This window comes from Cervus elaphus, chromosome 3 (assembly GCF_910594005.1).
Source record: "Cervus elaphus chromosome 3, mCerEla1.1, whole genome shotgun sequence".
Taxonomy (NCBI): domain Eukaryota; kingdom Metazoa; phylum Chordata; class Mammalia; order Artiodactyla; family Cervidae; genus Cervus; species Cervus elaphus.
Window position 1 is genome coordinate 25,592,864 of NC_057817.1, and position 106,783 is coordinate 25,699,646.

Below are 106,783 nucleotides of genomic sequence, written 5' to 3' on the forward strand. Positions count from 1 at the left end.
GTAGTTTTCACCTAGAGGTTACCTTCGCGGTAATGCTGGGCTTTAAGATCCTGACCGGGAGATTCTTTGGGTTCCTCGCCTAAGAGAGGGTCAGGACCTGCAGATGTGAGAGTGGGACCAGAGCCAGCATCACCCCACAGTCTGACCAGCTGGCCTCTCCCTTGGGCTGCAGCTGACTCTGGAGAGGGGCTTTTAAAAAAACAGCTGGGTGCTCTGGGACAGGAAGTGGAGTTTGAGGAGGAGACTCTTAGCAAAGGAAAAAGCATTGATTCTGGGCACTTGCATTCTGAGTCCCCCAAACCAGAATGGGGAAGAGAAGGGTCAGAGTTCTGAGGGGGGTGGGGAGGGTGGTGTGTATTATTCTGGAAGAGGTGGAGTCCTGCAGGAAAAAGACAGGAAGAGGGCTGGAAAGGAGAGGAGGTTAGGAGAGAATCTAGGCCCCTTGGTCCCCCTCCCCCAGACTGAGATAAAGACTAGAATTCTGAAAGGTGATCTCATCACACAGAGCCAGGACTGGGGGAAGGGGTGGGCAGGGGGGTCACTGCCTTCTCTGGCTACAGTCGCTTCCTCTACATTCATAGGGAATCTTGGGAGAATGGGGTCCTGGGTTCCAGCTCCCAGGGCATAAGAGCAATAGATGCCAAATGTTGAGCCCCTTTGCAAAACACTACCCCCATCGTTACCCCCACCCCGACCCCGTCCCTATCTACAGTTCGGGTTTGTAGCAGTCAGGCCAGTTTAATCAAGAAGACACAGAAGGGCCAAAGCAACCCCTTCTCCACAACCACCAGGCTCTTGGTCAACCTTCAGATTCTACGAAGGGACTCTTACAACCAAAAAGAGGGAGGCTTGGACCAGTAATCTCCTGGTGAATAACCGCAAACTCCTGGACTCCTGGGTTTTCAATTCTAGCAACTTGGGGGTGGGGCGCGGGGAGCGGAGAGCTGTGTAGGAGAGCTGTGTAGGTCCTCCGTCAGATCAGGCTGACTGGGAGCATTCTGTACCTCAACTCCTGAGTCCCAAATCCAGCTGGCTGGGACCCAGGCACCCCGTGGCCCCGGAAGGCAAGGGGGAATCCCAGTTGGCCAGCTGCCAGAGGTGTCTCCTCTCTCTTTAGACCCCGGAGTCTCCTCCCTGAATTAGTGGGGGAGACCCCACACACATATTTCACACTCCCTCCGCCCTCCAGAGGTGATTCCTTTCCTCATTAGGAAATTCTCCACTCCCTTTTTCCGACTCCTTTTCCGAGCGTTTACGTTGTACATCTGGAAAGGATGCGAGAGGAAGGAGGGGGAAGCAGAGAGAAGGAGGGGGAGAGCCCAAACCCGCCCAGTCTGACCCAGTCCAGACAACCGGCCTCCAGCTGGGGCTGGGACGAGGGAAGTGGAGAGGTGCAGCCCCCCCCACGCCCCTTCGGGGTGGGGGGCGCGGGCTCAGCGTTCCAGGGACCCAGGAATGCCCCCCCGCCCGCCCCCCCGGCAGGCGGGGGGAGGGCTCAGCCGGGAGTTTGGCAAACTCCTCCCCGCGTTGAGTCATTCGCCTCTGGGAGGTTTAGGAAGCGGCTCCGGGTCGGTGGCCCCAGGACAGGGAAGAGCGGGCGCTATGGGGAGCCGGACGCCAGGGTCCCCTCTCCACGCCGTGCAGCTGCGCCGGGGCGCCCGGCGCGGACCCCGGCTGCTGCCGTTGTTGCCGCTGCTGCTGCTGCTGCTGCTGCCGCCGCCGCCCCGGGTCAGGGGCTTCAATTTAGACGCGGAGGCCCCGGCAGTGCTCTCCGGGCCCCCGGGCTCCTTCTTCGGCTTCTCGGTGGAGTTTTACCGGCCGGGGACGGACGGGTGAGTTGAGGAGGGTTGGCGGCGGGCTGGCGGAGGGCGGGGGTGCGCGCCTAGAGACTGGGGGCGCGGCTGGAGTCTGGAGGGGACCGAGGCTTGAGTTTGGGAGGCGGAGTTTGGAAGAACTGGGGCTGGAGTTGGGGGCCCGCGCTAAAGTTGGGGGCCCGCGCTGGAGTAGGGAGGGGACAGTGGCCGGCGTGGTGGGGGGGCAGGAGTTAGAGCGATCAGCGGAGAGACATGTGTGGGGTGGGGAGAGGACACGAAGCTACAAGCTGGAGAAGTCTGGGCAGGGGTCTTGCGGCCAAGAGAGAGGAGGGCGCGGGAAAGGAAAGCAGAGGGTCTCTGGTTGAGACTGGAGAACCGCGGGGACCGGAGGCGGGTGGGGACGGAGAGGGGGCGCGGAGGCCAGGAGGCTTTTTGGAGCACTGGGGAACCCCGGGACCCCCGAGGGCCATTGTGCTCAGAGAGGACTTGTCGAAGCAGAATGAGCTGTGTGGTGTGTGTGTGTAGTAAGAAGGAAGTCGGAGGCTGAAAGGGTCCCGGAGGTTAAATGGGGGCCAGCCTCATCCTCCCCTCCCCCCTCAACTCAGACTGGGAAAGACCCGGGAGGGGGATGGCGGCTCCCTCCCCTTCCTCCTCGGTCTCCTACTCTGCCCGCCACCCCCCACCGCATCTCTGTTCAGACGTGGGGATCCGGGAAGTTGGGAGAGTCCCGGGACTCTGGTCTTGGGGGGAACTGGGGCTGGGGGCTGGCTCAGCCAAGGGCGGGTACTGGGATGTGTCGGGAGGGGTGTGTGTGCGCGCGTGAAGGGGGGTGGGCGGTTTCCCTCTTCCTCTAGCTCTTGGGAGGAAGAGAAAAGCTGATTTCCTGTAGCTAGTCGGCTGGAGCTGAACTGAGACCGGGACTTCTGGGGCTGGGGTCGGAAGCTGAGGAGACGTGGGCTCCGAGGGCCCAAGAGTGTCAGAACACAGGACCTCAGAGACCGGAAAGTCTCCAAGGAGGATCCCGGTTCCCAACTCAGCAGGGTAACAAGCAGCCTGGATCCTGTGTGCCAGGAAGACCGAGAGCCCACAGGCTTGGGGAGACAAGCCAGGCAACATGAAAACAAGGGTGTTTGCTTAAATGTGGGGAATGAGGGGTAGTAAGAGGACAAGGAAGCTGCCCCCGGTCTGGGACAGGGACTCCTGGGTGCCAGGTGACTGATCCTCGACCTCTGGAGGAGTCCTCTTTGTACATCTCTGGGCTCTGAGCCCCCCACTGCTCCTCACCATCGCCCCTCACCACTGGCCTTCACCACCACCACAGCCACCCCTGGTATCCAGGTTTGATAGACTCTCTGTCAGAGGTGAACTGTTTTTACACATACAGTTAGCTGATATCTGCTCATTTCCTTTCCCTTTGGAGAAAAGGGGTTAATGTAGGTAATTCCACTTGGGTACAGGGACAGATTTCTCCTTTGTCTGGAGGACCTGAGGATGGGAAAAAAGAAAGATGGTTAGGCTCCAGCTGTTGGTTCTGGACTATTCAAGGTCCCCACCCAACCCCCACCCCACCCCCCTGGCCTCTTGCCCAAACCCCATTGCATCACCCTGGCCTGGAGTCTCTGCCAGGCCTGGCCTCCCCCAGGCCCCCTCAAACTGCTTACCACAACCCTAATGGAGTAGAGAAGAGGGAGGGAGGGGATGGGATCCTTCCCCACATCAGGGCACCAGGGCTGGGGTCAGTTATCTGGCTCTTTACCTTCCTCTTACCCAACCCCCACCTAACAAGAGTGTCATCTCCCTTTTAAAACACGCCTCTGAAACATCTGGACTTTCATACATTCTGGGTTCCCTAGGTGTCTGTTTGGCCCCTGGCCTGATCCTGTAGTCCCCAAAGCCCTTTTCTAGAGCAGGACCCAGCATTCTCAACCCCTCCCCCTCCCCTTCTGCTCATCTCTCCTCCCAAGAGAACCCAGGTGTCCAGCTTGCACACCTCCCCCTCTCATTTTGTCTGTACAAAGCTCTCTTAGAATAGGACTCGGAACATTCCACCTCCCCAGTGACCTCCCTCCCCACTACAGCTGGGCCTCCAAGCCCTCCTCCCTGCAGGGGACAAACAGAGCCCCTCACCTGGGGCCATGGCTGGAGAGGGAGGGCCTCGGTGTTCTTGGCCCCCTCCCTCACCTCTCTTGGTGGAAACTGAAACAGCATTAGAGGGCAGGGTAAGCACCAAGAGAAGTTCCACAGAGGAGTTACACGGTAGGGAAGGGCCAGGCTTTAAGTCAGGTTGAGCTGGGTGTGCGTCCAGGCCCCACCTCTTACTTCTTTGTGTGACCTGGGGTGAGCTACTTAAGACTTCAATCTTGGAACCTGATCTTCTCCTGAAAATCAGACACCTACCTATGAGGCTGTTCTGAGGACTAATTGAGACAGTATATATAAAGGGACCTGGTCCACAGAGGGTGATCAGTGTACATGGGAGGCATGACTTTTATGAGGTACCTATTTGTTTCTGGTTCCCTCCTCCCTGGACACCACCTAGTTCTTTGTCTAAGTTTTTCACCATTTCTTATTTGCTTTTAGTATTTGCTTATAGCATGATAGCTATAAGCACATTTATTTGCATTTTCTACCAATTTTTCTGTTGGATCATTACAAAAATCTTTGCCTTAGACAGATGAAGCTTTATTGTCCCCATTGTGTGTATATATATATGAACTGAAGCTTCAGGAGTCATAGAAGGTTAGAACTAGAAGTTTGTTTAGAGACTATCCAAGGGCAACCCATCATCTTACAGGTAGAGAATTCAAGTCTTGGAAAGGGGAAGTCAGTAACTTGGCCCAAGACGTGCGCTTAAAAGGTGCACCAGCCTTAGCCTACCTCCTCAGCCCTTTGTAGTACTGCCACAAGTAGAGGCAGTTCTTCCTCCTCAGCCAGCCAGGCATCTCCCTGGAGAGGACGCTAGGGGACCCAGAACCAGGTGTTTCCTCTGTCCTGGCCCGGGCTGCTGTAGGACCTGCAGGAGCTGAGTCTGGTCCGTTTGCTACCCTCCACCCCCGACCTTGTTAGGCCATCAGAGTCAAACAGTAACCATGTATTGAACAGGAACTTGGTTAATCAGAAGCCTGACTGGCGAGATAGTGGAGAGGAGGGGACAAACTGGCAACAGGGTAGACCAGGTAACAGGACTCCTGGCTTCTGGCTCTTCCATTGGAAAAGATCTGAGTGATCCTGGACATGTGACTTAACTTCACTGGGACTTAGTTTCCCCCTCTGTACAATGAGGACATGGGACTGGATAAGCTGTATTTTTTTGTTAAAGTTTTCTTTCTTCTTTTCCATCTTCCTTCCTTTCTTTCTTTTTTCTTTTCTTCCTTCCTTCCTTCCTTTCTTTTTCTTTCTAATTCAAATGACATCTTACGGGGGCATTCTACATAAAACAGAGACAAGAGATCGCTCTGAAAGAAGAAGGGGAGCAGTGTCAGGACCAAACTGGCTTCCGCTTACTCCATGTGGTAAGCCCTGAGGCTTCTACAAGAAAGTCTTCAATCCCAGAGATGCCCTCCTCGGTGTCCTCCCGCTGGGGCAGCCTGTGTCTCCAAGAACCAACTCTAGAATACCAGGGTTCTGAGGTTTCAGGATAAATTATGGCAATTACTTCTTCCCTTGGTCTCCATAGTTTGGAAGAGTTTATCTGCCACACTGCGCTGAGGAAGGAATAATTAATTCCTTTTTCCTGTTTTTTATCAACTAGAATTTAGAACAAGAAGACATCCATAGCTGCCAATCAGAGCTTCTGACCACTATGAGATAACCAGGTTCCCCACAGGAGTTGATATAATTACAGCCCAAAGCAAATAACACTTGAGGTTTTAATTAGCCCGGGCTGCCTTATCAGGTAAATGCATGATTTCCGTTAGGCTTTCTGAAATAATGAAAATAGCCCAAGGACCCTCCGTTGTTACCTTCTTGGACCCCTAGTAGGATCCATCTGCTGTAGGATTTAGGAAGCAGGAACTAGGAGTGGGAGAATAAGGATAAGCTATGTGAGGTGCCACCCCAGACACCGGGTGCCTTGCTCGGCAATGGGGGAGGGCGCTATTTACTGGACTTGGAGGAGCTGGGAAGGAAGGACCACTGCATCTTCAGTTGTAAGCCACAGGAGGCACAGGGCAGGTCTGGGTCGGGATCTGTGTCCATCGCCTGCGTGCCAGACCCCTTGAACCTTCACTCGGCCACAGCCTAGGCCCCTGTCGCACAAGCCTGTGGGATTTATAAACCTTGTAAGGCCCCTCTCACACCTTCCCGCCCCGCCACAAACTTCCTCAGGCCAACCCAGGAACACTCAGGCTTTGCTTCCCCCACCCAGGGAAGTGGTGGGAGAATCGAGAGTGGGAGTAGGGTCCCTTGGCCAAGGCCTGGAAGAGTATCAGAGCTCCAGAAGACTTTGAGGTAACCATCACAACCTCTTCACCCAGAGGAAGCAGGTATTCCCAAGTCTCCACTGAGCTAGTGCCCGACCCCAGAACTCCTGTACCACTGCTGTTTTCTGGGGCTGCCTCTGCTATGGAGGGTTGCACCCCTCTCTCCTCCCCCAGCCCCAGGCAAGGCAATCTCTCCCCAACACCAACCTCACCTACTAGGCCTGGCAGGCAACCGGTCACTGTGCCTCTGAGTAGGCAGCTCCCACCCACCCCCAACTAGCTGTACCGCCTAAGTGAGAGGGGTGGGGCCCAGCAGGCGGGTGGGAGACAAACGGAGAAGTGAGAGGTTGGAAACAGACAGGAAGCCACAGGCAGTAAACATTTCCTGTCCCCAGGGTAACCGAGGCTGGCACCCCACCCCCCATCACTCCAGGAACTCTCTCTCCGGCCTCCCCTCCTGTTCTTATGGACCCTTTCTTCTCCCTCCTCTGTCCTCATCCTCTGGTCCAGCCACCCTCACCTCAGTCCCTTGGAGCCCATCCCTCTGGTGTTCCCATTCCTATTCCTCTTGGACACCACCCCTTCACCCCTCCCCCACCCATCCTGTCTCCCATCACATCCCCCTGTCTCACACACCCCTGATTTTGTGATCTCTATCATAATCTCAGACTTGGGGACTCCTGGTAAGAAAGGCTGATGAAGGGATCCAAATATCAAGAAAAGGGTGGGTGCTGGGGGTGCTGAGAGCTGAAAGGGGCCGGAATCCAACAGAGATAGAGAATGCCAAGATGTGAGACAGAGAGAAAGACAGAGGGGGACAGACCTAAAACTAAAACCAAGAGAACAAGCAGTCATAGAGCAGAGGAACAGACTGAGAAGCAATGCCAGAGGCAGATATGAGAGGAGAGCAGAGGCCAAGGCTGGCAGGGACACTGGGTCAGTTGCCCTGGCTGCCAGATGCGGTCCTCATGGGAGACTCGAGGAGAAAGCCCAGAGGGCTGCCAGCTGCACTGAGGCCTTGGAGGCTAAGGACCCAGAAGTGATAGAGGCAGAGCCAGAGGCAGGAAGATTACCCAGGACCTTCCCTCACACCACCCCATTACAGAGGACCCCCAGCAAAGGCAACCTTCTCATCTCAGGGGGAGATGAGGCACCGTGTCCAGAACTAAGACCCAGCAGACCGAGATCTGAATTCAGACTTGAGGGATGGTGTATGGGAAAGGTGTTAAGAGGCTGAGACAGAGATCCAGCCAGGATGGGAAGGTCCCACCAGAGCCCAGGGTGAGGGCAGGCCCAGGCCCCGGGGAACAGTCTGTTTTCACCATCCTCCAGGGCCTCTCTCCACTTCTACTGCCTGATTTCCAAGTCTCACATTTTCCTCCTACACACCCCAGGGCTGGGCAGCCGGACGCCTGGGTCTTGCCCAGAGAAGGGCATTGGCTTGGGAGCAGAGGGTAGGTAAAAGGACCCTGGGGTTCCAGGGGCTGCACCTCCAGTCTTCGCAGGCCCATAGGGGAGATGGGGAAGTTGGGGTCCAGGCCCTCTGGCCCCAACCCCTTCCCAGAATTGACTCTGGTTCCTCCTCCTAATGACAGGGGAAGGTAGGAAAGGAGAGGGTGAGGGGAGGGGGAGGAGGGGCTGTGTTAGTGACAGCGGCACATGGGGACCGCCTGACTCCAGCCTGTGCCTCTGGCATCCGTGGCATCTTCTGAGATATAAATACAACTCGGGGGGCATCTATCCCACCCCCAGCCAGCCCCTCCCCGCCTGGGGAGACTGTAGAAGAGTTAGGAGCCCCCCTGAAATGCCTCTCCTTTCCCCTCCGCAGGGTCAGCGTGCTGGTGGGGGCGCCCAAAGCTAACACCAGCCAGCCGGGAGTGCTGCAGGGCGGTGCCGTCTACCTCTGTCCCTGGGGCACCAGCCCGACACAGTGCACCCCCATTGAATTTGACAGCAAAGGTAACGCGCTTCGCTGGTCGGGGAGGGACTAAAGGGTGGGACTGAGGCTGGGGGGCGGGGCCCGGGCGGGATCTGGAGCGCGGGGCGGAGCCTAACCAGTTCCAGGGCCACGTGCTCCCGGGCTCTGGGAGTCCAGCTCAGCGCCGCAGCGGTGCGGCGGCTCCCCGTGGCACTCACACCACGTTCCCAGTCCAGCCCAGCCCAAGGAGGGCGGGCATGATTCAGAAACATGTGGCTCTCATTTTCCCTGAATCACCCACACTCTGGGAGGCCAGGGCAGTAACACAGACAAAGACAGGGAGAGTCACAGAACCTATTCCAATTCTTTTAACTAAGCACTGACTAAGTGATAATGGGTGCCAGGCTGTGTGCTGCAGGGGATTGAAACATGATTAAGCCACCGACCTCAAGGAGCTTAAGGTCCCAAGTAGATGCAGAGATGGACCAAGGGAGACAGGCTGAGAAATAGTAATAACAGCTAACACTTGAAGAGCACTTGCCATGCACTGGGCACTGTTGTCGGCACTTCACACATACTAACGCACTTCATCCTTTGAATGAGGGCATGACGTATGATTATCCCCATTTTATAGGAAATGGGTTAAGTAACTTGTCTAAGGTCACACAGCTAATAAGAGGTGGAGCGTGGATATGAACTTGAGCAGTCTGGCTCCATAGATAACCGGGGTGAGGGGACAAAAGAGGAGAGCATGAAAAGAGAGACAAGTATATTTATGTGGCTGCATCCAGTCTTAGTCGTGACAATCGGGTAGATCTTTCATTGAGGTACACAGACACTCTAGTTGTGGTGCACAGGCTTAGTTGCTCTGAAGTGTGTGAGATCTTAGTTCCCTGACCAGGTATGGAACCCATGTCCCCTGCATTGTAAAATGGATTCTTAACCACTGAACCACCAGGGAAGTCCCTGATTATTATTATTTTTTTAATCTGAATGACAGGTGAGGAGCAAAGGAATAAGAAAGGCAGAGAGGAAAAAAAAAAAAAGAAAGGCAGAGAGGGCTTGGAAGGATAGAGACAGACAGATGCATGAACACACACACAGACATAGGGCAGAGATCCAGAGGTGTAAGAAAGGTCAAGGACATAGAACAGGTGCTAAGACACAAGCCCAGGTGTAGACAGAAGTGCACCCAGAGGGTTGCCCTCTCAGGAAATAGCCATTCTTCCCCACCTTATCACAGCGTCCTTGTCCCAGCTGGGTAAGGAGGCAAGCACATCAGGGGACTGCAGCTCTAGAAACCCCAGGTTCTGTGTGTGTGCGCATGTGCCTATGTGCACACATGGGTGTATGTGCACACACGCAGTGGAAGATGAGTCAGGCCACAACAAGCAGATTGTCAAGACCCTTCCTCACTTTCCCCCCCGTGAGTCATGGGCTCAGGGCTTGCAAGTGCCGAGGTACCCCCAGGCTGACGACAGGGGCTGCTCTGAGACTCGACTGCCCACGGCTGGCATGACCCCACTTTCTCACTTCCCCAAGGCTCTCGGATCTTGGAGTCCTCAACGTCCAGCCCAGAGGGAGAGGAGCCTGTGGAGTACAAGTCCCTGCAGTGGTTTGGAGCGACAGTGCGAGCCCATGGCTCCTCCATCTTGGTGAGGGCCACGATGGGCAGGAGGGGTAGTGGTTGGGGATAACAGCACAGTGAGGAGGGAGGGAAGACAGGCCCTGTTGGACTAAACCTAGGCCCTCCTCCTCCTGGGCCCTCCCAGGCCTGTGCTCCCCTCTACAGCTGGCGCACCGAGAAGGAGCCGCAGAGTGATCCCGTGGGCACCTGCTACCTCTCCACAGACAACTTCACCCGCATTCTGGAGTATGCACCCTGCCGCTCAGGTAGGGCAGGGGTGGCCTGAGTCCCGCATCTGCCTTCTCTGAGTCCTCACAATCCCCCACCCCCCAACAGCCTTGATAGCCCACTGTCTGGTCCAGGGAGGTCCTTTCTAGGGCCCCTCTCTCCCCCTGCCTTCCCCAAACTCTCTGCTCTTTCCTGCTTGACCTGCCTGTGCAGAGCATCTTCCCACCACCTTCTCCTCTTGCAGATTTCAGCCAAGAAGCAGGACAGGGTTACTGCCAAGGGGGCTTCAGTGCCGAGTTCACCAAGGTGAGAGGGGATCTGGGAGGAACCTGGCTGTGGGTGGTGGATGCAGGGGAATCAGGACCAGATGCAGACTCGCCTTCTTCCCCTGCACAGACTGGGCGTGTGGTCCTGGGTGGACCAGGGAGCTATTTCTGGCAAGGTGAGTCCTTCCTCTGCTGTCCCTGCGTCTGTCTCCCGCTCCTGGCCTCTCATCCCTCTCCCAGCCCAAGATCACAATCTTTCCTTCCTCTGCCCCTGTCCCAGTACTCCTCTTCCTGTCCTCTGAGACTTACCTGTCCTCTCCCACCACCCTCCAAAAGCTTCCCCTCCTGAATATCTCCCCAGTCAGCCCCCAGTGCCCCACTCCCTGCCACCTCCTCCTTGGGCCATCCCCTCCTTATCCCCTTCTCCAGGCCAGATCCTGTCCGCCACCCAGGAGCAGATTGCAGAATCCTATTATCCCGGGTACCTGATCAACCCAGTTCGGGGGCAGCTGCAGACTCGCCAGGCCAGTTCCATCTACGATGACAGCTACCTGGGTGAGTGAGCAAATGGGGTGGGAGCTGCAGGGGGAGAACCTCAGGGGGCCCCTGTCCTTACCCCTCACCTCCCTTCTACCACCCAGGCATCCCCAGCCCCCCACCCCATGTGTCATGTGTGGGCTGACTATGAAGGCTCAGTAGGGGTGGGGAAGGGATTGAGGATGGGCCAGGACAGAGGGGTCCCCAAAGCAAGAAACCTAATATCCATCCACCTGTCCGCCAGGATACTCTGTGGCTGTGGGTGAATTCAGTGGTGATGATAGAGAAGGTGAGTGCGTCCCCAGTCTGGGGCCAAGGGAGGGGGCAGATGGAGACCTCAGATCTGGAGCCCCAAGGACTGAGACATTTTTGTCTGACTCCCCTTCCCCTGCCCTTAGCCTGCAATCTTCTCTTCCCTTTCCAGACTTCGTTGCTGGTGTGCCCAAAGGGAACCTCACCTACGGCTATGTAAGGCCCAGCCTGACCCTCCCTCCCCTCACCCCCCTCCCCTGCCTAATCACAGAGAACCATGCATGGTGATTTGGGAGGGCTCAAAAAGTGGATCAGAACACAGGCTCTTGGGTCAGACCAGGGTTCAAGTTCTGGCACTTACTCTGGATGAATCTGTGATTTGTTCCTATCCCACTTCATTCTGTAAAAATCTTGAGTCTGCTTAACCTCTCTGAGCCTTACTCTTCTCTAAATAATGGGATAATAATAGTTCTGACCTCACAAGGCTCTTGTAAGGATGAAGTGAGATAAGGCACGTGAAAGTACTTAGTGAACTCTTAGGCAGGGTACAACTGTAGTTGTTATTATTAGACCATGGCGAGTGCTTTAAAAAGGGTATAGATAAGAATGCCATAGGAGTCCATTCAATTACCAACATTTATTAGGGCAAGGTATGAGATAAGAAGATGAATAAGACATCACACCCCATCTTGTACGGCTTCTAATCAAGTATGTAAGATAAGACACACATATGATGGTAATCTAGCGTGCAGCTCCTATGCATAAGCCCCTCAGTGCATCGGGCGCTGTCCACTCATGATGTCTATTCTTCCCAACAAGCTTATCGGGGGAGATATTACCAGTCACATTTTACACATGAGAAAGCTGAGACTGGAAGAGACCAAGTAAGTTGTTTAAGATCACCCAGTTAGTAAGTGGCTGGATAGAGATTTAAAACCAGACCTGTTTTATTCCAAAGTCAGCATTCTTTCTGCACTAACGTAAATTTCAGGAAAGTGGTTAAGATGATACAGCAGTTTAGGGGGAGTAATAACCTCCTTTCTAGGGTGGGGATGGATCAGAAAAGGTTCTATGAAAGACCAGAGGAGATGAGGAAAGACAGCATCCTAGACCGGAGCATGAGAAGGGCATGGAAGGAAAGGGAAACAATTCAGGCCAGTTCAGCATGGACTGACTGACAATAGAGAGACTAAAGAGAGACTGGGGGATTCCTTGGTGCTCCAGTAGTTATGAATCCATGCTTTCAATGCCAGGGGTCTGGGTTCAGTCCCTGAACATAAGGGAACTAGATCCCTTATCTCACAACTAAAGATCCTGCATGGCACAACTAAGACCCAGTGCAGCCAAATAAACACAAAAAGAGAGGCTGGGCAAAAACAGATAGGTTGGGTCCAGATTCTCCAGGGCCTCAGAGGACCAGCCAATAAGCTGAGATTGGGCCATGGCTGCGGGGAACCACCACGATTTTCCAAGCTAGCAGTGTCCCTCCTAGACCAGTTCTAGGGTGATCAGCCTCAGTGCCGTGGGGAAGGGCAGTGAGGGGAAGGGAATGTCCGAGGCAGGCGGAGACCAGGGCTTTCTCCAGCATTCCTTGGGGCGGGCTCACACCAGAGGAACAGCAGCAAGATGGGGGGAGAGAATGAGGAGTCAAGAGACCAATGTCACCCATCACTAAGGGGCGACATGGGGGAGACATGAGTGCATGTGGTTTGGGAGGGCTGAGGGATAAGGCTTCAATCATTCAGCTAATAATCAATGTCTACTCTCACCAAGCATGACTTTAAGCTCTGGGGAGAAAGCAAAGAACAAAAGAGCTCCTGCCTTCATGATCTCACATTCTAGTAGGTAGATCAGATGCACAACAGACAGATAAGTATGGAATCTGTCAGTAGTGGTTGCTAGGTGACACGGAGGAAAATAATGAAGTCCCCATGAGATGGGGCTACCAGTACAGAGATAAGACTACGGTGAAGGCAAAGCACAGAAGGGAATTACAGGACAAGTGGCCTATGTCTCCAAGGAATGACTGCCCCTGGGTATCCTGTACCCACTTGTCCTCCATCCATCTGAGTCTGGGATCAATGGGTATATCTCCTCATCCCCAGGTCACCATCCTTAATGGCTCAGACATCCGGTCCCTCTACAACTTTTCAGGGGAACAGGTGAGGACACCCCTTCTACAACCCAGCTTGGCCCTCTGCCAACCAAGCCCTGGCCCTGAGTCAGTAAGCTCAGCCCAACTTCTCAGGCTCCCTGGAGTCCCTGACTTCCCCCCACAGCCCTTGTTGATTGACTCCCTGGTACTGACCCGCTGCTGCCGCTCTGTCCACACCCCCCCAGATGGCCTCCTATTTTGGCTACGCAGTGGCTGCCACAGACATCAACGGGGATGGGTGAGTAGTGGAGAACACAGTGGTGCCCTCCCCAGGGGTGAGGAGTGGGGGTGGGACAGAAACACAAGGAGAGTTCCTCCCTGGATTCTCCTCCTGCCTGCATTCCCTCGGCTCAGGGGCAAGGAGAGAGCTGAGCGCCAAAAGCCAGAAGATCTCAGGTCTCTCCCCTGGGTGGAAAAGAGCCGGGAATCCAGGATGCCTGGGCTTTCCTGGCACTGGGACTGAGGAGGGGAGGGGGAACGGCAGGGTCTCAGCATGCTGGTGTTTCCCCTATCCTCAGGCTGGACGACTTGCTGGTAGGGGCGCCCCTGCTCATGGAGCGGACAGCCGATGGGCGGCCGCAGGAGGTGGGCAGGGTCTACATCTACCTGCAGCGCCTGGCTGGCATGGAGCCCACGCCCACCCTGACCCTCACTGGCCAGGATGAGTTTGGCCGGTTTGGCAGCTCCCTGACCCCCCTGGGGGACCTAGACCAGGATGGCTACAATGGTGAGCGTTGTATGGGCTGGAGTGGCTGAGGAGGAGCCAGGGGCCTGAGTCAGAAGGGATCTGGGGAGAGATGGCTGTCAGATAAGATAACCGGGACCCCCCAGCGTCTCCTGGAGGATTTTAATCCCAATATCTAGATCTTGGGGCTTGAAGAGTTTAGCATACTGGGAATGACAGATGGGAAAATTGGATCCTGGGTCCTGGGGTCTGGTGGTAGAGATCTGAACTCCTGGACTCCCGGCCTGCTGACTGGTTTGTGTTGTGTGTCTTGCAGATGTAGCCGTTGGGGCTGCCTTTGGTGGGGAGAACCGGCAGGGAGTGGTGTTTATATTCCCCGGGGGCCCAGGGGGTCTGGCATCTAAGCCTTCCCAGGTTCTGCTGCCCCTGTGGGCAGCTGGCCACACGCCGGACTTCTTTGGCTCTGCCCTTCGAGGAGGCCGAGACCTAGATGGCAATGGATACCCTGGTGAGTGGTGCCCGAGGCCCCTTTCACCTTAGAATTCGCTGGTCACAGACCCCCTAGCCTCTAACGTATTTGTATTTGCCTAAGCTTCTGGGTGCAGTTCTAGCATGATGCCACCAGATGGCGATGCCCCCTCACTTCAGCCTCCTTGAACAATGCGGCTAGAAGGGGTTGGGAAGAATTCTGTTTGGGGGCCTGCTGTGAGGGGTAGTTTCTTTTGATTTCTTGCAGATCTGATTGTGGGGTCCTTTGGTGTAGACAAGGCTGTGGTATACAGGTATGAACTCGGGCAGGGGGAAGCCTGGGAGACATGGGAACTAGGGGATTTCTCAGTAGGGCTGAGTTTGGGGAAGTGTACAAACTGGGATCCTGGGGCTTGGGCATCGGCTTCCTGTGCCCAGGTTCCTGAGGAGCCCTAATTCTTTGACCCCCACGTTCACTCTTGGTAGGGGTCGCCCCATCGTGTCTGCCAGTGCCTCCCTCACCATCTTTCCCGCCATGTTCAACCCAGAGGAGCACAGCTGCAGCTTGGAGGGAAACCCTGTGACTTGGTGAGTGGGGGGGGGTGGGGGCAGGAGATTGCAGGATGGAGTCTGGGGGTACCTCATCCGTGCCTGGAAGTGGGGAGGGAGAGCAGGCCTTCGAAAGGGGGCACATGGGACTGTCCCAGTCCAGGTCTGTCTGGGAGGCAGGCAGAGAATACGATGCCTGTTCCAGTTGAATATACCAGCTTTCCTTTTGGTCCTCTAGCATCAACCTCAGCTTCTGCCTCAATGCTTCTGGAAAACATGTTCCTGACTCCATCGGTGAGGGAGACTGCCTGAACCTTTCAGGCACTCGGGCATGGGTGGAGGGACTGGGCACTTGGGGACCTCTTTTCTCTCTGGATAAATTAGGAGGGAGGGGAAGATGCTCCTTAATGTACATGCGTGGCCACAGGCTTCACGGTGCAGCTCCAGTTGGACTGGCAGAAGCAGAAGGGCGGGGTGCGGCGGGCGCTGTTCCTGGCCTCCCGACAGGCCACCCTGACCCAGACCCTGCTCATCCAGAACGGGGCTCGGGAGGACTGCAGAGAGATGAAGATCTACCTCAGGGTAGGGGCAGGAGGGTAGGGTGTGGACTGGCTTGGGGAGGGTGGCCACATAGAACTGGGGACCCCTCCTGAAAGGAAGAGGACTGGGAGATTCCAATGAAGGACCTGGGACTTTGGGAGGCTGGGGAAAGGTGCCTTTTTGTCCGAGGAGCTGGGAACCAGGCTGCCTCAGAAGCAATGAGCACGGTCGTTTGGACACCTAAATTCTTGAGGGTCTTGCGTGGACAAAGGGAGATGTGAGAGGATGAGGAGCAGGGCTGCCAAGTCCCCTGTGTCCCCTGACTCTGTGAACCCTCCCCCACTCCCGGCCCCAGAACGAGTCAGAGTTTCGAGATAAACTCTCCCCGATTCACATCGCTCTCAATTTCTCCCTGGACCCTCAAGCCCCAGTGGACAGCCACGGCCTCCGGCCAGTCCTACACTACCAGAGCAAGAGCCGCATAGAGGACAAGGTGAGGGCAGGGTGGGGAGACAGGCCGGGAGGAGAGGGGCCTGGGCCCCTGGAGACGGGGCCCTGGAGCGGAGAGTCGACAGCTTGGGAGGCAGTCGCAACTCCCCCTCTCAAGGCTGCCCCGCTCCCCAGGCTCAGATCTTGCTGGACTGTGGAGAAGACAATATCTGTGTGCCAGATCTACAGCTGGAAGTGTTTGGGTGAGTGAAGGCTGACGTCAGGCTGGGGGGTTCCAGATGCTGAAGTCGCCTAGCAGGACACGTGGAGCTTAGAAGCACCTGGCACGTGGAAAAGTAGAAGAGGAACATATCAGCTGGCTGTGTGACCTTGGGAAATTACGCAACTTCTTTGTATAGTGAGAATAATAGCATCTATTTCTCTAGCTTTTTGGAAGGATTAAATGAAATAATCTACATAAAGCATCTAGCCTAATGCCTGCCATAAAGCTGGAAGTCAGTGAATGGTGTCTATTATATTATTATCGTTAGGGCCCATTGTCTGGCTCGGCGATTAATTCTCCAGTGTCCCTGACCCCTGTGTGTCCCCTCCAGGGAGCAGAACCATGTATACCTGGGCGACAAGAATTCTCTGAACCTCACTTTCCACGCCCAGAATGTGGGTGAGGGTGGCGCCTACGAGGCAGAGCTTTGGGTCACGGCCCCTCCGGAGGCTGAGTACTCGGGACTTGTCAGACATCCAGGGGTGAGTGAGGACCCACAGGCGGGGCTTGGGAGGAGACCCTGCCAGAGGGACACTGAAGCCTTATCTGCACCCACCCCACCTCCAGAACTTCTCCAGCCTGAGCTGTGACTACTTTGCTGTGAACCAGAGTCGTCTGCTGGTGTGTGACCTGGGCAACCCTATGAAGGCTGGGGCCAATGTAAGTCTGGGATCATCTCACCCTGAGCTGAGCTGGGGGGAAGGGAAGGAGGGCTGCAGTCGGTATGTGGCAGACACCCGGTCTAACAGCCCGCTTGTCCGTCCTCCCTGTCCCGCAGCTCTGGGGTGGCCTTCGCTTCACAGTCCCTCACCTCAGGGACACGAAGAAAACCATCCAGTTTGACTTCCAGATCCTCAGGTAGGGAGGGGGCGGGGCAGGGGCGGAGTCTGGTGCAGGTGACCTTCTGGCTGGGCTCTAGCACCATCAGAGTCTCTCCTCTGTCCCACAGCAAGAATCTCAACAACTCGCAAAGCGACGTGGTTTCCTTCCGGCTCTCGGTGGAGGCTCAGGCCCAGGTCTCTCTCAACGGGTCAGTGCCCGGGCAAAATGGGGCGTCTCTGGGAGGGGAGACCGACTTCTGGCAAAGAAGGCATATGAAATGGGGTCCCTTCCACTGTCCTCTAAACCACCCTCCTCTGCAGTGTCTCCAAGCCCGAGGCAGTGCTATTTCCGGTGAGCGACTGGCATCCCCAAGACCAGCCGCAGGAGGAGGGTGACGTGGGCCCAGCTGTCCACCATGTCTATGAGGTGAGTGGGCTGCTGGGAATGGAGGGCGGGGCTAGAATGAATGACAGGGAAGGAGGAGCCAGTATGAGTGACAGATGGCTGGGGCCAGCCTGAGGGGCTGAGGGGAGGAGGGGGAAGGGAGAGGTAAAGGCCTGCACCGATCAGTGAGAGACTGGCCAACTGAGTGACTTAGAAGGGAGGATGGAGCCACCTCCAGGAGCGTTGGCTGGAAAGGATTTCATCTCTGCCCGTTGATTTCCTGCCTCACTCCTGAGACTCAGAGCAGGGAAGAGTGGGCCACTGGGACCCGGGTCTCAACAGGGCCGAATCGCTGCCTCCCTTCCCATGATGACTGTGCCTTCTTCTCCTCAGCTCATCAACCTGGGCCCCAGCTCCATTAGCCAGGGCGTGTTGGAGCTCAGCTGTCCCCATGCTCTGGAGGGCCAGCAGCTCCTCTACGTGACCAGGGTCACAGGACTCAGCAACTGCACCACTAGTCACCCCCCCAACCCAGAGGGCCTGGAGGTGAGGGGCCTGGGGACTGGCCGGGAGCTGGGGGGGACCAAGTCGGTGGTAGTTGGAGAAGGTCGCAGGGACCTGGAAGAGCTAATGAGGATGTGCCTGGAGCTAGGACTTAGGCCACTGGAAGGCAGTCAGAAGTCCCACAAGACCCCTTGAGGCCGTGAGAGGGGAAAAGATTGTTTTAAGCACTGCACTTCTGTCTTTCTGCCTGAAGTATCCTTTCCTGACTCCATGCCCTGGCATACTCCTAGGACCCAGCTCAGCACCACCCCCTCTGGAAAGCCTTCTTCAGACCCACTCCCCTAGACCCCAGTGTCTGTTTTAAAGTTCATTTTATTCATAGACAACATTTAAATTAAATGAATGACTTTACAGAACCATGTTACCGGCTCAGGAAATATCACAGTAACCAAAATTCACAAGGTCCCTACTCTCATGAAGTTAGAGGAGGGTGATAAACAGTAAGGCTTCCCAGGTGGTACAGTGGTAAAGAATCTTCCTGTCAATGCAAGAGATGCAGGAGCCAAGAGTTCTATCCCTGGATTGGGAAGATTCCCTGGAGTAGGAAATGGCAACCCACTCCAGTTTTCTTGCCTGGAAAATCCCATAGTTAGAGGAGGCTGGTGGACCACAGTCCATGGGGTCACAAAGAGTTGGACATGACTGAGCAACTGAGCATGTGCACACAATAAACAATAAAATTAGAAGAGGAACAAATATCGAAAAGTGATGAAAGTGCAGTGCTCACATGCTGGGGTGGGGTGGAGATAGGAACCTGTTTGAGTTGAATCATCAGGGAAAACTTCTTGAGGAGGGAACAGGTGAATTGAGTATGAAAGATAAGGATGAAACTGCTTGTGAAGACTCAAGAAAGAGTATTCCAAGCAGAGGAAACAGACAGTGCAAAGGCCTCAAGGCAGAGTCAGTGCCTTAATTATTTATTGACACATCACCTCCTCCTAAACTCCAGGGACCAAATCTTACTCGTTTCCGTATTTCAACAACGAGCTTGCTGCCTTGCCATAGGAGGTGGTCAGTTGCATGGATGGAAGACCAGGTCAAAGCTGCTGCAGACCCCAGATGCAGGCTGACTCAGATGCTGTAATGAGGTGGGAGAGGCTGCTAATGGTCTCTTTCCTCTTGCAGTTGGATCCCGAGGGTTCCCAGCACCACCGGCTGCAAAGACGGGATGTTACAGGTCGGAGCCCTGCCTCCTCAGGGCCTCAGATTCTGGTAAGTTGTCCTGGGAATGAGGTCTGTGCCCAAGTGTTGAATACCTCCGTGGGTCCTCAGAGCCACCAGAAGGGCAGAAGTCATGGTTCAAGCCTCCTATTTCTCCCCAGAAATGCCCAGAGGCAGAGTGTTTCAAGCTGCGCTGCGAGCTGGGGCCACTCCACCGGCAAGAGAGCCGAAGTCTGCAACTGCATTTCCGCGTCTGGGCCAAGACCTTCCTACAGGTGAGGGAGCCTCACCTCAGTCCTGACCCCTGACCCCTGACCTTCAGGCCTGCTGGACTGACCCCCGCTTTCCCCACTGCCCTAGCCACCCGCTTTGGTAACGGGGACCCAGGCAGCCCCACTCCCCTCCCTCACCGTTCTTTTGACAGGGCTGTGTGTCCTTGGCGGCACCTAGTGGCCACACTGGGAGCGACAGCTTCCCTTTTCTGGCCCATTCAGAGGAGGGGAGGGCTGGAGGGAGACCAGCCGGCAAATAAGGACAGAAAAACAGAGACTGAGGATGAATCCATCGTGGAGAGGCAAGCAGATGTGTAAACAGGAAATGGTAGTCATTTGTTGAATGCACACTATGGGCTAAACATTGTCGTAGGTGCTTAACCCATATTAATGACTCAAGAAATTTTTTTTCTATTGAACATGCTGTTATCTAATTATCCACTGTTCAGTTATAACTATTTAGTTACATATTTATTTTCTCTTATAAGGAATGTAGAGAGAGATTCAGAGAATGAGTTCAAAATAGGGAAAGATTATAACCAGAGCCAGAAACTGGGGAGCCCTATGTCCTCCAGATGCCAAGACGGGCCACCCTGAACACCTTTCCCCCACCCACAGCGGGCGCACCAGCCATTTAGCCTGCAGTGTGAGGCCGTGTATGAAGCCCTGAAGATGCCCTATAAAATCCTGCCTCGGCAGCTTCCCCAAAAGGAGCTGCAGGTAAGTCTAAGGCCAGCAGGCTGGGCCAAGGAAGACAGGGTTCTGGGCCTGGCACAAAGACTGGGACATGATGGGGGCTGGCCTGATTATGGTAACAAACATTGATTGAGCATCTGCTATGGGCCAGGCACTGTGCTAAGTCCTGGGAATACAGTGATAAGCAAGATGGACAGGGCAGTAAGAAGACTGTGTGACAAGGACCAGCATGTTTATGGGACCACATCATAGGGACACTTGAACACAGACTTGCAGAATTGGGAAAGGCTTTCTGGAAGAAGTGATGTTTAAGCAAGACCTGAAGAATCCCTGGGCTCTACCAGGCTAACTGGTCAGGAAAGGAATCTTTTCTGGGGCGAGGAAAAGGTATGAAGGCCCGAAAGAAACAATAACGCACATTTTAGAAATTTGAAGTTCAGAATTCTGTTAGCCTCAAGTGGGAAGGGAGAGAGGGTTTCTAAGTCCAGTGGGAAGTGGGAGCCAAGTGTAGGGTGGGAAGAACCAGTGGCTTTTCAGTGATCTCTCCTGGCTTGCTCCCCAGGTGGCCACGGCTGTGCAGTGGATCAAGGCAGAAGGCAGCCACGGAGTCCCTCTCTGGATCATTATCTTAGCCATCCTCATTGGCCTCCTGCTCCTTGGTCTCCTCATCTATATCCTCTACAAGGTCAGCCACATCCTACTCGACTTGGCCTTCTCTCACCAGGTTCTGCCCTTGACCCAGCACCCTCCCTAGTATGTGCCTCCAGGCCAGTTCTCCAGCCACATGTGTCCCCTTTGGACACTGCCTATACCATCCCTTCTTTCATTCTACAGCCCCTAGCTTAGAGTTCTCTCGACTCAAGCTGGTAAGTTTACCAATACTTTCAAAATCAAGGTGACTCACAAGTGGCCAGTGTGTGGCATATGTGTCTGTCACCTGCTCCAGAAACCCATGGTAGCGGTCACTAATTGATCATACTCGAGCAATAGCCTCAGAATCCTTCTCAAGAGGCAGCCACTTCTAGGCAGCGAAACTTCAAATCTGTTTGCCAAACCTGGCTTAACTGGGGGCATTTTTACAACACCAAAGCACCCCAGCCTAAGCCCTCCTGGCCCATTAGACCTCTTGGAGAGGTAGTCTTCACAGACTGAATTTGGGCCACTTTTGCAAGATGGGGAGATTGGAAGCACTGAAGTCATCTTCATACCTTCCTGGAATAAGATCTGCAGAGAAGTAACTCAATTCTCTCTCCTTTCTTTTCATTAGCTCGGATTCTTCAAACGCTCCCTCCCGTATGGCACCGCCATGGAAAAAGCTCAGCTCAAGCCTCCAGCCACCTCCGATGCCTGATTCCTCCCAATCTTGAAGGCCCATTCCCCCCACCCTCAGTCTACTGACAGGGAGGGGGCTGGGCACTTCCTGAAGGTGCTGAGGGCCAGGGAGAAGCTCCTCTCCCCAGCCCAGAGACATACTTGAAGGGCCAGAGCCGGGAGGTGAGGAGCTGGGGATCCCCTCCCCCCATGCACTGTGAAGGACCCTCGTTTACACATGCCCTCCTCATGGATGAGGGAACTCAGATCCAGGGACAGAGGCCCCAGCCTCCCTGCCACCTTTGCATTTTGGAGAATTTCCTGAAAACACCTTGGAACCAGAACTAGGGGATCCAATCCCAGTTCTCCGGCTCAGATGTGGCTCCAGGACTTCCTGTCCAGCTCCAACCTGCAGAGATCTGTTGTCGGCCTTGCCAGAGATCCACAGGAAGCCCCCAGCTAAGAGCCTGGAACCTGGGGAGCGAGACATGGCAGCTCTGGACAGCCCCCACCCCGGTGGGCCAACAAAGAACACTAACCATGGATGGCACCCCAGGCCCAGCTCAGGACAGATCCCACACCAGGATCCACGCTGGCCCAGAAGCAGCTCCAAGGGGAACCAGAACTTTCACAGGGCCAGATCGAACCTGGGGCCTCTGGGGCCTGAAGTTCATCTGGGACCCAGACTCAGATGTTGGTAACCTAACTTGGCAGATCCAGGACATTTGAGCCTGCTCCAGACCTGGGCCTGGAGACCAAATCCACCTCTGACTCAGGAGAAGTCAGGAATTGCCCAGGACCCTGAAGGGGCCATGATGGTAAAAGATCTGGAACCTTAACCCTGGCCGGACGTAGGCCCTCTCAGTCCTCCGCAGAAAGGGGGAGCCTGCTGTCCCGGGCCTGTGGGTTTGGGTTCTGCCCGCCAGCTGCACTGACGCTGCCCCTCCTCTCCCTACCCAACCCTCCCCTCACCTCGGCTCCGGACACCCGGGACTTATTTAAACTCTGTTGCAAGTGCAATAAACCCGGCCCGGTGCCCCCACTGATCAGAGCTGGAATCTGTCTTCTCCCTACTCTTTCCAGATCTTTCCTGGAACCAGACCACTTGGTGGATGGGAAATGTTTCTTGCAGTTTCTTTCCACTGGGAGCCAGGAGTATGACCCCCCCCAGGAACTGTGGAACTAGTTTTGGGGTTACCTTTTCTTACATGGAAGAGATGATGGAAGGGGTGAAAGCAGGGCTTGACTCCTGCCCATCTCCCAGCCCCATCAGATCACCAGATCCGATCCGATCCTAACACCTCTAAGAGAACAGGGAGAGGAATTCCTTCTCTTTGGATTTGAGGGTTAGGGAAGAATACAAAGAAAGGGAGAGGTCAGAGCTGAAGGTGGAAGAAGATGGCCCAGAAGACTCACTTAGGCTTCCCGAAATTATAATAATGAAAAGGGTTGAGAGAAAAGGCCACAGAACTAAATCAGAAGACAGCCAGTTGGGTTTGTGTTTTGTTTTCATTACCCACTGTATTCCGATGGGTAGTTCAGTTCAGTTCAGTTCAGTCGCTCAGTCATATCTGACTCTGCGACCCCATGAATCCGATGGGTAGAGGGAATGTTAGTTTACATACATTATCTCATTTAATTTCTACCAAATTAAATGTGCGAGGCAGGCACAATTAACCCCACTTACACAAGGGGAAATTGAGGTCCAGAGAAGTTATGTAACTTGCCCAAGGTCACAGTCTAATTCAGCCTTGCCTGACTGTGAAAGCCCACATTCTTAACCAACATGACAGACAGTTCAGGTCTTTGAAGATAAAGTGAGGGAACCCCTCAGCATCCTCTGTCTCCTCGAGGCCTATCCTAAACTAGTGTCCAGCAGGAGCATGGGGAGGGGTGCTGAAATTCAAACGGGATTGTTAGAGGCAAAGGTGTCTATGTCCTGCTAGACTGAGGTCAGCCACCAGAGGGCAGCACAGTCACAAATTTATGGGAATTTGGGGAAAGGAGGCTATGTATGAGGTCCTCCTCACCCTCTTCCCCCATCAACAAGACAATTCTTATTAGCTTAGGCTCCTGCCTCGCAGTTCCAGCATGATCTCAAAATCTCTCTCCTGGGAATTCAAACCTGCTCTACACTCCAATCGTCAACTTCTTAATAATTCTGTAACTCAGAAACTTCTTCCCAGAACCCATAAACGAAGGACTGTAGAGAGGGCAAGACCTGATGAGGCAGAGCTACCCCGTATTTCCAGGGATGACAGCTGTAGCATAGCAAGGCACTGAGACTTCTCCAAGAATGAAATCCCATACTCGCCTTCTTGGGGGATGGGTGGGAATGGCAATAGCCATACTCCAGGGGCCAAATCTGAGATTTCTTACACCATGATGAGGAGGAAATGAGGAGGGGAAGTGGGCTGTATTGGGCTGGTATCATGGGTGTGTCTGTGTAGTTAGTGCCTGTACCTCTGAGACTCTGAGAGTGACAAGGTCTCTCTCAAGTAGGCACAATGCAAGGTAGGAATCCCTTGGGCTCAGAAGTGCTGCCGATGTAACCCAGCCCCAGTCTCTCTGTCGCTTAACTGTAATTCTCAGGCTCTGGTATGTTTCCCCTTCCAAATCTCCCAGCCCCTCCAAAGCATGTCTGCCTCTCCTCTTGAGACTTGAGTGATGCAGAGAGACAAGAGAGTAGGGGGAAGGCCTGAGTCCTAGCCCTGTCTGTGTCAGTGGAAGTGGAAAGGAGGCCTGGGAAGGAAACAGAGCAGCTGGGGGCGCGAAAGGGGGAGGGGGCTTAGGAGAGGCAGCTGGCAGGCGGGAAGCTGATCTGGGGGTCTCAAGTTTCTTGACATCAATTAGAGCAGCCGGCCTGGGCTCATTAGTAGCCCGGGGTGCAGGGCTCATCAATAATGAATTCACCCCTCGCACTGCCCCCCTCCAGCTGCCTGCAAGGTCACCCCGCCCTCCAGCCAGCTGCCTCCCCTTGGTGAGCTAAGCAACCCCTCTTCTGAGACCCCTCTAACTCAGTGTCCTGGGGGTTACAGAGTGGGAGGGTGGACAAAGCTGAGGGCAAAGGGGTCTTTATCACTAATTAACTATGTCTGATGCTGACTCTGGTTTGTTCTCGGGAGGCCGCCCAGGAGGAGAAAGAATAGCAGGAGGTAGGGAGAAGTATATGTGTGTGGGGGTGTGGATAACAAGAACTGGGAAGAGCAAGCTTGGTGATATGAGGCTGGAACAGCATGGTGGTAGGTCGGATCTGGACCACAACGATAAACTCTGATGGGCTAGGAGACCCTACCTTCTCCCCCAAGGTCAGATTTAGGCACAAAGCCACAATCCCCCTAGATCTCTGGGCCTCTGGATCAGAACAAGACCAAGGCATTAGGACCCCCAGAATTTGCCCTTGAGCTGGAGCATCTTGGCAGGTACAGAAACAGATATTTTTTTCAAACCAGATCAGTGGGGTGAGGACAAGAAACTGCTGAGGCCCAGAAACAGGAACTTAAACTTCCTGTACCTTGATTAGCCATATAGTCCTAAATTTCCTGTAGAACCCAGGAATGCCACGCTCCAGTCCCCTTCCTCTTTTCTAGACTATTCCAAGACTCCAGTCCCCCCCCACCCTCCTCCCGACCTCTTCCTCCCCGCCTCCACTCTCCCTAAATCCCAAGTGTTCTAGTTCCTAGTCACACCTACTTTCCCTCTGGCTGGGGCTGGCCTGAAGCTGGCTGCTTGGCATTCTGGGAGATCCTCCTGCCCTCCCTCCTGGGGCAGGTACAGACAGGTCCAGGCTGCAGCAGCTGCATCTTCTCCAGACACCTCGCAGACTCCCAGACTCCAGCCTCATGCTGCGGTTCCAGTTGCCTGCCTTAGAATACATGCTGTTGGTGCTTAGAAAACATCCAGTGTCCTGTACTCTGCCCTGCCACCCCCACGTTCTCCCCAGCACATACAGTCTGTTCTATCCTCCATCCTCTCCTCCACCTTATCAAAGACCCCCCACCAGGCCTCTTTAGCCCAAGCTCACCTTAGTGGTGAATGCCCTGGATAGACACTCCCATCTCCACACCAATCCAGGCCATATCTACAAGGTTGAGCTTCAGTTCTGGATCTCCTGTCACCTCTGGTTGCCCTAATGATTTCAGCTGCAAGCATCTATTTCCACCTCCTTGGGTCCACTGATTGCAGTCTCTTCCCTCAGACCTTCCCTAAGATCTAGGCATTCATATCCCAGCCAGAGATCAACCTGGGATCCATCTTCAACCCCCTCATTTCACCTCTGAGACCCAGCCCTCAGGCATCCTGCTGCAGAGCCAGAGAAACAAACGAGGACCCAAACATCTCTGCCCCCACCCTCCGCTTCTGCCCAGTCCATCACTCTGGAGAGGACTCAGGTGTCCCATCCACCCTGGCCCCATCCCTCCCCACAGTATTTGGCACCCCACCCCCACCCCATATCAACCCATGGCTAGACTTCCCGCCCTCAGACTCAGCCCTTCCCGGGATCCCAGGCATCTTAGTTCCCAGCTTCCTGTGTCAGCACACGCCGTCCTCTAGATGTCCTGTTCCCCCAGCCCTGGCTGCAGCGTCACCGTAAATCCAGGAGACTTAGGGGAGGCAAGTAGAAGAGAAAGCAAGAGAGGGCGAGGAGCGGCCGGGACGCCCCTTCCTGGAGCCCTGGGCGCCCCGGTCCCCCCTCCTCCCGTCTTCACCTGCTGCGGGCTCCGCCCCCGCTCCGCCTCGGCCGGCCTCTGCTCCTCCCCCGACTCCACCCCCCGTACCCCCAGCCCGGCCAGAACGGCCCCCGGGACAGAGCGACGTGGAACCCCCGGGCGCCTGGGTCCCCAGCATGATCCTCGGTGAGTGGGCTCTGCGGCTCCAGGCTCCTGGGTCCCTCTCAGTAGGTCGCCCCCCAACCTCCCGCACCGCGGTGACTGCGGCCGCCCGTCAGCGACCGGTTCCCCCCTCCCCCTTCATCTGGCTCCACATCTGGGGGCCCCCTCCTTCCCCAAACTACCGCTTCTTCTCCCGGTAATCCTGGGAGTGGTAAAGGGGGAGGCAGAGCCGAGTGAGACCCCAGCCCCACAATGAGCACATTGCGTATTCATGAGCCTCATGAATATTATATGACTGTCTACGAGCGGCTGGGGGAGGGGGCTGGCCTTGGCCTGGTGGAGTTGAGCGAAAGGTTCTGACCCGCCCCCCCTCCTCACCCCCAGCGCCTTCCCCCACCCTTAGCTCAAACACTCCGACCCCCTTCTGGGCCCAGGATAAGAGGGAAAGGAGGAAGTGGGGGGGCGGGCGGGGGGAGAAGATGGTGGGTGTAGCTTCGAGGTGTGTGTGGTGGGAGGTGGGAACCTGAGGGCTGAAGATAAGGGGTCTGGGGAGAAGCAGGGGTGGAAACTGTCCATCCCAGGGCCCCTGCGGCTCGGATCCTGCCTCCGCAGGATCCTGCCCCAACACGCCGGGACCTGCCCCTCTCTCTCCCAGCTCTGGCGGCCCGGGCCCTTCCTTCCCGGCTTCTTTCTTCTTCCTTCCTCCCCCACCCCACCCCCACCCCTGCCTTGGGCCGAGGGGCACCAGCAGAGGAAGGGGCAACGGAGAGCATCAGGATGGGGGAGGGAGACTCCCGCGGGGCTCCGCCATCCCTTCAACCACAGCCACCCCAGCCTCATGACCTACATGGGAAGGGAGCCCCGAGTGGGGGAGGAGAGGACTCTCAAGATCCCGGCTCCAGGCCCTTGCCTCCACGATAGTCTACCGGTGGACTACTGTGCTCTGTCTTGCGACCTCTGGTCTCTGCCCTGGATAGGCCGGTTCCTGGGCCCTGTTTGTGATGGAAGATTGCCCACCAGGTCAGGCACCTGTGGGCTCCCTGCCCCCACCGGGGACACCTGGCTCCATGCTGGCGCTCCAGGGCTTGCCTGGCTCCCGCCTCAGCCCTCTGCTGGTGCCTCCTTGGCTCTTGTGCTTTTCTTCTTTGGCTTGACCCCTATTGACTCCCACTAGGGGTCTCTCTCCCCTTCTGCCCTCCTTCTTCCATCTCTTTCTCTCCCCTTCCAGTATCTCCTCACTCTCACCACTCCACATCTGCCTCCCTCCACCTGGCACTCCATCAAATCCATTAAATGAATGAGCCAACGGAGGCACGAATGACTGGTTGCTTGCCTTCCTTCCCAAGAGGATCTCTAGCAGGGAAGAGACTCCCCTCCCATCTAGACAATCCCTACCCTTGTGTGACCCCCACCAACACACTTGGTCTCAGGTCCCCAGAGCACAGGCTCTACATTCCTCCAACCTGTGCAATCCCCCACACCCTGGCCCCACCCTGGGCACGAACCCCAGAGGCAGCATCACGCTTGTCTGGGATAGGCCAGTGGGAGCTGTGCTTCTCCTGATCAGTAGGCCCTGGAGAGGACTTCTGCTAGTACCAGACCAAGACCCCACCACAGGAGGAATGCCAGGGGCCACCAATTGGACCCCCACCACATCTCCCTGAGGACAGACACTGTAATTAACTCCCTCCTTGTGCCAAGCCCATAGAGCGGTGGGAAGCCTGGTGGGCCACACACCTTAGCTCTCTTAGACAAGGAAAGAAAGAGGGAGGAAGCTGCCAGCTGGGCCTGAGGCCCATTCTAAGGTTTTCAGGTTCTAAATGCTGAGGTCCACTGAAGCTATGTGTGGGTGTCCTGCCCAGCAGGCGAGGCCCAGCCTGCCTACTCAAGAACTAGACTGTGGGCCCAGGTTTAAGGTGGTGATTCTGGGCTCAGGTTCCCTATTCTGAGCTTTTCTTACGCTCCCCTGCAACTGGGCCCTTAGTGTGGTGTTGTGGGGGTTGGGGACATTGACGGAGGCCTTTCCAGTCAGGCTGGGGAAATTTTTGCAGGGGTCTTCCGTCTTCCTTTCCTGGCCACCTCCTCCCTTTTAGGCCCTGCCCCCGCCCAATCCACCCCAGGGTTATTAGGGATGATGTTTTGAGTAGTTGTTCATAATCATCCCCTTGTTGCTTTCATCTCTGACTTCAAAGCCTTCCCAGCACTCAGCCTGCCTCCTGCCAAGACGGGGGAAACTGAAGCAGAAGGAGACAGATACCTGAGAGCTGGTCAAGAAAGCAAGATCCAGAGGTTCCAGGCTCTCCCCCACAACCCCCCAGTTTTAAAAATGTCTGGGGTTTAAAAGAGACCAAAAGGCCTGAAGAGAAAAAAATGGATTAGAGATGAGATTCAAAACCAGATGCCAATCTCATTTCTCCTTTGGCCCCTGAGCATAATTCCCACTTTAACACAGTGTTGACCCCTTGTTTTTCACGACCATGGACCCTAACACATTTGCCACCCTAACCTCAAATCCTCTCTCTGATTTGAATCTCATCCCAGTCTGATCTCCAGACCAACACTAACCCGAAGCCCTACCCTAGCACCCTTCCTGGATCCTGTTCCTACCAGACGCTGCCACTCCCAGAGCCAGCTCACGGCAGACACTCCCATTCTTTGGCACAGGAGCTTCAGGCCCCAGGCCCACTTAAGAGAGTCCAGGGCTGGGACTCCCACCTGGTCAGAGTTTCTGGGGAAGAGAGGAAGAAAAAGACCAGCCCTACGTGGGATGGAAGGAGTCAGATCTGGCTTGGCTGTGGCTTGGTGCTGGAGGGGAAACCTGAACAAAATCAAAGTGCCTAGGGCCAGGTAGGGCGCAGAAATGGACAGACGGACATGCATCCAAGGGACTGAGACCTCACCCCCCTAAAGTGGTTGGGAACAGTCTTTAATAAGGCATTCGGCTTCTCCCAGCAGAGTTGGGTGGGGCTCTATCTGCTGGAGGTAATTACTCTAATGAGTTTCCCTCTGGAGTGGCCTGTCCCAGCCAGGCCCCAGCTCCTCCCTGCCCTGCCTGACATGGTGTACACGCCCATAGGCCTGTGCACTAGCGCACACATACACACTCCAATTTGCACTCCACCTCCTCCTCCTCCAAACCCCCCTGAAGCCCTCACCTAACCAGCCATCAGGAGCCCCAGATTTCCTGCTTCATTTCCTCCTGCGAAGCCCTCTTTATATTCCTGCCTTTCCCTCTTCTACCTCTAGTAAAGTATGGTGCCTGAAAGCCCTGTCTGGAGCCAGCCAGCCAGATTCAAATGCCTCACTATCTGTGTGACCTTGATCAAGTAACTCCCCCTCTCTGATCTGATGGCCGTCATCTAAAAGATGAGGGTTTGTTTATTTAGCAAACACTTATTGAGCTTTCTTTGTGGCAGGCCAGCACTGTACGTGGATTTGTTCTATCTTTTCAACAACTCCACAATGCAAGATACCATTGCTCTCTTCTGATAAAGGAGAAGTGAGACAGAGAGAGTTGAGGCAACAAGCTCGTCACCCAGCTAGTAAGCAGTGGAACCATCCACAGGGAGGCGTGTATGTACAGTGCCTGGCACACAGTGGACCCTCAGAAAGTGGCAACTGTTATTATTCCCAAGAAGGAAAGGAAAGGACTGAGGCTTGGGCTACCAGACCAAGGACCCTGTTTCTGCTCACTGGGTCCATAAGCTGCTGTCTGCCCCCTTCCACCCCAGATCTCAGTGGAGTGGGAATCTGGGAAAGAGTCCCAGGACTCTGGGAAAGAGACACATGAATCTCTAGCTGCCCTCTTTGTTTCCTTTCTTCACTCCATCCTTAGTTCCTTCCTCCCACTTCCCCTTCCCTCCCCCCACCCTTGGGCTCACATCAGTGGAAAAGATGAGTTGCTGGTCAAAGGAAACCAAGTGGTGGCTACCTCTTTTCCTCCAGCCCCAGGAAGTACGTGGAGCTTGTTCTCCGTTTCCTCTCCTTGGACAAGATGGAAGCCTTGCTCATATCTTTGCTGAATTCAGAGTTAGATTGGAGCCCTTCGGGGTTATGTAGCAGAGGAAGCATTTGCTACGGAGGGTGACAGATCTTCATTGAAATCTCAACCCTGATACTTACAGGTTGTGTAATATCAACCAAGCCTTTGTAACTCTTCCGAGCCTCAGTTTCTTCATATGTCAAATGGTTAAAACCTAGTATTAGCTACCACATAGAATGGTTCCCTCAGAGATGAAACGTGCTGATACTCAGAATGCCTGGATATATTTGTTTTCCTGTTGCCTTTTGCAGAACTCACCTCTCTCCTCCGAGATGGGTGTTTGAGGGGCGGGGACCTGGAGAATCCTGAGCCAGGGAAAGGGTCAGGGAGTTGAGCTGCTGCCCTCTCTGGGGCCGGGGCAAGTGCCAGCCCCGAACCAGCTGCTCGGGGTGGGTGCTGGGTGCCGGGGACTCTGGGAGCGCTCAGGTTTCTCTCACCATTCCTGATGCCGCCCGGGGCTCGTTAAGGCTGCCCTGGCCTTGTGTGCCAGGCAGGAGGGGGTGGGCACAGAAGGGAGAAGCCACAGAGGGAACAGAGAGGAAGGGGAGATGGTCGCCCTACCCCATCAGTCTGCCCATCCCTCTTTCTCCTCTCTTGTTCTCTCTGTTTTCCGGTCTTTCTGCCCTTGTCCCTAGCGCTGTGTCCAGTTTCTCTGCGGTGTCTCTTTTTCTCCCTCATTTTACTCTCTTCACCTCTCCATTGTCCCCTAACTTCTTCTCTCTCAGCCTCTATGTCCCTTTCCTCAGTCACCTATTCCTGCTTCTGTCAGTCTTTCCTGTTCTCTCTCCCTCACTTTTATCTTCCTGTCTGTCTGTCTCTCTCCTACCCCCGACCCCGTCTCAACCCCAAGGTGAGGAGGGAATGGACATAACTTACAGACCCCCAGCTGCCCTAGGGCCAAGGCTAAGCATCCCACCCTTCTCCTTCAGCCCTTAGATGTCTGCCGCCCAAGCTCCCAGCAGCCTTAACCCCTCAGCCTCAGGGCCCTTGGCCACGCAGTCATAGCAGTGGGTGAAAAAGGCAGACCCCTCCAACCTTCCTGGACCAGCTCCCTGCCCCCAGCTGTGCCTGAGCCCTCCCCACCCCCTCCCTCTTGCCTCTGATTCCCCTAATCCCTGCTCCCCCGCCCTCCCCTCTGCCCCACTTTTCCAGGACTCTGATTGGCTGGTTCTACTGACTGGACCTGGGTGGGGGGGGCTGGCAAGGGAGGGGGCAGGGGGCAGAACCAAGGGAAGGGGACGCTGTCAGGCCCAGGCCCCTGGGGGGCCAGGGCCAGGCTACTGCCTGGGGGCAGAGGGCACCAGACACTGAAGGTATGAAAGGGGGCCGTCTCTGGAGGGAGCAGGAAAGGATCCGGGTGGGGGGGGCACCCTCTGCCCCAGTGAGGTCAAGGGAGGACGGGGCTAAGCTTGCAGCCTCCTGGGTTTGCCTTTGTTCCTGGGAACCCCTGGTGCTGGCAGGGGGTTGCTGGAGCCATGAAGGGCAGCCAGAGTTCCCTGACTGGTGGACAGTGAGATTGCAGAAGGGAGCTGGGCCAGCGGAACCCCAGAGGGGTACTTAGGGCCTTGGGGACCACCCCGTGGAGCCTGGCAGGGCTCCTCCCATGGCTCTGGGGGAGGAGAAGGTTTCAGGGAGGGTAGTGGCGTGGCTGGCCTGGACTTTCATTTCCCCTTGGGGTCAGACCCAGGCATTCCCCTCCCAGAGGCCGGTCACAGTTCCTCCTGCAGAGCCGGAGCGAACATTCCGGCAGCGACCAACAGAGGTGCCTGGGGAAGACAGACCAGTTGGGAGAAGGGGCTCTGAGAATGGTCCCAGGCAGCCCGCCTCCCAGAGCAAACCCCACTGACCCTGGACGTCGACAGTTCATTAAGAATTACAATTGGGACAAAATCATAACTCTTTGAGGAGCCTGAAAGATTCAGCAGCCCTCCTTCAAATCCAGGTCTCAATATTCCCCTCTAAGCAGTGGGATGAATCACTCACCTGACTGTTCTCCCTGTGGTAAGCTTTTGGGATTCCCTAGGGGACAGCAAAACCGGAAGAAGGGAGTGGCCAGGGGTCTGGGACTCCCAGTCCTGCTGGTCTGTCAGGCGGCCTGCAGATAAGGCCTGTGATCTTCCTGGGTTTGTAAAATGCCTGAAGGTCTTGGTGGAGGGAGGCTGGAGAAGAGGGAAGTGAAAATCACCCAGAAGGGAAGAACAACAGATCTGTACCCTCCCCCAGGCCCACAGGGCACCTTGCTCCATTGCTCCGGAGCCAGTCAGCAGGGGGAAGTGTGTGTGATGGGGGTCGGTAGCACTTCTGAGTTTGGGGGCCCCAGCTGGGGATTGGGACTGCCAGGCTTGGGTGGGGCTCCCAAGTGTCAATCTTCCTGCCCGACATAATGTTTTCTCTGCCCTTTAGGCAGCTTGAGCCGGGCAGGGCCCCTCCCTCTGCTACGGCAGCCCCCAATCATGCAGCCCCCACTGGACCTCAAGCAGATCCTGCCCTTCCCACTGGAGCCGGCACCCACCCTGGGCCTCTTCAGCAACTACAGCGCTGTGAGTAGCAACCTGCCTGCCTGCCTTCACCACCCTCCCACCACCTGGCTCCTTCTCTCTCTCGGATCCATCCCTGCCTTCTTCTCCTATTCAGTCTAATTCCTTATCTCAGGGCCCCATCCCTCACTTCTAGTCAGTTACAAGCATTGTAGACTTTCTGGTATACCATTGACAACAATATCCATAATAGCTGATAATCGCTGAAGTTCGGCTACGGGCCAGACACTGTGCTGGGTGTTTTATGTGAATCATCTCATTCAGTCCACCATCAAGAGAAGTCATGAGACCTAGATTGGGGGCTGTGATGACAAGGAGATGGAAAGAGAGACTCCACAAGGGCACAGGCAGCCTGTTTGTAAGCTCCATCTCTCTGGAGCCCACTGTTGGTGGGGGGGAGGGTTCATGCAGTAGGGCTTGAAGGGCCAGCTAAGTTATCTAGATTTAATACAATATGAAATAGGGAGACATTATCCATTCTTGAGCAGGAGGGTGAGCTGGAGAAGCAGTGTTTGAGGCAGGTGAGTGGGGCAGGGGGGAAGAGAGCAAAGGCTGGAGGACAGTGGCCAGTCAGGAGGCTGGCCCTGCAATACCAACATTTGCATTGCACTTTGAGGTTTACAAAGCATTTTGCATATCTCAGTCTTTATAGCAACCCTGTGGGGTAGCTGCCATTTTACCCTTGTTTTACAGATAAGAAAACAGTACTGACTATAAACAAGGTACTGTCCAGAGCCTGCAGGGGAGCCTGGAGAGCCAGACTGGGCCCATGACAGCAGCAGAGTGAGCAGAGGAAGGGGGAGGGGTGAGGTGTTTCCAAGGAAATGTTGACAGGCCACGGTGACCAACCAGGGTTTGGGAACCAGGGGAAAAGAGAGAGGATGAGTCAAGGATGACTCCCGGTTTCAGGCCTCGGTGACTGAGAGAAAGAAGTTACCTTGCCAGGGGCAGGGGGTCAGAGGAGGAGGCTGGCCTGGGGTGAGGCTGCTAAACTCACTTGAAGACATGGTGAGTTGTGGGTCAATGGGACACTGAGCCAAAAATGTCCAACAGACAGTTGGAACTTGGGGCCTGGAGAGTGGGCTGGAGCTAAAGGTTTGGGGAAAGTTCAGTTTTATTCAACTCAAATAACCCACCATCAAACCATATCCAGTTATGAGCATATTGAGCATCAACTATGCATCAGGCACTGCAGTAAATGGTTCTGTCGTTGTTGTTGCTTTGGCCACACTGGGTGACTTATGGGATCTTAGTTCCCTAACCAGGAATTGGACCTGGGCCCTCAGCAGTGAAAAAGTGAGTCCTAACCAGTAGATGTTTCTTTATATGTGATCTCATTTAATCTTCATCACTACCCAACAAAGTAGACACTATTATTCCAGTTTGACATATAGGAAGACAGAAACTAAGGCCCTGAAGGAATGTATCTAAGTTGACACAGTATGTGCCTAAGGTATGATTTGAACCCAGAGCATCTAACTCCAAAAGAGTTCTCTTTACACCTGCTCTTCCCTCCAAACTCTTCTCAGAGAATCCAATCAACATTTGCATTGCACTTTGAAGTTTACAAAGCATTTTTCATATCTCAATCTTTAGAGCAACCCTATGGGGTAGCTGCCATGTTATCCATGTTTTACAGACAAGAAAACTGAATACTGACTATAAGCAGGGTGCTGTCCTAGATATGAAGGAGATGTGAGGGTAAATATAACATGCTCCAGCCCTAAAGACGCTTGTATTCGGAGAAGTATAGATGTGCATGAAATGATCTACAATGCAAAACAGAGGAAGGGTTAGAAATATGGCAAAAGAGACAGTCACAAAAATTCAATTGAATGAAAAATTTTTTGAGCACCTACTATGTGCCGGGCACTGCACCAGGTGTCAGGGACACAGGACTCAGTCTGCTTGGAGAGCTCACAGTGTGGCAGGAAAGATAACAAGTTAGCATTTACCCTGTAGTGTGAGAAGAGCTGTGCTGGAGGCATGCAGCTTGTAGGGCAGCCCAAAGCAGTATCAGAACAGACTCGTTGGATGTGGTGAGGGACCAACTGGAGCTGAGCAGGGAAAAAAAAAAAAACCAGTGGAGGAAAAAGGGATTGGAGCTGGAGCAGGTGACGTTATGATTTGGGCTTTGAAGAGTTATTAGTAGGATTTAAAAAAAAAAAAAAGAATTATTAGTAGGATTTAAAAAGGGGCCTCAGAGAATATTCCAGACTGAAACAAGTACTAGAAAAGAGCATTTGAGAAACTGCAATTGATTGGGTGTGATTGGAGCAGAAGGTGCTGAACATACTTTCCCCCCAATCTGCATACGTGATTGATACTTAACCTCAGGTCTCCCATCATTGTCCCCATTTATTTTTTGCCACACATCATGCAACATGCAGGATCTTAGTTCCCCAACCAAGGATCAAACCCATGTCCCCTGCATTGGGAGCTTAGAGTCTTCACCACTGGACAGCCAGGGAAGTCCCCTTTGTCCCCATTTTATAAATGAGGAAACACAGACTCAGAGAGGTTAAGTGATTTGCCCAAGGTCACAAAGCTACTTAGTCTATTCACTTGGATAGTCTCAGGTTTCTGACTCCCTGGATTCATGGTTCCATGGCCTCTGGTGGGAATGAGCCATTTAAAGCCAGGAGCATGGATAAGCTTGGAGAGAGTGTGACCAGGTTTTGAGCAGCACCAACTTTGGCATCAGACTGACAGACTTCGAATTGATGTTCTGAAAGTACTGGCTGTGTGACTTAGGCAAATTTACTTAACCACTCTGAATCTCAATTTTATCAGCTGTACAAGAGCAATAGTACCAACTCACAAGTTATTGTGAGAATTGTATTACATAATCATAATGCCTAGCATGAAGTAAGTTTTCAAGGTAAGCTGCTATGATTATTATGTTATTTCTATTGTTTTTATTTTATAGATGATCAGAGAGAGAAAGGTAGTTTGGCCAAGGCCCAAGCCTCGGGGAATACGCAGAGCTAGGCAGTGGTAACAGGAGGAGGCTCCAGCAAAGGAAATGGAGGAGCCACAGGAGGGGGTGGGGACAGAATTGGGTTTTTGTAGAGTTGGAGAAGCCAAGCGAGAGAGCGTGGCGGGCTGCATCAATAGTGTCAAATTCTGCAGGGGAACAAGGACTGCAGAAAAGCTGCAGACAGGCCTTGGCAGTGGTGTGCAGCAGTTAAGTCCAGGGCTTTGGAGTCAGGCTGCCCAGGTTTAAATTCAAATCCCAGTTCAGCCACTTACTAGCTTATGACCTTGGGCAAATTATTTAGCCTCTCTAAACCTCAGTTCCCTCATCTATAAAATGAAGATAATAATAGTACTTACTTCCAATAGTGGTTGTGAAGATTAAATTAGATAATCCATGCAAAGAGCTCAGTCCACAGGCTGGCACATTCCAAGGGCTCAATCAACATTAGATGGTGGTGGTGATATTATTATTCATGGCAGAGCCTCTCCTTCTCTGCTGTAATACTTCCAGATCTCTCCTACTCCGGTAGTTCTTGCTCTTTAGACCCCTCCCTGCATTACTCATCCCTCTGCCCTTGAATATCCCTCACTGTCTCTCAGAGACAGCCTCTCTCCGCATCCTGGGCCCTGCTTCGCTCATCTCTCAGCCCTAGGTGGAACGGAGGGGAAGAGATCCAGAGATGAGAGAGCCGGAATCTCCTAGAACTTATCCAGAAAACGATAAGGAAGTGTTTGGGGGAGTGGGCTGCTCTGCCCTCCTGGCCCTTGTCCCCCAGTGCTGTCCCCACTCGACCGCCAGAGGGCAGCAAGTGCACGAAGCATAAGCTCTTCGGGACGCTGTTCTCCAGCAGGTGGCGGGCGAGGGGAGCAGGTGGGAAGAGGTTAGGGATAATGTCTCCAGCCTGAGGTCGCTTCAGCCCTGGGCGACCCCAGCTCCACCATCCAGAGGAGTCACTAGGAGAGCCGTGCCTGGCACCTGGCTACCTGGGCCCCGTCTCCCATCCCTAGCAGGAGAAGTGACATGTAAAGGGGGCACGGGGGCCGTGTGCAGAGGGAGCAGAGGGGTCGTCTGGGGACTCGAAAGAGAAGCTGTTAGGAGCGAGGGTGGAAGGGGTGACAGAAAGGAGAAAGGTCCAAGCTAGAGAAACAGGGTCGGCCATGGGATTCGTAGGGATATAAGCCCCAGCAAGGTCCCCCAGTGGAGGAAGCCCAGTGGGGCGTCTGGCCCATGCCGCTCACCAGGACCAGGTCTTCCTGGAACGAGTGTCTGGACATTGACACCCCGTCCTCTTCTCGCTCTAGCGACCCTTTATCCCTCCCTATCCCCGCCCCCGTGCTCGGCCCTCCCACGGCTCCGCCTCTGGGGCGGGCTCCGGGCCGGGCCGGCGCCGCCTCCCCTTCTCCCGGCCGGCCCGGCCGCACAGCCCCGAGCCACCCGGGCAACGAGCGCCGCGTCCCCGGCCTGCCCGGCCCGGCCTGGCTCGGCCTCCCCGCCCGGGTCCACCAACCCGGGCCATGGAGCCGCGTCCCCCGGGGTCCCGCAGGGTAAGCCACCCGGCCCCTCCTCCCTCCCTGGCTCCCGCCGCTGCCGCAGCGCCCCCCCACCCCAATCCCCGCCCGCCCCTACCCGACTCCCTACCTCTCCCTTCGCCTGGTCCTCGGGTTATCCGGCCCATCCCCCACGACCGCTGCGGCCCTAACCAATCTCCGGATCCCATCTGGCGCCCCCCCAGCCTGCTGCCACCATACTGGATACCCCGGCCTCTGTTTCTCAGATCCTCGAGGTCCCCCAAATCTTAAGACTTCCCATCAGGTCCTACACCTACCCTCCGATTGCCAGGCCGCTGCTCAGATCCCTAATGCAGCCCTGACCCCATCTCAGCCTTAGTCCTCTTCCTAGCATCCCTCCCCCACCAGCTTCCACCTGCTCTCTGGACATCCTCTAGCCCCCTCTCTCTCCTATTTCATCCTTCCTGCCCCTCAGGTCTCCCCATCCCCGAAATTCCACCCCCTTCCCCTTTTTGCCTTTATCTGGGGGGTATGGGAAAGTGGGGTGGTCAAACAGGGGCAGCGGTGCCATCAGATAAAGGGCAATGGAAGGAAATATAATCAGAGCCCCCCCTCGTGTTCCTGATCTGGTTTCCCCCTTCCCTCCCCCTTGCCCTTCCTGATTCATTTTGCCCCAGCTTAGTGGAGCAATTCCCTTTCATGTCTGCTGTTGGAGGGCAGGTGGGAGGGGACTGTTGTGTGGACTTTTCCAGACAGCGTCTAGGCCAGAATCCTAGGGAAGGGGCTCTGGAGTGGGATGGGCTCTCAGAGACGCTGGCCCCCACCCTCCCCAGAGAGCCATCATCTAGGTCACCAGGGCCTCTTGACCTTGGCCTGGAGCAGCACTTCGGTGGTTCACATTCCACCTGCGCAGGGATTGGGCCCAGGAGCCTTCACCTTCAGCCCAGTGTCTCCTCACTTCCCGGAGGACAGGGTGGGAAGGACCCACCTGGCTGGGTTGCTGCCCTCTTCTCTGCTTACCCCCACCCCTAGCTGGTGTTCATGGACTTAAACCTGAGGAGTGGGGTGTGCGAAGGAAAAGGCTCTCGTCCTGCAGGGAGGACCCAAGTGGGGGAGGGACTATTGGCAGGGATGGATGTTGGGACGGTCAACTCCCAGGTCATCCTCAGGGCACTGGTCCTCAGCCACCCTGGGGAGCAGGCTGAGGTGCTGGGTGGGGCACAGACAGAACCCAGGGCCTCTCTGTCCCCCTCTCCTTCCCGCTTCTCTCTCCCTACAGTTTTCTTTGACTTACGTTTCCTGGCCCAGATTGGGTTTCTGTTTGGGCTGAATTCCATTCCCCACCCAGCATGTGAGGATGTCCAAGAGCTGAGGGGATCCCTGGGGCAGGGTTGGGGGTCCCTGATTAGGGAGGACTGTCGGCTAGGGGCTGAGAGTCGAGTGCAGTCATGTGTCTCCTCTGTGATTAAAGCCTGTCTCCAACTTGGTCTGTCTATCTTTCTGCCAAACACATCATACATTCACACCGATAAACACACAGCTGAAGATTGCACAACCTGACCATTCATGGCTTCAGCAGAGCCCCCGACACAGAAATGTTGATCCATAAATGATGTACACACAGCACGTGACACGCCTTCACACTCCACCCCTGCACAGATTGATCATAGCCTGCCTAGACACACACAGACACACCCAGTCTTCCCCTGTTTGGCTTTCCCCCAAAAAGGACCCAGGCTTCCAGGAGGTGAAGAGTCACTGAGGGGCTGCTTCCAGCCATGTGCAGGCCAGGCAACGGACATTTGTCTGTCAGCCTGGTTATCTGAACCTGGCTCCTGCCTCTGCTACTGCCAAGTGGGGTGGCCTATTTCACAGGGATGCTGAAGCCCCTTTCTTGACATTAACCCCAAGCCGCCAGTGAGACAACTGAGGGGAGCAGAGAGGAGCCAGGATGTGTGGGCTTTCCAGACCGCCTTCTTCACCCTGCTCCATGCTCCTGTCTCTCACCACTGCCTCCTTGGGAATCATGAAGACCTGGGCACAGGAAGGGCCTCGCCTAAGGAGCTATGGACCCCCCCAGTCTCCAGCAACGTTTTTTTCCACTTAATCCTAGGAGATAAGGTTTCAACTCTCATTTGGTTCTAAGCTTATAAGAGATCACCCAGTCCTGCACAACCTCAGCTGCATTCCAGGCTCGCCTCTCCCTGGCCACTGAGGGGCCAGAGGGAGGAGGAAGAGCAGGGAGGCAGTTTTCATGCCTCTGGGCCCCTGGCTTCATCCCCTGATAGCAGAACGCTTCAGAGAGAAACTCCCATCCTCTTCCCTCCTCATGTGAACTCTTGGCAGGACACGGCAAAGACATCTGCTGATCCAGGGTGGGGGCAGAGGCTGTTCCTAATCCCGCCCAGCCCCACAGCCCTGCCCTAGAAGCCCTGTGACCAGAGAGAGGGAGTTCAGAAGATGCCTGGGCTTCCTCAGGCCAGCCAGGCTTCTTAGCTTCCCCTTATTCCTCGTTATTCACTGGAGCCACCTACTCTCGCCTGAGTTCTTTTACTCCCTCTGGAAACTGCTACTCCTAAGAGGTCCAGGGAGTGAGCATGTCAGGGCAACCTGGGGCCCAGAGATGGGAAGCTAGGAACATCTGTCTCCTTGACTTGGCTTGGTTGAAAGGCTGGAAAAGACTTTAGCCGAAGGCCCTAGGATCTGGGATGCTTTGGGGACTTCCTAAGTGGGCCTCTGGTGGATTAGCTCAGGAAAAAGGTCAATGTGACAGGATTCAATCTTCATGGTATAACAGATGGACGCAGGAGTCCAGGTTCGAGTCCCAACTCTGCTACTAACGCATGCTGTGACCTTGGGCAAGCCACTTCTACTTTCTGTCAAATGGGAGTATTGGGCCAGGGGCTCTCTCAGGGCTCTTCCAGTGCTATGAAGACTGGGCTGGGAGAATCAGGGAACCGAGGCTCGGGGCCTTTTGGCCCACTGAAGAGTGGGGAGGAAGCTCTGGGCACTTTGGTTCAGCCCAGCTGCTGCCACTGGGGTTATGATGGACATGAGCTTGTGCTGGGGTCCCTGGCTTACCCCAGCCTGCCTCCACAGATGGACCCTGTGCAGAAGGCTGTACTCTCCCACACTTTTGGGGGACCCTTGCTCAAGACCAAGCGGCCCATCATCTCCTGCAATGTCTGTCAGATTCGCTTCAACTCTCAGGTAAGATTCTCAGCCATTCATGCATCCAGTGGGTGGGGCAGGTGGAACAGGGGCTGCGGGGCATCTTGTGGGAGGGTGGGGCTGGGAGCTCTGGGTGAGGGGTGGGGATTAAGGGGGTCTCAGAGGATACTGCAGGAGGGGCGGGACCGATGGAAGCCCTCCGGAGGGACCAGAGATCTTTCTTGGGGGACTCAATTCAACTCATAATGTTACCAGACATTCTTCCCTTGCCCTATAACTCCTCCCTCGGGGACTGAGGCATTCCTGCCTCAGAACTTCTTAGAACACAGGTGGCCATCTGTGTCCAGGTGGGAGTGTGGCCTCTGGCCCTCAGGTCTTGGGTGCAGGGTTGACTTGTGTCACTGGCCCCCCTGCAGAGTCTGTGTACCCTCCTTGTTGTTGGTTAGTTGCTCAGTCGTGTCCAACTCTTTGCGATCCCAAGGACTGAAGCCTACTAGGCTCCTCTGTCCATGGGATTTCCCAGGCAAGAATACTGGAGTGGGTTGCCATTTCCTTCTCCAAGGGATCTTCCCGACCCAGGGGTCAAACCTGAGGCTTCTGCACTGGCAGGCAGGTTCTTCACCACTGAGCCATCAGGGAAGCCCAGTGCCCTCCTTGGCCTCTGCTAAACTCCTCCCAGCACCCCCACTTCCCTCTAACCTGCTTTCCCTCTCTCTCCAAATCACACCCAAGGCCTGACCCCTACTGCTCTCCTGTGGGAAAGTCTGTCTCATGGGAGAAGCCACCCAAAACCTAGGAGTCAGAGCCAAGGTATTTGGCCTCCCAGATTATCCCCCTCTGAGGCTCCCTTTTCTATGGGTCTGTAGGGGACTCTGTGGGGTGCAGGCTCTGAGAGCTTTTGGAGAAAAACAGCACAGCCTCATTCTGCTGAGTAGAGGAAAAGAAAGCATGTTCTATTTCTCTCCCCAGTACACACATACATACACACACACACACACACCATGCTGCCAGACTGCACACCACTGCCCCACCCTGCGCTGTCAATCTTTCCCTGCCTATCCACACCTTTTATTTCTACTTTACCCTGTCTGGATATTCTTGTGGTTCCAGGATTGTGTATTCTTAGCAGAGGGTGGATGCAGGGTGGGGGTGGAGCCAGGACCAACTCAGATTTAGACTTCACCTTGACCTTGACCCCAAGAACCCCCTCTCCCAATCCTGGCTCCACTCACTGTGAGACTGGAGGGGCCGGGGCCCAATGGTAGGCAGCCCTCCTCTGTTTCTGCCCTCCCTCACCCCCCCACCCCCACCCCCGACCAAGCAGCTCTGTTTTGACAGCTGTCTCTGCTGCTGTCTCTGTCTCCAGAGCTGGGCTGGGGGCCAGGGTCCTCCAGGGTGTCCACAGAGGCCTCAGGGAAAATGAGACCCGGGGGGAGTATTCAGGGTAGAGCCCAGGCTTCAATGCTCCTGGGACTCCCAGCTTGAGCATGGAAGCAGCAAGGCTGGATGCTGGGGCCAGGGGACACTGGCGCAGAAAACCCCGGGGTCATAGGAGATGCAGGCTGGCTGGATTGCTCGGCCCCTACCATTTCCCCTATTGGTGTGAGTGGGCTTCCCAGGTGGTGCTAGTGGTAAAGAACCCGCCTGCAAATGCAGGAGACATAAGAGACTCAGTTTATGTCTCTTCCCTGGGTCGGGAAGATCCCCTGGAAAAGGGCATGGCAACCCACTCCAGTATTCTTGCCTGGAGAATCCCATGGACAAAGGACCCTGGCTGGCTACAGTCTATGGGGTCACAAAGAGTCGGACATGACTGAAGCAACTTAGCACGCATAGACTGAGTTCCCTTTCTCTCAGCCCTGGACAAGGTGGGAAGCCTGAGTCAGCAGCCAGGCCCTGGGTGAGGTGGTGGGATAGAGCCCGGGCTAGATGGGGACCCAGGTTCCCCACGACTGAGCCCCAGGAATAATCAGGGCTCCTCGGCGTGGGGCTTTACATATCCCCAGTGTGGGGACAACTTTTACTGCAGCCCGCTGAGGCCACCCCAGGATCTGACAGATCCGTGGGGAGAACATTCAGATGAAAGGTGCTCTCAGATTCCCTTCTCTTCCTCCATCTGTAAAGAGCCAGGCTGAGGCACACTACAAGGGTAATCGCCATGCCCGAAGAGTCAAAGGCATCGAGGCTGCCAAGACCCGAGGCAGGGAGCCCAGCGTCCGGGAACCAGGAGACCCAGCTCCCCCAGGCAGCACCCCCCCAAATGGAGATGGTGTAGCCCCCCGTCCAGGTAAGTCCAGCATCCCCACACCCTTCAGCAGACCTTGTCTCCTCCATTCTGTCCCCACTCCCAAAACTCTCCTCTGCTTTCATCTCTCTCTTCCTCAGCCCCCACCCCACCCCCACCCAAGGTGAGTCCTGCAGCCAAACACAGTGATGCAAAATTTCCATCCTGTCACCCCCACTCCCGCCCCAGCTCCTCTCAGCAGAGTCCCCACTCTCTGTCCTCCCCACTGCCCAGTGACTCAGAGAGGGGCTAGGGTGAGGCCACCTGGCAGACTTCCTCAAGAAAGAGAGAACCATCAAGTGCAGGGAGAGGCCCCTTCATCTTGGGCAGAGGAGCAGGGGAAAGAATCAAGATATCTGAGGGCCTGCCCATGGAGGCTCCCCGCTCCACCGGGGAGGACTGAGCCCAGGAAACCCAGGCAACTCCCTGGGTGATCTTGGGTAGATCTTTTGACCTCTCTAGGCCAGAATTTTCTTTCTGGGGACATGAGGGACTGAGACTTGAAGATCTGTGAGATTCTTTCTCCCTCATGGCTGATGGCCATCCTCAACCATATTCCCAGCCAAGAAACTGGAAAGAAGGAATATCAAGACAGGAAGATCTGAGCTACCCCCATCCCAGGATTACCACATCAGATGTCAGTCAGGGCCAACTCCAGGGAGACTCAGTAACCCCATGTCCTCCTTATCCTTGCCTGTCCTTCCTGCCCCATCCTAAGAATGAGAACCGGGAAACAGGTCCCCACTCTCACCACACACACACACACACACACACACACACACACACACACACACACACACACACACACACACACACACACACACACACACACACACACACACACACACACACACACACACACACACACACACACACACACACACACACACACACAGAGTCCTCAGGGATGCATGAATAGGGCAAGCAGGTGAGCTGAGTTCTAATTTGTGTTCTAGCTGCTTCTTAGCCTGAACATCTTGTGTTCATTTGGTAATGTCTTTGTCAAAGGGGGCTGACAATGGTGGTGATGTAGCTAACACTGCCTGTCTAGCACCATTCTCAATGCTTGATGTATACTACCTCACTGAGTTCCTGGGGTATCTCTCTAAGGAGATAAGGAAACCTGTCCTGCTTTTGAAAGCCAGGAGGGCCTGTCCAGATTGAGATATGAGTGTGCTGTCTGGATTGGGATGGAGATAAAGGATGGCAGAAATGAGGAAGAGAGGGAAAAAAAAAAACAAGAAAGATCCCAGGATGGACCAACAAATGGACATCTGCAGGGCTCGGGAGGGGGGGTCCCCTCCCACCAGCCCCCCATCCCCACCCCCACTCCCACCCCCGGCCTCTCCCTGACCCGGAAACTGGATCGGCCACTGGAGCAAGAATGGGAGCGCTTGAGTTTCCCCTGTGCAGAGGCCAGAACCCAGTGCTGAGGACTGGGGCCTGTGCATCTTTAATCAAGCCATGAATTATAGAGCAGCCCACATCCCTGTTTCTTCCCTCTCCGGTTCTGCTGTTTCTGTTTCCCTTTCGCCATGTCTGTGTCTGTCTCTCCCAGGCTCGTCTCACCTCACTTCGGCCCCTTCCTAGAGTTCTTTGGCATGCCTCCCCAGGGACTGGGCAGGCCTCTGAGAGGGGGCTGGCCGGGCAGAAAGCCCAGGCTGGCTGGCAGGCCTTGGAGGGGAGATTCTTTGCTCCATGCCGCTCTCCCCCTGGCTAGACTGGCTGCCGGCTTCACCCTGGCTGAACGGGAGACTGGTGGGTCCGGACCCATCAGCCATTCCCAGCTTATGGAGAGCGAGCCAGGCGTTGGAGTCTCACACCCAGCCTGCAGCAGCTGGACCACATGTGGCTCTGGACCACACGTGGCTCTGGTCCAGGGCATGAGTATATGCATGTTGTCACAGGGTGGGGACTCCTGGGCCCCTGCCCTCCAGGAAATGGGGGTAGGTCTCCTCCACATAAAGAATCTTCTCCGAAAGCTATCTGGGATGATCCCTATGTTTCTCCCCCAATGACAGTTTCCATGGAGAATGGAGTGGGTCCAGCCCCAGGATCCCCAGAGAAACAGCCTGGCTCCCCATCCCCTCCCAGTGTTCCGGAGACTGGTCAGGGTGCGACCAAGGGTGAAGGGGGGACTCCAGCCCCAGCTTCCCTGCCTGGGGGTAGCAAGGAAGAGGAGGAGAAGGCCAAGCGGCTGCTCTACTGTGCTCTGTGCAAGGTGGCAGTGAACTCCCTGTCCCAGCTTGAGGCACATAACAAAGGTATGGCCTCCCCTCCCGCAGGCCCACTGCCCTGTCCTCAGCCCGCTACTGCCCCCTACTTCTCAACTCCCGGGTTTCCAACATGCCTGACTCTCTAAGGCTCACCAGCCTGTCTCCCTCTCTAAGCATCTCCCTCATTCCTCAGCCTCTTGCCTCCTCAGTTTCCTCCCCACCCCCTCCCTACCTTATCGCTTGTAATTATGACCCTCCCCTGACCCACCTTTGAAAGGGCCGCAAGGGGCTTGGCAAAGCCCCACACCTGGTGCAGCCCGTCAGTATTGTCATTGGAAATGAGGGTGTTTGAGGCCTAGCAGGCCTGGAGAATTTTTCTCCACCCCTTGCCCCCTGCGGGCTCCAGGTACGAAGCACAAGACCATTCTGGAGGCCCGCAGTGGCCTGGGCCCCATCAAAGCCTACCCCCGGCTGGGGCCTCCCGCTCCCGGGGAGCCCGAGGCCCCTGCCCAGGACCGAACCTTCCACTGTGAGATCTGCAATGTCAAGGTCAACTCGGAGGTCCAACTGAAACAGGTGGGTCTGAGGCCCTCCCCAAGAATCCTCTGGAGGGCACCTGCTAAGGGGGAGGGGAGACGGAGAGCTTGGGTGAGGGCATTCCCTCAGGGTCCTCCCCTTTGGTGCCACAGAAGGGGCAGGCCCGGGTGCTGAGGTGTGAGTACCCTGCTCCCTGGCGGCGGCTCCTTTCCCCATGGCTCACGGGCCCCCACCCACTGGTCCTTACAGCACATTTCCAGCCGGCGGCACCGAGATGGCGTGGCCGGGAAGCCCAACCCGCTACTGAGCCGTCACAAGAAGCCTAGGGGCGCCGGAGAACTAGCGGTGAGGCCTGAACGATGGAGAATTTGGCCAAAGCGTGGGACCCGAGCGGGGAGGAGAGGGGATGCCGGCCGCCCTGGGAGAGGTGGAGTTGGCCAGGCCACAGAATGACTGTTCCCGCTCCCCTCCCCGCCCTCTTCCCCCTGCAGGGCACGCTGACTTTCTCCAAGGAACTGCCCAAGTCCCTGGCCGGCGGCCTGCTCCCCAGCCCCCTGGCGGTGGCTGCGGTGATGGCAGCGGCAGCAGGCTCCCCGCTGTCTCTGCGCCCGGCTCCAGCCGCACCTCTTCTCCAGGGACCGCCGATCACCCATCCCCTGCTCCACCCCGCCCCCGGGCCCATCCGAACTGCGCACGGACCCATTCTCTTCTCCCCCTACTGACCTGAAACCTGAACCCTGAACCCCCTCCCATTCAACCCCCCCCCCCCCACCTCCAGCCGGGACCCAGGCCTCCGGGCGCCCAGCCCGCCCCTCTTCCCGGCACTCCCTGAATGATCTCTCTCCCTCCCCCCCACCCCGAGGTACGGGGTTCCAGGAAAGGGGAGGGGTAGCGGGGGAGGGGGGCTTCAGAAGGGGGGGAACACCCCAGATCTCAGGGAACCCCGCCCCCTGCCCTTCCCTCTCCCCTAGAAAAGGGGGGGCCGTCTCACCCCCGAGCCCCCTTGGAGACACCCCCCCTCCCAAAAGCCATGTCCATCCAGCCCTTCCCCCCCAACCTAGCACAAAACGGGGTTCACAAGCCATGGTCGGGGTCCAGGGGGCAGAAATGGATTTTCTTGGCAATAAGCGGACTCTGGGACTCCGGCGCCCCCTACCCCCAAACTGAAGCGCTTCCGTGAACACCCCTGTCCTCCGCAGGGGGAGGGGAGCAGGCGGGATCCTGGGTCCCTCATAAGCACTTTGGTTTTACCGCCTGCAACCTCACTGTGCCCGCCCCGCATCATGCCCCAGCCCAGGTCTAGCCGGGCCCACGGGCAGCACTTGGGGGCATCTCTGGCATTTGGGTGGGACCAAGTAGATGCCCCTATAGACCCATTCCCTCACCTTCTTCCTTCCCAGTCCGGATTCCATTCTTTTCACCAGCACCCATCGCCCAAGGGGTACCAAGGGGGGCAAGGGGTGTCCAGTCCAAGCCCACCCCCGCCTCGCCTTCCGCAAAACTGTGAGCAAAAAGCAATAGAAGCCTCGCCCCAGCCCCGCCCCTTCCCGCAGGATTTGCAGTCTGTAGCCTCCCCCATCCCAGCTCCTAGACCTCAAGGCTGTCCCCTCCCACCAGACACCTCCACTGCACAATTCGGGCGGGGTCGTGACCTTCCCTTCCCCCACCCCCTGTGCTTTCCGTATCGTCAGCCCTTCCAGCACCGACCCGGGAGAGGGACGGGCCCCACTGGCCTTCCCCTCCACATCAACTCTTTCTGCTTGACGATGTAGCAACCCCGGCCCCCCACCCACGTCTTCCCCCTTTCCCAGTCCCTGACAATAAAATCTGGATTCGTTGCCCTCCGTCCCTCAGACTCAGACTCTCAATCTTTGCCTGCTGTTTGGGGGAGCAATTCCATCAGAAGGGGTGTGTGTGTGTATGATGGGGGCGGGGGGGGGCGGGGAAGGGCACAGAGGAAAGAGAGCCAAGAGGAGGAGGGGGATGGGAAAACCCGGCTGGGAGGAGGCAAGATTCGAGGCTTGCGCAAAGCGAGCAATACTCCCCATCCCGCTCACCCCCACTCCGGCCCAGCTCAAGTGTCAACTTGGCCCTGGGGAATCATTTCGAGTCTAGGTCTCGGATTGCAGCCACGGCTGTTGAGAATTCGTCGCAACTCCACCAGGCGGCGACAACGACATGGAAAAGAAAACCGCGGGGCTAAAACGCTCCAGTGTGGTGTCTCGAGGTCCTAGGAGACAGGTCTCAGACCTGGTCTCAGACAAAGAAAGGATCCAGACGTTTGTGCCTCTAGTGGGAAACCCACGCCAGCGACACTCAAAGCACGGGGAGATGGGAGGAGAGACCTGGGAATCTGAGCTCTAGGCTCTACTCGGCTCCATATAAATAGTGACTTTGCGGTTAGTCCTCAACTTCCCCATCTGCAAAATGAGCAAGTTTGGGTTTCTTAAAAGTTCATTTGCTTTCATGGATCATAAACTAAAGAGCTGGGGCCGTGCTGTTTACAACGTTACTAGAATGCCTTCTCATCTGGTTCCCTAAATGGTCTGTAGGACAGGAAGATGCACTTCACTAGCTGCCTCTCACATGATGTTGGGGGGAGGGGTCTCTTCATCTTCAGGATTCGGTTCAACCACACTCCCAAGAGCAGCCAGTGATTCTGTGACCCCCCTCCCTCTAGCCCCGCAGGGCAGCAAGAAGGTCAACAAAAAAAGGCCAGACCAGAATCCAGCCTTGACGTGGGCTCATCCTGAGTTGCATCTTCTTTGCTCACTTCCACCTCTCTACCCACTTCCCAGTCTTCCGGAAGAAAGGGGGAGGGAAGGTGGGATGAGGACTGTTAAAGAGGAAGATGAGGAAGATGAGGGATTAGTTACAAAGTTGGGGGTGGGAGTTTGCTATAGGTTCAGAAATAGGACCCAACAAGGAGTTTGAGGGGTTTTGTGTGTATGTGTGTTTTGTTTTCAGGTTGATCTAGCTCAAAAAAGAGCCTAGAGATCTAGAAATCTGAGGGGCAGAAGTGGCAAGATAGGAAAGTGGGTGGAGAAAAGTAGGGCTGGATCCCAGGTGGAGAGAGGGGGGCTGGAAGAAATTTGGGTTAGAGGAGCTAAGATATTAGCATATCCTGCAGGTACCTCAAATCTGATATAAAACTGAATTCATTATTTACCCCCTTCCTAAGCCTGCTATGCTTCCCACATTCCCTATCTCATTGATTAAGAGAACCACTCCCACCAGGAAAAGTGGGCATCCTCCTAGTCTTCCCTCCTTCTAACCCTTTTTCCTATGAGTCATTAAATAAATCCTACCTGCCTCTCAATAACCTATGGATCCTGATCACTGTTGTCATTTCCCACAACCACTGTCCTAGTCAGGACTGGCTACATTATTTGTGGTGTCCAGTGCGGTAAGTAGTAAGGAAATTTCAACAAAGAAGCCCCATATTTCACTAGTTAAAACCAAATGAGTAGGACTGGAGGCAAGGGAGGAAGTGGCTGAGGTTGGGTAACTGGGGAGTTTCTTGTTCTTTCAGGTCAGTATAATAGGAGCAGAGCACCTCCTGTCTGAAGCCTGACTGCCCACCAGAAAGGACTGTGCTTTGAGTGAGTTGAACTTCCGCTGAAGAGAGATTTGAAGGCTGGGAGACTCAGGTGAGTACTTTTGTGGTGGATATACTTTTACATTCTCTGTCTCCTCATCTCCCAGGTGGTAAAAACAAACAAACAATAAAAAACTGAGGCCTGTTATGTGTGTGTGGCAGAAGGGACTACAGACAGAAAGGACTATTCTGAATAAAAGAGGAGAGGGGATTTCCGGGTGGTCTTAAAGGACAGGGGAGAGTATCTGGATGGATATTGAAAAGGCCTGGAGATTGGAGTAGACAGAAACTTCATAGATAAAATGGATAAATATTTGGAAAAATCTTTGAGAATGGGAAAGAGGAGATTGGGGATCTTGGGATGAAAAGGCTTGGGAATGGCTCTGGAGCTCCTGTAACAGTTCAGGTGCCCAGAAGCCCAGAGTTATTCGAGAGATCTGAGTTCAAGGTCGGGTTCTGACTCCCTCTTCTCCCCACCCCTTTTAGCTTCCATCATGTGGAACACTTCTGACGTCAACTTCTCCTGCTACCATGAGTCTGTGCTGGGCTATCGTTTCGTGGCAGTTAGCTGGGGAATTGTGGTGGCCGTGACGGGCACCGTGGGCAACGTGCTCACCCTGCTGGCCTTGGCCATCCAGCCCAAGCTCCGCACCCGCTTCAACCTGCTCATCGCCAACCTCACAGTGGCTGATCTGCTCTATTGCACCCTTCTCCAGCCCTTCTCAGTGGACACCTACCTCCACCTGCACTGGCGCACCGGTGCCACCTTCTGCCGGGTCTTTGGGTTCCTTCTTTTCGTATCCAACTCTGTCTCCATCCTCACCCTCTGCCTCATCGCCCTAGGACGCTATCTCCTCATTGCCCACCCTAAGCTCTTTCCCCAAGTTTTCGGTGCCAAGGGCATAGTGCTGGCACTGGTGAGCACCTGGGTGGTGGCTGTAGCCAGCTTTGCTCCCCTCTGGCCGATCTATATCTTGGTGCCCGTAGTCTGCACCTGCAGCTTTGACCGCATCCGAGGCCAGCCCTACACCACTGTCCTCCTAGGCATCTATTTTGTGGTTGGGCTCAGCAGTGTCGGCGTCTTCTATTGCCTCATCCACCGGCAGGTGAAGCAAGCAGCACAGGCACTGGATCAGTACAAGCTGCGCCAGGCAAGCATCCGCTCCAACCATGTGGCAGGGGCAGATAAGGCCGTGCCTGGTCGTTTCCAGGAGCTAGATAGTGGGCTGGCATCCGGAGGACCCAGCGAGGGGATTTCATCTGAGCCAGTGAGTGCTGCCACCACCCAGACCCTGGAAGGAGACTCATCAGAAGTCAGGGACCAGAGCAACAGTAAGGCAGCTAAGCAGATGGCAGAGAAAAACCCTCCAGAAGTGGCTGCCAAGGCCAGGACGACTAAAGGAGCCCAGAGAGCTCAGGACTCTCCATCAGACTTTGGGAAGGTGACCCGGATGTGTTTTGCTGTGTTCCTCTGCTTCACCCTGAGCTACATCCCTTTCTTGCTACTCAACATCCTGGATGCCAAGGTCCAGGCTCCCCGAGTTGTCCACATGCTGGCTGCCAACCTCACCTGGCTTAATGGCTGCATCAACCCTGTGCTGTACGCAGCCATGAACCGCCAGTTCCGCCAAGCCTATGGCTCCCTCCTGAAACGAGGGCCCCGGAGTTTCCGTAGGTTCGATTAGAACTGTGTCCCCAGTCACCAGAATATGGGATTGTCTCTTCCAGAACTAAGGTGACCAGCTGTTATAGGAAGAGATGAAAGTGAGACCTGTGGGAACTTTCATGGACAAGCACCCCCCAAACTCCCCAAACCAGGCCTCTCCACCCTTCACTCAACATTTCAGCCCTAGGCTGCTCAAGATGCATTATTAATTATTAATAAATGAATTCTATCCTCTTCATATTCAGGTGTGATCTGTGGGGAAGAAGAAAATAGGCCAAGGTTGGTTTGCAGCTGGAACCTAATAGTTGAGGGTTTGGGGGGGACATAAGTCAGAGCAGGGGCAGGAAGCAGAAGACCTGGGACAGCCTTCAGCTGAGGAGTTTCCAGGTATAAATCATGTGAATTGGTTTAAGAGGATTAGCCTGCCTCTTTTTTAAAAAAAATCAATTACCATTAGCTTCCAGGTAGCACTAGCAGTAAAGAAAGTGAAGTCGCTCAGTCATGTCCAACTCTTTGCGACCCCATGGACTATAGCCCACCAGGCTCCTCTGACCATGGAATTTTCTAGGCAAGAGTACTGGAGTGGGTTGCCATTTCCTTCCCAGGGGATCTTCCCAACCCAGGGATCAAACCCAGGTCTCCCGCCTTGTGGGCAGATGCTTTACTGCCTGAGCCACCAGGGAATCCCAGTAAAGAACCCACTTGCAAATGCAGGAGACATAAGACACACCAGTTCGATCCCTAGGTCAGGAAGATCCCCTGGAGGAGGGCATGGCAACCCACTGCAGTATTCTTGCCTGGAGAATCCCACGGACAGAGGAGCCTGGTGGGCTACAGTCCATAGGGTTGCAAAGAGTCAAACACGACTGAAGAGATTGAACATGCACACGCACCCTTAGCGGATGCCAGAAAACCAATTCTTTTTTTTTTTTTTTTTAATATTTATTTATTTGGTTGTCACCAATCTTAGTTGCAGCATGAAGGATCTCTCCTTGTGGTGCACCGACTCCCTAGCTGTGGCGAGCTGGCTTAGTTGCTCTGCAGCATATGGGATCTTAACTCCATGAACAGGGATCGACCTTGTGTCCCCTGCATTACAAGGTGGATTCTTAACCACCGGGCCACCAGGGAAGTCCCTATTAGCCTGCCTTTTTGTTTAATTCAGACTCCAATATTTTGTTCACCTGATGCGAAGAGCTGACTCATTTGAAAAGACCCTGACGAAAAAAAAAAAAGAAAAGAAAAGACCCTGACGTTGGGAAAGATTGAAGGCAGGAGGAGAAGGGGACGACAGGATGAGATGGTTGGATGGCATCACCGACTCAATGGACATGGGTTTGGGTGGACTCCGGGAGTTGGTGATGGACAGGGAGGCCTGGTGTGCTGCGGTTCATGAAGTCGCAAAGAGTCAGACACGACTGAGTGACTGAACTGATTTAACTTCCCAGAAATGGCTCCCACCTCTAGCTACTGCTTCCAGGATGCCCCATCACAACAAACAGGTTTTTTTTTTCAACACAAAAAAGTTTTGAAATCCAGCTTTGATAGCCACTTCAGTGAGTCCAGCCCCCTGACCCTTACCCTGTCCAAAAAGAATGGACATGGGGGAGAACTGCTCGCTCTGTGGAAATGGAACTGAGCTTAACCAAGGCAGTGGCAGGCAGGCATTCTAGCTGCCCTAGCAGGGTCACACTGCTTGGAGTTAATTCACTCGGGTCCTGGCCCCTCCTCTTCCCTCAGACCTGCTCTTGTCATCCTGGGTTACAAAAGTTACAAAAAGACTAGTTAAGAAGGCCCAGGGGCCAGGCTAAGCGGATGTCACACCACTCCCTTCCTCCAGTGTGACCGATATCCTGTCATCTGTGTGCACGTGCATGCACATGCATGAATTCAAAGCACCTGTGGCCACCAGGTGACGCTGGTTCTCTGTGTTTCCTTTCTGGCTTCCCTGTGAGGACAGAACATATCAACAAGACAGGGAGCCCAGAGATCCTGGCCAGCAAGGGCGGAGAGCCAGGAATCCCCACCCCTCCTTTTTGCCCAAAGCTTAGGAAGAAAAGTGAGGAATTAGACACTTATTATTATGAGATATTTACTGTCTACCTAGCTGGGGTGAGGGGAGAAGAGTGGGCACTGTGAATAGAATGTGAGAGTCATGTTGATGGTGACACTGCTCTGGCTGCAGGTATCCCTTCCCTGCCCCTAAGTCCATGGTTTGAGAGAACAAAGTCCAGAGAGAAGAAGATGAGAGCAGAAAGAACCATAGTCAGGGTGGACAAATTGACATCCTCACGTTCAACACACCTCCAGGGCCCAAGAGTTGTGCTTCCTAATAAGGAACATGTATTTTTGAGCATCTTCCTTCCACAAAAATTACAGCAGCCTGTACTGAATCAAGTTCAGGTGACTGAGCTGGGGGTCCAGACAGGTGGGGTGAACAGCCAGACCAATAAAGATCATTGGCCTGGGAGTATAGATATCAGGGCTCCAGTCAAGGCTCTCTGATAATTTGTCCTGTGACTAGGAGCAGGAATCTGAATCATTTTGGACCTCAGGTTTTATCATTTGTACAAAGATGCAGGTGGGGGTGCACTCTTATCATATGCCTTTTACTGTCCTAAATCCTGTAAATATATTATTTTGCATAATCTTTACAAAATTTACCATAAGGTATCTATTATAATGAGCTTCCCAAGTGGTGCCAGTGGTAAAGAATCCACCTGCCAATGCAGGAGATGTGAGAGACTCGAGTTTGATCCCTGGGTCAGGAAGATCACCTGGAGGAGGAAATGGCACCCCACTCCAGTATTCTTGCCTGTAAGAATCCCATGGACAGAGGAGCCTGGTGGGCTAGAGTCCATGGGAGTCGCAAAGAATTGGACATGACTGAGCATCTGAGCATATCTATTATAATCTTTTGCTTAAAAAATAAATAAATAATGCACAAATAGGGCAAGCCATTTGTCTAAAGTCCAAGGGTTAGTAAGTGATATGATCATGATCTGAGACCTGAAAGTCTGACTTAAGTACCAGCCTACATGTCTAACCACAGTAAGACCAAAACTTTTCTATAACTAGAATCAAGTGATCAGATGACCCCTAAAAATCCTTCCTGCTCAGACCTTCTAAGATTCTCAAAGTTGAGAGTTCTCTGAAGGGTTGTAAAAGGCTTCACTTTTCATATTCTTTGAAGGCGATTCAAAAGCTTCGGCAAGTAGAAATGAGCAGCAATAGGGATTGAAGTTAGACCTCAGGAGGGACTTCCCAATCCTCAGTCACTGGAAAAAAATGACTCAAGAGGACACGGGAAATCCGAGAGTCTGAGACCAAAAGGGACACGTCATAGCGAGAACGCAACCCCCTCCTCTCTCACCCTCAGCGCCCACACATATACCCCACGCCTAGTCGCCATAGGCGCTGAGTGAGGGGAAAAGAGAAGGAAGATTATGCCTCAGGCTCGTTCTCTTTCTTGCGTGTGTGCACGGCGCGCGTGTGTCCACGCACGAGGTCCCTCGTGGTGCGGAGCTCACGCGTATCTCGGGCAAGTGTATGCATTTGTCTTGGGGAACGGTTTCACGGGGGCCCTCCTGAGGGTGTCAGTGTCGGTCTCTCCTTTTTCTTTATCTCTGTCAGTCTCCCGCCGGAGCCCCAGCTCTATCGCTGACTTTCTGACGCTATCTCTCAAGGCTTCTCTTTGTCTCTCTCCATCTGTCCGTCTCTCCTCTAGGCTGTCTTCATCGCCTGTACCTCCGTTATCGCCTTTTTTTCTCCGCAGCTCTTTCTCGCGCGCCTGCCCCCGCCCGCTCTCCCCACGCCCCCTCCCCTGCCCCCCGCCCCTGCAGCTCTCGCTCGTCCGCACACTCTCTTTCTTTCTCTGTCTCTTACAGGCAGATTTATGGTCAGCCCAGGGCCTTTCATTGGCCAAGCGCTGACAGGACTTGATTTAACGCCGCCTCTCATTGGCTGATCTTGACAGGCCGATTTACGAGTCACTCTACCATTGGCCAAACCGCCTTAGCTCTGATTTATGGCTCAGTGGCTGCGGGGAGAGGGGGGCGCCGCTTGGGGAGTGAGGACGCCCCTCCCCTCTGCACCGCTTCCGTCTCCCTCTCCCCTGCTTTTTCTCTCCTTGCTCTCCCTCCCCTCCTGGAACCGCATTCCCTATACCTATTCCTCAAGCTTTCTCCTCCTCTTTCATCCATTGGGAGAGGAAAATGGGGTGTGATGGTGGTAGGAACTGAAGCAGATGAGGGGGTCTGAAGGGGTAAATAGGACCTGAGGAATCCGCGGGGTAGGATGGGGTGCAGTAGGGAGAGAAAAGGAGATTGGAGAGGGAGAGAGAATCCTGAGCTGAAGGGGAAACTGAGGAGGCGAAGTGAGTGACAGAGGAAAAGGAAGACTGAGGAGAAAGGAAGGCCCAGGGAGAGAAAGGGAGAGTCCGAGGGGAAGACTGAAAAGGGCGCGTTTGAGGGGGCTAATGGGCAGAAGCGGGGAGATGGGGGCACTGAGGGGGACTTTTCTTTTCAAACCTCACTATCCAGACAGAACGAGAGATGAAAATTTCCTCTTCAGACAATGGTTCTGAAAAGGGAGAGACTTGGAGAAGCAAAGGCGTAGAGAGGGGCGCAGGAAAAAGCTAAAAGGTAATAGCAAGGAAAGAGGGATGGAGAAGAATGGAGAACTAATCGAGAAGACAGAACTAAGTTTGTTTTTTATTTCGGGGCGGGGAGTGAGAAAAGGCTAATTCCTAGAGGAAATATTGAAAGCCGCAACTCCTCCTCCTCTCAACGAAGACCCACGGGCGTCAGCCTGGGGATAAGTCAGACACCGCCCCCAGGAGATGTTCGGCTTCCTCAAGGCTGCAGTAGGCTCCCCTTCCCCACACCTCACTCCTCCCCTTGCCCACCTCCCCAGTTAAATTTATGAGTTCAGGGCTGGCCTTCAGGAATTAGGAATATTTATGCTTCTTTGAGAGTGAGGTTTGGAAGGTGATAAATAAGGGGCCGTGGGTGGGGGGTGCAGCTGGGGGCTCCTATTTTTAGCGTGGCCACTTTCCCAAGCCCCCCACCTACCAGTTCTCTCATCTTGAGCCAGAGAAGGGAACACTGAGTGAGGTGAGGAGTGGGTTTCAGATATCAGGAGGGGCCTTTGACTATCCTGGAAAGCCTCTCAGAGGACTGCAGAGCTTTGCAGCAGAAAGGATTGAAGGCTGATGGGGGAGGAACTTTCCAATCATCCTGGCATTCTTATAGCCCCTGGAGTGCAGTTACAGCATTTTCTGCAGAAGATGGAGAGAAATGGGGAGAAGCCAGTTTCCCCTGTTACCCCCTAAACTCAGTTGCTGAGGAATAAGAAAGAGGAGCCAGTAAATGTAGAGGCAGGTTTCTCTGGCTTGTCATTTCCCTCACAGAGAGAGGAAGATTTGAAATGCCACCCCACCACCACCACCACAGCCTGGGGCCCTGGGTAAGGAGGCTAGGAATGTAGGGCTCAGGGCATCTCCTAGGAGTCTCAGCCTATCCACCCCCACTGCTGGCTGAGAATTAAAAACAGCCAGTAATTCAGGATACCCCTTGCCCTGGGCCTCCAGGAAATGAGAGAGGGAGAGAGGATCTTCCCTGTGGATCCACATGACTTCTCCAGCCCTCAGCTCTAGGAGCCATGTCTGTGACCCTCAGCTCAACTGGAGGGCTTGCTCTGGGCTTGGGGAGGTAGTGAACAAAGACAGGGGTCCCTGATATAGAGGGGCCTAAAGAGAACAGAGGGAGCTAGGGAAGAGCTGCCCCCTCCCTCCACATGTACACAGTGGGCCTCCCATCCACTCTGGCCTCAGCAAGGATGGCTGCACATAAACACACACACACCCCCCAGACTGTGCTGCCTGGAGTGGGAGAAGGGAGGGAGAGAAAGGTCTAGACTGGCCCTTTAAGAGCCACTTAGGGTCAGAAAGCCTGGGCTACAGAGAGGGGAAGGAGCTGATGTCAGAAGACGGATGGGCAGCAAGATGGGGATTGATGCTAATGGGGGAGTTAAAGCTAAGTACCCAGACACTCAGAGGGCAGAACTGCAGATCTGTCTTCCTTATGCTCACCCCCCCCCCCTCTCCCCAAACCAGGGCTGTAAATCTGCCTTCTCAATTGGGGGAAGGGGGAGCCAGGAAAAACGAGATGCTGGAGATGCTCACTTCTCCCTTTTCCTGTTTTTTTCCTTACCCTGTGCAAATCCCCCCACCCACCCAACCCCAACCCCTGCCCCACCATTCTTTTGTCCTTTCTCAGTCTCTCCTCCCAACCCATGAGCCTTTCCCACTGAAATTTCCAAAATTGGGCTTTCCTTTGAGAATTGAGAGGATGGTTTCAGCTTGCAGAAGAATTTAAAAAGAAACCACAAGATGGTCTCCTTCATCAGCCCCTGGGTAGGAATGGTTTGGTCGGGCTGTGTTAAGAGACTGGTAGACAGACTAGAAGCTCCTAGTTGCCTTGGTTTCTCTTCCCTCCATTCTTTTTTCACTTGGAGGTAATTCATTCGAGCATCCTTCTCTTGGAACAGTGGGGTGAAGGCAGAAAGCAGGATGTGGTGGGGGGGAGGGACAGGAGTTGGAAGTGGTACAGCTTCAGAGTTGGGTTTTTGGAGGCCTCTGACATGCTGAGATTCTGGAGGGCTAGTGGGCCTCCAAGGGCGGCTAGGGAAGCTGCAGGAGCTGTCCACTGAAAGATATATGGTCTAGTTTCTCGGAAACTCCTGGATCACACCATTCCCTCTCCTTGAGCACACACCCTGCCTGCTGAGTAGAGACAATTTCGGGCCAATAGTCTATTTACTGTAAAGGCAGGGTCCAGCTGCTCCCCATCCTCTCAGTAGGCAGTGGGGGATCTCAGGGAGGCAGGTCTTCTCAAAGGGACTGGAACTAGCAAGTGTTAATTGCTCAGTCGTGTCCGACTCTGACTCTTTAGACTGCAGCCCGCCAGGCTTGTCCATAGAATTCTCCTGGCAAGAATACTGGAGTGGGTTGCCATTCCCTTCTCCAGGGGATCTTCCAGACCCAGGGATTGAACCCCGGTCTCCTGCATTACAGGCAGATTCTTTACCATCTGAGCCACCAGGAGCTAGTTACCCTTGGGGAATTTCATTTCTTCCTTTGATTTCAGGTGAGATGGTATCTTCCATCTTTCAAGACCCACAGTCACCTTTTTCTCCCTCTTTGTTGGCAATCAGGGCCTGTTCTGGAGAAGTCCCTCTAGATTGGGGGATACCTCTCCATCTCATTTCATCTGTTGCATTGCTAAACCTGAACTCCTTTCTAGTCCAGGAAATAATAGGAACCTGATTGCTGCCTGGTTTCCAGATCCTCCCCAATATCCATAAGACATTCATCTCCCTTCTTCCCTTCTCCCAGGTTGTTCTTCAGAGGCCTAAAATCACCTGAGGCCATCCTCTCTTTCCTCAATCTTCAGGGAAAAGGAGAAACCAAGGTTTGAGTGGGGGAAAGGGCGAGGGGGCGAGAGTTGTGAGCAGGAGCCACTAGAACCCAGGCTTTCCACCTCCCAGCATCTGGCCAAGCACTCCCTCCCATCCAGGGAGGTCAGCCATTGCCCTCAGCCCTGGTCTCTGGCTGCTTCTCTATCCTGGTGATAAATCCTGTCTTTGTCTCCCCTCCAACGCAGGCCCCAGGCGGCTGGGGGTCAGGGGCTGGGGGAGGGGTCAGTGCCGAGGAGGGAGAGATACAAGGAGAGTGGGAGGAGAAGATGGACGGGAGCAGCTGGTGAGCAGGCATGGGGGTGGGCAGTGAGGTGATGGGGCCTCTTGATGCTACAGATCCTAACTGCACATTCCAGCAGGCCTGCATTCCAAGTGAAAAAGCCTGGATTCCTTGGAATCCTGGAAATACCATGGGGATGGCTCCTGGAGCATCAGGAGTACTGGTTGAGGGGTGTATAGGTGTGGGGTGCCTCAAGGAAGGAGGTGGCTGAAAGAAATGGGAGAATAATATTGTGGGGATCATCTCTACCCTCACCAGACACCCCTCTACGCCTGTGCCCTGTATTCAGGCATACAGACGGACAGACAGACACTTATGCACGCATACACAAGATTTATGGCCCAGCAGTGTGAGGGGGCCCAGGAGGGTCAGTCTGCCCCTTGCCTGGCCCCTCCTTAGCTGCCTTCTCTTGCTATGACTTCCCTGTCTCCATCTTTCCATTCTCCCTGCTCCTAGCTTTGCTCTCTTTGTGTGGGTTTCTCTCACGCAGTTTGCTCTGCTGGCTTTCTGCTAACCCTCAACCCTCTTTGTGTCACAGTTATCTTTTTCTCTCTTTCCATCTTTCTGTCCCACTCCTTCCACCTCTTCTACTTCTTTGGACACTTCATCTACCTGTCTTGCCTCTGCTGTTCTTCAACTCAGCCATCCTTTACCCCACCCCCACCTCAGAGCTCTCTGTCTGGCCCAGGGGGACTGTCAGATTGCAAAGAGGGATGGAAAGGAGAAATGAGTGACTTTGTATGAGTCTCTGCTTTGGTAGGAGGTCTGGGATTATATTGTGTTGTGATATGGGACGGATGGAGTCGGGGGAGGCCAGGTGACTGTGAGGGAAATTCAACAAATGGAGGAGGGTGAAATGGGAGGGAAGAAAGATTAATAGAGAAAAGATACCGAAGGGCAAACACTGAAGAGAGAAGGGTAAGGACTAAGGGTTCCCTTTAAGTGTGTGTTTTGGATAAGTCTGAAGGGGAGGAGCTGAAGGGCATTTACTGAGTCATATTGAGACACAGATCCAGACAAGATCTGGAGACCCAGCCGGAGACGTGGTATCTACCAGGCAGCCACAATTCTGAGCTCTCTTGCCTACCTGGGGAGGTCTCACAGGCCTCTGCAGTCAGAGTGCTAGTTCTCTCCCCACTCACCCCCTCCTCCCCACCTCACCAGTGAGAATGACATCAGCTCTGGCTGCCACTGTCCTCAGCCCAGCTGATGTACTCTCCCATGGGTGAAAAAGAGGCCAGTCACCTCTGCCCCACCCATTCATTCTCCAGTCCAGAAGCTGAAGCTTACGCAAGCCAGCACCCTGGGGTGGGAGCAGGAGGCTGTACCAGGTGGAAAAAAGTGGGAGCATGGGCACCAGGGGGAGAGCGAGGAACTGGAGGGGGCGCTGAGGAAGAGGGGCTGTGGCACTAAATCACCCTGTAGGGGGGCTCCCTCTGCCTGAGCTCAGTGGGGTGGGGAAAGGATAGACATTTGGGGAGGGGGGAGAGAAGAATAGGGAATCGCCACATCTGGCAGGCAGGTGTCTGGCACTATTCAGGCTCTAGTCACTTTCCCAGCCAAAGGGGAGGAGGGGGAGACAGGAGGGAGGAGGGGTTCCCAGGGTCCCCTGGGGAAGAGGGAAGGGCTCACAAACAGAGACAGAGGCCCAGAATCAGACAGAAAAAGACCAAGGGAAGGAGAGAATCAGACCCTACTCCTCAGTCTCTGCTTCAGTCTGTGCTGGGCGAGGGCTTGCTCATTGTCCTGAAAGAACATTGTTGGCCAGAGGACTGTGTAGGCCAGGGCACCAGAGTTCCATTCCTAGTGCGAAACAGAAGGCAGGAAAAGTTCACAGCAGGCCAGGCTGGGAAAACAAGCTCAGAGAATTCCAAGTTTGAGAACTGGACAGAACACTACTCTCCACACCACTGCTGATCTTGTGCATACTCAGTCGTGTCTGGCAGCCCCCAACTCTCAAATCAACATGCCCCCAACTCCAGCAGGGTCCATGTTGGGTGATGAGTAGGAGGATTAGGGTGTAAGTGCAAGTCCCTCAGTCGTGTCTAACTCTTTGGGACCCCACGGACAATTTTCCAGGCCAGAATACTGGAGTGGGTAGCCTTTCCCTTCTCCAGGGGACCTTACCAACCCAGGGATTGAACCCAGGTCTCCTGCATTGCGGGTGGATTCTTTACCAGCTGAGCCACAAGGGAAGCCTGGAGGATTAGGGTGGTAACCTTAATGCCTGAACACTGCTTTTCCCCCAGCTCAGACGGGCAAGACAAAAATCCCTAGCCCTTATCCAGCACCCTGTACCCCAACTCTCAGTGCAGGATTGCAGAGTGCTATACCCAAGCATTTTTTTTTCCTCTCTGCTGAGGGGGACCCCAGGCCCAGGAGTCCTACAGTGGCTGAGCTGAATTGCTAGGTTCTCAAAGAGCATGCAAGACGACACGTCTATGTTTCAGGTATCACTGATGCTGGAAAGGCTTCTCCCTCTGGTTACCTTCCTTCCCTCAACCTTTCCTGTCTCTGTTGCCTAATCCTGAAGTTACAGGCCCATCTCATGAGCAGTAGAGGTGACTGCAGAGACCCTTAAAATTGCAGTGCAGAAAAAAAAAAAAAATTGCAGTGCAGAGAAGGGCTCCCCACACTCCACCGCCCCCTTCAAATTCTGCAGAGGAAGGGGGAAAGAAAACCAAAGCATTCTCCTGTCGCCGCGGCAACCATAAAACCCCCAGCTAAATCCATCTTGTGAGCTCACCGCCCCATTAAGATGCAGGGCCAGGCTCTGCGCCAGCCCAGCCACATTCATTTGTGCGAATAAAGGTGGAGGAGGAGTGGGGAGCAGGCTCTGGAGGGACGGGGAAATGGCGAGGAGAGGTTATTTACACCACCGTCCTGACCTTCTGGAGCAGTGCTGGCTCCGATAAATAACCCGCTCAGCGCCATTTCGGAGCGGGAGAGGGAGGTGCAGGAAGGGAGCCGGGGCTGCAGGCGAGCCCCCACGCAGGTGCGCGTCTCCGGGTTACTAATGGCTGAGGCGGGAGCAGGCAGCTGGCTTTGGGGGTGGTGGGGGGAGCACTCAGTTCCCTGGGACTCCCACTGAGAAAATACCATCCCCACCCCACCCCTGGCGCCAATTTCCAGGAGAGTGGACGGAGAGATGCCAAGGAGGCAAACAGCCCCGTAAATTAGGGATGGGGGGGGCCAGAATGCTGGGGAGTCTCTGAGGTAGCAGGGAAGAAATATTATAAGATGGGGAGCGAGGGGCGGTGGTGTTTAGAGGAATAGGAGCAGCTGCCAAAAAGAGAGGAAGAGGAACACAAACATCACACAAAGGCAGTTTGGAAAAAGAAATGTTTTATTCCTCTTTGCACAGAGCAGTATATGAAGGTGGCTGCCATCCTGACTCCACACATCTCTTACACAGAAATGGTCCCTCACGGATGCCCAGTTATCCGCCCACACTCTTGGAGAACTGGCAGTTAGTCGGTGGGGCAGAACTCAAAGTCTCAGGAAGATTTCTTGAGACGTTTTTTGTGGGAAGTTTTGGGTCAGAGATGAGACAAAACAGTGGCTGTTCCTTCCTCTGTCTTCCTGGGGGAATCCAAATCCCCAAGGTTTTCTGAAGAAAGGTGCCTCTCTCAGTGACCAAGGGAGGGGAGGCACCCAGACCTACTGCCTGGATGTAAGGCTGAGGCAGAGAGGACAGGGTTAAGCAGCAGACAGAGACTGCAGACCCGAGGCAGAGGAGTGAAATGCATGTGGGGGAGAGAAGGGGCTGAGAGAGCCCAGAGGCCCAAGTCATAAATTCCACCCTGTCCCTGTTCTGAGCAGAAACTCTCCTTCCCAAGCCTAGAATGGAGTTTTAGTTCAGGGACTGGCCTTTCCCCAGGACACGGAGAGGACAAGCCAGGCGGAGATCCCACGGGTAGTGAAGGTGGAGAGTTAAGGTACTGGCCCGAGAGACAGACCCTCCCACAACGGACACTCACAGACCACAGCAGTTTTGAAGTTACAAGCCAGGGTCGGGGTTAAAAAAAAAAAACTCAGCTGTGTTGGAAATAAAGAATTTTTAGGCCCTCTCCAATAAAATTTAAATCACTGCTTCTTCCACGCTGTCCCCTGCCTATGAGTTGTTCCCAGTCTTTCTTCCCAAGGCTGGAGACCGGGGCAGTAAGAAGAAATGGGAGAAAATACCAAGCCCAGCCAGGCTGCAGCAGAGACCTGATATGCCTTTCCCCACCCTCACTCATTCTATAGAAAGGAACTCCCTCTCCCTCCCCTTGCTGGACACAGGGGCTGATGGGATAAAGGCAGAGGCAGGAAAACACTCAGCACATTCCTTCTCCTGCTCTGAAGTGGAGCTGCAGCGAAGGGCACAGAAATGGAGAAAATGCAAGGGCGCCTAATCCAGTGGAGAAAGGGAGAGGATGCTGCCCCTGTCCATGTCTAAATCCACTGAGAGCCTGACTGAATCCCAGAACTGCCAAAAGGAGGGAGAAGGAACAGGAAGTGTATATGGGTTTGGGGTGGGAATGAGGAGGCAACAACAGATAGGATGGAGATTTAAGGATCCCTGTGATCCCCATGATGACCCTGAGAGCATCATTTGGGGAACTGCATGACAAGTCACAGCCGACGTGGATATTTTGAGGGGGTGAGGAGCCAGGAACAGTGGGGTCTTCACCGGAGGAGGGACCACTTGATCTGTTCTTTGGCTGACTGTAGCACCTGCAGGGACAAGGATGGCATTGAGGGGCTTGCTGAGGGGCAGGGCGGGGGGTGGGGATGGGGCTCTCCTTCCCCTCACTTGCCTTCCCTGTCCTTAGAAGACTGGCAAATAGAAAATCCCCAAGGGTAGAGGGATGGGAAGAAGCTCTCTAAGGCCCTAGAGGACTGTCAGTTTGGGAAATTCCAAAAAAATTCAAGTCCACTGGGGGGATGAAGAGAGAAGAGGTATACCTGGGAGGAAAGAAAAAACTGGGGGTTACTGGACACATGTTAAAAGGAGGGGGGTTACCACATCCAGATGGACTTCTTGGTGAAAATTCCAAGTGGGTAGAAAACAGAATCCCCCCCTGCACCCCCCCCACCCCCATCAGGTAGACAATCTATCTGCAAAGTAGCAAGATGGATCTGCAAAACCTGCATGCATATTCTAGAGTATGCATTGCCAGCTTAGCCCTCATTTGAATAATAAGAGAAAGGGAGAGTGTGTGTGTGCATGCACACAGACCATCTGCTTAAGGCAAGCCTCTGCTGGGGAATAAATCACTGAATGAGGCATCAGGCAGGGAGGGTTTGAAGGGTACAGAGCAAGGCTGACAGCCACTGCTCACAGGAAAGTGGGATAGGAGCTGGGATGGGTAGGGAGCACTGGGCTGTATGAGCCATGAGCCCCAGTTCTCGGGATTAAGAGGGAGCCAAAGAAGATGTGTCTTCAGTCTCTAGTCTACTGAGTTCAGGCCTGGTGGGCTGGGGTTGAAGGCTATGCTAGCCTCTTTAGTGACCCGGTCCCTCTGGAGAAGAGGAAGGAAGAAAGTCATACCTGAGACACGGTCTGCTCCGTAAGGGGTACATCTTCTCCCTACGGCACAGAGAGACAAGCGTTCAGTGTGGAAAAAAGCTGGAGTAAGACCTGACTGAGGTCGGGCAGTAAGGAAGGAAGAGGTAGTCCTTTAAACTGAAGTGGAGGGCACATGCCCTAGCCTTCTCAGTCCCTCCTAGGGACTAGTTAGTGCAGCCACAATTTTACTTGGCCAGAGGGACTGTGAGCCAAAAAAAAAAAAAAAAGGGGGGGGGTCATTTCATCCATCTTCTGTTTTAAGGCAGGAGGACTTCTTAAGATTTATTCCATTCCAGGTAATCAGCAGGTTATCTGATTCTCAACTTGGGGGTGGGAGACCTGATTCCCTAGTCAGAGAAGACCTTCCCTGAATATCAATATCGCTAGGGAGAGGATGAGGGGGAGCAGGGGGTAGTTTAATGGATCCCGCAAGGCCTGATGGGTAACGACAGCATGTTAATTTGAGAAATAAACTGCTGCAACAGCAGCCTGAGAAGGGAAAGGAGGGAGTCGGCTGGGGGGGTGGGGGGACCTTCTCTCTTGCCACACAGAGACATATGTTAAAGGAGAAGATTAAACTATGCAAATGGAGCCCACGGCAGTTAAGGGAGAAGATTTCCCATTACCGGCACTGGCAGCCTTCACTCTTGTGGAGGTCAGAGCCGGGACAGTCTGTGAGTGGGGAGACTGGCTTTGCTCAGGCCTCTCTGTAGCCCTGCAATTTGCTGGTGGGCTCTCTCTGCACCTCGATGACTTGAGGCTTTCTATGGTTAACTCAGAAGCCTCTTTCTGGTACCACTGGCACCAAAGAGGACAGAGGTTCTGACAAATAAGTACTTCCTGATGGAAAGGTGCTGTCCTCAGTTTCCTAAGACTTTAAAAGACAAGGAAGACACTCCTCTGCCTCAGATGATTGGATTCATTCCCCCAGGAAGAAGCAGCCAACCTCAAATCCCTTTATCATTTTAGAACCATCAATATTCAAGTTCCCTTTATTTCATCTTTGATTTTAAAAGTATGTATTAAATGTCCACTCTGTGCAGACTATATGAGACGCTAAGTACCAGGTTAGGGGTAGAAATACCTTCTTTCTGGTTCCCATTCTTGAGATCAGGACAATTTGAAACGGAAGGAGACAGTTACATGTATTCTACCAGCCCCAACCCTTTATATCATCGAGGAGGTTTGGTCCTGGAGGATGAGTGGATGGTGGCTGTGGGGGACGAGCACAGTCCTACTTACCCTTAATGCCACCCGGTGTACTACTTGCTGGGGATCGCTCTCTAGGATCACCCTGAAGAGACAAAGAAGAGACCACTGTTCACTCTGTCCTGAAGGACCAACTTACTGTGGGAGAACTCTGGTCACTCAGCCCCCTTGCCTCAGGACAGGGGCAGCGGCCCCACCCCTCACCCCAGATCCAGGGAGGTCCAGGGAAGGCCGAGAACTCACCCTCCATCTACGATTTCGTCCACAGCCAAGAAGAGCCCCTCCATGTTCTCCAGCAGAGCTCGCTTTTCTACATTTTTCCTGAGTCCCCAAGGGAAGAGAAAACCCAGCCTGGGTGTGAAAGGGATCCTAGGACATGGTCTGAGCTGGGGGAGCCTCAGCTAGACCAGTGTATGTCTCCACTAAGCACACAAACAAGTGAGTAAGAACCTTCTGGCTAACCTACCCTAACACCCTTCCTACACTTCTTTGCTGAGTAAGGATCAGGAATGCCAGGAAAGAGATTCAAAATATACACACAGTCAATTTCTGCCTATTCGAGGGCTGATTTCCAGAGCTATGCTTTCTTTCCTATCTGCTATGATGCTGCTTACAACATTGCTCACGAACACTGACATCAGTGGGTGGAAAAAAGGAAATACACAGAGTTAACACTCAATCTGGAGGTGGCGGGAGGTGAGGAGGGACTGAGTACAAACTCTATTTGCACTCAAGCTCTGACAAGCCTTCTAAGACTCTCTGCTCCACACTCCCCTCCCCCGGCCTCCTTCCCCAGCTCTGCTCAGGCCTTGAAAAGAAGCCCAACTAGTGGGCTGGGAACCACCAGGGCCCAGCATCCACCAGCCTCAGATCCGGTGGTTGGTGCACATGGCCAGTCACATCCGTCAGTTTGACTCTTTCACTAGATCACTGAAATGAAGCCTATTCATTCACCTGGCTGAGAAATAAATCATCCCCTTCCTGAGGAAATCTGAGCCATTCACCCTGCTGATTTTGTGGGGCTGAGAGCGCCTGCTGTTCTGCTCCGTCTGGATGGATGTCTGTACTGGGCTCACTGGGGAGCCCTGGATGTTTTCAGGAAAAGTATCTTATATCTCTTCTACGGCCCATCTACGTGGGGAGCAGAGGGTGGCGGGGAGGTAGATGGGGAGGAGAGGGTAAAAGGCACATTCTTCCTGTTCTATAGAAGGAACAACTAAGGGCCGCACATGAAAAATTAGGAGTGCTGCCTCCATTGCCAAGGCGCTGATGTCGTATCCGGGACATTTCCCTATGCTTGCCCTTTCTCTATCTTGAATGTAAAGAATGAAGCCCAGGAGAACACTGTGAGGTGCTTGGAGCTCTGACAGAGTCACGGCGGGATGTGACAGTAGACACAGAGGCAAAGATTCTGCTCCCTCCCAATCCTTTTTCTCAGGAGAATTATTCCACAGGAGTAACACATTCCCCCATCCAGCCCTCCCCATCAGTGTAAATTACTCTGAAATAATAAGCCCAACTTCTCAAAGTAAATCAACTTCTTGCAGCCTCTGCTGAGCCCCCACAAATCCCTGGGCCTGAAGAATAGTGACTTTCTCTCCCAAACAGATGTCAAGAATGGCCTGCTCACCTCAGCATCTGGCTCAATGAGTCGAAGAGGCAGTTCAGAACAGTCATGAGCATCAGCTATTTGGAGACAGAAGAAGCAGAAGGATAAAGTTCAAGGCCCCGAAATCTGCTACCTGAAAACAAAACCCTCTAACTCATTAAGGATCAAAAGACACAGGCTTTCACAAAAGACCAACAGCATATGGTGGAAGTGAGAGTAAAACAGGAAGAAGACAAAAATAAATTCTGCTTCATGATCTCGTAATTTGAGGTCTCTCTTTGACCAGACTGTTCAAACAGAACTTTCCTGTCAGTCTTTTGCATGTCTTTCCCAACTGTATATGTGTAACCCTATGTCTTAGAAAAATCCTTAACCAAGCAATAGCTGAAGTCGGTTGTGGAGACAGCATGGACTTTGGAGTCAGACATACCTGGACTTAAATCCTCACTGAACCATTTCTAGATGTGTGACCCTTGGGAAAGTTACCAGGTTGAACCACATGAAATAGCCACATCTGTAGTCCAACAGTGGTCAAATGTAAGTAATTTCAGACAGTTCCTCAAGGTTTATTTATTTATTTTTTTAAATTTTTTCAAGGTTTAGTTTAATCTATAAAACGAGGGCACTAGTGCCCAAAACTCATAGAAGTGCTATAAGGTTTAAATAACAATGCATTCTACAAAGCACTTAGAGCAATAAGAATTCAGTAAGAAAAATAAATAAATAAATAAATGGGAAAAAAAAAAGAATTCAGTAAGAACTGGTTTTCTCAAACTGTGACTTTTGCCTCAAATTATGTGGGGGCTTAATTTTACTTATCTACTCTCCTGAAAGTTGTGACCTGAGGTAAATAGTTTTTCCTACATATGGGAAGCAGGTTAGGGCTTATACCCACAGTCTTCAAAGAGCCACTGAGAATATATGGCTTCAATATCACCCATAATATTGCCTAATTGGCCCAAACTCAGTTAGGTGTGGCTCATTCACAGGTGAACCCTGATCACAACTCAGAAATCCACCTTAAAAATCACTATGCAGGGAAGGCCATTGATACTGTATGTTAGTGTGTTATCAAAACATAGATGGTGTGTCCTACGTGGACAGAGAGAGAAAGCCGGGAAAGCTTGCATTCCAGGTTGATTTAGTTGCTCGGCCATGTTTGTGAGGCTGACATGGATCTCCGACAACTTCATTAGCCAGTCAGAAGCCAAAGGCACACGGCAGTCCTTGGGCCCAGAACCAGTCACAAGGTCCTGCCAGCGGTTCAGGAGGTGAGAGCAGAGATGGTAGAGTGTGGGGATTCTCACCTCATTTTCATAGGAGCTGCCGATCACGTAGAAATAGAGATCAATACTGCTTTTGTATACCACTGTCAGGCCTTCCAAGAGGGCAATTTCACCTGTGGGGATGGGTGGGGGGAACAAAGGTAGTGGGTGGTCTGAGACTTGGAAGTAGGGTAGAGGGAGTTACCATGAATTGGTATTCAGCTATGTGGGGCTGAGGGAAGGTGGGTCTTAATGAACCCCCCTCCCAAAGACCGAAGTTGACCTGCTTTTTCTTTTCAGGTGATAGCAGAAGAAGGCAAGTATAAATGGGGGAGTCTAAGCATCTTCTTCTCTAACTGCTCCCTGCCCCTACTACCCTTATTTCCCTCCTTGTATATGAGACAGGATACTAGTCGATCCTTCGGAGGTGAAAACGCAGAGCGGTCACCTTTACAGACTTCCATTTACCTGCCCTAATGGATGCGGTACAATAAGCAGAGCTGCAGTTAAATTTGTCAAGTGAGGCTCATAAATCCAGGGACTAGACAGGTAGCTAACAGCCAACCTTCTAGCACGGTATTCCCGCGTGAGGTACACTCACCTCCCCATTACATTTCTGAAGAGTTTATTATATGAGGGGAGGAGGAAAAAAGAGAAAAAGGAGGCAGAATCATTTTATCCTTTCTCCACAGTCCCACTGCCGCCCCCTTCCTGCTGTGGCTCTCCCCAGCCCCCCACCACAGGGAGTAGTGAAAGGAAAACGACCTACTGTCAGTCCGATGGGTCTTGTTGAAAATGTTCTTCTCAAAGGCCTTTTGCTCCTTGACACTGGGGTAGGTGTCGTCATAGTACTAGTCAGAGGGAAGGAGATGGGTTGGGCTGTTAGAGCTGGAAGCCCAGAATGATTAGTGACTGTTTTGCCCTGGGTCTTGGATTTCTCCCCTTCAAGGGATGGAGTGAAGAGAAATACTGACAGGAAGAAGAGAGAACCATAGAAGCAGGGAATGGGCAGTGGGTAATTGGATAGAAAACAAATTTTGTAAGGACCCTGCTCTAAGCCACCCCACCTCATGGTTCCCAGGTTGGAAGGGCAAAAGTCCTAGAAGCCCTGTGAGGAGGCTCTGCCCCAGCTGTACGCCAGGGCAGCACCCCTGAGGCCATCCCCAGGCGCTACCCCAGGTCAGGAAGCACTGCTAGAGAACACAAAAGGCACCAGCCCTCACTCACTGAGCAAAGCTGAGGAATTGGGAAGGGCTGAAAAACCCTCCTCCGTAGAAGGACAAGCTCTGCCTGTGCTCTCGGCTCTCTGGTATCTTAGCTTCCTTTCCAGCAATCTCAAAGAAGCGGGAGGCAAGCTAGCACACCATGGAGCCCACTCCCAAGCTCTCCCTGGCACGGGGGCGGAGATGCAGGCTGCTAAATCGCTCTGCTCTTTAGGGGCTAATCCGTCGCAGTCAGCTGAAGACCTATGACAGGTCTGGCATTTAGTAACTGGATAACTGTTTCAAAAGGTGTCCTGCATAGTTACATCCAATTACAGGGAGGAACAGCTGGTGAATTCTAAACTAATCTCTACCTGCTGATTGATTTATGCGATGCTTGCCCGGAGTTAATACACCAGGGACAGAAAAAATTTCTCTAGGAGGGGGAGAATATGGAGGGAGAGGAGAGGGGTGTCCTTCCTCTTCTCTTTCAATGGATCCAAAGTTAGAAATATCGGACTGGGGAAGTCAGGAAGTAGCAAGCTTGGTGGTGACTGCAGATGTATGGCTGGAACCGTGGAACTACACGAGAATTCCCTGGAAAAACTCAGGCAGGATGATGGGGTAGAAGGGAAAGGGACACGGGTGATGGGGCTGGGCAGGCTGCTTCTTACATCCACAAACTTCTTTGTTCAGAAACCAAGCTCCAAAGCTTTTCTCTCTTCTGATGTTGATGACACAGTCTAAGGATGGACAAGCAGGGAAGCAGGGCAACTAACAGATAGGAGCAGTTTAGGTTTTATCCAGCATAGTCACAGATGGAAGAATTCTCAAAATTATTTGTGGATTAATAGGAGTGAATGGGGCCAGTCCCAAGACCCAAAACTCTGTCTTGCTTCTCAACTAATCTGAAAGGGACTCTCACCTTGGCAAAAAGTCGATCTCCATCATTGTCCAGGATCAGGATGGCTTTGACGGTATACAGGGAGGGTTCCTGAAGAGATATGAACACATCTTCAGTCCTGAAGGCTCTTGCCACCACTCACAAACCAGATACCTTCTCCTAATCCCACTGGGGCTGCGATGGGTTACAGAGATGCCTCTGTATGTCCCCTATCCCAACCTGGTTAGATTTTGACATTTCCCACTGAGAATGACTGAGCGACAAATGAACTGAACTGAGGGAGGGGACATTTCAACAAAGGACCCAGAGCAGCACCAGAGAAATAATTTCTGTGAGTCAGACTCACAGAGGGCTTAATCAAAGGAGGTCATGCTGTTATTTCCAAATATTATGCTATAGTTATTTTCCAAATTACTCTCCCTCCTCCCTGGTCTCCCATGCACAGGTGGGTATGGAATGTGACCAGATTAATTAATAAGCACTGCACGGGGCTATAGGAAAACAGGGTTGAATGCCCTAGTGTACTTGGAAGTCGCTGCAGTGGCAATGCAGAGGCATAAAGCAAGCCTTCCCTAAACCACCCACACACTGAGCAGAGGGGAAGGAGCAGGCATGCGCACATGTACACTCACACACAGACACACCAGTTCTGAATGCAGCCCAGGGAGACATCTGTTTTCTAAGGCTTCTAGGATCCCAACTCCTCCACTATACCCTGACCACCACCACTTAACTTGCCAAGACAAAAACCAATCTGAATTCCGGGTCGTTAAGAAGCAGTAAGAGGAGGCTCCAGCTAAGAAACACTGTGAAACCTGCAGATAAGGAGCAGGAGAGGAGTGGTCCTTCACCACCAAGAATCAACCTTTGAGGAAACTGGCTCTCATAAAGAAATCAGGGACTTCCCTGGTGGCCCAGTGGTTAAGACTCCATGCTTCCATTGTAGTGGGCATGGGTTTGTCCCGGGTTGGGAAACTAAGATTCTGCATGCCACACGGCACAGCCACAAAAAAAAAAAAAAAGAAAGAAAGAAATCAGGAGTCTCAGCCTTAATGGTTACACTCAAATTCAAAGCATGTCACTTTGTAAAAGCTCCTCCACTTCTGCAACTTCCAGGGAACCAACAAACAAGAAAGAAGAAGAAGGGAAGGGAGGTAATGGTACATGTATTAAAGTGTTTGCAGGCTCATAGTCCTTGACTGTCAACATTACTTACCATGCATATCCTTCTCCTGTGCTATGAGACAAGGCTGATGCTTTGCTACCTCCATTTCCTGATGCTATTTAGGAAACCCACAGCTCTCACAGGGCCAAACATATTCTCTATTCTCCAAGCATACATTTAACAAAGACCCAAAGGAGAGGAAGAAAGAATTGCTACCAAGGATCTGTAGCTTCTACCAAGGTAAACTATCCTATGAGGCTCCAGGAGGTTTATGGTCCCAAGCAAAGAACCAACCTGAGCTCAAGGAGTTAAGAAGGAGAGGAAACGGAACTCAGTATTTTTAGAACAGAGTGATGAAGAATGTAAGCTTTCCCTACTTGGATTCCTGAGGACAGAAAATATTGTTTCATTCACTGATTACAAGTGTCCAGAATAATACACATACTAAATTCTCAATATTTATTGAATGATTATGAGAATAAATGAAGTTTGAGAGTAAGGTAAAAATTTATTGATGAAGTAAGCATCTAGGGGATTCTCTTATAATTAGGCTTCCGCATACAGGTAGATTTTCTGGTGTTGCCCTTTTGGGTGACATCACTACCAAGTCATCCTCCTCTGGCGAACACTCCTTAGAAATGCCCATGCTAAAAAAAAAAAAAAAGAAAGAAATGCTCATGCTATACACATTACTTTCTAGAATACTCTCTCAAACTAAGGGACCCTATCTAGCAGAAAGAAGTCCTGTAGAGTCTCATCTAAAAGGTCACAAATACAGCAGCTTTCCCAACTCTTAATTCCCCACAGAATGATCTACCCATAAAGCAGGCTCAATTCTGTAGCAACCTGGATCCTTGATTCACCAACAGGGAGACACTCATGGGAATGAGTTTCCTTAATGAAGGAAAAGAAGTCCATCAGGAAGGGAATTCAGAAGAAATCGTTTTTCCCACAGCCTCGTCCCTGGAAATCTTTGGCTCTGTTCAGGCTATCTGCACTCACAGCAACCTTAGAGAGCTTCCCAATGGCTTAAACCGGCATTGATCTGGCACAGGTAACTCGTGCTTGCAGCCACAGAGTCTGGCATCTCTAGAAAGAACGGGATCCCAAAGCAGAGGAAAACGGTTACGGCCACCAGCCAAGTCGGAGAGTCAGACAATCCTCTGTGGCCAACAGGGTAAGAGAGTGCCTAAAACAGCTGGCAAAGAGAGGGACAGATTCCTGGGTCCTGCTCCCGGCTCTTTTCACTGGCTTCCTAGAAGACGCTATCAAGGAAACCCCCAAAATAGAAACATGGATCTTCCTGGGAAGGATAAAAGACAGGGCAAAGGTGGCGGAAGGAGAAGACCAGATGTGATTGCAAGTCTGAAAGGGGTAAGAAGGCACTAGAGAAAAGGCTGGTCATTTCAAACTTCCAAAGGAATGACCACTCTAAATAAAGCCGAGAACTTGGCCAGAGCTTCCACGCTTCTTTAGTTCTCCACTCGGCTACAGCCAGACCGGCAGCTTCTCCTTTACTTCTCCTGCCACCTCCTGACTACAGCTGGTTCCACTTCAGCCTGGGGCCTTTACCTCTCAGGAGAGAGTGGGGGGGGGTGGGGGGGGGTGGGCAGGGGAGGGCCTGAAGTTCCTCTCATATTATAAAAACCAGCCTGTTTAAGGGGCCCAGAAGCCATTACTGATAATGTAATTTCCTTTTAAGTTTTTTGCAAAGGGCAAATATATAAACAACTCCCAGCTATTGAGAAGCAGCATTCCTGGACAATGGACTAGGCCTGACCTTGTAACACATTAAATGCTGATTATTGAGAAAGACCCTACACGCTTAGGGCCATGTTCAAAGGATTTTTAAAGGCCTGTTCTTCCCTCCCACTCCCAAATGGGTAGCTGCTAGAAAGCTTTCGAGACAAAGTTCTGTGATGCACTGACTTTCAGAGAGCCACAGCCTGAGTGTATAACAGAACTTCACCTCAAATGCTAACGGTGACTGGAAATGATATGCAGGCAGATTGGTCTGTGGGAGGTTGGGTGGCTCAGATTTTCATGTCCCTTTTTATTATCAAAAAAACTAGACGGTACTCCTCAAGAGAGCTGAAACAACATCGAACAAGCAATGAGACTGCTACAAACAAGTCTTTGATCTCAATCAGAGGCTTCTGAAGCTTGGTGAAAAACATCAACATCTCCTGGTACCCCTCTACCCCAGCACACAGAGGACTAGAAGGAAGAGTCGTTCCTAGTGCTGCCCCCTGTGGGTCTTCAGGTGACCTGCAGCTTCCTCAGGACTGTAATTATTAGCAAAAATATTCAAAAGGCAGCGCTGGAGAAAAGCTCATTATCTGTGTGTCTTGTAAGTCAAACTAGGAGAAATGGGCCCTGAAAAAACATGGAATTAAGTCTGTTCACAATGTACAGTAAAAGGATACTCTGGGATAAGATCGTGATATGCCACCAGAAGAGGACCAGGGTAGTGTTTGGAGCAGGCAGGCAGGATATTTGGGGGTTATGACTGTTTTATTTGATCTTTGGTGGGGGCGGAGGGAGGAGAAAGAAGGGAGGGAGCCAAGAAGCCTTTGTGGAGTTAGAGGATGCAATCCACAAGGCCGAAAGGACACAAGTAAAAAATCTGGTTGAGATTTCTAGAAAGTTCTTCATTCTCTACACACAAAGAAATCTTTACGGCCATGCCAGGAAGTAGTACCCTGGCTTGACAATAGGTCTCAATCAACTAGAAACAAGATGCTCTTTCCTTAAATCTATTTATAAAGCAAAACCAAGACTATAAAAAACTAGGAGAAATTTCTAGATACCACTCCAGTTCCATATGGCTAAGCAAGTATTTTGCTCCCTGATTCTGTGCCCATTTCTAAAATGAAAAGCTCCTCTAAGATTGAAGGCTCCAGTTTGCCAGCCACAAGCCTAGGGACTTCAGATGAAAAGAACTAGCTAAAGGTTTAGCCAGAGAAAAATAGTTTTCACATACTACCCAAGGGCTTACTTAGATTCAGACAACACAGCTCAGGAAAGAAGAGGATCCACAGGTACCACAGAACATTCCCCAGCCGACGTGAGACCAAATGTTGGTTATTAAGAGGAGAGTGAACACAAGTGTCAGGAAGGAAGAACTGATGGCAGGGAGAGTCACCCGGGAAGAATCTTCTGATCCGACGCAGAAACAAAAAATAAAAGCACAGTCACCGGAAGCCTGTCACTACAAGAAAAAAATGTCTCTAACTCCTAAAATCTTTTATTACAGTCTGCATCAGCCATTAACTCAAGTCCTACCTTTCTCTGGGAGTCAGCTTTCTCATTGGAGAAATGAGAGGCCTGAGCTAAATCAGTTAAGGTTAGTAACTTTTTTGAGTTACATTAGACCCCCTTCAATAAGCTGATGAAATCCATGGACCTTGTTACCAGAAAAACACACATTCACAAATTTTTATGATTTCAAGGAGTTCATAGACCTAGATTTAGAATCCAGGAGATTCTCTCTGAAGACAAAAAGATGGTGTGGAGAGGGGAGAAAAAAAAGGAGAAATGAAAAAAAAAAAAAAAAAGGAGAAATGAGTGATACTTTTGTAAACCACCCCCTCACCTCTGCCAGGCACCGAATAATGACTTCAATACACATGTGTGTAGCCTTTATAAATAAATGATTGAGAAAACTAACACAGCCAGCAGGGGGAGCTAAGGTCAGCACCACACCCCTCCAGCTTTCAGGGAGTAATCCCGTAGCTCTGAGACATGCAGAACAAAGATAACCAGATCCCAAACTCTTCAGGAATGCAGTTTCAGGTCCCTTCTTAAAATTCTGAAAGCCCATCTGCCAGAGAATTTTTTGCACAGAGGTTACGCAGTCCCTACTTCTTCAGCTATTCTGGAAATCAAAGAATTACAAAAATTAGAGACAAAGTGAGGAGCACTGCTATGAGGAGATGAACTGAACCAGCAGAAATCAGAGTACTCCTCAGGTGTGAAATACCTGAACCCCAAGAGCAACATTAGAACTTCCTGCTTGCCCAGCTGAATAATCCAAGAGCCCTCATTTAAATATCACGCAGCAAAGGGAAAAATCAAATGGGGCTAGATCTATTTCTGATGAGTTCTTGGTCATGATTTGTATCGTAATTTATTCCCCACCCATGTGCTTCTGAAAACAAAAAGTTAAGTCTCTGAAAGACTGAACTGACAGCCTCTGTGTTCATCCTTCAATCTACTTGCTCCCCCAAATCAACCCTGAGACAGAATTGCTATCTTCTCCCTAGTTTCAGCCTCCCTCTAAAAACTACACAAATAATAGAAAAGAAGCTAGAGAAAATCGGTAGACAGAGCTATCCAGGCCAACTGGCTGTGGATGGGGATACCTACCTTAATAGTGGGAAAATTAAAAAGCCAAATAAGGAGACCAAAGTTTCATCTGCAGCATTTAAGACTTAGATTACATAAGAGGAAAGACTTCCTGAAGAGATGGGGGTGGTCAAACATCGGAAGAGGTGACAGGCTTGGGAGTCTAAGAACAGAACTCTTCTAATAATCTGATCTGAGAGAAAGCATAAACTGTGCAGAATTAGCAGAGGGAGATGTAAGAGACTCTGGTCAGTACAGGTATCTCATCATGTGCATGGCCTCAACCTCCCAATTCATCTTCATCAAAGCTGTCCATGGGCACGCTGCCTTCCATCTTCCTAATTACTCTAGCATAAGTGGGTAGGTAGGCACTGATTCTTTATTCCTGTTCCATCTTTTATTTGCTTCTCAGTTTTCTTGTCAGTATCCTGACTCTAACCAAGTCACGTTAACAGAGTAAAGCAAAAAAAAAACAGTAGCAAATATCTAGCTGAAAAAGAGACCCTAAATCTGCCACTAGGCTCCCTCAAATATCTGGATAATTGCATTCATCCTCCCAAGGAAGACCTGGCTTCTCAGGGGTCTGGCTTTCTTCACATGGAGGCCCCCTCCTCCTCCTTTGACCATGTGACAGCTCCCCTAGACCTCTGATATAATTTATACCTTGCCAGGGACCAACTCTTTCCCACCACTGTGAAGGAGAGGGAAAAAATATATATAAATACGTCGGAAATCTATAACGAGGTCTTCTTGGAGGGCAAGACATGGGGAGAGTTAGAAGCAGCGTCAATTGCTCTTTGGGGGTTTTAGTTCAAGCCGAGGTCTGCTTCCAGCAATCAACCATTAAAACAAGCCGGCCAGAGTAACAGCACAGTTTATTCTGATCATTTAATTTGAAGTGTCAATAAATTAAACTTCAATCAATTAAACTAGGTGTGCAATAACCCAGATGGACACCCCGACACCAACATAATCACAATAAAAATTTTTATGGCTGCCAGGGACCTCACCGGGGGCAGTGCTGGCACTGCTCACGCCCTAGCTGAGAAATATATCTCCACAGTGCAGGAATGAGGAGATTGCTTCTCCTAACGAAATGGACGGGCCAGGCACCAGCAAGGACGCAGCTGGGAGAGGGGCACAGGGGACTGCCAGGAATGAGATGGGAGTGCTTTGGGGGCTTAATGTAATTGATACCTTTGCCCAGAGCAGGGGGAGGGGGCATTTAGGCCAAGTACCTCTACTGTTAGTGCCAAAAGACTTTAACAAAAGCCCCATTAAGATGATTCAGGAAGCGAAGGCCACAGAGCAATATCAGCCTTTAAAAGTCATTGATGTATTCTGCATAGTTTCTTCCTTCAATATATACGCATACTCCTGTGTGCACTCTGGATTCCCTGATTACTGAATGAGGCTTAGAATTCAGGATCTGGTCATTGTTTTAGGATAGAAATGTACAAAGGGGAGAGAAAGAATAGAATTAAGAAGTCTAGTGCATAAAGCATGGAAAAGCTCTCAGAAAGTGAATCCAGAGAGGATTAAGAAAAATGAAAACTATGAGGAAGATTTAAGGATCTGGACTGCTAGAGTAATTCAGTTTTGATGAAAAAAGGGTAAAAGGGGGAAGGAGGAAGGGGATATGTCATTATCTTTAAGATTCCAGAGGTTATTAATGGAGAATGGTGACCTGCAGAGATCCCTCTCCATTCGCAACAGAGAACCAGCAGAAAACAGCGGGAAAGAGGAAGCTGTGTCCAGGCCAGAAGCATTAATAGCAAGCACTAGGAATGGAAGGAGATGAAAGGGTCTCTTTCCCTAGAAAAGAACCTGAGAAAGATTAGACAAATCTGCTTGAAAGGTAGGAATGGACTACTTAATTCAAGAAAGAAACATGACCCGTTGTAAAGTACCTAAATGAAGGGAACCTATTAGCATCACCGACTAATGACACTGTCCTCGTTGCTGTTGCTCCGTCCCTCAGTCGTCTCTGACTCTTTGCAGTCCCATGGACTGCAGCATGCCAGACTTGCGTGTCCTTCACTATCTTCCAGAGTTTGCTCAAACTCATGTCTATTGAGTCGGTGCTGCCACCCAACCATCTCATCTACTGTCGTCCCCTTCTCCTGCCTTCAATCTTTCCCAGCATCAGGGTCTTTCCAGTGAGTTGGCTCTTCATATCAGGTAGCCAAAGTATTGGAGCTTCAGCTTCAGCATAAGTCCTTTCAGTGAATATTCAGGATTGATTTCTTTCAGGATTGTCTGGTTTAACCTCCTTGCTGTCCAAGGGACTCTCAAAGAGTCTTCTCCAGCACCACAGTTCAAAGGCATCAATTCTTTGGCACTCAGCCTTTTTTACTGTCCAGCTCTCACCTCCGTACGTGACTACTGGAGAAACCACAGCTTTGACTATATAGACCTTTGTCGGCAAAGTAACGTCTCTGCTTTTTAATATGCTGTCTAGGGTTTTCATAGCTTTTCTTCCAAGGGGTAAGCTTCTTTTAATTTCATGGCTGCAGTCACCATCTGCAGTGATTCTGGAGTCCAAGAAAATAAAGTCTGTCACTATTTCCATTGTTTCCCCATCTATTTGCCATGAAGTGATGGGACCAGAGGCCACGACCTTTGTTTTTTGAATGTTGAGTTTTAAGCCAATGGACCTGAGTTTGAGCAAACTCCGGGAGATAGTGAAGGAAGGGAAGCCTGGTGTGCTGCAGTCCATGGGGGTCACAAAGAGTTGGACACAACTTAGCAACTGAACAATAACAACAACTGGTATTTGGAAATTGCCATAATCAGATCAAATTTCAAATGATAGTTCTTTTTGACACCTTCCCCCACCTTACTTTCCCTTCTCCTCAGTATCCTATGCCTAATGTGTCTTGTAGAGGTGAGGATTGAATATACATTGATTAGATTTTCCCAGAGAGCCAGTCAAACCAGGAAACAGACATGTGAGAGGAAGAAACCTAAAGGAACTTTAGAAGAGGTCTGCCTTCTCTAAGAAGTGGTTTGTTAAATACTGGTAGCTCAAACAGTAAAGAATCTGCCTGCAATGCAAGAGACCTAGGTTCAATTCTTGGGTCAGGAAGATTTCCCCTGGAGAAGGGCGTGGCAACCCACTCCGGTATTCTTACCTGGAGAATTCCATGGACAGAGGAGCTTGGCAGGATACAGTCCATGGGGTCAGAAAGAGTCAGACACAACTGAGTCACTAATACTTTCACTTTCATCCAGATACAATCAACACTTTAGCTCAATAGGAAGCTCAGGTAAAAGTCCAGGGAGCTCCTTATACTCTTCACAACGAAGATGGTGACCCAAGAATTAGAAGATGACACTGAGCAGACAGAGAAGGGGATGAGATAAAAAGGAACAGTGAGAAAGGGTGATTTTGAATCAGATGGAGCTATATTTTGTGGATCAGAATGTGAGGGTAGTGAGAAGAGAAAAATTTAGGGAATACCACCTGATTCTCAACCAGGGTTCCACATCTGAAACACTAAATACTGAAAATTATTTAAAACTATTTTGTTACTCCTCCCAAAGACAGTATAAAACTAGTGACACTGTGTACACAGAGAAGTTGATTCATTACATACAATGATGTCTTAGGGCATTAGGGCTTAATTCTCCCCTGAACTCCAGTTGAGAAGGGCTGGAGTGGTGGGAAAGGTACACAAGTTCTTAATTGGGGACCCAAAATATATTGAAAATAGTAAAGAGCACACACAAACAAAAATGTTGGGAAGCACAGACAAAGAGGAAGGAAATTACTAATATGATATTCTAAGAACTCTGGCAACCAACACAAGAACTTGTATTGGTACTTTGATTGTTGGTGCTTTGTACCTAACTAAAGTTTTATGTAACTGGTAGTTGAATGTACAATTTGGCATACTGAAGAGGTGGAAAGCCCATGATAATATGAGAGAAATACTTGGTCTGGGAGGATGAGGAGTCAAAAACTAATCCTGGTTTTGATTGTGCTTACTCGAGGAAGCCCTTTTCCCTTCATCTTCATTTCCCGTTACAGATCACACAGGTTCCTCAGGACAAAGACTCAGTAAGATTTCTAAAGCAAACTTCAGGGATACCTGATCAGGTCAGCAAGGATCTGTGAATGAAGCATCTGAGGTAAAGATTAAAATGGATATAAGGAAGAAGCAGGTCGAAACAAACTTCACCAAGGAAGCAAAGATAAGAACTGAAGTAAAAAAAAAAAAAACTGAAGTAAGAGAAAATGTGAGAGGGAGAGGGACTTTCACATACATCTCAGGTCACCTCTACACACAGATCCGTTGTTAAAAGGGCCCTTGGAGTATCATCTTCCTTTACCTATAAGCAGGCTCCCTTCTAAATAGAACTAAGGGGCAGTCTAAAATTTTCTTAAAACTTCCAAAGAAACCAATTCCCTAGACTTCATCTCAGTCAGTTAAGTAGTTAAGAACATTGGTTAACTGTTGGTACAGAAAATATCTTTAGTAAGATTTTGAAGCTTTCTACCTAGACTTAAACAAACCATATTTTTGGAAGGACTATCCCTATATTTGCCATTTTGAAAGAGGGATATTGAAACCTGTTATTCTCTTTAACCTGATGAGGATTTGGAGGTGTACATGTGAAGAGCTGAAGGTGGGGGGAAAGGCAAAAAAGGAACCTAGAGTTCAATTCAATTAAGGAAGAAGCTGGGAGTTAAATTCCTACACATTACACATACATATATATGTTAACCACCCCATGTTGGAAAGGGGTGGGGCACTTTTGAGAGAAAAGCTCAGTTCTAAAGAAGAGGTAATAGTATTTTATTTTTTTGAACAAGCAAAAAGGATTATAGGACAGGGGAAGTAACACACCGCTTTAGTCACCAAAATTCTTACATAACCAGAGAAGAGTTGGCATCCCAGATCCTACAATAGAAATTTCCAAAATTTAAATGAACCGGGAAAAGAACAGAATAAGTAGTCTGAAAAAACATTCCACAAGACAACACTAACTCTTATCAGGTATTCCAGAACTCTAATGGAATACTGATTCCTTATGATGACAAAATCCATATAGTAGGAAATCGAAGAAGAAAATAGTTTTTTTAAGGTCTACGACAGGGAATTATCAACGGAGAGCTGCACTGTGACAAGTTGTTTGTGATGACAAACACCTGCACTCCATTCTTACAATTTGAGGCGAGTTTGGAGACGTGGGGGAATTTAAATCACAGTATCATCCACAATGCGCATAATCAAGAGAGAATCTGAAGGACCCCAATCCAGTACGCTTATGATCCTATGTGTCCTAATGACTCCATGTGCTCCCTTCAACTTTCCACCAACTCTGCCCTATCCCCGGCAGAGCTCCCTACTCTAAACCGAGGCTTTAGCTCCGGCACTAGGCCACAGGCTTATTCCAGGAACTTGCAAAACGTTCGGACCCCGAGGATTACCCGGAACTCCTCTTTCTACCCCCTCCCACTCATGCTGAACCCCGACTCCCGGCCCCCCTGGACACTGCAGCATCTCGGCTGCCCCTCCGGCTCCTACCAAAATCAGCGCCTCCATCTTGCCCCGCAGCTGGTGCCGACGTGGAGCTACAGAGGCAACGCCGCCTCTGATTGGCCTTACGTCCTCATTAGATCCCGCCTAAGATGAAGGTTACTGGACGCCCAAATGTCATCTATTATTTTATTGGCCAATCAGTGTACTAGTTTGCTTAGCGGAAGCAAGGTGTCCAGCCAGAAGGCGTGGGTATTTGATTGTCAGTTTAAACATTCAATAAAACGACAAAACCTCACGACTGACTGGAGCGGGAAGGTTAGAGGGGCGGGGTTGTTTCCATGGGGAACAGAGGAAGCGATTATTAATTTTCAATTGGCCGGGCGGAGGGCACGTGATATCGTCGGCCGGATTTAGTAACTTTAATTCGCACTCCCTTTAGGGGGCGCTGTGTCTCTTTGGCCCTTAACACTGGCGGGTCTTGATGTAATCCTACCGGAATCTTCATTCCGGAGCCTCCATTGAGTCTGATGTCCCTGATGTCCACGGTTGCTTTGGCAGACACTACTAGCTCCTCCTTCAGATTCGCACAGATCACTTCAGCATACACAAAGTCTGCACAGTCATAAAGTAAAGCCACAAGATGACCAGCGTGTTACTTAGATAAACGAAGGCCTCTAGAGGTTGATTGCTAACAGTAACAATCTACCCTAGGTGGAGTCCCAGACTTTGCTTGATCCGGGGAAGGACAAGAAGCTAGTGAGTCTTCTAAAAGCAGATTTTCTGTAGCGCGCCGTGAAACGGGATTTGAGAGTTTTGGATACTGAGGGACACAGGGATAAAGGGTCCGGGATAAGGAACGATATAGGGAACAGGGTATGTGGTTTTCCAGTAGGGACAAGCCGTTGCAAAATGAGAAAAGAGAAGTTTACTGAATGCAGAGATTTCACAATAGGGAGGGATTTTGATGAAGTTTAGCTTTCCTCACCCTTCAATTTCTTGGTCCCCGACGCTTCTTAGGTCAGGGACACCTTTACTTGCCTTATATGTGTGTTAGTCACTAGTTGAGGCAAATCTTTGCAACCCCATGGACTGTAGCCCACCAACTCCTTAGTCCATGGAATTCTCCAGGCAACAATACTGGAGTGAGTAGCCATTCCCTTCTCTGAGGAATCTTCCCGGCCCAGGGATGGAACCTGGGTTTCCTGCATTGCAGACTAATTCTTTACCATCTGAGCCATCAGGGAAGCCCTTATTGTCTTATATTGTCCCTCAAAGGTTTTTGTGGGTTTTTTTTTTTTTTTTAATTCCATCTCTAACAGTTATGTCTTTAGTAGCTCTCCAAAAAGAGTATCCAAACCCAGGAGTTTTTCTAAAAATTTCAGAGCAGAATCAGAATGCCTAAGGGAAAAGTATAGAGCAATACAAAACAAACTACAGAGCTAACATATGCTATGAAGGAAGGTGTATGATTTTCTGTAATGTCCCAGGTGACAAGCCCCAAATCTGGGAGAAGCAAAGATTTAACCTTTATCTATTCCCATGTGGAGTTATTCAAACATTTAGCATTGTGCCTGGAATCACAAGATAGTCTTTGGTTTGGCAGTTTAATGATATTACTAACATTTACTGACCAGTTACTATGTGCCAGGCACATCTACATCTTTAACTATGTTATTTAATATATTTTTAAAAAACTTATAAAGTAGATGGTTACTAACTCCCATTTTACAGATGAGAAAAGTGGAGCTCGGAGCAGTTAAGTAATTTACTTAAGGCCATACAACTATTACTTGGTAACCATACATTTGATCAGGGTCTTCCCTGATGGCTCAGTGGTACAGAATCTGCCTGCAATGCAGGAGTAACAGGTTCAATCCCTAGGTCAGGAAGATCCCCTGGAAAAGGAAATGGCAACCTACTCCAGAATTCTTGCCTGGGACATCCCATGGACAGAGGAGCCTGGTGGGCTACAGTCCATGGGGTCGCAAAGAGATGGACACAAATGAGTGACTAAACAACAGTACATTTGAGCACAGGGGGTCTGGTTCTAAAACCATGTTCTTACCCACGATCCACTCCTCTGACCTGTGATATAGCCTTTCTTGTAGCCTGAAGTGAAGTGAAGTCACTCGGTCGTGTCCGACTCTTTGCGATCCCATGGACTAATGTAGCCCACCAGGCTCCTCCGTCCATGGGATTCTCCAGGCAAGAATACTGGAGTGGGTTGCCATTTCCTTCTCCAGGGGATCTTCCTGACTCAGGGATCGAACCCAGGTCTCCTGCATTGCGGACAGACGCTTTAACCTCTGAGCCACCGGGGAAGCCCGAGTCCTACCTAAAGCAGCCTATACCAGTGCCAGATGTTCTCTAGGGACAAGGAGGAAAAATATGTGATGTGGTTGGTTTGTGGGAGGTGGCTGACTCCTCTTTCTTTGTGGAGTAACTGACAAATTGTAACAGACATTGTTGCAGAAAATGGCTGATTCTTAGCTCTCCAGCCTCTTGAGTAACTGTGCTGTGGAGGGAAGACACCTGGCTGGATGTGAGTCACTAGTTCTTGTCAGTGACTTTTTGTCTTAATAAAGTTCTTGTATCATCTCTGGACTATAGCTGCCACTTTGGAAAAGGGGGAGGCTCAAATCAGAGCTTTATAGGGTCTGACATAGCATTAAAGTTCTATAGTCATAGAACTTTGTGGTCATTGCTATTCCTGTTGCCTCTCCTCTTCACCTGGAAAACCCTTAAGAACCAATCAAATGGAAAATGCATGTTGTCTGCCCCCACACTCCCTATATATACACATATAAAATCATGTATATATGGTTACAAGCAGTTATTTAAAATACGTGGAGGAAACGACTGGAAGAAAATACACCAAAATGTAACCAGTGGCTGTTTTGAAGTGCTAGGACTTTTTTCAATGTTTCCCTGTTTTCCAGAGACATCAATGGTGTTCTAGTGGTTAAGACTCTGGGCTCTATCCCTGGTCAGGAAACTAAATCCCACGTGCAGCAACTAAGAGTTTACATGCCGAAGCTAAGACCTGGCACAGCGAAATTAATTGACTCCCGGAGTTGGTGAGGGACAGGGAGGCCTGGCGTGGTGCAGTTCATGGAGTCACAAAGAGTTGGACATGACTGAACGACTGAACTGAATTAAAATATTGGGGGGGGGGGAAGACTCCACTGCAAGGAGCCAGGGTGCCATCCCTGGTCAGAGAACTACGATCCCCTAAGCCGAGTGTTGTGGTCGGAAAAAGAAAAGTTTCCATATTTTCCAGGTGTCCTAAAATGTGTGGGTGCTATTTTAAAAGGATAAAAGTGAGCTATTTTATGTTTTTAAAGGGCAAAATCAACATCCTCTCCCCACATAGTCTTGCATGATATCCCTAGGTGAAGTTGGACACTTCCTCCTTGCCGCCATCCTTGGTTCTGGTCATAGTCATGTTGTAATGCATGCGTGTGTGCGTGTGCGTGTACATGTGTGTGTGTGTTAGTCGCTCAGTGAGTCCAACTCTAGACGACCCATGGACTGTAGCCTGCCAGGCCCCTTTGTCCATGGAATGAATTCTCTAGTCAAGAATACTGGGGGAAAAAAAAAAGAATACTGGAATGGGTTGACATTCCCTTCTTCAGGGGATTGTCCCAACCCAGGGATTGAACCTCAGTCTTTGGCATTGCAGGCAGATTCTTTACCGTTTGTGCCACCAGGGAAGCCCCATGTTGTAATACATCAATCTTACTCACCAGACTTGCCATCTGAGGCAGTGGTTTGCCCCATTCATTTTGTTTCCTTAGCATCTAGTCTTCAAATGGTAATATTCAGTTTTTACCGAATAGAATGAATATTTGTGAAAATGCAAAATACAAAATTGAATGAGCAAGGTCAAAGGGGAGTTTACGACTATATGCTGCTGGAAGAAGCACAAGCTGGAGTCAAGATTGCCAGGAGAAATATCAATAACCTCAGATATGCAGATGACACCACCCTTATGGCAGAAAGCGAAGAAAAACTAAAGAGCCACTTGATGAAAGTAAAAGAGGAGAGTGAAAAATTTGGCTTAAAGGTCAACATTCAGAAAACTAAGATCATGGCATCTGGTCCCATCACTTCATGGCAAATAGATGGGGAAACAGTGGAAACAGTGACTGTCTTTATATTTTTGGGCTCCAAAATCACTGCAGATGGTGACTGCAGCCATGAAATTAAAAGACGCTTACTCCTTGGAAGGAAAGCTATGACCAACCTAGACAGCATATTAAAAAGCAGAGACATTACTTTGCCAACAAAGGTCCATCTAGTCAAGGCTATGGTTTTTTTAGTAGTCATGTATGGATGTGAGAGTTGGACTATAAAGAAAGTTGAGCGCCCAAGAATTGATGCTGCAGCACTGTGGTGCTGGAGAAGACTCTTGAAAGTCCCTTGGACTGCAAGGAGATCCAACCAGTCCATCCTAAAGGAAATCAGTCCTGAATATTCATTGGAAGGACTGATGTTGAAGCTCAAACCCCAGTCCTTTGGCCACCTGATGTGAAGAGCTGTCTCATTTGAAGAGACTCTGATGCTTGGAAAGATTAAAGGTGGGAGGAGAAGGGGATGACAGAGGATTCGATGGTTGGATGGCATCACAGACTCAATGGACATGAGTTTGAGTAGGCTCTGGGAGCTGGTGATGGACAGGGAGGCCTGACCTGCTGCAGTCCATGGGGTCGCAAAGAGTTGGACATGGCTGAGCGAATGAACTGAACTGAAGGAGCACAGATATTGAGAAGGAAGTGATCCCTAGGGATTTGGGGTTGAGGTGTTCAGGAGAGTTTCAGTGAGGTGTTCAGGATTTAGGGGTGAGGTTTTCAGGTGAGAGTTCAGGAGAAAAAGAGCTGTTGAGTTAGGACTTGATTCATTTATGCATTGATGGAGTGATAAGTAGGGTTTAGTGTGAATAAAGGGGTAGAGGCTACGATGTGTAAGAAATATTTTTTTCACTTTTTGAATTTTTAAGTTTTAAAATAGGGGACTTCTTTGGTGGTCCAGTGGTTAAGAATCCAAACTTCCAATGCAGGGGATATGGGTTTGATCCCTGGCTGGGGAAGTAAGATCTGACATGCAGTGGAGCAATGAAGCCTGAGTGCAGCAGCTAAGGCCCAGTGAAGCCAAATAAATTAATTATTTTTTAAATTATAAAATACATGAAAATAGTTTAATTTATTTTTATTCATAATGTAAAATTTGCCATTTTAACCATTTTTAAATGGTTCAAGTTCAGTGGCATTAAGTATATTCATACTGTTACACAACCATCACCACTCTCCATCTCCAGAATTTTTATTATCACAAACTGAAATTCCTTAGCCATAAACAATGATTCTTCATTCTCTATCATTCTCCCTCCCCAGTCTTTGGTAACCACTGTTCTAATTTCTGTCTCTATGAATTTGACTATTCTAGTATCTTATATAAATGAAATCATATAATATTTGTCCTTGCGTGCAGTTTTTTCACTAATATAATGTCTTCATGGTTGTGTAAATCTTTGAGGGGTTGATTTCATGGGACAGAAGATTCTAATAAGGAAATAAGACTGAGGTCGGAGATGAAACTGGAAAGGTACTTTGTGGCCAGATTGTGAAATACCTTGAATGCAAACCTAGGTAGCTGATGTAGTGGGACCAGATGACTGTGGAAGTTGGGACTGTTATGCTCTTTGGGAAATATTATAGCAAAATCCTGTAAAATTAAGCTTGGACCCATCCTTTCCTAGAGAATTGAAAACACTGCCAGCACACAATGATACAAATATAAGAAGGCTTATTGCTAAATTGTTTAAAATGGTGAAAAAATTATTCTGTCAATAGGGGAATAGCTGAACAAATTATTGTATACCAGGATTGTGGAATAACATGCAGTTCATAAAAAGTATGTTAGTTAGAGCTATTGCATTTACCTAGAGAAATGCCAATGTCATGTTAAAGGACAAACATAAGTTGTAGAGGGGGACGTCCATGGTGGGCCAGTGGTTAAGACTCTCAGCTTCCTCTATAGGGGACACAGATGCCGTTTCTGGTCATGGATCCCACGTTCTGCTCAGTGCTGCCAAAAGAAAAAAAAACGCAGAGGAATTCCTATGGTATGATTCCATTTTATTCACTAAAAATGTAAGACTCTAATCATGAATAACTATGTTTGTAAATGTTTCTTTCTATTTATTCACTCATTCAGCAAACATTTATTGAATGCCATCCGTGGGCCTGCCATTCATTCTGGGATACAAAACAAACAAACATTCCTGCCCTCATGAAACCTGCATTCAAGTTGGGGAGCGGGAGCAGACAATAACCAAAGAAATAAGTAAACTATATACGAGGTTAGGTAATAATAAGTGTCATAGAGAAAATTAAAACTGAAAAAGAAGCTGGAGACAATCCCACTATGTTTCATAATTTGGAGTAGTACCACTCACATTTTGCAGAAGTACCCTCACTTTTTTAATAGCCATTTGAGTGGGGGGCACACTGTGAGTCTTGTGGGATCTTAGTTCCCTCACCAGGGATTGAACCTGTACCTCTTAAAACAGAAGAGCGAATCTTAACCATTGGACTGCCAGGGAAATCCATGAAGTGGTATTTCATTGTGATTTTGATTTGCATTTTCCTAATGACTAAGGCTTTGAGCATCTTTTCATGTGCTTGTTGGCCATTCAGATAATTTTATAGACATGTACCCTACATCCAAGGTAAGGAACAGTGGCTGTGCTTTGCTGGAGCAGCCGTGAAGAGATACCCCACGTCCAAGGTAAGAGAAAGCCCAGTAAGACCATAAGCACTGAGAGGGGGCATCAGAGGGCAGACAGACTGAAACCACAATCACAGAAAACTAGCCAATCTGATCACATGGACCACAGCCTTGTCTAACTCAGTGACTAAGCCATGCTGTGTAGGGCCACCCAAGATGGTCGAGTCATGGTGGAGAGTTCTGACAAAATGTGGTCCACTGCAGAAGGGAATGGCAAACCACTTCAGTATTCTTACCTTGAGAACCCCGTGAACGGTATGAAATGGCAGAAAGATAGGACACTGAAAGATAAACTCCCCAGGTCAGTAGGGGCCCATATGCTGCTGGAGATCAGTGGAGAAGTAACTCCAGAAAGAATGAAGGGACAGAGCCAAAGCAAAAACAACATCCAGTTGTGGATGTGACTGGTGATAGAAGCAAAGTCCAATGCTGTAAAGAACAATGTTGCATAGGAACCTGGAATGTTAGGTCCATGAATCAAGGCAAATTAGAAGTGGTCAAACAGGAGATGGCAAGAGTGAATGTCAACGTTATAGGAATCAGCGAACTAAAGTGGACTGGAATGGGTGAATTTAACTCAGATGACCATTACATCTACTACTGTGGGCAGGAATCCCTTAGAAGAAATGGAGTAGTCATCATAGTCAACAAGAGAGTCCAAAATGCAGTATTTGGATGTAATCTCAAAAACGACAGAATGATCTCTGTTTGTTTCCAAGGCAAACCATTCAATATCATGGTAATCCAAGTCTATACCCTGACCACCAGTAACGCTGAAAAAGCTGAAGTTGAACGGTTCTATGAAGACATACAAGAAAGACCTTCTAGAACTAACACCCAAAAAAGATGTCCTTTTCATTATAGGGGACTGGAATGCAAAAGTAGGAAGTCAAGAAACACCTGGAGTAACAGGCAAATTTGGCCTTGGAGTACAGAATGAAGCAGGGCAAAGGTTAATGGAGTATTGTCAAGAGAACGCAGTGGTCATAGCAAACACCCTCTTCCAACAACACAAGAGAAGGTTATACACATGGACATCACCAGATGGCCAACACTGAAATCAGATTGATTATATTCTTTGCAGTCAAAGATGGAGAAGCTTTATACAGTCAGGAAAAACAAGACTGGGCGCTGACTATGGCTCAGATCATGAACTCTGTATTGCCAAATTCAGACTTAAATTGAAGAAAGTAGGGAAAACCACTAGACCATTCAGGTATGACCTAAATCAAATCCCTTATGATTATACAGTGGAAGTGAGAAATAGATTTAAGGGACTAGATCTGATAGACAGAGTGCCTGATGAACTATGGACGGAGGTTTGTGACATTGTATAGGAGACAGGGAGCAAGACCATCCCCAAGAAAAAGAAAGGCAAAAAAGCAAAATGGCTCTCTGAGGAGGCCTTACAAATAGCTGAGAAAAGAAGAGAAGTGAAAAAGAAAGGAGAAAAGGAAAGATATACCCGTTTGAATGCAGAGTTCCAAAGAATAGCAAGGAGAGATAAGAAAGCCTTCCTCAGTGATCAATGCAAAGAAACAGAGGAAAATAATAGAATGGGAAAGACTAGCGATCTCTTTAAGAAAATTAGAGATACCAAGGGGACATTTCATGCAAAGATGGGCACAATAAAGGACAGAAATGGTATGGACCTAACAGAAGCAGAAGATACTAAGAAGAGGTGGCAAGAATACACAGAAGAACTGTACAAAAAAGATCTTCACTACCCAGATAATCACGATGGTGTGATCACTCACCTAGAGCCAGACGTCCTGGAATGTGAAGTCAAGTGGGCCTTAGGAAGCATCATTACAAACAAAGTTAGTGGAGGTGATAGAATTCCACTTGAGCTATTTCAAATCTTAAAAGATGATGCTGTGAAAGTGCTGCAATCAATACGCCAGCAAATTTGGAAAACTCAGCAGTGGCCACAGGACTGGAAAAGGTCAGTTTTCATTTCAATCCCAAAGAAAGGTAATGCCAAAGAACACTCAAACTACCACACAACCGTACTCATCTCACACGCTAGCAAAGTAGTGCTCCAAATTCTCCAAGCCAGGCTTCAACAGTATCTGAAGCATGAACTTCCAGATGTTCAAGCTGGCTTTAGAAAAGGGAGAGGAGCCAGAGATCAAATTGCCAGTATCTGTTGGATCATCGAAAAACCAGGAGAGTTCCAGAAAACATCTATTTCTGCTTTATTGACTATGCCAAAGCCTTTGACTGTGTGGATCACAATAAACTGTGGAAAATTCTTAAAAAGATGGGAATACCAGGCCTGCCTCTTGAGAAATCTGTAAGCAGGTCAAGAAGCAACAGTTAGCACTGGACATGGAACAACAGACTGGTTCCAAATAGGAAAAGGAGTACGTCAAGGCTGTATATTGTCACTCTGCTTATTTAACTTATATGTAGAGTACATCATGAGAAACAGTGGGCTGGAGGAAGTACAAGCTGGAATCAAGGTTTCTGGGAGAAATATCAATAACCTCAGATACGCAGATGACACCACCCTTATGGCAGAAAGTAAAGAACTAAAGAACCTCTTGATGAAAGTGAAAGAGCAGAGTGAAGAAGTTGGCTTAAAGCTCAACATTCAGAAAACTAAGATCATGGCATCTGGTCCCATCACTTCATGGCAAATAGATGGGGAAACAGTGGAAACAGTGGCTGACTTTATTTTCTTGGGCTCCCAAATCACTGCAGATGGTGATGGAAGCCATGAAATTAAAAGACGCTTACTCCTTGGAAGGAAAGTTATGACCAACCTAGACAGCATATTAAAAAGCAGAGACAAAAAAAAAAAAAAAAGCAGAGACATTACTTTGCCAACAAAAGTCCATCTAGTCAAGGCTATGGTTTTTCCAGTAGTCATGTATGGATGTGAGAATTGGATTATAAAGAAAGCTGAGTGCCCAAGAATTGATGCTTTTGAACTGTGGTGCTGGAGAAGACTCTTGAGAGTCCCTTGGGATGCAAGGAGATCCAACCAGTCCATCCTAAAAGAAATCAGTCCTGATTATTCATTGGAAGGACTGATGTTGAAGCTGAAACTCCAATACTTTGGCCACCTGATATGAAGAGCTGACTCATTTGAAGAGACTCTGATGCTGGGAAAGATTGAAGGTGGGAGGAGAAGAGGATGACAGAGGATGAGATGGTTGGATGGCATCACCGACTCAATGGACATGAGTTTGAGTAAGCTCTGGGAGTTGGTGATGGACGGAGGCCTGGTGTGCTGCAGTCCATGGGGTCTCAAAGAGTCAGACACGACTGAATGACTGAACTGAGCTGAACTGATTTAAGACATTTACCCATTTTTTAATTGGACTGTTTGTCTTTTTGTTGGTGAGTTCTAAGGGTTCTTTGTATAGTCCAGATACTAGACCCTTATCAGATATATGAGTTGCAAGTATTTTCTCCTATTTTGTAGGATGTTTGAAACAGATTTTAAGATGATTGATTTGACAACTGTGTGTATAGGAAAGATTGGAGGAGAAAGGAAAGGCAGAAGGACCAACTAGGAAGCCATTGCATTTCTTCAGGTTGCAGTAAACCTGCTAAATAGTAACAGTAGGATAATGCACTCAAAAGATTGTGTACCACAAGTGAAATAAGGAAAAGTCAAAGTGTAATGGATGCGACCAGCCTTATTAGAAGTAGCAAATAACCTGGTGCAGTTTCAGGAAAGCATAATTCTATCAATATATCTAAAGCTCTAGCAGCCTAATCACTTAAAGTAAAATGACTGAAGTCCTAACGCAATCAAACTCTAACCCAATCAATTATAATAAAATGGCAGAAGCGAACAGAAGCAGAATCAATTATATTAACTTGGCTGGAGCTGAAACCCAATCAGTTGAATTGCACCTTGTCTTCCTAGAAAGGGTAGATAGTCTGCAGAAAATTCCCTCTCTTCAACCAAATAAAAAAAGTTGTCACTATTTCTCCTGTGATGTTTAGGGAGGAACATTCCCTGTTTGGTCAAGTGAATATCATATATTTACAAAGGTGAGAGATGCAATTCTATTAGCCATCAAAATTATCCAGCTAATTTGAATTACTTGTTCACTAAAAAACTTCTAATTATAACATTTGACTTCCAAAATTATCAACTATTTTCATCAGTCAATAGGATTGCCTAGGCCACTGTAAGTTCTACGTCAAACTATGTAAATCTATGTAAAAGTATGTAAAGTCTTTGTTCCAATCCCGAAGAAAGGTGGTGCCAAAGAATATTCAAACTACTGTACAATTGCACTCATTTTCATGCTAGCAGGATAATGCTCAAAATCCTCCAAGCTAGGCTTCAACAGTATGTGAACCAAGAACTTCCAGATGGATTTAGAAAAGGCAGAGGAACCAGAGATTAAACTGCCAACATCTATTGGATCATAGAAAAAGCAAGAGAATCCCAGAAAAACATCTACTTTGGCTTCATCAACTTTGCCAAAGCCTTTAACTGTGTAGATCACAACAAACTGTGGAAAATTCTTCAAGAAATAGGAATATCAGACCACCTTACCTGTCTCCTGAGAAACCTGTGTGCAGGACAAGAAGCAACAATTAGAACCAGACATGGAACAATGGACTGATTCAAAATTGGGAAAGGAGTATGTCAAGGCTATATATTGTCACCCTGCTTATTTAACTTATATGCAGAATACATCATGCAAAATGCTGGGCTGGATGACTGACAAGCTGGAATGAAGATTGCTGGGAGAAATATCAACAACCTCAGATATGCAGATGATACCACTCTAGTGGCAGAAAGTGAAGAGGAACTAAAGAGCCTCTTGATGAGGGTGAAAGAGGAGACTGGAAAAGGTGGCTTAAAACTCAACATTCAAATAACTAAGATCATGGCGTCTGATCCCATAAGTTCAGTTCAGTTCAGTCACTCAGTCATGTCCAATCTTTGCAACCCCACGGACTGCAGCACGTCAGGCCTCCCTGTCCATCACCAACTCCTGGAGCCTACTCAAACTCATGTCCATAGCATCAGTGATGCCATCCAACCATCTCATCCTCTGTCATCCCCTTCTCATCCTGCCTTTAATCTTTCCCAGCATCAGGGTCTTTTCAAATGAGCCATTTCTTAGTATCTGGTGGCCAAAGGATTGGAGTTTCAGCTTCAGCATCAGTCCTTCCAATGAATAATCAGGACTGATTTCTTTTAGGATGGACTGGTTGGATCTCCTTGCATCCCAAGGGACTCTCAAGAGTCTTCTCCAGCACCACAGTTCAAAAGCATCAATTCTTGGGCACTCAGCTTTCTTTATAATCCAATTCTCACATCCATACATGACTACTGGAAAAACCATAGCCTTGACTAGATGGACTTTTGTTGGCAAAGTAATGTCTCTGCTTTTTAATATGCTGTCTAGGTTGGTCATAGGTTTTCATTGAAGGAGCAAGTATCTGTTAATTTCATGGCTTCAGTCACCATCTGCAGTGATTTTGGAGCCCTCCAAAATAAAGTCTGTCACTGTTTCCATTGTTTCTCCATCTATTTGCCATGAAGGACCAGATGCCATGATTTTAGTTTTCTGAATGGCAAACAGATGAAGGAAAGTGGAAACAGTGACAGATTTTATTTTCTTGGGCTCCAAAATCACTGTGGATGGTGACTGAAATGAAAAAATCATGAAATTAAAAGATTTCTCCTTAGAAGAAAAACTATGGCAAACCTAGACGGTGTATTAAAAAGCAGAAACATCACCTTGCTGACAAAGGTCCATACAGTCAAAGCTGTGGTTTTTCCAGTAGTCATAGATGGATATTAGAGTTGAACCATAAAGAAGGCTGTGTGCTAAAGAACTGATGCTTTTGAATTGTGGTGCTGGAGAAGACTCTTGAGAGTCCCTTGGACTGCAAGGAAATCAAGCCAGTCAATTCTAAGGAAATCAACCCTGAATATTCATTGGAAGATTAATGCTGAAGCTGAAGCTCCAATACTTTGGTCACCTGATTCGAAAAGTCAGCTCATTGAAAAAGACCCTGATGCTGGGAAAGATTGAAGGCAGGAGGAGAAGGCAACAACAGAGGATGAGATGGTTGGATGGCATCATTGACTTAATGGACATGAGTTTGAGCAAACTTTGGGAGATGGTGAAGGACAGGGAAGCCTGATGTGCTGCAGTTCATGGAGTTGCAAAGAGTCAGACATGACTCAGCAACTGAACAACAACAAACAATGTAAATCAACTGTTTGGCTTATATATTATGCTCTATTAAGTTTAGTCAGCATGAGTGGGCTCTCCCAACATGAATTAATTGACCAGAATCAACTTCTGGGCATGCAAGCTGAGGTTTGGGTCATCTTAAAGAAAAAGGTCAACAATGTTTCTATCTCTTGTCACTCTAAGATCAACCTAGGAGTGGAAGGAACTGTATTTCATGTAGTCAGAGATATTGAGAAAGGTTTTTTTGTTGTGCTTTTCCATTCTAGAATGGAACCAGAGACTCAGAAAAGTGATTGGAATTGCCTAAGACCACACACAGTTCACCTAGACTGACTGAAGCTGATACCCAGTCATTTGAATTGTACTTTGTCTTCATGGGAGGAGATAGTCTGCACAGAATTCCCCTTCTCAACAATAACAAAAAGTTGTAAATATTTCTCCAGTGATGTTTAGGAAAGAAGATTCTCTGGCACATGAAAAGATGCTTAGCATTGCTAATTATTAGAGAAATGTAAATCAAAACTACCATGAGGTATCACTTCATGCCAGTCAGAGTGACCGTCATCAAAAAGTCTACAGATAATAAATGTGGGAGAGGGTTTGGAGAAAAGGGAACCCTCCTACATTGTTGGTGGGAATATAAATTGGTACATCTGCTATGGAAAACAGTAAGGAGTTTCCTTAAAAACCTAAAAATTGAGTTAGTTACCACATATATTTCTGCAATCCCACTCCTGGGCAAATATCCAAAGAAAACTATAATTCAAAAAGATACTGCACCCCAGTGCTCGTCACAGCACTGTTTACAATACAAAAGTCAAGACATGGGAGCAACCTAAATGTTTATTGACAGATAAATGGATAAAGAAGATGTGGTACATAAATGCAATGGAATATTACTCAACCACAAAAAGAATGAAATAATGCCATTTGCAGCAACATGGATGAGAGATTAACATATTAAGTGAAGTAAATCAGACAGAGAAAGATAGTATCAGTTATGATATTGCTTATATGTGGAATCTAAAAAAATGAGACAAATGAACTTATGTACAAAACAGAAATAGACCCACAGACATAGAAAACAAACTTATGGTTATCAAAGGGAAAAGGAGGTGGGGGAAGGGATAAATTAGGAGTTTGGAATTAGCATGTACACATTACTATAAATATTAATAAAACAGGTAACTGACAAGGACCTACTGTATAGCACAGGGGACTATATTATTAAAAATAAAGAAAATAAAATTTAAAAAAACTTTAAAAATAAATAAGGGAATTCCCTGGTTGTCCAGTGGTTAGCACTTTCACTGCTGTGGCCTGGGTTCAATCCCTGTTAGGGAACCAAGATCTCACAAGTCTCTCGAGGCCCAGCACACACACACTCACACACACACACACACACACACAAAGAAAATGAATGTATTAGCTGAGCACTTTAACTCCAAGCCCAGGGCTTGTTCTGCCTCTTGCTAAAGCAATCATAGACTGCTTCTACTGCAGCCACTGCAGAATGGGAAACAGTACAAACAGTGGTAATCTCAGAGAGCAGTGTTGGCAGCTCCAGCTGTTGGCTAGATATGTGGCCACATGTCCTCCACAGGATGACTGGTGAGGACACGTCACTCAAGTCTTGGGTGCTCAGTGAAGCAGGTCTTAAGGAGACAACAGAAGAAGGTAGCATCTTTCTGACCTAATAACAGTCTGGCTTTGTCTCTGATGTATAGGAAGTGTCTCCCCAACATACAGCTATGATGAAACGTAAGACCACAAAGATGAAGCTTCTTAGGGTTATATAGCTGCTGCTTTCATCCAAGAGAATGGGTGGGGAGTTCTACCTGGATGAACTCTTAAGACTACCACCTTGTGATTCAGTCTTGCCTCTGAATTATTTTATCAGTCTTCGCAGGACTGAATCCATGCAGTCGGCTGCACTTTGCTATGGAGCAGAATTGAAATTTAGCTATGCACCCAGAGGAATCTAATTTTCTCATCTTTTCAGGGAACTGAGAGGGGATGGCCTTACTTAGGAACAGGGGTACTTCTTTCAATTTAATGATGTAGAAGGTCAAGCATGTAGATGCAAGTAAGCTGGAGGATTTCGTATTGGAAAAACAGGGAAGTCTCATCAGATTACATCTATTTTATCAATGAAATATAGGCAAGGTCAAAAGTGGAGGTGGTGTTAGAGATTTTATTTTAGAAGAAAGAAAGCTTGAAATTGAACAGAGTAGAGTAGAAAAGAGTATTTACCACACATACACACACACACACACACACACACACACACACACACACAAAGAGGAATTTACCAGGTAAATATAGAATTAGTTAGCAACTAGTTGAATTTTGGAGGCATAAATTTGAATTAGTTGAGTTTTAGGGGCATAAATTTGAAATACACTACTTAACAAGATTCTGAAATTTCCTCCATCAATATATATATTTTAAAATATGTATTATTTATTTGGCTGTGCTGAGTCTTAGTTGCAGCATAAGGGATTTTTGATTTTCAAGGTGACATGCAGGATCTTTAGCTATGGTATGTGAGATCTAGTTCCCCAACCAGGACCTGAACCCTGGCCCCCTGTCATTGGGAGTGCAGAGTCTTAGCGCACTGGACCACCCGGTAAGTCCCTCTTCCACCCATATTTAGCTGTCCAGGTATAGATGTGAAGAAGCTGAATCATTGGATTTAACAAAAAATGTTTTGTTTTGCAGGAAAGTTCAGTGGAGATTGAGAGGGGCAAGGAAGTTTACAGTGTCTGCAAGTTTATAGTTCTGGATATGAAGGGAAGTGGACGGATTATTTTAGAAATAAAATTGAGGTACTTCCCTGGTGGTCCAGGGGTTAAGACTCCACATTTCCAATGCAGTCAGTGCAGGTTCGATCTCTGACTGGGGAACTAAGATCCCCCATGGGCCTCATGCCATAGCCAAAAAAAAATTTTCTTTTTTAAATAAATAAAGTTAAAATTAAAAGATAGTACTAATGTTTTATCAGTCTTTGAGGCAGGAGAGTATTAGGATGGGAGGAAGAGTGTTAAGGTATGAGAAGGAAAGGCAGATGGTAAACAGAGGATGATTCTTTCCTTTTTTTTTTTTTTGGCTGCTCTGTGCAGCTTGAAGGATCTTAGTTCAAACCTAGGCCCTGAGAGTGAAAGTGCCAAGTCCTAACCACTGGATCATCAGGGAATAAGTACTTTCAATTTCAGAGGATTTTGTGTGCACTGAATTGCTCCAGCTCTATCTTCTTTTCTAACTCTTGGTTTTCCCTTATTTCTTCTTTCCACCTCTGCTAACACAAGAGAGAGAGATGCCATGAAGTCTTTTCATTTCCTGTCTGGATGACTGAGATGCTGGCTCTGCACCAATCAGATGGGTCTCTGTCTCTCCTTCTCTCTCTCCATTCTCAAAAAGGGAAGCTGATAGTTGGGGGATGATGGGGCCAAAGAGCCCTCCACCTTCCTCCTTGTGGATATCTCATTCCCTGGCAAGTGATCTCTTTGAGGGAAAAAAATCCAGAGACTGCAGACACCGGTCTACGGGCATGGTTTTAGCTGCAACCAGAAAGAACACAGACAATAATCAGGGAAAGTGGGAGGCCCTGGTGTGGAGACAGCCTTCATGGGAAGAGCTTTCAACACAAGAGAATTTGGGAAGTGATCCAGAGACACTGGGGCTTCCCAAATGGCAAAGTGGTAAAGAATCCTCCTGCCAATTCAGGAGACACAGGAAACTTGGGTTTGATCCCTGGGTCGGGAAGATCCCCTGAAGCAACAAATGGCAACCCACTCCAGTATTCTAGCCTGGAAAATCCCATGGACAGAGGAGCCTGGTGGGCTATAGTCAATGGGGTCACGAAGAGTCGGACATGACTGGGCAACTGAGCGCAAAGCACTAGACACTGAGCAAATTAGACAATGCTCATCCCGGTTCGCCATCACCATACATAAGATATGGGGATTCAAAGGGACAACAGGGAAGAGAATCCCAGGATGCCCCCTTCTTGTCAGTTTTGGCCGGAATAGTCACTCCGAGAGACTGGAAGCAATTTGGGAAAAACCCTCAGTGCTCCCAGGGGAGGTCAGCCAAACCTGCCCCAGGGTCCTTGGAGGGAGAGGACTATCCGAGAACTTTGATAGGCAGCTAGACTCCTGGCAGGGAGGGGACCCTGGGCTTGGTCACCACGACCTACCCTACTTTCCCAGGAAAGTTCGGGAAACTACCCCTCCACCCAGATCTCCTTAAAAATACCCTTGGACTCCTACACTCTGTAACTGATCAAAACTTTATAGACTTTTCCCCCACCACTGTTTATTTACACATATGTTTCTTCTTCCCAGAATGCTGTCCTCCATTTTTCTCCCTAGAAAATTCATATTCTTCTGTTTCTCAAGACTAGTTGTAAGGTTTCCTCCTCTGAGGCCTTTCCTGAGAAAGTTAGCTGCTCCTTTTCCTTCATTCCCCCTGAAATGTAACTTAGCCATTCTTACTTCACATCACCATTTATCTGTTTATACATGTGTCTGCCCAAAGGCAAGGCTCACTCCTCAGTTATCTTGGTATCCTTCAAATTTAGCAAATTGTTTAATACTCTATAAATATTTATTGAGTGGGTGACAGTATGCTGCACTCAGAAATAGACACCTTGAGATATATATAAAAAAGACAAAACATGGGACTTCCTTGGCAGTCCAGTGGTTAAGACTCTGACTTCCAGTGCAGGGGGCTCAGGTTCAATCCTTGGTGGATTTCACACACTGTGGAGTATGGTTTTAAAAAAAACAAAACATAAAATGCAATCCCTCACAAGAAGTTTACCTATTAGTTAACAATAATTTAATTTATTTAATATTTATTTTATAACAATAGATGTACCATATATGCGCTATTTAATAGTGTTTATTATATCCCAGGCATTGAATCACTAAATTAAACATACATACCCAGTTGTTAACTTCTCACAATAATATGTAAGATAAGCATTATAATTATCCCCAAATTACAGGTGGGTAAAATTAGGTTCAGAGAGATTAAAGAACTTGCTTGAGATCTCAAAGTGACTTTCAGACCCAAGGTTTGAATGAAGGCATTTCTGACTCTAAAACTTGTCTTCTTAACCATTATACTATGATGCTTGAGACAGGTTTTGTATAATACAGTTTTCATGCATGCGTACTAAGTTGCATTAGTCCCTTTGTGACTCTATGGATTGTAGCTCACCAGGCTCCTCTGTCCATGGGATTCTCCAGGCAGAATACTGGGATGAGTTGCCAGGCACTCCTCCAGGGGATCTTCCTGACCTAGGGATCAAACCCACGTCTCTTATGTCTTCTGCATTGGCAGGTGGGTTCTTTACCACCAGCACCACCTGGGAAGCCCCCTAATATAGTTTATATTATCACTATTACAGAATGATATAACACACAAAAGCATATGGTTCAACTGGAAAACATTTATATGAGATTATTAATTTCTGGTACATAAAATAATTGCAAAAGGAGTTAGACAAAAAAATATGGGTAAGGGTTAAAGTAACCCAAGAAAGTGGTGTGGAGACAGAACTTGAACGAAGCTGGGTCTTGGACAGTGGATCAGAGGAAGGGATCCAACATTAAAGTCTTTCTGTATAAGCACGATATGTACATTTTCTTATATCCCTCAAAAGAAGCTCAGTTCTCCCCACTTAGCAAGGGGAAACCAAGGCTCAAGGAGGTTATATAATTTGCCCAAGTCTGAACTTCTAAACATGAGCTGAGACTCAAACCCAATCTCTCTTCCACTCTGTACTGCATCTGGTTGGTAGGAAGGTCCAAGGAGAGCATTCTGGTGCAAGGGAGTGGGAGGAGCAGAGACAGGAGGCTGGAATGAGCAGGGTGCCTGTTTAAAGGAGGAAATGAATAGTCAGGCCTCAAGCCTTCCATCCTCTGAGGAGCAGAGGGCGGGACTTCCCAGGAAGCTCCACCCACTGCAGAGGATTGCAACAGGCTGGGGTAAGGGGGAGGGTTCTGGGGTTCCTGGAAGGTGACTGAAGCACATAAGGCTGGCACTATGCCCATTGTGTGGCTAAAATTGGCCCCGCCCAATAGTGCTGGGGTGGGAAAGCTATGGCTCCAGAGCTAGTTCCTGAAAGTCTACCACCCAGCCCCCCAAACACTGCTGCATTCTAGTCCTGGTTCTCTCCCAGAACCAGATTCCCTACTGGCTTCAGTTCTGTTCCAGGTATCTCTCCACCAGAGTCTGACTTCCAGATAAGTAGACTCTTCTCAATTCCCAAGCCTCTGAGGCACTCTGATTTCCAGGTTTCTAAGCTTCTGAAGAATACACCTGCTAATGCAGGAGACACAAGAGATGTGGGTTCGATTCCCAGGTTGGGAAGATTCCCTGGAGGAGGACATGGCAAGTCAGCCCAGTATTCTTGCCTGGAGAATCCCATGGACGGAGGAGCCTGGTGAACTATTGTTCATAGGGTTGCACAGAGTCAGACACAACTGAAGCTACTTAGCCTAGCCTGTCATTCCCCAGCCTCGCTTATTGATCTCCTTTTATCTTTCCCCAAACTCCACTGAATAGGTATTATCATCCTTATCTCCATTTTCCCTTGTAAACAAACAAGGCTCAGGAAGGTTGAGTTACCCAAAGTCATGTAACCAGTGAATGCAGGGACTCAAGTCCAGGTCTTAAGATTCATGATCTGAACAACAATATTCTACTTACTCTACACCACACAAAGGTGCAGAAGTCAAAGGCTAATAGAGTTTTGCAAAGAGAATGCACTGGGCATAGCAAACATCCTCTTCCAACAACACAAGAGAAGACTCTACACATGGACATCACTAGATGGCCAACACCGAAATCAGATTGATTATATTCTTTGCAGCCAAAGATGGAGAAGCTCTATACAGTCAGTAAAAACAAGACTGGGAGCTGACTATGGCTCAGATCATGAACTCCTTATTGCCAAATTCCGACTTAAATTGAAGAAAGTAGGGAAAACCACTAGCCCATTCAGGTATGACCTAAGTCAAATCCCTTACAATTATACAGTGGAAGTGACAAATAGATTCAAGGGATTAGATCTGATAGACAAGAGTGCCTGAAGAACTACGGATGAAGGTTCGTGACATTGTACAAGAGGCAGTGATCAAGACCATCCCCAAGAAAAAGAAAGGCAAAATGGCTCTCTGAGGAGGCTTACAAATAGCTGAGAAAAGAAAGGAAGATAAAGGCAAAGGAGAAAAGGAAAGATATACCCGTTTGAATGCAGAGTTCCAAAGAATAGCAAGGAGAGATAAGAAAGCCTTCCTCAGCGATCAATGCAAAGAAAAAGAGGAAAATAATAGAATGGGAAAGACTAGCGATCTCTTTAAGAAAATTAGAGATACCAAGGGGACATTTCATGCAAAGATGGGCACAATAAAGGACAGAAATGGTATGGACCTAACAGAAGCAGAAGATATTAAGAAGAGGTGGCAAGAATACACAGAAGAACTATACAAAGAAGATCTTCATGACCCAGATAACCACGATGGTGTGATCACTCACCTAGAGCCAGACATCCTGGAATGTGAAGTCAAGTGGGCCTTAGGATGCATCACTATGAACAAAGCTAGTGGAGGTGATGGAATTCCACTTGAGCTATTTCAAATCCTAAAAGATGATGCTGTGAAAGTGCTGCAATCAATACACCAGCAAATTTGGAAAACTCAGCAGTGGCCACAGGACTGGAAAAGGTCAGTTTTCATTCCAGTCCCAAGAAAGGCAATGCCAAAGAATGTTCAAACTACCGCATAGTTGTACTCATCTCACATGCTAGTAAAGTAGTGCTCCAAATTCTCCAAGCCAGGCTTCAACAGTATCTGAACCATGAACTTCCAGATGTTCAAGCTGGCTTTAGAAAAGGGAGAGGAACCAGAGATCAAATTGCCAGTATCTGTTGGATCATCGAAAAACCAAGAGAGTTCCAGGAAAAACATCTATCTCTGCTTTATTGACTATACCAAAGCCTTTGACTGTGGAATTTTCACAGTTATATTTCACAGTTATATTTTCACAATAAACTGTGGAAAATTCTTAAAGAGATGGGAGTACCAGACCACCTGACCTGCCTCCTGAGAAATCTGTATGGAGGTCAAGAAGCAACAGTTAGAACTGAACATGGAACAACAGACTGGTTCTAAATCGGGAAAGGAGTACGTCAAGGCTGTATATTGTCACCCAGCTTATTTAACTTCTATGCAGAGTACATGATGTGAAATGCCAGGCTGGATGAAGCACAAGCTGGAATCAAGATTTCTGGGAGAAATACCAATAACCTCAGATATGCCGATGACACCACCCTAATGGCAGAAAGCGAAGAGAAATTAAAGAGCCTCTTGATGAAGGTGAAAGAAGAGAGTGAAAAAGCTGGCTTAAAACTCAACATTCAAAAAACGAAGATCATGGCATCCTGTTCCATCACTTCACAGCAAATAGATGGGGAAACAATGGAAACAGTGACAGACTTTATTTTCTCGGGCTGGCTCCAAAATCACTGCAGATGGTGACTGCAGCCATGAAATTAAAAGATGCTTGCTCCTTCGAAGAAAAGGTATGACTGACATAGCATATTAAAAAGCAGAGACATTACTTGGCCAACAAAGGTCCGTCTAGTCAAACCTATGGTTTTTCCAGTAGTGGTGAATGGATGTGAGAGTTGGACTATAAAGAAAGCTGAGCACCCAAGAATTGATGCTTTTGAACTGTGCTGTTGGAGAAGACTCTTGAGAGTCCCTTGGGCTGCCAGAAGATCCAACCAGTCCATCCTAAGGAAATCAGTCCTGAACATTCATTGGAAGGACTGATGTTGAAGCTCAAACTCCAGTCCTTTGGCCACCTGATGCTAAGAATTGACTCATTTGAAAAGACCCTGATGCTTGGAAAGATTGAAGGCGGGAGGAGAAAGGGACAACGGAGGGTGAGATGGTTGGATGGCATCACCGACTCGATGGACATGAGTTTGAGTAGGCTCGGGGAGTTGGTGATGGACAGGGAAGCCTGGCGTGCTGCAGTCCATGGGGTCGCAAAGAGTCGGACACAACTGAGTGACAACTGAACTGAACACCATGCAACGTACTCCCCTCTCTAGATTTAGAATTAAGCTCCAGGGGTTATGTTGGACTATTCTGGACTCATCTATCAGCCTTCATGTGTCTTAGGTTAGGTGTGGGACTCTGCTACCCGGGAATAACCCACAGATGCCAAGACTGGGAACCTCAGTCCTCCCCAACTCTCTGTACCCTTGAGAGCCAAAAGCTTTTTAGACCTGATAGTGGGGCTCAGTGTCCTGACTCCTGAGTCAATCCTCTTGGAATTCTTATATATGGAAAGGAACCTCTTCAGAGACCTTTTTTTTTTTATCCTATCCTCATCCAAACTGGAACACAAGGAAAAACCAGTGGATGGCTTAGGACATCTGGCTCCACCATCTGGGCCTCAGTTTATATCTCCCCTTCCTTACTTGAGTAAGAGGGGCCTCACTATTCCCTGGTCCCAGACCCCCTCCAACACCTCCCCCAGGCATCCGGGGTAACCGCCAGGCTCTGCAGCCTAGGATAACGCCCAGCCCTCCCTTGCACCCTGTGGCTGCCTCCCCTTTCCGTCTGTTGAGAGAGGAAGCCAGGGGGTGGCGGGTGCAATCCTGCAGGGCACTGATAAAAGGGCCAGCCCTGCCCCCGCCCCCTGGGGCCACTGCGGTCAGCCCAGCAGGCAAGCAGGCCAGGCAGCCAGCTCCCTCTGGGACCTGTGGCCCTCCCCGGGTTTCACCTCTACCCACCCCGCCCTACTCGGGAAGCTAGTTGCATAATCCGGTAGGGTGTTTGGCAACACGGCTGTGGCTTGCCCTGATGCTGATGGTGGTGTGCACACGCACTGGGGTGAGGGTGGGGTGGATTGACCAGAGGTGACAACAAGACAGCCTTTTGGGGGTGCGTGAGCAGCATGGATGAAGAACGGTGTAATAGTAAAGATATGTGGCCATGTTTTTCTCCACACTCTGTCTCTGCCACTTTGGCTGAAGCAGGAGGATCTTGGGGCTAGGAAAATCTTAGGTATTCTGCCTTGCCTAGCTGCAGGCACTGTCCAACCCATTCAGACTCCTAATACCCTGTTAATCTTACATCAAGCAAAGGAGATTTAAGATAGAAGGAGGTTGGCTCTAGACAGCAGGAATCTGAAAGGAGGGGACTAAAGGAACCATCCCCACCCCTGGGGGGCTGTAAAGAGTGTTCTGGGACTGCCCTTGAGGTACAGTGGATAGGAATCTGCCTGCCAATACAGGGGACATGGGTTTGATCCCCGCTCTGGGAAGATCCCACATGCTGTGAAGCAACCAAGCCCATGGACCACTACTACTGAGGCTGCATTCAGAGCCCAAGAGCCACAACTACTGAAGCCCATGTGCACCTAGAACTTGTGCTCTGCAACAAGAGAAGCCACTGTAGTGAGAAGCCCACACACTGCAAGAAAGAGTAGCCCCCACTCTCTGCAACTAGAGGAAGTCTGTGTGCAGCAACAAAGACCCAGTGCAACCAAAAATAATAAATAAATACATTAAAAAAAAAGAATATTCTAGAGGCAGAACACAGCCTGCTAACCACAGTAACAGCCTCTTCCTACGGGAGGGGAATAGGGTGAGGTGGGAGAGATATCCTGGCCAGCCGCCTAAATGAAGGCTGTCTGTTGACTTAGCTCAGCCTGTACGACCATGTCTGTCCCTGAAAGCAAGTAAACTGCTTCAAACATGTGTTTGACTTGCACATGGGATGAAACACAACTGCCCTAGTCTGGCTTTCAAGACTTTTACAATCTAGCCCCAGTCAATCTCCCCAAACTTATTTTTCACTACTTCTTACCCTACATTCCACCCTAGGAAACCCTGAGAACTCTTCTCGGTCTGATGCCTCTGGGCTTTCACACCTCAGCTTGGAATACCCTTCTCCCCTCTTTTCCTGGTGAACCCTGAGTCATTCTCTACAGCCCAGCTCAATTGTCACCTCTTCTGTGAAGCCCGCTCTGAATTTCCCCAACAGCAGTTCAGCTCCATAGTGTCTTTTTTTTTTGATGTGGATCATTTTTGAAGTCTTTATTGAATTTGTTACAATATTGCTTCTGTTGCTTATGTTCTGGTTTTCTGGCCACAAGGCATGTGGGATCTTCCCTCTCCAGCCAGGGATCAAACCGGTATCCCTGCATTGGAAGGAGAAGTCTTAACCACTGGCCCTCCAGGGAAGTCCCTCCATAGCACTTTATATAGACCTTTATTACTGTATCCGACTCTTTGTGGCCCAATGAATTGTATTTCGCCAGGCTCCTCTGTCCATGGGATTTTCCAGGCAAAAATACAAGAGTGGGTTGCCATTTCTTTCTCCAGAGGATCTTCCCAACTCAAAGATTGAACCGGCATCTCCTGAGTCTTCTGCATTGGCAGGCAGATTCTTTACTACTAGTGCCACCTGGAAAACCCCAAATTCCCTGCGCAGGCTGTTAATAAGGACATAGACTATTCTTATTTATCTTTGTGTAGTTTTGGAGTGGGAAACATTGTAGACACACAACAAATATTTGTTGAATGAATGAATGATAAGTAGACACTCCATAAATATCCATTCATTCATTGGAAAACTTATGTTATAATTGTATGTGTGATGCCACAAATAGTGTCCTGAACGGGTAGCTTTCATTCAGCAAATGTTTGTTGACTATCTGTAACCTGATACCATTACTGAATCAGCCACAAGTATGACTATCACCACCCCTCATCCCCTCCAATGGGCCCAAATAAATACATAAGCTACCTGAGTACTCATGTTTGTGACCTAGATTCATACCCAGGTCATCAAGAGATTCTGAACCTGCATGTAACATGCAATGAAGCCATGGGTCACCTCCTGCCCCACACAGATCATGCATGTAGAATTATGATGTCCTGGGGCAGGGATGGAATTCAAATCACTGAACTATGGGTTTGGCATGGGTGTTGAGCAAACCCACACACACAGGTTACAGGTATCACATTGCCTCTCGAGTTGCTCGGTTGTCTTATTGGGTTGGGGGCATCCTGAGAGAGAACTGGGGTGGCTGACATAGTACTGTAATGATGGGGAACACTTGGAAGACTCCCAGAAGCTATTCTTTACCAAGTGGGACAGAATGTTTTCATTATTTTAATAGTGAACACAAGCCTATCACAGAATGCTGGCTGAATACCAGTCCTGTCTTAGGGTGGCACCTGCCTACCTCCTTAGTCAATAACTGTTTCCAATTTAACTTGAATATCATAAGAAGAAAAAAAAAAATAGAAAAAAGTGTAAGCTGCAGCTGTAAGGAGTGAAGCTAGACATAGGAAAGACTTTCCTTAGAGCTAAAAGCTACTAAAAGCAAGGAGGAAGCCAGACTTTTCTCCTAGTCTCTGGAGAAAGATCTGTTTGGCCTGGAACTTGGGTTGTGGCTTGGAGGCAAATGGATGAATGAGTGATTTCCAGGGGTACTTACTGGCCTGCCCCAGAGCTGC

General features: G+C 50.2%; 4 protein-coding genes across 15 annotated transcripts; 3 read left to right on the forward strand and 1 right to left on the reverse strand.

The window, feature by feature from the left end:
• The first annotated feature begins 1,335 nt into the window (after window positions 1–1,335).
• On the forward strand, window positions 1,336–22,433 carry ITGA5 (integrin subunit alpha 5). Its single transcript, XM_043881830.1, has 30 exons — window positions 1,336–1,832; window positions 8,064–8,194; window positions 9,696–9,808; window positions 9,926–10,046; window positions 10,253–10,314; window positions 10,405–10,450; window positions 10,704–10,829; window positions 11,056–11,100; window positions 11,236–11,279; window positions 13,169–13,225; window positions 13,404–13,456; window positions 13,737–13,945; window positions 14,220–14,411; window positions 14,640–14,685; window positions 14,858–14,959; window positions 15,159–15,214; window positions 15,348–15,502; window positions 15,816–15,953; window positions 16,085–16,152; window positions 16,504–16,654; window positions 16,740–16,832; window positions 16,951–17,030; window positions 17,122–17,202; window positions 17,315–17,420; window positions 17,772–17,924; window positions 19,068–19,154; window positions 19,265–19,378; window positions 19,994–20,095; window positions 20,634–20,756; window positions 21,339–22,433. Exons 1-30 carry the CDS (start codon window positions 1,456–1,458, stop codon window positions 21,420–21,422), a joined length of 3,315 nt encoding a protein of 1,104 aa, XP_043737765.1. The 5' UTR covers window positions 1,336–1,455; the 3' UTR covers window positions 21,423–22,433.
• Window positions 22,434–25,888: 3,455 nt separating this feature from the next.
• Window positions 25,889–47,335, forward strand: ZNF385A (zinc finger protein 385A). Of its 8 annotated transcripts, none has more exons than XM_043881851.1 (9): window positions 31,479–31,569; window positions 31,959–32,257; window positions 32,660–32,796; window positions 40,381–40,491; window positions 42,577–42,739; window positions 44,758–45,000; window positions 45,359–45,528; window positions 45,739–45,834; window positions 45,981–47,335. In XM_043881851.1, the coding sequence occupies exons 2-9, from the start codon at window positions 32,227–32,229 to the stop codon at window positions 46,209–46,211; spliced, it is 1,182 nt and encodes a 393-aa protein (XP_043737786.1). In that variant the 5' UTR covers window positions 31,479–31,569; window positions 31,959–32,226; the 3' UTR covers window positions 46,212–47,335. The 8 variants fall into 8 exon arrangements, with proteins under 8 accessions (XP_043737792.1, XP_043737832.1, XP_043737800.1 ...); XM_043881875.1 differs by having other exon boundaries at window positions 31,959–32,198; XM_043881857.1 differs by lacking the exons at window positions 31,479–31,569; window positions 31,959–32,257 and adding an exon at window positions 25,889–26,238.
• A 1,686-nt stretch (window positions 47,336–49,021) lies between these two features.
• GPR84 (G protein-coupled receptor 84) lies at window positions 49,022–50,991 on the forward strand. Its single transcript, XM_043878372.1, has 2 exons — window positions 49,022–49,139; window positions 49,574–50,991. The coding sequence occupies exon 2, from the start codon at window positions 49,582–49,584 to the stop codon at window positions 50,770–50,772; it is 1,191 nt and encodes a 396-aa protein (XP_043734307.1). The 5' UTR covers window positions 49,022–49,139; window positions 49,574–49,581; the 3' UTR covers window positions 50,773–50,991.
• A 10,849-nt stretch (window positions 50,992–61,840) lies between these two features.
• On the reverse strand, window positions 61,841–81,397 carry COPZ1 (COPI coat complex subunit zeta 1). 5 transcript variants are annotated; one of them, XM_043881920.1, is made up of 10 exons: window positions 81,302–81,372; window positions 78,902–79,104; window positions 70,277–70,345; window positions 68,919–69,000; window positions 68,192–68,283; window positions 66,906–66,961; window positions 65,519–65,596; window positions 65,309–65,360; window positions 64,049–64,087; window positions 63,301–63,462 (listed from the first exon to the last, which is right to left on the reverse strand). In XM_043881920.1, the coding sequence occupies exons 2-10, from the start codon at window positions 78,995–78,997 to the stop codon at window positions 63,400–63,402; spliced, it is 627 nt and encodes a 208-aa protein (XP_043737855.1). In that variant the 5' UTR covers window positions 78,998–79,104; window positions 81,302–81,372; the 3' UTR covers window positions 63,301–63,399. The 5 variants fall into 5 exon arrangements, with proteins under 5 accessions (XP_043737892.1, XP_043737866.1, XP_043737855.1 ...); XM_043881957.1 differs by lacking the exons at window positions 63,301–63,462; window positions 78,902–79,104 and adding an exon at window positions 61,841–63,231 and having other exon boundaries at window positions 81,302–81,393; XM_043881931.1 differs by lacking the exons at window positions 63,301–63,462; window positions 81,302–81,372 and adding an exon at window positions 61,841–63,231.
• Window positions 81,398–106,783: the final 25,386 nt, after the last annotated feature.

Bases quoted from the DNA above. Each gene is read 5' to 3' on its own strand.
- ZNF385A (XM_043881843.1), top strand. From the start codon at position 37,001: ATGCCGCTCACCAGGACCAGGTCTTCCTGGAACGAGTGTCTGGACATT. The intron at 45,001-45,358 runs GTATGGCCTCCC...TGCGGGCTCCAG, and splicing joins GCTTGAGGCACATAACAAAG to GTACGAAGCACAAGACCATT. The intron at 45,529-45,738 runs GTGGGTCTGAGG...TGGTCCTTACAG, and splicing joins CGGAGGTCCAACTGAAACAG to CACATTTCCAGCCGGCGGCA.
- GPR84 (XM_043878372.1), top strand. From the start codon at position 49,582: ATGTGGAACACTTCTGACGTCAACTTCTCCTGCTACCATGAGTCTGTG.
- COPZ1 (XM_043881920.1), bottom strand. From the start codon at position 78,997: ATGAAAGTGAAAGTATTAGTGACTCAGTTGTGTCTGACTCTTTCTGAC. The intron at 65,597-66,905 runs GTGAGCAGGCCA...TTGGGGACTCAG, and splicing joins TCATTGAGCCAGATGCTGAG to GAAAAATGTAGAAAAGCGAG. The intron at 63,463-64,048 runs GTATGACTTTCT...CTTTCCTCCCAG, and splicing joins CGGAGCAGACCGTGTCTCAG to GTATACCTCTTCTCTCTTCA.
- ITGA5 (XM_043881830.1), top strand. From the start codon at position 1,456: ATGCCCCCCCGCCCGCCCCCCCGGCAGGCGGGGGGAGGGCTCAGCCGG. The intron at 15,215-15,347 runs GTGAGGGAGACT...GCGTGGCCACAG, and splicing joins ACATGTTCCTGACTCCATCG to GCTTCACGGTGCAGCTCCAG. The intron at 19,155-19,264 runs GTAAGTTGTCCT...ATTTCTCCCCAG, and splicing joins CCTCAGGGCCTCAGATTCTG to AAATGCCCAGAGGCAGAGTG.